The 122,953-nt window shown below is 42.4% G+C and overlaps 4 protein-coding genes and 1 long non-coding RNA gene across 11 annotated transcripts in view; 2 read left to right on the top strand and 3 right to left on the bottom strand.

Annotated features, from left to right (window-relative positions):
* Positions 1 to 2,962: 2,962 nt before the first annotated feature.
* On the bottom strand, positions 2,963 to 32,280 carry Srp72 (signal recognition particle 72). Its single transcript, XM_052735232.1, has 19 exons — positions 32,133 to 32,280; positions 30,611 to 30,731; positions 28,688 to 28,811; positions 26,804 to 26,947; positions 26,615 to 26,726; positions 25,196 to 25,227; positions 23,523 to 23,647; positions 23,368 to 23,425; positions 19,945 to 20,076; positions 18,428 to 18,556; positions 17,429 to 17,501; positions 15,724 to 15,788; positions 13,914 to 14,009; positions 12,887 to 12,990; positions 12,697 to 12,774; positions 11,869 to 12,006; positions 6,433 to 6,470; positions 5,550 to 5,709; positions 2,963 to 4,731 (listed from the first exon to the last, which is right to left on the bottom strand). The coding sequence occupies exons 1-19, from the start codon at positions 32,239 to 32,241 to the stop codon at positions 4,554 to 4,556; spliced, it is 2,016 nt and encodes a 671-aa protein (XP_052591192.1). The 5' UTR covers positions 32,242 to 32,280; the 3' UTR covers positions 2,963 to 4,553.
* Positions 32,281 to 37,967: 5,687 nt separating this feature from the next.
* Positions 37,968 to 54,896, bottom strand: Paics (phosphoribosylaminoimidazole carboxylase and phosphoribosylaminoimidazolesuccinocarboxamide synthase). The gene is made up of 9 exons (XM_052735235.1): positions 54,412 to 54,896; positions 48,356 to 48,553; positions 45,995 to 46,173; positions 44,322 to 44,501; positions 44,106 to 44,219; positions 43,416 to 43,499; positions 40,775 to 40,955; positions 38,923 to 39,081; positions 37,968 to 38,660 (listed from the first exon to the last, which is right to left on the bottom strand). The coding sequence occupies exons 1-9, from the start codon at positions 54,425 to 54,427 to the stop codon at positions 38,494 to 38,496; spliced, it is 1,278 nt and encodes a 425-aa protein (XP_052591195.1). The 5' UTR covers positions 54,428 to 54,896; the 3' UTR covers positions 37,968 to 38,493.
* A 165-nt stretch (positions 54,897 to 55,061) lies between these two features.
* On the top strand, positions 55,062 to 93,622 carry Ppat (phosphoribosyl pyrophosphate amidotransferase). 2 transcript variants are annotated; one of them, XM_052735233.1, is made up of 12 exons: positions 55,062 to 55,326; positions 74,696 to 74,762; positions 75,546 to 75,752; positions 80,543 to 80,655; positions 80,756 to 80,901; positions 82,339 to 82,411; positions 82,921 to 82,971; positions 84,057 to 84,208; positions 84,574 to 84,701; positions 86,241 to 86,462; positions 88,809 to 88,929; positions 91,265 to 93,622. In XM_052735233.1, exons 1-12 carry the CDS (start codon positions 55,199 to 55,201, stop codon positions 91,459 to 91,461), a joined length of 1,605 nt encoding a protein of 534 aa, XP_052591193.1. In that variant the 5' UTR covers positions 55,062 to 55,198; the 3' UTR covers positions 91,462 to 93,622. The 2 variants fall into 2 exon arrangements, with proteins under 2 accessions (XP_052591193.1, XP_052591194.1); XM_052735234.1 differs by lacking the exon at positions 82,921 to 82,971.
* On the bottom strand, positions 67,642 to 74,680 carry LOC128108554 (uncharacterized). Its single transcript, XR_008217512.1, has 2 exons — positions 71,849 to 74,680; positions 67,642 to 70,645 (listed from the first exon to the last, which is right to left on the bottom strand). It is a non-coding gene; the product is annotated as an uncharacterized LOC128108554 (long non-coding RNA).
* Positions 93,623 to 99,927: 6,305 nt separating the features above from the next.
* Positions 99,928 to 122,953, top strand: part of Aasdh (aminoadipate-semialdehyde dehydrogenase) — a 28,619-nt gene continuing 5,593 nt past the window's right edge. The window contains exons 1-11 of one of the 6 annotated variants that reach the window (XM_052735228.1): positions 99,928 to 100,047; positions 103,457 to 103,724; positions 104,390 to 104,510; positions 107,689 to 107,981; positions 110,653 to 110,845; positions 114,111 to 114,352; positions 114,811 to 114,917; positions 115,865 to 116,037; positions 117,657 to 117,849; positions 119,771 to 119,886; positions 120,922 to 121,717. In XM_052735228.1, the coding sequence (XP_052591188.1) occupies positions 103,495 to 103,724; positions 104,390 to 104,510; positions 107,689 to 107,981; positions 110,653 to 110,845; positions 114,111 to 114,352; positions 114,811 to 114,917; positions 115,865 to 116,037; positions 117,657 to 117,849; positions 119,771 to 119,886; positions 120,922 to 121,717 (2,464 nt within the window). In that variant the 5' untranslated portion in view covers positions 99,928 to 100,047; positions 103,457 to 103,494. The other 5 variants (XM_052735230.1, XM_052735229.1, XM_052735227.1 and 2 more) reach the window with 5 other exon arrangements.

The raw sequence follows: 122,953 nt of genomic DNA, 5'->3' as shown, positions 1-122,953 counted from the left end.
ACACTCCTCCGTCTCTCCTCTTCCTTCCTTCTCTCTTCCGCGGTCTTGATTTTCAGGTCCACACTCCTCCGTCTCTCCTCTTCCTTTCTTTTCTCTTTCCCGCTGTCGCTTTTGAGGTCCACACTCCTCCGTCTCTCCTCTTCCTTTCTTTTCTCTTTCCCGCTGTCGCTTTTGAGGTCCACACTCTTCCTTCTCTCCTCTTCATTCCCTTTCTCTTTCCCCTTGTTTTTTACTTCTGCATCTTTCCTTTTTTCCTTCTCTATCTTTACCGATTCCTTACTGCTTGAAGAAAACTTATCCCTGTCCTTCTTCGCCTTCCCCCTCTCCATCCTCACCGCCGCTAATTCTTCTTTCCCCCGCGCGCGCCAGCGCGCCGGAGCCGCGGCCCTGGATCCTGGCAGGTGTGGCCCTGGTGTGGGGCTCAAGGTGGAGACGTAGGTCCAGAAGGCGTGGGCCACACCCGCGGTCACAGGGTCGCAGGCCGGGCCAGTGAGCGCAGCTGGCTTTTGCTTTAGCGCTGTCTAGAGCTGGCAGCTGATTCGGCCAACTTGAGATGAAGGAGTGACGGGTCGAAGAGGGGAGGGCCAGGATGCTAGAGGTTGGATAGAGTCAGTCTAGAGGAACCTGGTGATCCTCAGCAGAGAACTGGGAGAAGCAGGCAAGGCGGATGGGCTGCTTTTGTTGGACGTCCATAGGCACCCCTTGCTCCAGAAGGCCCAAAGGCACGCTTTGGCAGTGTTGGGGAAAAGCCTCCTAAGAGTTTCAGCTTCAACCCCCCATTTGCTCTGCCAGGCCATGCCTCTAACTTAAGAATACCTAAGGCGCTGAGCTCCAGGAGTCCAGTCGAAGAGAGAAGAGGGATTCTATGAGCAAGGGGCATCAAGATCATGATGGGAAAACAGAGAGAGACAACCAAACCAGACTAGTGGGAAACCATGAACTGTGGACCAAGAGCTGAGAGCCTCCACGGGACTGGACTAGGCTCTCTGCATAGGCGAGATAGTTGTTTAGCTTGACTTAAGAGCCCCCAGGCAGCGTGTTCAGGATCTGTCCCCTGGTGCACGAGCTGGCGTTTTGGAGCCCAGTACCTATAGTGGGACACCTTGCAAGCCTTGGTGCAGGGGGGAGGGGCTTGGACCTGCCTCAATTGAATGTACCAGGCTCTGCTGACTTCCCATGGGAGACCTTGCCTTGGAGGAGGTGGGAATGGGGGTGGGTTGGGGAGGAAGGCTGAGGGGAGGGGCGAAAGGAGGGAGGAGAGGGGCATCTGTGATTGGTATGTAAAATGAACAGAAAATTTCTTAAAGATTCCCCACCTTTCCCCAGCTTACAACCACTACCCCAGAATGTAGGTTACACATTTGCCTACCCCCATCCCATGTGAATTCCACTAGGAGCAACAAAAACGGCTGTTCTTCAGGATTGTCAGCTAAGGACAGAGATTGCAGGTCCTGACAGGACAGATATCAAAACTGAAATGAGGCAAAGTCTAATGCCCCTCCGCGATCAGTGTGTAGCAGCTTAAGCACCCCAAGTGAGGTGGTATGTTTAAACTAGCTGAGGAACTCGTGGTTCTCTTCATTTCTAGCTGGACTTGGGTGGTTTTTAGGGATGGGGTGTAGGTGATGATAAGAGTGCTGAGTAAGGGCCCTGGGTTCCTGCTCAGCAAAGATGATGTGTAACATCAGGACATGGGCACCTCATGCCTATATTCTACAGCTGGCAAGGCTGAGTGAGGACTGCTTGAGTTTGAGTCCAGACTGAAGCTACACAGTAATCCCCCCCCTTTTTCCAAACAGGGTTTCTCTGTATAGTTTTGGTGTCTGTCCTGGATCTCGCTCTGTAGACCAGGCTGGCCTCGAACTCACAGAGATCCGCCTGGCTCTGCCTCCTGAGAGCTGGGATTAAAGGCGTGCGCCACCATTGCCTGGCACTACACAGTGATTTTTAATGCCAGGCTAGTGTGTTGAGACCCTCTTCTCCACCATATGGAAAATTTTAGTTTTTACATGAAACTGATTTTCTTTCATCAGATGTTTCAAATAAGCTGATAAGGAATGATGGCAAGTTCCAGAAGGCTTCAGTGATAGGACAGTTTTTTTTTTTTTTTTTTTTTTTTTTGGTTTTTCAAGACAGGGTTTCTCTGTGTAGCTTTGCGCCTTTTCCTGGAACTGCTTTGGAGACCAGGCTGGCCTGGAACTCACAGAGATCCGCCTGGCTCTGCCTCCCGAGTGCTGGGATTAAAGGCGTGCGCCACCACTGCCCGGCTGATAGGTCAGTTTTTAATGTTAGCTATCTTTAGCTGTCTTGAAAATGCTAGGCTAGGGGCTGGAGAGACAGCTCAGTGGTTAAGAGCACTGGCTGCTTTTCCAGAGGCCCTGGGTTCAGTTCCCAGCACCCACCTACATGGCAACTAACAGCTGGCTTGACTCCAGTTCCAGATGATCCGACACCCTCACACAGATATACATGCAGGCAAAACACCAATGCACATAAGGACAAATAAATCATTAAAAAGTGTTTAAAAATATGCTAGGTTCAACACTTTACAAAAAGCTTGGCTTCTGGTCACTGACACACCTACCAATAGGACAATTTTTTTTCTTTTTATGATTTACTGTTTTATGTTTATAGGTACTTTGCTTGCATGTTGTGTATGTGTATTGCATGTGTGTAGTGCCAGAGGGGGCCAAAGAGGCTGTCAGATCCTCTGGAACTGGAGCCAAGACAGCTGTGAGCTGCCATGTAGGTAGGTAGGTGCTGGGACCTGAATTCAGGCTCTCTGGGAGAGCAGCCTGTGCTGTTAACCGCCGAGTCTTCTCTCCAGCCTCTGAACTGCCATTTTTTAAACACAGTTCTCCCAATCCCATGAGATTTGTAGTTTTGCGGGGAGGGACAGGAGGCAATTTTAGATATTCAGCTTAAAAGAACATTCTTAGACATACAATAAGGAAGTCCTCCATAAAATGCAAAACCCAAAACATCTTTATTCACATTCACTGCTACAATATATTTTAAAAGGACACAGTGAATGGATGCTTTCCATATTGGTTTTTATAAATGTACACATATACACACGCACACACCCCAGTATGTACTGGTTAAAGACTTACCCAAAATAGTTACTCGAATGTTCATACAGATGAAGTTTGGACTTAAATAACTTATTTGAAATGAGGGTTCCGTGCCTTAGCAACAATACCAACCGCTGCTAACCATGCCAACTATAAGAGTACTAGATATGTATTTCACCATGGTGTATTGGATCAAAATTCTCAAAGTTCAGGAAATCTCACCGAGTTTCTGTTGGTAAGCTTAAGAAAATTACCTTTAAGCCTAGGAGATGTAGTGGAATCCTACATGACAATCATTCCTGTAACAGGGTATTCAGTCTCACCAAGACTGTTCTCTGGAGAGCTGTGTAAATCCTCTTAGATGTCACTTAGGCAGCCCCCATTTGTAATCCCATAGAGCAGGAAAGCCTTGTAAAGACTCACTGAAGAAGTTTCAATAGATGATGCTCAAACACAGCAGCATTTTTATTAACAAGGACCGAGTAATCTGATCACAGGAAACAGAAATGTGAAATAAATGATAGCTCGGATGGCATAAACGAATACTAAACGTGGGAGACACCCCAGGTGTGTCTCACAACTGTCTTGAGTAGGAAAGTGGGCACTAGCAATGAAAGACAAGAGCGACATTTACACCACAAAGTGACTGCAAACCACGTAACTTTGAAAAAGATAATGAAAGGCCATGTCCCACGGCCAGAAAGGGGAGTCATCTGAGTACTACCTGGGCCAAATGCTCTTGTGAATTTCAATACCGCCTGGTACTGTTTCCTCTTAAAATAAAGAAGCCAAAGTTTATGTTCTTGATAGTGGCCATTAAGTGTTCTGGTTAAAAGGCCCAAACCCATTTGCCCTCAGAACACTGGGCCTAATCGTCAACTACTTGTAACATTGATATATTTTCTTACCGTCTTCAGTGGAACTAAATCAGTATGTTAACATAATCTGAAAATGAAATGGCAAGGGTACAAAGAAGTCGATGTACACATACACGTGAAAGGGTCCCAATTCCAGGAGACAGAGAATTTAGGGTTAAAATTATTTTAGACATCGAGTCTTTCTGGCCACGCATCACTAAGATCCCTTTTCATCACATGATAGCTCTAAACAAATACTTGGAATGCTCAGAAGATTCCACCTTTAGCCTCCTAAGACATAATTTAAGGTGAGACTTGAATAGGAACGCATATCTTCACACTAGTTGAAACAGGAGAAACATTTTCCATTTAAATCCCGGGAAACCTTAGATAACGTGCCTTAGGCTCAGTCATCTTCAGTCTTCTGTAAAGCTATTTGGTACAAGTAGGCCAAATCTGCTCAGGCAGTTTGAGGAGAACGTTTTCCCATCTGAAGCATAGGAAATCATTTCAGGACTATGGGGATGGAGGAGGAGCGCTGTGCTTCTTGCTGTGTTACCTTTATTATGTTCCTAAGGTCACTGACAGCGGATTAAAACAGCCTGCAACAAGTACATTGTCTTCACCAGCCACTTTTGCCGCCTTTCTTCTTCTTCTGCTGCTGTTTCTTTTTGGTTGCTGGGGCCCCTGCGGGTTTCTGGTGTCTTGGGGGTACGATGTTACTTGTAGAGGAAGACAGCGTTGCCGCACTGCCAGGACGTGGGGAGGTGGGCGGGCTGCTCACAGTTTTACTGGCATCCCTGAAACAAACCAGAAAGGTTTTTAGTTATTTAGAAGCACAGGAAAAGGTATAAGCATGCATGTGCATGGATTTCACTTTCCACACTGAATAATTTCTCACACATTTTAAGGATACCTCTGTCCACTCCTTTTGAATATTTTTTTAACCATATCATAACTAAAGAAAATTAATATACGCTACATGCCAAATTTAGTAAGTTTAGAAAATCAACTTTAAATGACTTATAATTCCTTTTTTTTAAAATTTATTTTATTATGTACACAGTGTTCTGCCTGCATGTATGCCTGCAGGCCAGAAGAAGGCGCCAGATCTCATTACAGATGGTTGTGAACCACCATGTGGTTGCTGGGAATTGAACTCAGGACCTCTGGAAGAAGAGCTAGTGCTCTTAACCGCTGAGCCATCTCTCCAGCCCTGACTTATAATTCTATGTAGAAATAACTCACATTTTAAATTCTTTTCCCTAGGTGTTACCTATCTACCACACAGTTAAATGATTCATTATCTTTAGTTTCAAAACCAAATGTCATTACAGGCTGTTTTGTGGTTTGTCGTACTTAGGGCCTTACACATGCTAGGCAAGGGATCCATTACTGGGTCATTCTCACAGCTCCTAGAATACTTAGTTTTTAACAATACAATCACATAGTTTTAGTATTTGCAATAAAATCAAACAGTATATTTTCTCCCTTTCACATACCACAAATACTTATCAAGGCTTATCTCATACAGCATATAAACAGTCTTCCTCATAACCGAGTCAGCCTCCAAGAAGAGCTGCATCCTGAGGGCCTTCTAGTCTGCACCACAACTTACAGTTCGGAGGAGGCTCCTGCAGCTGCTCCTTGTGTTCCTTTTCCAATCTGGTCCTTCTTTTTACCCTTCTTCCTTCCTCGGTAGTAAGAACGTTCTCGCATGGGTAGCCATCTTTCTGGATCTGGGGTAACTTTTGGGTCATAATTCTTAGGCAGTTTTCCTGGAAATGATTGGCAAATGAGAAATACACCTAGACTAGTTTCAAGCTTGTTCGTTTAAACAATGTGTTCATGACTTGGAATAAATAACACAACTGAAATTTGTCTGGGAAAGGCTTTTTGTCTGTCTGTTTTTGATTTTATTATGTAGCCCAGGCTGGCCTTGTACCTGCAACTCCCCGACCTCTGGGATTGCAGGTATGCACCATGTTCATATGTCGAGAAAATTTGTCCTGAGACAGTGTCTCCCTATGTAGCCCTGGCTTGCCTGGAACTCTCTATGGAGACCAGGCTGGCCTTGAACTCACAAAGATCCATCTGTCTCTGCCTCCCCAGTGCTAGAATTAAAGACTTGAGCCACCATGCATAAGGGAAAATATTTCCAGACATAACTTTACAAAATTTATAATTTTTATCTAATAAAATAATATGTTTTGACAAATTGGAGGCCAGTTTGGGCTATTGAAACCGTGTCTACACACCGGGTAAGAGTAAGCTCATATCCAAGTCCTAGGACAAGAAATGAAGACTGAGACTTTTGAAGATAATGGACTAATGCAAACACTAGTTTGTATAATTTCTGTAAACTCCACTAAAATAGCAATAAGTACACATTTGAACTTGGAAAACATATTGCCCTTTGGTAATTCATTTAACCAGGGCTTGAAAAATCTATCTCAAACAACAACACAGAAATCTGAGTGTATTTTTCCTTAAAGTCTTACCTTTCTTTTTCTTCTTCTTCTTTTTCAAATCTCCCTGTCTAAAAAGAAATTGAGAATCATTATCATCATTGTGATAAACATAGTTCATTACATATGTGCAAAAGAGCAAGCTAGGCATATTAACATAAAAAGGTGTATGTAAGACTTGGTACCAGCTCATAAACTTAACAAAGTAGCTGGAATATTAATTCAAGTTCAATCACACGGCAAACTTTTCACTTAAGAAAAAAAATCAGTTATCATTGTGTGTGTATGTTGTGTGAATGGTGTGTTTTTGGGTTCTCATGCTAAGGTACATGTTTAGAGGTAAGAAGAACTGTGGAGTTGGCTCTCTCCTTCTACCTTTATGTGGCTTCTGGAGGGAAACTCAGATTATTAGGCTTGCAAGGCAAATGCCCTGGATCTGCTGGGCCACCTCACTGGCCCCCCTTTTGGAGACAGGATCTTGCTACATAGTATGAACTGGTCTCAAACTCCAAGTCTTGCCTCAAAAACTTCTGGTGTGAAGCCGGGCAGTGGTGGCGCATGCCTTTAGTCCCAGCACTTGGTTAGGCAGAGGCAGGCGGATCTCTGTGAGTTCGAGGCCAGCCTGGGCTACCAAGTGAGTTCCAGGAAAGGCACAAAGCTACACAGAGAAAGCCTGTCTCGAAAAACCAAAAAAAAAAACCAAAAAACAAAAAAAAAACAAAAAAACAAAAAAACAAAAAAAAACAACTTCTGGTGTGGGACCTCCTGAATGTACCTTCAGGCCTGGCTGAAAACAATCTTAAAATGATACACATTAGGCTTAATGTAAAACTCTTTACAACAGAAATATTATCTATTCTTTGAAAAGAGCTACCATGCCTAAATTACCCAATTATCCTTTAAACAGTATGAGCAGTATACAAAGTACCTCAAAGTACCAGAAGTTGAATAGTAAGCTATTTATACAAACAAAAACCTATCATGCCTTCATGAGTTAACTGGCAAGAGTTTAGAGAATCAAGAAACACTTTGACAGAGAACATGTACTGGTAATCTTTTAGGAGGATATGGAAATCAAGTTACTCTGGTCATGGCACTAGAAGGGAGAAAGATGGATGGGACACTTTTTACTGATTCTGCACTTTCTATTTTTCAAGATTTATTATGTATACAGTGTTCTGTCTGTATGCATGCCTGCACACCAGAAGAGCGCACCAGGTCTCATTAAGGATGGTTGTCAGCCACTATGTGGTGGTTGGGAACTGAACCCAGGGGTAGAGGTGGTTGTCTGTACTTTACCCCTGAAGCACCACCCCTAGCAGGCACAGGCTAGGTACCTGCCTGCCCCCATCCCCCGCCGGGCGTGGCCAAGGGGGAACCCCTTAAGGCCTGGAATGCATATGTGCTTGCTCTCTTGGCTACCTCGTGGTCTTGGACACTGGTACTGTGAACCAAGGCAGAGTTCTCCAGAGAACCCCTTTGGACCGCACCACACCACACCCCTCCTGGATCCTGTGACTACTTATACATATTGTGAGTTAACCCAGAAAAAAATCCCTTTTGACTATCAGACAGACTCCTTGGAATTGCCACTTTATCTGTCGCTTTACCAGGGCCTCTGGAAGAGCGGCCAGTGCTCTGAACCTCTGAGCCATCTCTCCAGTCCCCCTATTCTTTACTTTTTAAAGACAGGGTCATACTATGTAGCCCCAGCTGACCTGAAATTTACTATATAGATCAGGCTGGCCTTGACTCACAGAGATCCCTTGCCTCTGCCTCCTAAGTGGTAGAATTATAGGCATATCTGGCCTGTGTTTTTGTTTTCCCTTAAAAACACATCTCATCTAGCCAAGGCTGGCCTTCAATTGATCCTCCTGCCTCTGTCTCCCTAGTATTTGTAGTACAGGCATGTGTCAGCACACTTGGCTCACTATGTAGAGAAGGCTGGCCTTGCATTTGGGAGGCACCTGCCTCATCCTCTAAGTGTTGGATTATAGGCTGCTGAAACCATGCCCAACTACTAAGTATCTTTTTCCTTTAAAAACAAGTTCATGTTGATGGTGCTAGGGCTCAAACTCAATGCCTCCTGAAAGCCAGCCAAGTGCTCTAAGACTGAACTATACCCCTAGCTTCATTTTTCAAATTTTGAACTTCACAAATTTGTTAAATTTTGAAATAGGCAAAGTAGTTTACTAAGTATACTGGCCAAAAAGAAAAAGCAGGTACTGGAAGGGACTAAGAAATCATGAGAATATTTCAAAGTAATTATTAAGCACTCTGGAAGCTGCTGTCAGAAGACCAAACATCTCTTTGTATACATTATGTGTGATACAGCTAAGAACTATTCATCAGTGAACTAAGGCAAAACGCTCATTCCACGAGAATGAGGAACAAGCAATACACGGTGTCGCCCTTCATCTCTCATCCAAATGACGCTCTCCTACCACCCCTCTTAGAGCTTTCCACCAGCTGCACTTCAGCAAATCACAGGCAAACCTCTCCTCCAATATCCGTTGAAAGCTATTTTCTACTGCTTATCTTTTCGGTCAGTGTCTAGTATAAACATAGTATAGCTTCCTTCAAAACAAATTAGACTTTTGCTATTTAATAGTATAAAGAGCATTAATAATGTCTAGTGAGATTACTATACTGATGATAATTTGAAGCTCAAAAGTCAGTGTAAGACCAGCAAGATGGCTCAGTGAGTTAAGGTGCTTGCCACAAAGCCTGGTGACCTGAGTTTGGGCCTTAGAATGTATGTACATGGAAAGCTAAACCTGATTCCCCCCGCCCCCTCCCCCCAACACACACGAGTGGTTTTCTGACCTACACACAAGTACAGTAGCACAAGCGTGCCTCCCACCACTAAACAAATAATGTAAAAGAAAAAAGTAGCTGGGCATGGTGGCACATGCCTTTACTCCTAGCACACAGAAGGCAGAGGAAGGAAGCTCTCTGGGTCCAAGGCCAGCCCGGTCTACATAGTAAATTCTAGGCTATCCAGGGAAACATACATTCTCTTTTTTAAAAAGCTTTTAAAAGAAGGTTTTTAAAAAATGCTACAGTGTTTCAGATTCTATCACTTTAAGTGATTCAAATTTGAAGCTTTTGGGAACACCAAAGTAAAATTAATTTAAAAAAAAAAAAAAAGGGAAATGAGACCTTGTCTCAAACAACCAGCCACCCAACCAACCAAAGAAGCCAGTGTCTAGGTGGAAGTGGCAATTGGATGAGGAGGTGGAGGAAGGACCAGGAGTTGACGTCATCCTCTGCTACTCTGCTACACAACAGAGTTTGAAGGCAGTCTGGGCAACACCATTTCCTGTTACACAAAAGGCAAGTGGCTCAAGACTTAAGGTACCTGCTGTGTGACCATGAAGACCAGAGGACTGGCGTTCAGATCACAGCACCCACATAGTAAGCTGGGCATCTAGTAGGAGATTGACAGAGAACACTGGATGCCATCTTCTGTCCTATCCATGTTCACACACGAAATCTTTAAGTCAACATACATTATAATGATTAAGAGAAAAAACATGAAAGGATTTAGAAGAGAATTATGCATTTTCAGTAGCTATTTAATCATTTATGTTAGAAAAAAATTATATACTTAAATAGATGGTACTTTAGAACTCACATAAGACTTAGCCTAAATTTATTTTATTTTGGTATCCATAAAAGCTTGAAATTTGAATCAGTTGAAGGGATGAAATCTGAAACATTGTAGTATTTGAGGTTTCTTTTAAAAGTTTTTTTTTTTTTAAAGATGAACATAGGGGATGTAAAGAAGGCTCAGAGGTTAAGAGCTCTGGCTGTTCTTCCAGAGACCCAGGTTCAATTCCCAGCACCCACATGGCAGCTCACAACTGTCTATAGCTTCAGCTCCAAGGGATCTGACACCCTCACACAAACATACATGCGGGCAAAACACCAAAGAACATATGGAAAAAAAAAAAGATGAAAATGATGAAAAATTATAAAAGAAATGTTGGTATTTTCCATGCTCTGTTCATTCTGAACCAAAACAAAAATCTTAAATATTAAAAAAATATTTTTATTGCTGGGCATGGTGACACCCATTTTTAATCCCAGCACTCAGAAGGGCAGGTGGATCTCTGTGATTTCAAGGCCAGTGTGGTCTACATAGTGAGTTCCAGGCCAGCCAGGGCAACACAGTTTGATTTCACCCCTCCTCCCCTCCCCACCGCCCCCCAAATATTAGATAGATATGTGTGTATCTCTCTCTCTATCTATCTATCTATCTATCTATCTATCTATCTATCTATCTATCAATCATCTATCTATCTATCAATCATCTATCTACCTATCAATCATCTATCTATCTATCTATCTATCTATCTATCTATCTATCTATCTATCTATCTATCTATCTATCTAGACAGAGTGCCACATGCCTGTGAGTGCCTTTGGAATCTCAGTGTCAGATCCCACAGAGCTGGAGTTTACAGGTGGGTGTGAGCAGCCCACCATGGGTGGTGGGAACCGAACTCAGGTGCCCTGGAGGAGCACACAGCACAGTTAATTGCTGAGCCACCTCTCGAGCCCTTAGGTCCATATTCTGTATAAGAAGAATGAAATTAAAGGCTGGCTGCAGTGGCTAATATCTGTAATCTTAGCATTTTGATGCTTCTGAGGTTGGTGGATTGCTACAAAACTGAGGTCACTGTAAGCTACAGAATGAGATGCTGCCTCAAAAAAAAAAAAGTCTAAGAGAAATATTTAAATTTTTGTGTCTATGTAAACATCGAGAAAAGATCTGGAAGGACATGGATACTGACCATCCAGGTGAGTTCCGATGTGACAGGCTAGGTGGGGATGAGGAGTAAAAGGTGGGGACCGCAAAGGAGAGGGAGAAACAAGACAATCGCATTCACACAGAACTTCTATCACGAGGTCTTTTGGGCTGGGGGACAACTCAGTTGGTCAACTGTTTACTGCACGAACATGAGACTTAGGTTCAGATCCTCAGAACCCACACTGGCGCCTTGGGTCAGTGGCAAATTCCTCCATCCAACCACATGCTGGGGAAGTGGAGGCAGGAGGATCTCCAGGGCTAGCCAGCCAACCAAGCAATGGTGACGAGGTAAGCTCCAGTGGGAGACTGTTTCAGAAAACGTGCAAAGTGACTGATGGTGACCTCCGGCCTCTGCATACACATGAAAGGTGTACCCAAACACATGCACAAAAGATTGAAGTTTTTATTCCTAATGACATTTCTGTTTTTGTCTTCAGACAGGGCCTCATTTAGCTCCAGATAGAGGAACTGGCTGAGCTAAGGATGACCTGGAACTCTTGATCTTGCTGATATTCCAGGCCAATGTGTCATTATTCCAGTTTATGTGATGTGAGGACTAATAGGGATTGAACCCGAGCCTCCTGCATGCTTATATACTTTTAAATCAGCTTAAGAAAATGTTCTAAAACTATTTTGAATTGGAAAAACATTACCCTTGTTCCTTTGGCTGATTATCTCCGGTAACTTTTCCGCCCTTCTTCCGAATGTATGTAGCACCAGGAGAATTCTCCAGAGCCTCGACATCCACTTTTAGAGACATGCTGTCCGATGAGGGCAAGTGTTTACTAAGACTGGAGTGGGACAGGTGTTCAGGAACACAACATACACACATTTATGTCTGTCAACACATCTCTGCCAACAGAAAGATACTACCTTTTCCTGATGGCCTTTATCAAAAGCAAAAAGTACTCTTCAATCTTCTATAGAAAACAAGTCACATCAAATAGACAATATATATTCTGAAAGGAAAACTTATCATGTATTCCTTAACTCATGTAGTGATGTAGTTCAAGGATTCCCAAACTTCCAAATGCATAGGCTGTCCCAGCACAGAGGCTGTGACTAGTAGCTTCTTAGCATCTGATATGCAGCTCAGTCCTTGGGACATGGCCTCATCAGAGTAGCACTTAGAGCCCCAAACTGACCAACTAGGGTATTTAATTTTTTCTGTTTTGAACTCATGTTAGTCTTGAACTCACCATATACGGCCAATGACGACCTGATTCTCCTGCTCCTGCATCCCAAGTACTAGAAATTGCATGCCTTGTCCCTAAATCATCTTAAACATTGTTTGTGATGGACATGTGACTCCCTCCCCTACTTCGTTACTATTTTTCAGTCATACTGATACCTAGTTCTAAATTTTGCTTTCACCAGTTTGCAAGCCTGTGAGTTGCAATTTCTAGCAGAAAACCCTCTGCTCCAAACCCGAGGAAGCAGAGCTCTCGGTGCTCCGCGGAGAGCCGTGCCACAGAGGATACGCCTTTGCTTTCTCAGGATCCACAAGCGAGTAAGCAGAAATAAGCTGCGCTAGTGTGTGAATATCTTTTGAATTTTGCCTAAAAGAAGAAATGAAGTTAATAAACAGCTTGTAAACTTAACGCTAGCATAAACAGAGAAGAGCCCCCTCAGATGAACGAAGTGTGGACCCCACCACTTTTCAGAGCTTACTTCCACAGCTGCTCCAGGTCACTAACTGCCTCCTTCTTTCGTCCATATTTGAGCTTGAAGTTTGCAGCTTCTCTTATCAAGGACAAATGAGCAGGGGATTTGGGCTACAGGTTCAACAAAACAAAATAAAATAAAGCCTTAAGCCAAGTATCTAGCCAGTCAGTGAAATCCTATTTATCAGCCCTTTAAAATGGACCTGAGCACTAAATTCCTCATCTGAAGTTTTACTAAGTACGTGAAAGAACAAGTAATCATCAATGTATGAAACTAGAACATAATCCATTTCTATTTTGGTCACCTACAAAATAAACAAGATTGGAATGTAGGTCTGGTAGTGAGTACACTTGCCTAGGATACCTAGTATGTGGTCCATCTCTAACACCAGCAGAAAAAAACCCAACCAAACAAAACAATATGCTCCTAAAATCAAATCATAGAAGATATGGCACATTCTCAAACATTAATTCAACATAATACAATTCAAAACTCTGATGCCCTCCCACCGCTAACAGTTAATAACCATGTAAATGCAACATGTATGTATGCATGTGTGTGTGTGTATATGCATGGTAACATGTATGTATGTATGCATGGCAGTAAGTTGATACTATCTATGCAGCATTGATACCGGAAAAAATGAAGATGCTCCTATTGGATGAGACATGATAAATATTCATTCCATACACTGCTGTTCTAATAACCAACAATCACCCACGGGCTCTTAGCTCCTTATCAATAATGTACAATAATATCATGACATTCTGAGTGTGTACACGCATGGACATACACAGGAAAAAGCTTCTAACAATACAAATGAGCTGTTTTGTTTCATCTTGTAGCTGTTCCTTATGTCTAACAATTTTATTTGGACCTAGCATTCTTTACAAAAATTAATGATAGTCTAGTAAGTCTTCCATTTTAAAATAGTGACTCAAAATATTTCAGTTCTGAAATTTTTGGCTCAGTAGAATATTTTATTACTTATGGAAAAAAAATGCCCTTATAGTACTTCACTCCATTCCTTTACCTGATGGCTTTGATACCACTGGATAGCTTGTGTGAAGACTTCAATGGCACTATCAATATCTTCCTCGTGGCTGTACATGGTTACTAACGCAGACACCTGTCCAGCAAAGGAGTAAGTTAATGAACAAAACGCTCCATGCACTCTCAGAACATAGTTCTTAAAAATTAAAATTGCTAAAGAATGAATAAAGATTGATGGGATCTCTGCCAGTACCTAATTCACCATAAACACTATTCTTTTAGAGAACACAATCTCTTAGAAATACTTAGAAAAATATGAAGGCATTTATTTATAAAATGGACTCCTTCTAAAGTAGTGTCAAGTTTTGTAAGATCAGAACATGAAAAATAAGCATTTTGATATAGTTATACAAACTATCTTGCTGGACATTCAAGTGTGTGATTAGGGAGCTTCCAGCATGGCTGAACTGTAATGAGATGCACATTGCCTAAGCTGTGAAAAGCTTACCAGATGAGCTTTTGGGGCAGCAAGGAAACCCACACTGTCTGGGTGTGCATGGGTATGTGCCTGTGTACTCCTTGAAAGAACAGTAAAGGTCAGGAAACAGAAAAAAGTTGCATTTTTAAGAACCTTTGGTAAAATTGACACAGTCTGGCCACACTGGTCAGAGAGAGAGACAACATAAGTATGATGGCTAATCCTGGACATCAGCTGGACACACTTGGGAAGCGGGAGCCCAACTGACCAATTGCCTCCTCCAGACTGGCCTATGGCCATGCTTGTGTGGCATCTTCTTAATGGATGATTGATGTGGGCGGGCCTAGCCCACTGTGAGTGGTGTCATCACTAGGCAAAAATGGTCCTGGACAATATAAAAAATGTAGCTGAATGTGAGCCTGGACTGGTATGTGGTGTTCCACAGCCTCTGCTTCAGTTCCTGCCTCCAGCTTCCCTCAATTATTTATTTGGTTTAATGTAACCTGTAAGCCAAATAAACGAACTCTTTCCTTCCAAAGTGGTTTTGGTCAGTATTTTACCACAGCAACAGGAACCTGACTGGGTCACGTAACCAGCATCAGGAAAGATTCTGCAGTTATTGAGAGTATAATAAGAAAGTACTGTACAGCCTCTATGGCGGTAAGTTCAACAGCTGAGATGAAATGGATAAATTCCTTATAGCAAAAGACTAGATTTTTCAGTCACATAATGGTACAATTCTAATAAAAAAAACTATAGCACAAGCCTTCAACTATGAAGAGAAAGCTCCATGAAGACAGCACACATTATCAGTGCTGTAAGCGAGCTGGCTTAGAGGACAGCAACACGAATAAAGCAGTTCTTATTTAACTGATGCATGTTCTATCACCACCCAATCAGTGTGTACTATGAAAAAGACACTTTCACATCTTACAGATAGGGTCAATCTATAGTCCTGGCCAGCCTCAAACTGAAAGATATCCTCCTCTTTCTGCCTCTTGAATGCTGGGACTAAAGTGTGTGCCACCATGCCTGGGTTAAACCTGTAATATTTGAAAAGAACTAAAATCTAAATTTATTGACCACTACTTTTAAGTTGTTTTAAGAAAAACACTAAAAAACCAAATAATTACAATGACATGATAAACAATCTAGCAAGGAAAAAAAAAAATCCACGTACAGATCTGAGATCGAGGCTGCCCTTTATGGGTAATGTGGGGCTTAAACAAGACTTAACACATCTGATTACCAGAGCACAGAGTGTTATCCTAAAGGCGAGTCCTGCCTCACTAACACACGAGGAAATGAGTGGAAACGAAAGAGGACATCGAGACAGCACAGCCGTGCAAACAGGAGTCACTCAGACACTTACCATGCCTGGCTTATGCTTTAACTCCTCTATGCTTCTCAATATTAGACAGGCTTTGGAAATGTTCCCTAAGGAGATTAAAAACAAAATCAGCACCACACTGAATAAAGCATATTGTGGAAAAAATACAAGAAAATTTATTCCCTATCATTTTTCCTTGGGCAAGAGATCACCAACTGTACTCTGCAGTATCTCTAACTACATAAGCGTTGGGGACTTTGGATAGTGTGCCCACTGCTCATTTCTGAAGTGAGGAAACTCTATCTATGCTTGTGCATGTGCTAAGTGTATGGTGATGTGATTGTGTACGTGAACATGGAGAAGAGGATGCCGCTGTCTTCCTCGGAGCTCACTGCAGAGAGACAGGGTCTTCTACTGAATCAGAAGCTTTCAGTTTGGAAGGCTGCACAGTGAGCAGACTCCTGGAACCTGCCTGTCTCGAACAGTGAATGGAGTCTCAGGCATGCATAGCCATGCTCAGCATTTTATGTGAGTGCTGGGGATTCAAATTCAGCTCCTCATGCGGCACAGCTGGAGCTCTTAGGCCTTGCACTGTCTTCCAGACTGAAACCATGTCTTCCTACAGAGCTTTTATCCAGTCTTGCAACTCCAGGCTGTTGAGTGACATTTTTTCTTTTTTAGACTGGAATCTGAAGGGGCCTGGGTGTGTGTGTGTGTGTGTGTGTGTGTGTGTGTGTGTGTGTGTGTGTGTGTCCGTGTTCCCAAAAGGCCTTGAAATATGTTACTATAGACCAGAGTGTATGGAAAAATGGTGGTATTATAATTCTGATTTTATGTTCACTGCAAATCTCAATAACCCAAATCTCTCATCTTTAATTCTCAACCAATCCTCAATCCTGTTTCAATTACTGCCTCACCAAGGAGCCCCCACCCCTGCCTTTTTTTTTTTTTACACTTTTTCCTAAATGCCAACTGTTTTCCCCATTCCATTTTCATCTCAGTCACTGTGACTAGCTAAAATTTTCTGGACCATTTGCTACTGCCCACTGAGAACTTGAGCTGTCTGATAAATACTTCTGCAAATGTCAAGGTCTATGCATCCACACTGTCCCACAAAGGTACCTTTAGCTTTCTCTGGCTACTAATAAAACACATATTTCTGAAACAGGTCCTATGCACCTCAGATTAGCTCTGAACTCATAATCTTCTTGCCTCAGCCTTTAGAGAGCAGGAATTATAGGAATGTGCTCTATGCCTAGCTGTAAATTTCATTCAATTTTAATTAGTTTAAAATTCAAATAGCTACATAAATATAGCAGCTAGGACACTAGACAACTCAATTCTAGATAACCAAGTTCAATTAAAAGCAAACAAACCATGCAGTTTTCTTCTGGGTATCAAATACATGAGATTTCATAGACTTCTGTACTTAGCAAAGTATAAAGAAGGAAAAAGGAACAAGCTATGAAATACTGCAAAGGAGCACCTTTCTTACTCCATCCAATTTCACAGGAGGCTTCTAGAGACGTGACATCCTAGGAAACGCACTGCAGTGCTCTGCAACAAAGGAACCTCACGCTCGCATGGATTTTTCAGGCTTGAGAATCATTCTAACAGTACAGGAAAACCCAAGGAAAGGCCGATTTCCCCACTGCTCAGTCTGTTGGAGATCACACAGCCTAGACTGTCTGAAACAGCAGCTAAACTTTACCACTCAACAAAGAACTTAAAAGTCAAATATTAATACCTTGGGAAATTTTCAGCTGCGCCATGGTAAGCTTGATTTCAGCTGCATTTTCTGGATGTTGATCAGAAAATTCCTAAGATATTTTTAGTTGTGGGTTAAAACACATGTTTAATTTACACAACTGTAAGACATTACAATTACTTAGCTCTGTAATATTTCAAAGTTCAGCTTGAAGTTAATTTCTGGTTTCAGGTCAATTTTTTTTTTTTCTTTTAAAGACAGATTTCTGTGTAGCCCTTATCCTAGAACTCAATTTGTAGACCAGGCTGGCCTGGAACTCAGAGATCTGCCTACCTCTGCCTCCCAAGTGTTAGGACTATGGGACTAAAGGAGTGTGCTACCACAGCTGGCTGAGGTCAAAATCTTACCTTGGGAGAAATGTTACTCCACACCCATGCTTTATAGCAAGCTTTGTATGTAGGTACAGTGATATCAAGTTCCCTGCTACACAAACTCGTTGTACTTGTCTTAAAGAAACTCAGCTACTGCCTCCTCACTGGGGGGTCTCTGCTAGGCAACTTTCTCTCACAATGGTCCTAATTTTATCCTGTCCATTTTCTCAACTATTTACACTCATGAAACTCATATAATATATAACACTTATGTAATATGACAACTGGTTTGGGATGATACAAACCAAGTCAGTATCTCCCTAACTGAGGGTGTGGAGTAGGACCCACTGAGGTATTAATGCATCACTGGAATGGGGGCCAAGCACAGTATAGTACTGTAAGCCTAAAGTTCAACTCCCTAATTCACACTGAATGGAACTCCAAATGAAAAAGCATTCTTTGGAGTTTATAAAAATATTTACAAAGTACAACATATAGAAAAAGTTATAACTTAAAAGTCAACTAAAATGACGCTGGAACTCATTGGTGCAGTACCTGTGAGTTTGTGGGCTGTTACAGTGTAAAGCACAAGCTTGTACACTACAGTGTAATGAAACAGCTTCAACTACCTGACATCTCACTAAGCATGCAAGTTTGATGTCTTTACCTGAAGCAGCTCTATTGCTTTTGTATGTTGCTTTTCACGGCAGAGCTGGGCAGCTTGGATTAACACAGGCAAGAGACGCTCAGGACTCTGGGACTGCAAGCTGGCAGATATTTTTCGGCACTGTTCTGCCTAAAAGATGCCCCTTTTATTAATAAGTATATTAATAAAATTAAACATTAAATAATCCAAAATAAAGGGATGGGGTAAACAGCTTTAATTAAAACAGTAGGTGCAAAAATATGTAGGCTTAAGCACATCAGTTTATAGCATCCACCTCATATTTTACTGAAAGGACAAGACTGCTAGTCTTGAATTTAAGAGAGTCCTAAAAGCAGTAAGCAAAAGGCAAGGTCTAAACCAAACCAGTAGTTCTCAATCTGTGGGTCACGACCCCTTTGGGGGTCAAAAGACCCTTTCATAGGGGTGGCCTAGGATTACTGGAAAACATGGACATTTACATTATGGTTTACAACAGTAATAAAATTACAGCTATGAAGTAGCAGTGAAAATAATTTTATGGTTGGGGTCACCACAACATGAGGAACTATACTAAAGGGTCACTGCATTAAGAAGGTTGAGAACCACTAAATGATCCTCTGAAACCAAAATTCTAGGTAAATGAAATTCAGAATTTCCTTCCAAAAGCAACACAATCAACAGAACAGCCACGGAAATACACTCCTTGCTGAAACATCAAGAAAACCTGACTCAGCTCTAAATAATAAAAACATTACTGCTTCTCATTTTTGGACTAAAATCTTGTGCTTTATAGTATGAATTCAGAATTTAATTAGGATACAGAAAAAGAATTGAACTCCTTGGGGGCTGGACAGATGACTTAGCAGTTAAGAGAACCTGGGTTCAATTCCCAGCACTCACATGGTGGTTCACAACCATTCATAACTCAAGTTCTAGAGGATCTAACACCAGGCAAACATGTGGTGCCCAGATATACATGCAGACAAGACACGTAAAATAATAATAATGTAAAAATAGTAACAAATGCTTTTTTTTTCTTCCCAGAGCTGAGGACCAAATTCAGGGCCTTGCGCTTGCCTAGCAAGCGCTCTACCACTGAGCTAAATCCCCATCCCCCAAATGCTTATTTTTTAAAAAAAGAACTGTACCCCTTAACATTTATAATTTGTAATGTCCAGTAAAATGAAAGTAGGATCTTAGATCTGACTGATGTCTTTAATGATTCCATTTTAATTCAGAAAGACTAGCAATGAACGGAAGGGAAGGGCTGGGCATGTAGCTCAGTAGTACATATAAGGCTGCGATCAACCACCAGCAGTTAAACAGGGAAATGACAACACCCTCTCCGTAAAGGCACTAACTTTCTCTACAGTTAGTAAGTCCATATGCTTACAGAAGTGGGTCAATTACTTGTTTAGCACAATTATTAAAACTTACTAATACTAAAGAAGGAAAGAAGACAAAATGGAGAGAGATCATACAAATACTCATAAACCCAAGTAGGACAAGGTCAGCCAGGGAACAGATTTACTGCTTACCTGGTTTGTATACATAGCCAGCAAAGCTTTGTTAAACTCTATGGCTTGCAGTTGTCTCTTTGAAAGCTTGAACTCTACTCCTTCTGCATTGGTTAATTTCACTTTCTTCTTGGAGTCAAAGACATTTTGATCCTGACAAAGAAAAGTTTGCCGACCATTAGCAGAAACTCCCACTTTGGCTTTTGTGACTCTCGAAAGCCTTCCCTTTCCACTCATTTATTTCAAATAAACACGACAAGAAAGCTTGGCTACATCTACTGGCTGCGGTGCCTAAACTAACAAGATGTGCACATATCTGCCCTGGTTTTTGGCTCATATATATATAATCTCTGCAATTCATATCTACCAGACACATATTTTCCCCAGTCTATCATAGCTATGAAAAGGCCAGTGTGAGATTCTTTAAGGAAGAACAAAATTTTTGTTTATCTTCCCAATGCTGGATGCTAGTTTTGAGACCTTTTGTTTTTAGTTTCTGGTTTTCAGACAGGGTCTCACTCTATAGTCCAAGGTAGCCTGGAATTCACAGCAGTTCCCTGCCTTGGCTTCTCAAGTGCTAAGATTACAGGAGTGAACTACCATGCCGTCTATAATTTAAATGAAAAGTGAAGAAGGTAACAATCCTGCTTCAACTGTGCCGAAGGAAATCGCTAAGTCTCTGAAACAGACATCCCATCTAGACTCCACTGTCAGCAGACAGCATGCATGTAGTACAGCCACTATTTTCCTTCCCCAAGAGCCTCCTCAACTAGGCAGACCCATGAAGAATCGATTCTGAAGCTTCCTGCAGGGCAACCATGAACTTAGCACTGAGGCTCTGAGTTCAACTCCAGTTCTTCAAAATGGGGGTGAGGGGCAGAACACAAAATTATTGAGCATCGTGAATTTCTTAAGAAAGTAAGACAACTAAGCCATAAAGCGTTCTGAAGACAAATAGTTTCTTTTTCAAAGTGCTTTATAAAGCAACTCATTTACTTGCAAGCATGTTCTTATTTTTATTTGTTTTTTTGAGACAGAGTCTTAGATAGCTCTAGCTGGCCTTTAACTCAGTATGCAGCTGAAGATGGCCTTGAATTCTTGACCTTCCTGCCTCTACCTCCCAAGTGCTGGGATTACAGGTATGGGCCACTACTCTTAAATACCTGTGCTTTTGAATTAAGTCTTCTACTAGTTTAAAGACTAAAACTCAAAAATAGGGCTGGAGCTATGGCTCAGATGTTAAGAGCACTGGTTGTTCTTCCAGAGGTCCTGAGTTCAATTTCCAGCAATCACATGGTGGCTCACAACCATCTGTAATGAGATCTGGCGCCCTCTTCTGGTCTGCAGGCATACATGCAGATGGCACACTGTACACATAATAAATAAATCTCTAAATCCTACTTTTTCTTAATGTGATGCTTCAAACTAGTTTGAAGCCAGAAGCAATGGTGTGCCCCTGCAGTCCCTGACAGACAGGAGCTGTCAGGAGGACCCTTGAGCCCTGGAGCTCATGGGCAGCCTGGCTTAACAGAGTGGGAATCTGAAAAAAGGAGGTATTTCCTAGTTAGTGCTCAGGTATTAATTACTGTTTTTATTTTTATTTTTTTTTATTTTTTATTTTTTTAAAGATTTATTTATCTATTTATTATGTGTACAGCATATGTGACTGCAGGCCAGAAGAGGGCACCAGATCTCATTACAGGTGGTTGTGAGCCACCATGTGGTTGCTGGGAATTGAACTCAGGACCTCTGGAAGAGCAGCCAGTGCTCTTAACCTCTGAGCCATCTCTCCAGCCCTAATTACTGTTTTTATAATTCAATTCTTTATGCATGCCAATTTGAGACTTTTCTTAAACTTTGTCATAACATTTTTAAAAAAATTTATCTTCAAGACTTTTCATGTTAGTATCATTTAATGTAAACTTAATTCTTTTTTTTACTACGTACCATATCTGTTTGTTTTCTCATCCCTTACTCCTAAATCATACACATTTCTTCATATGTACATATGCTGTTGTTGAACCTTTAAATCTTCAAGATTTGTCTAAATTGCCAATTCAGAGACTTTTTACGAAATATAGTAGCCAGGAAGTATGAAAGGAAGGTATTAAAACACACATAATTATTTTCAGTATCAGGATGAGGTGGGTTGTCTCCCCATCTACCTGAGACAGGATCTCACCATATACTCCAGGCTGGCCTTGATCTCCTCATTTTCTTGCCTCAGCTTCCTGAACCCTGAGATTACAGGCACGCACAACCATGCCTGGCTTTTCAGGATGAGGTTTTAAACTATAATGATTAAGGACCTAATTTTCTTCTTAAATACTACCTATTACATCTAGTATTTCGAACAAAAAGTAAAAAATATTAATGTGAAGCCAGGAATGATGGCATATGCTTTTAATTCCAGCACTTAAGAGCAGAGGCAGGTGGGTCTCTGTGAGTTTTAGCCCAGCCAGGTCTACGTTGTGAGTTCCAGGACAACCAGGGCTATGTAGAGAGACCCTGACTCCAAAAACAAAACAAAACAACAACAAAAAGTGAACTGAATAAAGACTGATGTATAAATTATATTTAGGTGGAGATGTATATTTAGTATTTCATACATTCTCTTCTCCACAATTATATGTCTGATAAAAAGTATTCATCCTGATAAACATTTCCAAGTCATGTATTTGGCTCAACTCAAATGTTAGCATCAGTGTTTGGAAACCTAAGCCATTCCACTATCCTACATCTAGAGCCCTCTATCACAGCACGAGAGAGGAACAGTGAAGTCCAAGGGACAGCCTTTGGAATCAGAAACTGGTATCTGAATCCATGTTCTAACTCTTCCAGGCAATGGCCTCATACAAATGGCTTCTTTCAGTCCCTACACACCGAAGATAAGGAACAGCATGGCAAATCAACAGTTGCTTCTCTTATTTTCTACTGACTTGGATTTCAAACCTCAACTTAAATTGTTTTTCCGTTTAAACAATGTTCCACATGGTAATTAATTTGATTAGCATAATACTCTTAAGTTACAAGTACCTATAGCCACTCCTGTAATGGCTTACAGAGGGTAGGTGGGTAGGACAAACCACCTGCCCATACCCTGTCCCCCATAACTCCCCCCCCCCAAAATTTAGACACAGAAAAGGAATGTAAAACACCCACGTACTTGAAGGTCCAAACTACTTATATTTCTAGCACATGGATAGTCTTCATTATTACCATAGACAGGAAATATTTTATTAAAATCCAAGGCCTACAACTACAAAAAAGTTTTACTACTTGAATAAACAGGGCAAAAACACCAGTATTATGAGTTAAAATACTCTCCATTATGATTTTGTTACACCTAAATTTGTCATGGAAAAAAGAACACATCCTAAAAAAAGTTGGAATAATATGTTCTCAGCATAAAACACACATGTAGAAAAACCATAGAGTTCATACCTTATTAATGGTAATGATGTTATTTGCGATTACAGCAAGAAGTGCCACATCTGTTGGCCTGTGAACAAGCAATAGTTAATGCCAAACACACTTTTAACAGCCACAAACAAAAGCTTCATCCCCGGAAGGACACTTCATTTTTTTTAACAACTCACTTCAGTTTGATGATCTGATTGTAAAGCTGCAGGGCCTCCTCTGTCCGACCCTGAAGCTGCAGGATATACGCCATTTGACCATGAATGATGGCCAGTTCTGCCTGTGGGTCTTCCTCAGCCCCATCCTAAGCATAAAAAGAAACATCTACATAGTTTTACCAAGTGATCCAGACATTTGAAATATAGACAACCTTTATGAAGTTATGTAAGGTCAGGACTCTTCCCTGAGAATCAGCTTTGAGATTCAGAATTGCCACTAGAGAGAACTGTTGAAGGGAAAGTGGAAAGGAGCTCTTGAACGAACATGGTCAAAAATGCAGGAATGCAAGGTAGTGATCACTAAATGTATTATAAAAAAAGTAACATGTTTGCGATAACATCTCCTCAAATCTTAACTGTTTTCTTGCAAAACACACATTTAAAAAAATGCTTGTCAAGACTGGATGGCTCAGTGTTAAGAGCACACACTGCTCATTGTAGAGGACCTGGTTCAGTACCCAGCATTCAGATCTGGCAGCTCACAACTGCCTGTAACTCTATCTCCAGGGAATCCAAAGCTCTCTTCTGGATTTGTTGGACATCTGTACTCACACACATAATTAAAAGCAAAATAAATCTTAAAACAACAACAACAAAAACAACAAAAGACTTGGCATGTTATAGAATACTTCCTAGCATTTGTGAGGGCTCTTGGTTCAATTCCCGAGACCTAAAAAGAAAAGATGTAGATGGCTTTCTTAATTGATGCCCCAAAATTAAGCTAATGTAATTGATATGCTGAAGGACTGGCTGGTGCACATTCCTAATGAATATTCAAAGGTAGGAGGCTATATTCTTTATGCATGTGTATACATATTTGTGTGTGCACACATGCATGTCTGTACATGTGGAGGCCAGAAGACAAACTTGAATGCTGTTTCTTGGGTACTATCTATTTTAACTTTAAAAAAGATTTTATTTTTAAGTGTCTGTGGGTGTATATACTGTGTTCATGGGGTGTTGCAAAGGCCAGAAGAGGATGCCAGATCCCCTGGAACTAGAATTACAGGTGGTTGTAAGCCATCTGACCTGAGTACTAGGAACTGTATTTGGATCCTCTGCAAGAGCAGCAAGTGCTTTTCAACTTTTACACCCTCTTTCTATCTCATCTACTTTCTATTTGAGACAGGGCCTCTTACTTGCTTGGAAATTGCTGCTCAGGGTAGGCTCCACCTCTGGAGGGCTGGGATTCAAGTGCAAGCCACCGTGAATTCACCAGGCCCACGAACCCAGCAAATCCAGTCATCTCATCAGCACACACACACACAGCAAGCACTTCACAGGGGAAGCCACTTCACAGGGGAAGCCACGTCCCAGCGCCCAGCACTCTACTAACCTAGCACTACGCTGGTGAAGGAACACTGGCTGGGTGGGTATGATTTCATTTGTTTTTGATAGAGAAATGCTAAATCAAAGTATTGTAGAAAAGAAGAACAAGTGTGAAAAGACGCTCGTCTCAATACAAATCACAGAGAATGCTCAGAGTTGCTGAAGACGAGTTCCTAAAGAAAATTACTATCTGATTAGGTAAGAACCAAATGCATGATACCATCTATCCCACAAAGTTAACACACTGCAGTGAAACTTCCCACTATTTGTTACAAGTATAAAATTTGGTTTTACTGAATACTTACAGAGTCTTCTGAAAATGAACGGCGACAAAGATCTATGGGAGAAAAAACGGTAAGTGGTTTTAAAATTATCACCACTGGGCACTTCCTATTCTTTTCACAGTTCCAAAGAGCAAAAACTAATTTCTGAGCAGATTTCAAGCAGTCTACCAGCTGAGATACATCCTCAGGCCTAGGTGTGTGTTTGTTTGAATTTTCTAATTTTAGATGTGTATTTTGCCAACATGTATGTGTGTGCATCATCCATGTGCGTGGAGGTTAGAGGAAGGCATCTGGTTCCCTAGAACTGGAGTTACAGATGCTTGTGAGGTACCACATGGATGCTAGGAACCAAACCTCGGTCCTCTGGAAGAGCAGCCAGTGCTCTTAACTGCTCAGCCATCTCTCCAGCCCTGCCAGCAGCCTTTTTCTGTGAGGACCGGACTGGGAATGGACTCTCATTGCAGGCAAGCCCTTTACTGACAACATTATTCACCCCCAGCTCCCATGACCAGTCTTTAACAACATACAAACTCATGTTGTTTATAAACTCGCTCTCCTAAACATCCCTCCAATTGATCTTTATGCAAACATATACGCGAATCTTACCTAACTATATATATTTTTTAATTCTAGAAGCAGAATTCTTGGATAAGATAGTATACCATGTGTGTGCTTGGTGCCTGTGGAGGCCAGAAGAGGGTGACAGATCCCCTAGACCTGGAGTTATAAATGGCATTGAGCCAAATTTGAAATTTTGCTACATATCACCCACGCCTTCTCTCTCCTCTCCTTCTTCCCTGCTTTCTTTTCTACTTTGGTGCTGGAGACTAAACCCATAGCCTCGAGTATGCTAGCTGTAACCCCAGTACCCTGTTTTTAAATTAGAGGCTTCAAAGCATGAATACATGTGGAAACACATTAGATGGCCTAAAATGTCCTTGAGTGGTACTACAAGTATTTACATGTATCAGATTTATTCTGTGTGTGTGCGCGCATGTGCATGTGTTTGCACATCATGTCATGTGGAGGTCAGAGGACAACCTGTAGCAGTCAGTCTCCTTCTGCCATGTGGAGACCGGGGGCTGAGCGCAGGCCATCAGGGTTAGTGGCAAGTGCTCACTGAGCTCTTTCCCTGGTCCTTCACTGGTTCAGGAATCATTTTATTACATACTGTTTTGGTGTTAGGTCAATTAATTTACATTTAGTACTTACAATAGCCCCTTCCAAGACCTGCTCTTCAAAATTAAACTTCAGAAACTACTTTGATTCCTGAACAGAAATTGAGAGATGGCCAATGACATAGGCTCGACAAACTTCTGAGACTTCTCACTGTCCCAGTAACTTCCACTTAATAATTTCACAAACATGAAATCACTTTTTAGAGATTGTCTAAAGTTATACATCCACACCGATTTACAGGAAGCTTTAGAAACTGCCAACCTTCAGCCTTTTGTAGGGTTTTCATGGCCTGGCTCAGCTGGCCTTGCCCTATCAGTGCGCAGGCAGCGTTGTAACAGAGCTCATGTGTGCCTTCCTGGAGACCCAAGTTCTCCTGCCAGAGAGAAAAACGTCAGCCACACAGTAAACGGGAACCCTTTGCACGGCTGTAGGGAGCAGACGGACACTCACCGGAACCACTTTTTCCCAAGTGCTTTGAGCTGCGACAACTGCAGACAGGTTCGTTTTCCTCTCCTCGTCATAATCGTCCTGGGAGTTCCGGACAAGGTCTCTATACACGGCCAAGCACTCGTCATAGCGCTCCAAGCGGTACAGCTGAGGGCCAGAGCACACAGGTCAGAGCTGACTAACGCAGTCTTGCTTTTAGACCACACTAATGCTTTCTAGAACCAGTAAGGAAGGAACATAGAAACATAATGAGCAAGCCAATGGTTTATCTTTTATCTTTTCATTTTCAACTAGTTTTGTGAGCTAATATTTTTAAAAATATGACATGCAACGAATCTTTATTACAATACACATTTGTAGGTGTGGCTACATTTAGAAAAGCAAGTTCTTTATCGTAGTTAAATGCCTAAAGGCTGTGAAAGGAAAGCTTTCTATAGAAATCTATGCTGTTACCTGAATTACAATGATCACACACAAAATGATTACTAAGTGCCAGTAAACAGAAGAAAAATTCAATGCTAACTAAAGACTTAAAATTTCCTAGACGTTCACTATATACACCCCTTTACTTTCTTTCTGTTTCTCAGAAATCAGGTATGGAACATAATGACAGTAGTACCAAGTTCATACAACTTAAGTCTTGCTTCAGTCAAGTTGTTCTTAAAGGAAGGTAACAGGGCTGGGCGTGGTGGTGCACACCTTTATTCCAGCATTCAGGAAGCAGAAGCAGGAAGATCTCTGGGAGTTCAGGCCAGTCTGAACTACACAGCAAGTTCCAGGTCAGCCAGAGCTATAAACTGCCTTAAAACAAAATAAACGGCTGGGCAGCAGTGGTGCACGCCTTTAATCCCAGCACTAGGGAGGCAGAGCCGGGCGGATCTCTGTGAGTTTGAGGCCAGCCTGGTCTACAGAGTGAGATCCAGGACAGGCACCAAAACTACACGGAGAAACCCCGTCTCAAAAAAATCAAAAAATAAAACAAACAAACAAACAAACAAACAAAAGGGCAGTAACAGCTGCTACTCTGGATCTATTAGTCCACTATGTGTACAGAGACTGGTTCTCTTACTCTGTGATTACCCAGTTTACATCTCTGTCCTCTCATCATTAATAGCACTTTCAGATCAGGCTTAATTTTGTCTCAAATCCTTTAAGAATATTTTCAGGGGCTGGAGAGACTGCTCTGCGGTTAAGAGTACTCGTTGTTCTTACAAAGGACCCGGGTTCAATTCCTAGCACCTACATGGTGGTTCACAACCACTCTGTAACTTCAGTTCCTGGGCATCAGATACTGTCTTCTGACCTCCATGGGCACAAAGCAAGCATGAGGTGCACATACTATACATGGAAACAATACTCACACATATATAAAGCTGAAAAAGCCCCCCAAATTCTTATCCTTCATTATCATCCTATTTTAAACTTAGAATACTAGCCGGGTGGTGGTGCCTTTATTCCCAGCACTCGGGAGGCAGAGGCAGGCGGATATCTGTGAGTTTGAGGCTAGCCTGGGCTACAGAGTGAGTTCAAGGAAAGGCGCAAAACTACACAGAGAAACCCTGTCTTGAGAAAAAAGAAACAGAATACTAGTTAATATTAGAAATACTGTTTCACCTATGTACATAGCTCACTGGCCTTTACCGTTCTAACCAGAAGTCACATTTCATACAATAACCCTGAGGAAGTCTTAGCTTACAGAATACTAGACACACAGCTCTTCCAGTGAAGAGCAAGAACATGGAATACACCCAAACCTCAAGAACTGGTTTGGTGGCTAACTTTGTCGAGCATCAGGATGGGCTGGATTTCCCCATCCCTGCTCCATGTTATGGGGAAGGCCATGCCTACTTGGGATGACTGTCAACAGGTATTTAAAGCAGTAATTACCACTTGTCCATAAAGCTCCTTTAGTTTGTCTGTCTGCTGGTTGGCACTTTCTATTGTCTTCAAGGCATTTTCAATTCTGTTCAGCCTGTACTCGCAATATGCCTTCTCAAAGGAGAGAGAGTTACTGAAGAAAAACAAAACAAAACAAAACAAAACAGCATGTGATTAGTATCTAATAATGTAACATTCTATATTACATTAAGTCAATAGTTCTCAACCTCTAAGTTTTGACCCCCAAAGACCATCAGAAAACATGTATTACAATTCATAACAGTAGCAATATTACAGTTATGAAGTAGCAATGAAAATAACTTTATGGTTGGGGTCACCAAACATGAGGAATTGTGTTAAATGGTCGGGTGGAAGCATTAGGAAGGTTGAGAACCACTACTCTAAGCACTTGATACATGTTAATCTACTCAACAGTCACAACAAAGCTTTGTGGCTCGCCTCCCAAATCACAGAGACTCTTAAAGTGGCACAAAGTACTACATTCATTTCCTCATCTACTCTTCTTTCTATGAATATTAAAAAAACTACTAGTATTTGGAAACAAGTATTAAAGAAGTCAATCATGGACTAGCTAAATACACAATTGCCTTAGATACAAAGACAACACAAACACTCAGTTGGTAAGAGTGCTTGCCTAGGATACACAAAGCCCCGGCCGGGTTCTATGCCCAGCACCTCATGGCTGGATGTGGTGGTCCATGCCTGTTATCTCAGCACTGGGAAGTATAGGTTGAGATCAGAAACCTAAGCTCTTCCTCAGCTACCTCAGGAGCTTGAGGCCAGTCTGGGAGACATGAGACGCTGTCTCCAAAGGAAAAAAGCTTCTTAAATCTACCTAATAAAATAAGCTATATGATGCTTGTGTTTTGGTTCACAAACCAAATAATTATCAAAGAAAAAATAACTAGAAGTAAAATATTGTATTTATAATTAAGTAACGAGTAAAGATACAAGCAAGCAAGCAGCATTTAAATACCCAGATTTAAAAAGCTCATCTACACTAATATGATATCTAAAATTCATTTTGAAGTTTCAGCCAAAATCTCCCACTCAGAAAAAATTTATCAAAGCAAATGCAAAAAAGTAACCATTCAGGAAGTTCATGCTCTGTGAAATGATAAAACAAACAAACAAACAAACACAGCCATCGATAACTGAAAACAAACAACTGAAAGACGTCAGCCTAAACAACTAATGGAGCTAGGGCCAGAGGTCGGGCTAAGGCTGCCCCATTGTCTTAAAGCCTTCTATCGATTTAGATGTTTTTATACTCTAAACTTACACATCTCTATTTGATAGATACTCCACCTTTGGAAACATGGTCTTAGTATATAGCCCAAGATGGCCTCAAATGAGATATTTGCCTCAGCTTCCTGAGTGCAGGATTACAAGCATAAGTTGTATATCTAGCTCTTTTCACATTTATGTTCTGCATTATGGTTTGCTCCTTCTTAGCAGTTCCAGAGAGACAGCTGGGGACTGTGGCATTTACTTGCAACCCCATCATCAGGAGGCTGAAACAGGAGGATTGTAAGTTTGAGACTAGCTTGGGCTACATTGTGAGTTCCAGGCTAGCTCGGCTCAGATCCAGAACAAACAAACATGCAAATACAAAACAATGAAAACCCAGAAAAACAAGAAACAAACAAACAAACAAACAAACAGAAAACCCCAAACCAAAACACCTATGAAATTCTTCCAAGAGCAGAACAGAACAAAGGTTACTACTGCTTCTTCCAATTTCAGAAGGACCGATGACAAACAAAACCAAAACCAAAACCAAAGAGAACAAAAAAAGAGGGCCAAGAAAGTAGGTCAAAAGTAAGTGACCAGTGCAAGAAAACAATGGGAGAGGTTACACAACTCTAACAAAAGTATTTCTAATAACTGTACAGCTAATGGATCACTTACTTGGCTAACACTTTGGTGTGAGTATTGATGACATTCAAGGCTTCTTTGAAACTTCCATTCTGGATAAGGCAGACAACTTTACAGTGCAGGGCGGTTACATCATCCTTGTTAATCTGCAATACTAGAGAACAATTTCAGGAAAGTCATTTTTAAATCCACGCCTTTCCCCCATTTTTACTAAATAAAAATGGCAATATAGCGTGCCTAACAAATGTGAGGCCCTAAGTCCAATTTCCAGCACTGCAAAACAAAAAGTACAACGTAGACACCATTTATCTTGTGGAAATGTTCCAAAGAAATACTCAAAACTTCCCTTTCCCATAAGGAGATCGAAGAGACGTACAAATAACTCAGGCGGCCTAGGTTCAATGCAGGTCAGTGTCAAAATGACTAAGGTCATAGCTGCCCTTGCTCCTGGTCAACTACAGGAGTTCAATTCTCAGTTTAGGAATCAAAGGGATTTCTAGAAATTAACATTTACTGCTGAGGTGGCACTCTTGGCTGATCGAAGTATTGCTGCAGAGTGTTACACTGCTACTATGTATTGGTTGGAGGACCGGTTAAGGGCTACTGTTCACTCAAGTAAGTTTGGGAATCAAGGATTCTAATTAGTAGCTATTCCCCTCAATGCACTGGGGTCACCATCACTATTTTCATAGTAACTCAAAACCCCAAAGTTGCCAAGTGTATGTTGCTGCTAAACCCTTTACATAACTATTGCTTTGCACAGCTAAACCATTTGGCAGTTACATTACCAAGCCTCACACACGCAGGTGCATCTACTGAACAGACTACGGCATGGCCATATTACAGGCATGTAGTGGAGAATAACAACGTATGGAATCTCACACTGAAGACAATTCAATGAGAAATGATCACTTATGAGGGTAAGAACACAGATCAAACTTTTCTTCCTAGGTTATTTTAAATGTCGTACTCACGCGGGGACACACACACACACACACACACACACTCACTCTGGCTAAACACCACGGGGGAGACTCTGTACGTGGAAACGAATAAATGGTAGGCTGGACATTCACACCTCTCCCCTTGAGAGCGTGCAACACTTCCACCATGTCTGCAACACGGATGTTACGTATGGAGGAAGGTGCCTTCTCCTGCCCCCTACTCCTGCCCCAGCCCCAGTCAACAAGTCTCCTCCACGACACTGTCTGGATCACTTCCCTCAAGATAACGAAGAAGAGGAGTCAATCGGACATCCCCGCAAAAATCCGGCAGAGGTTGAGGGATCAAGACCAATTTGGAAGCGGTTCCGGGCGCCGCGGTCTCTTTAAGTCCCCCCTCCCCCTCGCGTCGGAACCCGCGGGTACGGAGGGAAGTAAGTACACGTGGCCCTAAGCAGCCGGGCTCGGGCCGCCGGTGGCCGCCGGGCTGCGACCCGGCCCCGGGCTTGGGGCTGCGCCGGAGGACGCAGCGGTCCCCACGGCGCTGTGCCCAGGGGTCGCGCGCTGGACCCGGGCGGCGTCCCCCTGACGGCCCCGGCCGCCCCGACACTCACTCTTGTTGACGGTCTTGAGGGCACGCGTGAAGTCGCCGTTCTGGCCATAACGGTTCACCTCACTCCACAGCGCAGGCACCGACACCCCGCCGCTGCCGCCGCTCGCCATCTTGGAGGAGACGAGGGGGTGGGAGGAGAGGGGCGACCTCTGCCCCGGAAGAGAATCTCGAGGTTGGCCGGGCGGAGGAGGAAGTTGGCGGTTGCTAGGAGACCGGGAGTCACGAGCGCGTCGGCCCCAGAGCTAGCGTCGGAAGCCGGTCTTCTTAGGGTCTTGCGGCAAGAAATTTGTTTACCCAGTGACTGTCACTCCTACTCCCGATGAAAAGGCGGCTGGAGGGAGCGGGCGTCGGATTCAGAAGGGGCTCACCGAAATTGTCAGGTTTTTTTTTTTGTTTTTCGAGACAGGGTTTCTCTGTGTAGCTTTGTGCCTTTTCCTGGAACTCACTTGGTAGCCCAGGCTGGCCTCGAACTCACAGAGATCCGCCTGGCTCTGCCTCCCGAGTGCTGGGATTAAAGGCGTGCGCCACCACCGCCCGGCGAAATTGTTAGTTTTTAAGATCCAGTTCAGGAGCAGAGGGCTGCAGCCCAACCGGGTGAGAATGCCCACGTTCTGAACTGGATTCTCCAACTCATGGAGATGCCACATAGTAAACTACTTCTTGGAGGACTTCCTTAAAGTGTTTCTTTAAAGAAACTTGTTCATGTATCCAGTCTACATTCTGGTTCAGAGAGCCAACTTCCTTGTGTGGCGCTGGAGAGCAGTCCCATAAAGCAAATGCTCTCACCATCAGCTACACACTCGGTACAAGACTGTGTTGAGCACTGATCCTTCAAGTCCCATCTCACTCTTACAGTCCTGAGGCCAGAGACCTTACTTTGTTTACTATCACTGCTTTTTATGTACCTAGGAGACCTGTGCTAAACCTCCCTTCACTTCCCCCAGTCAACCCCAGGTTCTCCTAATGGCGGTTGTTACTCAGCTTTTTGGTTTTTTTTCTCGAGACAGGGTTTCTCTGTGTAATAGCTCTGACTGCCCTGGAACTCGATTTGTAAACCAAACTGGCATTGAACTCATGAAGATCCACTTCCCTCTGCCTGGGATTAAACGTGTACGCCACCACTGCCAGGCTGTTACTCAGCTTTTAAACCACTATTTATATTTCTTGTCTGAGTCAAAGGCTGAAACTGTCTAGCCAATGGTCATAAGGTGCCTGCCAACTTTATGCACTCAGCGTAATACATCATGTTGAATTTGAGAAAAGAGTATCTTGGATCATGATTTCACAAATTTCAGCCCACGGTAGGTTGGCTTTGTTGTTTTGGAACCTTGGCCAGGAAGAGCATCATGGTGGGAAGCTTGTGGTAGTCACCTAAAGCTGCTCACGTAATGATTACTGGGAAGCAAGATGCGGGAGAAGTCCCAGTCCAAATGTCCCCTTTAAGAGCACACCCCGACTAGGTCCCCACTTCTAAAACTTCCACCACCTTCCAACAGTGTGACAGGGACCTTTGGAGGACAGCTGCTGGACAGACACTAGTTCTGCATCCCCATCTTTGGGAATATGCACTTTTTTCATTCAGTGAGTATTTCAGTGCCACATACATGCCTGTGCTAGAACTTTACAGTTGCTGAGATGAAACAAAATGTCCAGTGTACTTGGGTTATGTACTACCTAGTTGGAAGTGATAGACAATAAACCAAAAATATACTACTAGGTGGTGGTAAGTTTTATGGAAAAACTGATGATCGGGAATGAAAGGAGACGTTAATCCCCTTTTGTTCTCTGTATTTTTTCTTAGGAGAACAAAGTCTATCAAAAGTACCTTGTCACTGTTCGATATTAGGATCATTTAAAGTACTGAAGCTCTAATTCAGTGGTAGTTGTTTGCCTAGCACACACGCCCCCGAGTTCAATCCCTTCTACAGGGGTGGGTGATCCCAAACAAAAATCAACCAAAATCAACAACCAAAACCAAACAAACACACCCCCCACCCCACCCCACCCCCGTGCACGCCCCCATACACACACACACCAAAATTTCCAAACACTACAATGGACTGTTTAGCAAAGACTTTGTAAGGGCAGAAATCCAGCTTTACTCATCTTTGCATCCTCAGGACCTTGTGCATGTTATAGGTTGTATTTGTGGGAGGTCTCCAGGGAAAGAGAAGCAATGGTGCATGCACGTGAAGACTTGTAATTAACTTGACAGCTACAGAGGTTGAGAAGCTTGTAAGTATATGAGTAAACTTGGCCACTCATGATCCCTGAGAAGCTTCCACACATACTGTTTTACACTAACTAGCCCATGAGACAAGTGCTATTTAGCCCCACATCAGCCTGAACTGCCTTTCATATGCTGGGACCACAGGTTAACCTGCCCTAGGGATTCCCATGCTAAATAATGGCAGTCTGGACCACAGCTCAGAAACAAACCTAGCTGATGATCTAGTTAGGGTGGTTTTCATGGTGAGTTAGTTAGAATTTCATTTTCTATACAGGATGTTAAATAGATGTAATATAGTCATTTGCCAGGTTTACATATATTATTAACTCACTTGATTTTAGGTTATTTATTGAAGCAACAGAAATTCCAAGAAAAACTTAAAAACCAGGGCTGGGGATGTAGCTAGTTGGCAGAGTGCTTGCCTAGCATTCACAAAGGCGTGGGTCCAATCCTCAGCACCACATAAACCAGGTGGCAGTGGTAGGAGGATCCGAAGTTCAAGGTTACCCTCGGCCATAGATCAAGTGTGGGGCAAACTTAATAAAAACTGTACTACTTGCACACTTAAAAATGTTTCTCTACAAACCATGGAAATGATGAAAGTTGATGTACATTAACAAAACATACTTTGAGACACACAAAACAATTATACTGAAGACTTATACTGCATATTAAAAGAAACTAATGAGCTAGAGAAATTGCTCATTGGTTAAGAGAATATACTGTTCTTCCAGAGGACCTGCATGATTCCCATCACCCACATTAGGAAGTAACCCCAGTTCTAGGAAAATCTGACAACTCTGGTCTGAGGACATTGATACTCACATGCACATACCCACACCTGGATACATATTTATAAATAAAATTTAAAAACAAGTGGTAAAACTGATGATGACCACTGCTTAATGGATGATCCTATTAACTAGTCTATCCATGCTTAAAAATGTGCCAGTTAGGTGGGGTCTTCCACAAAGGGGTGGTAGAGCAGGAACATCAGCACATGGCTATGGCTGTTTAAGGAACAAACAGTAAGCCTGTCTAGATGTTAAAAACAATGTAATTCTAATTTCTAGGAGACCCCTAGGCATAGCAGAAACTGTGATGGTTACTCTTCACTGCCAAGTTGACAGGACTTATAATTACCATGGAAACATACCGTTGGATGTGCTGGTGAGGGTGTTTCCAGAAAAGCTTAAGTGAGCCAGGATGACTCATGCTGAACATGGGCAGCACCACCCCATGAGCCAGGCCATGGACAAGAGGGAAAAGCAGAGAGGGAGCTGAGCACTAACTAGCATTCACTCACCTTTCTGCTTTCTGACCCTGAGAGCACATGACTAGGACTTCTGCCAGCATGCCTTCCCCACTGTGAGCCAAAATAAACCCACCCTTTTAATTAGTTTCGGTCAGGTGTACCTAACAGCGTGAGGGAAACGTTCAGATTTCTCTAGAGTTTACAATCCAGCAGAGAACGATTATAGCCTCCATGGTTATGTTTTATGGACACTGAGAATGAAGACCAAATAACCAGCATTTTAATGTTTGTGGGGGGATAAGTGATTCCTCCTCCCAAGGCCTTGTGCATGCCACAGAAGTGCTCTACCACTAGACTATATCCCCAGCACCTTTCCCTTTCTAAGAGGGTCTCACATGGCCTAGGCTGGCCTTGAACCTGGGAGACTCTTGAGTAGCTGGGATCAGAGTTTCATTATCAGGCCTTGCTTACACCAATGACTTTTAACCTCTTGTCCACAAACAGGCTTTCAAATAGCTAAGGAACCTGTGAAATCCAATGATTTATGGATTTTTCTTTTTTCGAGGCAAGGTTTCTCTGTGTAGACCAGGCTGGCATCGAAATCAGAGACCCACCTGCCTCTGCCTCCAAAGTGCTGGGATTTTCATGTGCCACCACACCTGGATCAGTCTATGCATTTTTTTTTTTTTAAATAAAGAGCCAAACCTTTTCAGAATCTATGCTGCAAATGAGAAGACTGCATTAGTCTTAGGGTGATCGAAGGCTCAGGGGAGAATGGGGGCCTGTAGGCATCAGGCAAATGTTAAATCTTAACTCATTTGTATAGAAGATAGGACAGTGTCAATTCAAAGCCTAGTCAGAAGTTACAATGGACAAGACTTGGCAATTAAGGTTGTGAAAGGTTAGAGAAGATCAAGGATGGAATCTAGTTTCTAACTTGGCAGACAGTGAATGAGGAGCTGAAGTTACAGGCACTATGGTTTTTATGATGGTGCCCATGGGACAGACAGGCAGAAACAAATGGTTAAACATACGAAGTCTAGCAGTACAGAGCTAGGAGTCATTCATTCTAGCTTTAGCTTAAAGTGTTAAGTTCACCTAACACTGCTAAGAACTTTACAGTAAAGGCACCAATACCTAAGAAAAGGGTGTGAAGATCAATAAGTGTAACTATCTTGATGACTAGCTGAAGGAACGGTCAGTTACATGCTACAGAGCCCAAGCAAGTAGATCATATGAGGTAGCATCTGAGTAGGTGAGAGGTTAGACATACAGACTGGTGTGGGTTTGTCACCATTTCATCTGTGGCAGCTTCTCTGCAAGCCTAAACTCCCTTCTCCTAACAATGGACATGTAAATTACATGCAAACACATGGCTGCTCAGATTAAAGAGTAGTGACCCATAGGAAATCAGTGCTGTATAGTGTAATGCAGTGATTTCCAAACACTGAATTATGGGTTTCAGATAAACTACAATAAAGTGAGTTCATTCATATAACTCTCTATAATCCCACGCTTCCTAGATTGTGTATATTTGTAGCCAACTTGCTGGTGTGGTAGTTGGCACTGAAAGGGAGCACGAAATTTCAAGCTAGGCATAGTAAATATGTTCAGGACTATCGAGAGTCCTTAAGGTAGAGAAGCCAGGAGAGCAGAAGAGAGGAGTAAACACAAGACCGAACTGGCTCAGTGGATTAGGTCACTTCCCTAAACATGCATGTGATGACCATGCCAAAGGATGGGGAAACACTGATGGCATCTACAGCTAAGCTTCATGAAGGACAAAATGTGTCTTCTCTGTAACGTCAGAGGTTACAGAAGTGAATCTGGCTAGGGCCACTGTCCAGATTATATACTAGCTAAACAACCAACTAGCCCACCACCTCACCTACCCGTACCCACTCCCTGATTACAAACTGGAGATCCAATTCTGAAAAAGGCGGTTGGTAGGAGGGTGACCGCAGGTGTGGCTAAAACATTTTACAGAAAATAAAAGTTTATGACCCACAGAGGCACCTACCAAACCTAGCTAAACAGCTAAGCAGTATTTACTCATCTTTTATTGGAATGGCAAGGTGACTGCCTTTTTCCATGGAGAATTGTCCTAATACCCCAAACCTAAGGAAAGAGTCCTCTGCACCACTTCTGTTCCATGTGCTTCTTCCACCCCTGCTCTCAATTACTTTAAAAACAAAACAAAAGCCCCAAGCAAACCATGGGTAAGGCCCTAGGGTTTCTTCGCCACTGTAAAGACAAACCCAAGAAAGCACAAACTTAGCTGGAGATTCCTGTAGCTGTGTACTTTCTTAGGTAATGACCTACAATGTACAGACCACGCAGTGAGAAGAATATATTGTTCTTAGCATAAACAATACAAGTATTTTAATTTTCAAATCATGAACTGCAAAAGATCAAGTAGCAACTACTGCTTTACAAAAAGTCATTATTAGCATTTAGGAATCATACTTAATTAACCAACTCAGTTCCTCTGCAAGAGCCACAGCTCCAGCTCCATCAATGACATTTCTCTGCTAATGTTACATAACTGCCCAACAATGGCTATACAGTAGGTGGTATTTAATTTAATAGTGTCATAACAATTTTACTAACTATAGTTTTTTTTTCCCCCAATAGGATCTCAACATATAGATCTTCTGCCTCAGCCTCTGGTGTAATGAGGTTACAGGGATACATCACTATTCAGAGCTAGAGAATATCAGTAACAAATACTCACTGACAATCTGTCAACCCATACATCTAGGCTCATTTGTTCACTAGTAAACTGAATTGTTTTCTCTGATGTGAAATCATTTTGCTTGAATTCTTTTCTCTTTAATCCAAACAAGGAATGTGTAACTTTTCTCCTAAAAATTACTTTTACAAATTGTATTCTTTGATTTTCTTGTCAGCTTGCTTTAAAGATATCCATGTGTTCAATATGCTGGCTCGAAGTTTGGCCCACACCAAATGGTTGTTTAACCCAAATATCTGAGCAGCAAACTGGGCAGATCCTTCTGGAGAAAGTATAGTCGAACAGCCAAGACCTATTGGTTCAGAAAGAAAAAGACAGAAAAATGAGCTGTTAACTTCAAAATAAATAAAAAGATGATAATAAATTCAAGTCCTTATTTCTTAAATGCTTATTCAGCATATAAATATAGAATAATATAAAATCTGACTTAAAATTAGTAGGCTATGGCTAAGAAGTGTAAACAAATATTAATAGATGAGACTAGGTAGAGACACTGAGATTGCATCTTGAAATTTTGGGTATATAGGCAGTATTGAAAATTTTCAAGGTCTTACCACTGGGCAATCGAAGAGATGACCAGACATCCTGAGCACCCCAGTCTGGTGTGATGGGGGGACAGCTGATAACTGGATATGCAGTATTACCAGACATCACTGGGCCCAAACCATTGCTTCTGCCTGCCACTGCGACAAATACAGTAGGTATGCCATCCCCTAGGGAGATTACAAGATAATCAGGTCCTTTTGTTTTGTTGACAGTAACAGCAGGAACAAGACAATGCTGGGCAGGTGAGATGGCTTTGTGGGTAAGGGAGACTTTGGTGCCAAGCCTGATGACCTATGCTTGACCTCTGGAACTCCTCCTCTAATAGGAGAGACTGACTCAGGCAAGCTGCTCTAACCTCCATGCATGCTCCATGGCACAGGAATCTGTATGCACTTATCCAATAAAAATGAACATAAAATAAAAAGTGAACTTAATCTTTTAGTAGTCTGCTATGGAAAAAGTATCATAGCTTCCTTCTGCTATTGCTGCTTAGCCTCAGCACCATGGAGAAACTCACCAGCTATCTTTCATGTTGAGTTGCCCTTCAACAGGGTGCCAGGTGACTCATTTAATAGGGAATATTCAGTGTCTGGGTACCGGGCCCATGGAGTAAAGCACCCACAGTTAAAACGCTTAGGGTGCTTGAGACTTCCAGTATGGACAACCAACAACGAAGTGCATATGCAAACTTCAAACTTTAAGAACTTGATATATTTCACATAGGGTCTTACTCTAGCCCAGGCTCAGCTTGAATTACAGCAATCCTGACCTTCTCAGCTGTTATGATTATAGCTGATATCTGTTCCTGGTTTTATGTGGTGCTGATATTGAATCCTGAATTTCTTGCATGCTAAGAAAGCACTCTACCAACTGAGCTAATACTACAACTTAGTCCGCCTTTCTGGAGAAAGAATTCAAACCTTCATTAGCTTATTAAAAGGACCAGAAGCCCTCCTCCCATCATTAACCACACTTTTGTAGTAATGACTCAGAGAATCATCCAACATTTCTTCCAGTTAAGAAAAGTATTCTCATGAATACAGATTTCAGTATTTTAGATCAATGACAGCCGATCAATTATGTAATGTATTGTCTCCTGAAACTATAGCTTTATTTCTTCTTTCCTTCCAAGAAAGCTGACAAGATACAGAGAGGCTCTGCTGCTTCAGCCTTAGGCCTCCCACTACCAGGTAGGAGGCCCTTCTTTTGGAACACACAGAAACAATGCTCAAGGAGCATTGCTAATTAGACAAGGAGACCCCATGTCCTTACAGGTGTAGTTTGTTTTCTTTCATGCTTGTACTTTCCAAAAAGGTTTTACTTGCAATTTCTATTTTACACATATGGCTGTTTTGTCTCCAAGTCTATGCACATGTGTGCAGAGCCCTTGGAGGCCAAGAAGGCAATGGATCCCCGGGACTGGAGCTACCGATGGCTGTGAGTGCTCTTAATCAATGAGCCATTTTTTTTTAATTTTAAAGATAAAAAAATATATATATATAAATATGTGTGCCTGCATGAGTTTGTATGGTCACATGCATGCAGGTGCCCAAAGAGGCCACAGGATGTCAGATTCCCTGGAACTGGAATTACAGGCAGTTCTGAGCTGCCTGATGTGGGTGCAGGGAATTCAACTGAGGCATCTTTCCAGCCCTGCCACACCTGTATTTTAAGTTCTTTTCCCTTGTTCCTTTCTAATGCATCCCTGGAGATAAGTGTAAAAGTATAGGTGTGCTACATGATTTTCCTTGGAAATATGGAAAGGCTCTTTTATACGTTATTATTCAAAAAATATGTATTTTAAAATCTTTTACCAAAATCAGAAATAGCTGAAATTCTCTAGTTATTTATAAAGTTTACCTTCATATTCTGCTTTAATCCTCAAAGTTTCATCCGGTCCTTTATGGGCAGATGTTACTCGAAGTTCACATGGAATCCCAAAATTTCCACAGGCCTTCTTAATTTTCTCACAGTGCCCAAGGTCCGAAGTTGAACCCATCAGCACCACGACCCTGCACCCGCTGTCTGACTTCAGAAGCAACTGGAGAAGAAACACAGGGGCATGAGAAAGACAAAAATGGGTGCCACAGCAGTCAGTGCAACAGAGTACTTTTTCTTTTCCTTCCTTCCTCTGTGTGTGTGTGTGTGTGTGTGTGTGTGTGTGTAGGGGTGCCGAGTCAGGGCGTTCCATAGCTGAGGACGACCACCAATTCCTGACACTCATTCTTGACTCTCTCCCTCCCAAGTACCCAGACAGCTGGTTTTTCTGTTTTTTTTCCTTCGCTTCCTTCATTCCCTCGTCCCTTCCCTTCCTTTTTTGAGGTCCTATGTAGCCCCGGTTGACCTGGGACTCACAGGTAACCAAGCATAATCTTCCAACTCCTGACTCTCCCGAGTGCTGGATCACAGGTGTCTACCATCACATTTGGTTTTATGCAGTCCTGGATGGAATCAAACCTGCGGCTTCATGCATGCTAGGCAAGCACTTGTAAACGGAGCTACATCCTCAGCACAAGGAGTTGTTGTTTTGTTTTCAGAGACAAATCTCACTATGTAGAACAGGCTGGTCTCAACCTCAGAGATATGTATGCCCTATCTCCCTTCCAAGTGCTAGGATTAAAAGTGTGTGCTACCATGCATAGTTGACATTTTCTTTCTGAACAGACCAAAATTAAGCAGAACAAGATCATTAAAATGATAATAAAAATCTTAGGCACAGTGGCACATACCTTCAATTCCAATACCAAAGAGGCAGAGGCAGGTGAATCCCTGGGAGTTGGAGGCCATCCTGGTCTACAAAGGGAGGTCCTGTCTCAAAAAAAAAACAAAACACACCCCAAACCTACCTCTATATGAAAGTTTTCATAATTAGGATATATATATATACATATCTTAATTATGAAAACTTTCATATATATATTAAATTTAGATAAGGACCGGCTATGTAGCTCAGGCTTGCCTCAAACTTACATCCTACTGCCTTCTGGGTCTTAGAATCACAGGTGTGAACCTGCCTGCCAACAGATAAGAGTTTTTACGAGACAAATTATGTTTACTAATTAATGAAGAGGACAATAAGCATCTTACTATTTAGAGAATAACAAAGTATTTCAGCATATTCTGTTGAACCTTTCAAGGCATAATCAACCAAATTAGGTTAGGTTATAAATTTGTTAGTTGGCTGCTTTGAACTCTATATATACATAATACATAAATTGGAAACAATCTTCTAAAAAGTGATTATGACTCATACGAATCCCATTCAGCATTCATAGACTCATAGCAGTAATAGCATAAAAATTCAAGTGATACACAGGGGTTAGAAACAGGATCTTAGGTTTCCACACCAGAATCTGAGAATGGGATATGAACTTAACAGCAGAGTTCTCGCAAGGTAGCATGGCTGGGGTCATTTCTAAACATGTTCTTTTCTTTCAAAGTCACTGAAAACAGATACAAAACACCCCCCACCCCACCACAACCTGCCGTGGGATGATCCTTCTGTACGCTGTGAATATATACTACTCTCATTGGTTAATAATAAAGCTGTGTGGCCTATAGCATGGCAAGATAAAGTTAGGTGGGACAATCCAACTGACAACTCTGATGAAGAAGGGCAGAATTGAGAGGGATGCCAGTGAGCTGCCTAAGAAACAAGATGCCAGAGGACCAGTAAAGCCACGGACCACATGGCAATACATATAGATTATTAGAAACAGGTTAATTTAAACGTAAGAGCTAGTTAGTAATAAGCCTGAACTATCGGGACAGCATTTTGTAATTAATGTAAGCTTTTCTGTGTTTATTTGGGACCAGGTGGTTGGGACAGAAAAAACTCCAACTCCTTTCACAACCACCTGCACAGTTTCACTTAATCAGGTTGCCCACACTGGCCTGGAACTTTAAAGTCTTCATGTCTTGGCCTCCAAAATAGCTGAGACTGTCAGCATGCACCATCGCACCTGGCTTGAAACACTTTTTTGTTTTTGCTACGTATAAACGTGTGGAGTCCAGCAAACAACTTTAGAAGTTCTTCAGGCACCATCCAATTTTCTCTTTAATTTACAAATTTTCAATTTATTTTTGTGTATGTGTGTCCACACAAATGTGGATGTCAGAGAACTTTGTGGATTCAGCTTTTTCCCTGTGTAGCAAGTGATTTAACCACTAAGCCATCTTGTCAGTTGTATCTATTTATCTAACTTTTTTCTTCCTTTCTCTTCTTCTAGAGACAGGACTGTCAGCGGCCTGGACCTTGTCAAGTATGCTGGCCAACATGGGAGGCCCAGGGTCCTCCTGCCTTGGAATTACAAATGCATGCTGCCGCCGCATCTGGTATTTTCTTTGGTGTTTTACATGGGTGCTGGAGAATGAGAGCCAGGTCTTCATGCCTGCAGAGCAGGCAAACCCTTTACCAACTGCTGAGTCAATTCCTCAGCCCAGTGATGTCATCAAATAAAAAACATAATGTTTTATTGCAGGTTTACTAGAGAAGAATTACCTCCACTCGATCTGCAACCCACTCAAAGTTTTTCTTTACCATCTGGAGTCCTTCCGGAGTTACCTCCTTGAGGTCACGGTAAGACTAGAAAATAAGAAAGTTTAAAAAATAATTTTCTCTGTTATCTTAAAACACTTGCTTCCTTAAGTAGAGCTTATGACAAGTATGCATAATGACACGTATCTGAAAATGCACCTTGATGTACAAATGTTTTTTCAATGAAAAAGTTCAGCAGCAAAGTAAAGTTTCGCCTTTCATTTACGGTCAAATGCTTTCTTCATTAGCAACTGCAAGTAACTGACGTAAGCCCCTAAGACTTGGTGTGTAGAGCCCCAGATCTGGCAGTTAGTTTTGATACTGTGAAGATGCTTATTAGGTAAACAAGGACACTTGTTCCTTTACTGTTTAAGAATCTGAAGATGACAAACACAAAACCTGCTTTGTAGGTTAAAAGTTTTCCTTATGACCACAGGAGATTTCTGTTCACCTTTACTTTTTGGTACTGAGGGTTGAATCCAGGGCCTTGTGTGTGCTAAGCAAGTGCCCTGCCATTGAGCTGTTATCTCCAGCAGAGAGAGATGATTTTGAAAGGTGAACACGAATCAATCAATCAGACTAACATCCTCTTTCCCCCTCACCACTACCACAGCTTGATCTTACAAAAGACAACAAGCTCAAAGCACTACATACCTGTTTGTCTTTCTGCTGGCTCCGATCTCCTGATGGCCAGAGTCTCCAGGAATCATTATCAATAACATCAGCAAGAACAATCTCTTTGGTGGTTACATCAACACCAAATTCAATCTAGAAGCAGCATATCACCAAGGAAATGATTTGAAAGAAGCACACACTACTACAGACATTTCTTAGTTACATCCTTCATTTTACAACCTATTTTATCTGTACCTTCATATCGACCAGTGTACAGTTAAGGGGCAGCCACGATTTCTCCAGGATTTCAAAAATAGCTTGTGTAGCATGACTCATGATGTCCACTTCAGTCTGGCCTATAACAAGTCCAGCAAAACAGAACTTTGCAGCGATGAGCTGCTCTTCAGACCACTGCGGGTCATTATTGGCATCATCCTGAGAACAAAACATAGCAGTACAGCTCATTTAAACCTCCAATTTTGAACTTTCCAGAAAAAATAAAGTCTTTTTTTCCTTGAATGTGTTCCTAAGAACTGAAATTTTTGCCAAGCAGTGGTGGCACATGCTTTTAATCCCAGTACTCGGGAGGCTGAGGCAGGTGGACCTTTGAGTGTGAGGCCATCCTAGTCTACAAATCTAGTTCCAGGACAGCCATGGCTTCACAGAGAAACCTTATCTCAGGAAAAAAAAAAAAAAAATTGCTATTTTCCAATTTAATTTTATCCCAGAATACCCTATGATTCAAGTAATTATTTTTATTTTTCTACTTAAAAACTTTCATTTTCATTTGTGTGTTGTGTTCCATGTGTGCGGATGAGACCAAATTCTGGTTCTCTGGAAGAGTAGCAGGTGCTGAACCTTAGCTTGACTACCTGACTACCTATTATGTGCACTTCGCTCACACATAACACGCCATTTGTACACTGTATCCGTGCCTGGTGCCCGTGGAGGCCAGAAGAGGGAAGCAGACACGCTGGAAGTAGTTACAGGCAGATGTGAGCAGCCGTGTGGGCACTGGGACTTGAGCCTTCAGCGAGTGCTCTTAACTGCTGAGCCATCTCTCCGGTCCCTCATTTGTTGGCTTTTAATAGTTCTTTTAAGTTATTTAGATAAGCAATTTATTCTAGGTAATAAAATACTCAAGCCAAATTTATCCTCTTCCTGTAAAGCAATTTTTATGTGTATAAATGTATTTGTGTCATGTGTATTTGCATTTTTAAGCAGTTAATTGTATAACATGTACGTATTATGATTAAAATTATAAAAATCCCAGCACTTGGGAGGCAGAGGAAGGCGGATCTCTGAGTTCAAGGCCTGGTCTAGAGTGAGTTCCAGGATAGCCAGGCAGGGCCACACAGAAAAACCTTGTATCGAAAATCAATAAAACAAAACAAAACAAAACAACAACAACAACAACAACAAAAATTCTTATGGATGGTGTCTCATTAGATGGCCCAGGCTGGGCTTGAACTAGTAATTTTTCTACGCCCCTTCTTTCCTTTACATTTTATTTCTAAGTAAGGTATAGACGTTTTGCCTGCATGTGTGTGTGCCTGCATTCCAGAAGAGACCATGACATCCCTGGCACTGGAGCTGACTAGCTGTGAGCCACAACGTGAGTGTTGGGATCCAACTCGGGTCCTCTGGAAGAGCAGATACCTTGACCGTGGAGTCTTCTCTCCAGCTCCTGCCTTCATTCCTTGCTTACCGGGCAGGAATACAGGTATGTATCACAAGGCTCACCACGCAACTAAATCTTTTTAAAAATGTCAAAACATTTTCACAGATCCCCCTCCAAAACCTGACTTATCATTGCTAATGTAAGCATATATTATCAACATGAATTTCTAGTATGGCACATGCACTATCAGATGTTTCAATAATGTTTAACATTTTGAGTTTGTGATTGAAGTCACAAAAGCAATCACCTTGAAGAACATCTCCACCTTTGGTGGGTAAAACTTATATCCCTCCTTTACACCAGGATTCCTTTTGAGAAAAGATCCAGTTGCTATTCTTCGGCACACCCATTCAATTGGAATCATTTCACATTGGGGTGCAATGAAAGCAGTCTCCCCATATTTCTTGGTGAAAGCGGTTTTGATACCTACATATTGATGATAAAAGAGGGGGAAAAGCAGTAAATTTTTTTTTAAAGGTAAGTAAGACCCTAAAGAATAAAGTTCTCATCCTTTAATTTTCTTTCCTCTTTCAATTCATTCTGATGCACATATACGTATGTGGGTGAGTGCTTTTGTACGTGGAGACACTGCAGAGCCAGCTCTCCCCTCTGTACATGGTTTCTGGGGGTAGAGCTCGCACAAGTTAGGCTTACATAGCAAGTGCTCTACCTGCTTAGCCATCTCAAAACACCCATCAAACACCCCCACCATGGGATTAGAGAGATGGCTCAGCGGTTAACTGCTTACTGATGTCCTAGAGGACCACGGATCCAGGTGCCCATGACCCTTATAACCAGCTCCAGGGCATCCAATGCCTCTGGCCTTTTATGGCAGCTGCACTCAAATGCACATACCCCCACACAGACATACATAATTAAAATTAAAATAATAAAATGTTTTTCTATTAGTTATCAAAACAGCAGACAGGTTCATTTTCATATCACATGGCAAACCACACACCAGGTCTAAAGTCCAGCTCAGAGTGTTTTACCCTCCAGGTAGTCAGTGTATTCTAAAGACACCGAGTCTCTCCCCTCCATACCACCAACTAACTGTAGAAAGCACATAAATCATCCGAGTGGTGTTAAGTTACCTCTAAAGCTAACCTGACTACAGAATTCTCATGTTCTACAGTTCAGTATCAATCAGAACAGCCCTAAATCCTGAAGATAGCTTTTCTTTTAACGTTAAATGTCCTTGAGAAAGCATCCATCACATGTTCTTCCATTCTCTTCTCTTTGACTATAACTGAAAAGCTAAGCCAAAGAGCTGTTTGGAATGGAACCTGTGACTTTGGAAACTAATAACCTCTCTGATAATAGTTTAAATATATCATGCACTAGAGAGGCAGATCTGCAGTTGAGAGCATTGCTTTTGCAGAACTTGGTGTGGTTCCTAGCATCCTCACCAAAGTTTACAACCACCTGTAATCTAGTTCCATGGGACTAGATGCCCTCTTCGTATACCAGAGCTCATGCATGCGAGTGGTTGCCCCCCCCCCACTTCAGCAAATACACATAAACTTGGAAAACAAAACCTCAAGATCCAATAAACAGTAATAAAAAAAAAATCCTAACTGACTCCCTTTACTCCAATATTATTTAACTTATCCACTGGAAGAAAAGTCTTCCTTCAGTTTTTCAAAAGGTGGACCTCTGTCCTAAGTTCAGCCCAGTCACTTATACTTAGAACAGCAGGGCAGGAAGGCACAGCTGCTATCTTCAAATACTTCTCAGTGTTTACAAACAGAAGAGGGACCTACAATTCTGTACTGTTTAAAGTAGGCAGAACAAAGAAACAACCGTGAGCATTCCAGGGAGTACACTCCAGTTACGACTTGATGTTGCTAATACCGGAAGGCTTCTTTTAGAGTTAAATTCCCTAAGGCTAAAGACTGCCTTGCAGAGGGAAATTACACCAGTGGTTCACTTGACTGATGACTGTAGGAAACTGTTAGTTTCTTAAATTCTTGTTTCTTTGTGGGAGGTGCGTTTGAATGCTTGGTCCCCAGTTGGTGGACCTGTTTGGGATTAGGTGTGGCCCTGGATGGATGAGGTTGTCATGGCGTTAGCTTTCTGTGCCTCCTATTTGTGGTGTGAGCTCTCAGCCATTGCTCCAGTGCCCTGCCCTGCCCGGCCTGGCCTGGCCTGCCTGCCTGCCCCCCCCACCCCCCACCATGGCCATGGACTCTACTCCCTGGAACTATAAGCCCCAAATTAAATACTTTCTTTTATAAGTTGCCTCAGTCATGGTAACAGAAAAGTAACTAAGACTGTGGGCAATATTGGAGATTGAACGTCAGTCTTTGTGCAAGCTAAGCAAGTACTATATCACCGAGCTATCCCCAGCTTAAGGTTTCTCTGAACTTAAACACCATTGCTTCCAAACCAGGAAACTGTAACAGTGAACCTTAAAAGCTCTTGCCTTGATTTTAGTATGTGCAGCTTAGCCTGTGAGACATTCCCAAACAGGTTAACACCCAGAGAAAGAGCCAGTTACCCGCATTTGATGTAATAAAATACACGGGTAAGCATAACGTGTTCTTAATCCAAATAATTTCTCCCCCTGAAAACTGATGTATATGAAAGACACAGAGGAGGCACTCACCAGCATCCTGTAACAACTGAAAAATACAGCTGGTAATCTTGTTGGAGATCTCGGCTTTGCCTTCCAGGTGGTTCTTTCTAGCTGCATTTCCTGCTGTAATCTGGTCCTTGGACTGCAGGAGGACTCTTCCTGGATAATCTAACAATTCGTAGACTTCTTTTGTCTTACCCTCATAGAGTTTTCTCCCAATGTTCAGTACTGTGGAAATAAAACAGAACTGTATCCGATTCAGGAAGATTTCCCAAATATTAAAGAATCAGCTAAAGCCGGGTGGTGGTGGCGGCATGCCTTTAATCCCAGCACTCGGGAGGCAGAGGCAGGAGGATCTCTGAGTTCGAGGCCAGCCTGGTCTACAGAGCAAGATCCAGGAAAGGCGCAAAGCTACACAGAGAAACCCTGTCTTGAAAAACAAAAAAACAAACAAAAAAAAAGAATCAGCTAAAATGTTGAATCACTGCATAAAAAGTGATTAATATAAACAAAAACCATTTGCATAAGCCTTATACTCTTCAAGGTATCATCACATAATTTTGTGGTAGTTTAATTGTAGTAACTACATATTAGAAAACTAAGGCTCACAAAAGTTGAGGCCACACATTTAGTATATGCAGAACTAGAAATAATCCCAAAGCTTCTGATATCAACACTATGCTTTCTGTACTATCAACGTGTCTTTGAACCAAAACAATTAAAATTAATGTAACCATAGTATTTTTGTACACACAAGTACAATACATTATTTAAACTAACTTACAGGAGAAAAATGCTTTATTTTTCCTGACTTTTCTAACAAAGTAAATGGGAAAATTCAGAACAATTTCTTGATTTCAAATTATTGTGTAAGAGGCTCCGTCACTCATCTAAAAACCTGACAGGTGGTAGAGGCAGTGACAGCGGAGCTTGCAGAACGTCTAAAAGTCTAGGTTGAAAGTCTAGTAGCAAAGGAAAAACAAACAACTCCCAAACCAAGACATTTTTATGACATTAAGTTCTGAAGCTGGCCCCACCCGACTCCTGCTAGGCATGGAGACAACAGCAAGCTTTCCTCTATTTACATTTGGGTTAGTTAGCCATCTGGAAGAATATTATTTCTCAGTCTTCTGCCACCAGTTAAGTATCCTCTCCTCGTCACTGAGGTTGCAAGGAAGTACCAGGAAATGAATACAAAAGCATTTTCTTCTTTTCTGAGATAGGGTCTCACTCCATAGTCCTGGCTAGCCTGGAATGCCCTTTGTAGACACATCAGCCTAACCTCAAACTCGGAGATCCATCTGCCTCTGCCTCTCACTGTAATGAAAGATGGATGCATCACCAGACCAGGCAAAAGCATCTCATCTTCATGTCAATCTCAGTACCTAAAGAACACTAGAGTCCACATTAGAATGATCTAGATGAAAATCAAAAGTAACCAAAGGTTAAAGGTATAGGGAATTGCTTCTCATGTTTCCACCACGTATTTACCCTCAGTACTTTTCCAGTGTATCTGTGTGCCAGGACTATGGACACAACAGCAAACAAAATTTGGCTTCTGCTCTCAAGGGACCCAAGAGTCTTAAAGGAAGCTGGTACTAAATAAGAAATCATAATAGAAATAATAAAAAATAGAGACTATGGGATCCCATATTCACAGCAGGGTCCCCTTACTTACATCAGAGAAGCCTGGAACAAAGTTCCATGGAGCCCTGAAAAATGATCAAACTCACCAGGAGGTAATTAAAAGTGGCAAGGCCAAGTAATGCCAGTGTGGCGCAGGCCAGTCTGGCTGAGCACTTGGTGCTCTAGTTATGTGTAGATCGGTAGCAGTCAGAGCAGCCAAGTGGACAGAGCAGCCGGGGATGCAGAAGAAGAGTAGCCGGGGAGGTCAGCCTGCTCCACAGGGCAGCTCCAGGACAGCCAGTTACACAGTGAGACCCTGCCTGTAAAAACTAAACAGGAGTTGATTACGTCACACCACCAGCTGCCACAGGAAAACAAGTGTCCAAGAAGGAAACCAATGGCCTAGCATTGGCTCCGGGTTCTTGACACGGACTGCAGGGAGACCGGGCTACAACCACGTGAGCTGACCTTTGGCCTGGATCAAACTAGGTTCCTGAAACATTGGTTTTACAACCTGTTACTCACACCGTATACTGACTCTTTCCTCCAAACTCCCCAGAGATAATTTTCTTATGAGAAAACTTAAAGTTTGGTAGCATCAACTATATATATATATCCCTGTAAGTGATCTGTTTTCAACCTTTCTTGTGGTTTAAAACTGTAAAGAGGTCATCTTGTAAAAACTCAATACACCATTCAAATCTATTTGCCTTTCAGTATCTGGGATCACAATCCTAATTAGCACGAAACACATGTAATTTTTCTTTTTTTTTCATCGAGCTAAATTTGATTGTAGGTAGACAATTGGTAAATTGTCTAATGACAAATAATTTGATTAACAGTTTCCACTGTGGTGTAGTAATCTAATGTCTAGAATGATGAACAAAATTTAAAAAGCCCTGTAGGCTATAGCTCTAGTTTTAAGCTCTAAATTTATTTCTCTATTTCCTTTCTAGAACTCCAACTTCTTTAATTTTTCTCATCAGCCATGTTGTGTTTAGACTTAACCTGAGGACCAGGGGGTGGTTAAGTACTAAGGGAAGAGCAGTAGACAGACTCAATATATTAAAAGAACAGATTTAGTAATGGAAAACAAAGGGTTTTAGTCTAGACTTGTATTTAAAGAAATGAAAGGGGCTAGAAAGGTGTTTCTGCAGTCAAGAGTGCAGCTGCTCTTGCTTAAGACCCAAATTCAGTTCCCAGCAGCCACACTAGGTGGCTCACGTTCACCTGTACTCCATCCAGCTCCAAGGCAGGACCCATGAGCACCAGTACTCACAGGCACACATCCACACCAGAAGTAAAACAGGGTCTGTAGAAGATGGCTCAGCAATTAAGAGCACTTGCTGTCTTGCAGAGAAGCCAGGTTCAGTTCCTAGTACCCACATGGTGGCTTACTCACAACCATTCTAAACTCCAGTTAAAGGGACTCAAATGCCTTCTGACCCTTGCCAGCACCAGGGGCACACGTTACATGTGGTATGCATACATACATGAGGGCAAAACACATTAAAGAAAAACGCAAAATAAAACATCTTTTTAAAACTAAAAGTTTTAATAGGCTAAAATGAAGCCAGGCACCTCTAGTCCTAGTATTTGGGAGGGGGAAGCAAAATGCAAGTCCAGACTCTGCCACATGAGTCCCAGGCCAGCCTGGGCCAAATCACAAAATAAAAAGACTAAAACGAAATTAAGTGAGCAAACTAAAAGTTTCTACCAATTGTTCTAAAATTTACCCAAATCTATATACTCATCATGTAGCCTGTAGTGATTTTAAAGAATAGGCATAAAAAATATAGGTGTGGAGCCCAGTTCCAATAAATACATCTGTGAAAACACTTCTGCATCGAAGGCTTGGAGAACACTGTGGAAGAAGGGGCAGAGAGACTGTAAGAGCCAGAGGAACAGGGAGTTTGCTGAGATCATGTCTCCCGGCAACATCAGAAGCCACACCCATAATGTCTCACCAGCATGACTGTCCAAATGTAAGCTGAACAAGGAGGGGTAACAATGGACACCATAAAATGAATGGAAAAAGCTCATGGGGCTTCAACCCTACACAAAGAGCTGCCGGCAACTGAGGAAAGCTGGAATCAGGAGAGGTGGTCTTCCCCAACAAAAACTGGTTGCCCAGTGCCAATGTTCAGCCTTGAAAACAGACATACAAATAACATTATAAGGGCTGAGTGGGATATATTTAATACATATGTATGTAGATAAACATATGCACACAATAACAGTTAATAAAAAGAGGCCATGAATTTAAGGACAGTGGGAGGGTGTCTGTGGGAGTGAAGGAGGAAAGGGAGAGGAGAACGGCTATAATCAAACCTCAAAAATTAAGAAATGAACTACAAAAACAAAAAAAATTAAAAAAAAAATATGTAGGAAGCATATGCTTCAATTATCAAAATGACTGTTGAAAATTAATAGGCCAGGTGGGCAAGGTGGTATGTGCCTTTAATCTCAGCAAGTCCTGTGAATTCCAGGCCAGCCAAGGCTATACAGAGACCATGTTGCAAAACCAACACACACACACACACACACACACACACACACACACACACACACACACACACACACACACTCCAACCCCATAAATGGGTGAATTCAAACAGAAACAAATGAAGTCTGAAATTGGTTTCATGGAATTTAAATTTACGTCTTAAAAAAAAAACAATTTAAATTTAAGTCTTAAAAAAAACATTCTAGCACTGTGCTGTCCAATAAGGATACATATAGTGATATTTTATTTGTATTAAAATGTCATTTGTATGTTAATAAATAAAGTTGCCCGGGGGGTCAGAGCTATTAGCAAGCCATAGGAAAGCAGGGCAGTGGTGGCGTACGCTTGTAATCCCAGCACTTGGTAGGCAGAGCTGGGTAAGTCTCTGAGTATTCAGGGGTACAGGCAGTATTGGATACACATGCCTTTAATCTCAATACCAATCATGGAAAACCTGGAGGTCTATACAGACAAGCCGTGAGGAGGCGGTCATGTGGTTGGGTTTACAACCAATGAGAAGGCAGGACAGGAACTCCGTATAAAGACTTTAACACAGAAAGTAGCTCTGGTTGGAGAGGTAGGACCACAGCAGGAGGAAGGGTAAGGTTTTAGCTCTTAGCTCTGACCTCTTGGCTTTCTTTTTTGCATTGGTTCTGTGTTTCTTATTTAATAAGAAGGTTGGATACATCTACAGATACACACTGCAAGTTTTTGAGTACAAAGGGCCTTTTAGAAGGCACAAAAGCCGTATCTATTAAAAATTTTGGCCTTTAACTCCAGTTCCAGGTGACCTTCCAGACTTCTCAAGCATGCCCAAACATAGAATCCACTCACATAAACACACATATAAATGCGGGGGGGGGGGGGGGATATGGAACCGAAAGGGGAAGATTCTAGAGATTTTAGAAGTTTAGGCACCTTGATGTGAGAAAAATTCCGGGCCAAGGTCCCTATTTATGAAGCTGTAGCGCCGTTGTTTTTGTTTTGTTTTGCTTTTCGTAAGTGGGAAAGAACGTGCTGGGGCACCAACCCAAACTATTTACTTCATTATCTAGAAACTTTTTTTTTATTATTATGTAGTGTTCTGTTTGCATGTGCAGGCCAGAAGAGGGCACCAGATCTCATTACAGATGGTTGTGAGCCACCATGTGGTTGCTGGAAATTGAACTCAGGACCTCTGGACGAACAGCTAGTGCTCTTAACCTTTAAGCCATCTCTCCAGTCCCCTAGAAACTTTTGTTGTGGTCCAAGACAGCATTTTATTATTATAAAAGCTACAAACCACTTTTCCTGAGGCTCTTACCATGCAGAGACAAAATGGTAGCGTAATTAGCCAAATCTATCAAAAAGTGATAAACTGTTTGCCTTCGATTTTGCCGCTTTCCAAAGTTACCGTGGCATCAAAGACTACCAGCTAGTACCGATCGGTACTCGCCCACACCCGTAACCCGAAATTCTAGGCAAGCCTGGACCACAAATCTAGCTAGCACTTGATCAAAACAAAAAGTCTGGACTTACAGTCATATTATTAAACTATTAACCTTACGGCAAAGGAGATTATTGGTGTATTAATCTTACCAGAATAAACAAGACGGGTTGAAAAATTCTGCTAGATTTTCCTGATTGTTTACCTATCACAGTTTCTAGGCACTTCGTTATAATCTGGCCATTTCTCCTCCGGAGTACCTTCCCACTCTGCTACTTTCCTCCAGTCCCGGGGCTATTTCTGGGTATTTCCGGAGGCCCGGGGTGCTTAGGGTCCAATGCACGTCTCCCAGCGCTTGGACCACGTGTGCAGGGTCCAGGACCCAGGCGCCATCGTGGGGTAGCGAGCAGGACACTGTAGCAGGAAGGCTGCAATCTGACCCCGGGGCTGCACGTGTCCGCGCCAAGCATGCTAACTTCCTGCTGGGGGATAGGGCGACTCTAGCGGGTCCAAAAGCCGGCTACTCACCCTCAGCTGTCGCCATTATCCGAGGTGGGATGGAAGTGTAGCCCGCGCGGGAAAGAGAAGCAGCGCTCTGAAAACAAGACCGAGCAGAGGCTTAGGGGAGCGAGGAAGGGCGGTGCAACGCACAGACACGCCCCCAGACAGAGCCGCTAGCACAGGTCCGTCCGTGCTGCCCTAAGGTGACCGCCAAGTCCTGGGCTGGCCGTGCCCCGGGCTGGGATCGCCTCTCCGGGCTTCCCGCCGCGCAGGCGCGCTGACGCGACCCCGCTTCCGGGCGCCCCTGCGCCGTAGTTCCCAGCAGCGGAAAGTGGCGCGCAAGCTGCAGCCCCCGCCGGCCGGGAGTGGATTCTGGGTCGGAGCAAACCAAGTCCCGACGGCCGGGGGAAGGCGTGCGACCAGGGGCACGCACAGCTCACATGTTCTGAGGGATAAACACCACTAAATGAACTCCTCTCATCACCTACGTCTCGGAGCGGGAAGATAACGGAGACTTCCACGTGCAGGAAGACGAGCGCTCCTGACCTCTCCCGCGGAGAACTGACCCCACCCCCTTGACTCCATAGCTCCGCCCCCGTCCCGTGCGGTAGCTGATTGGCGGGGCGCTGGAGGCCGAACTGGCCACGCCCCCCCGGAGGGAAACGCGCGCCGCCGCAGTAGCGAGAACCTAGCCCGCGGGGAAGGAGGAGGCAGTAGTGAGAGGTTCTGAAGCCTGCGAGAGAGGAGCGGACAGCTGGTTGGCGCTCGGACCACGCCGCGGCAGCAGGTCCCTCCACGTGCTTTCGGCGGCGCCATGGAACTGGAGGAGTTGGGGATCCGTGAGGAATGTGGCGTGTTCGGATGCATCGCTTCTGGAGAGTGGCCCACGCAGCTAGATGTGCCGCATGTGATCACTCTGGGACTCGTGGGGCTGCAGCATCGGTGAGCGACAGGATGAGGGGTGGGGGTGGAGTGGCCAGTCTTTTGCACAGCTCCGTGAGCCGCTTCTCAGCTCAGGAGCTATGGACACCGCAGGACTAGGAGGCTGGATCTCGCGAATCAGGACCAGTACCTGCTCAGGGCATTGACCCAGTGGGGGTGGGGTACACTTTGCCTCATAGACATTAACCTAGCCTGTCGCGTTCCTCCCTAAATTAAACGCTCTTTACTGGTTAACTCCAAGAATGTGCACCTCTCCTGCGGGTTTGTTAGGCTCAAGTTTGCTTACACTAGCCGGGTTGGGAAGGAATCCTTCAGATCTCCTTGAACCTAGAACTGTTCTTGAGATAAGCTTCTGTAAGGTGGTGGCTGGTGAAGGTCCTCCAACAATTTTAGTTTTTTGCGCGTGGCCTCCAGCTTGCAGAATCTTTGTTTGCAAGGGCAGAGCTATTGAGCAGATTGTCAGCCTGAAAGCAGTTACAGGTTTGGGGTTTATGAGTTTGAAAGTAGTTACAGCTATGGGAATTTGAGGAATCCAGAGTTCAGATCCAGGGAAATAGGACTACTGCATATTCCAAACGAGTCACAGTAGCAGTAGATTTCATGTATGTTAACTCAAATCATAGGGCGAAGATTGATTGGTAAAGCCTTAATATAATAAATGAAAATAGTAAGAGCCAATAGCGAACTCCCTTCTTTAAAGGGGGAGAGGAGTAGTGCTTGATGTCAAGATACATATTGACTTGGAAAAATTGGGATATGCCTTCGAGGTAAACAAAACAAAAAAACCTTTGCTTCCATAATCTTTCATTTTCTTACCACCTGACTTAACTGGCAGTTAGTATAAATCCGTAGAAGGAAATTATACAAACTAGGATTTGCATGTTTCCCCAAAGTATCACAACGTTTCACAAGACAATAAATGCAGTAGCAACAACTTCTAGAACAGACCTGGGCAATAATATCAGCAATGTGGGTGCCACATGTATAAATGCATTCCTAATGATTACCTTTCCCTTGCCAAACTTAACTTAGAAGTATTCTTTTTGCTTTTTCCTCAGCCCCAAATCATTGTTTTGAGTTTCGAATTCTGTGTACTCCTTGTTTACTAAAAAGCATCTGGGAGCCGGTGGTGGTGGTGGGACACACCTTTAAATCCCAGCACTGGGGAGGCAGAGGCAGGCAGATCTCTGTGAGTTTAAGGCCAGCCTGGTCTACAGAGCAGGTTCCAGGACAGCCAGGGCTACACAGAGAAACCCTGTCTCAAAACAAACAAAAAAAGCATGTAGAATGAATCAACACAATTTTTTTTTTTACTTTGAGTAGCTGTCTTGAATAATTACGAATTTACCTTGTAATAGAGTTCTCATTTTAAAAATGCACAAACTGAGCATGTTCAATTTGAGTATTTAGAAATACACACACAGCTGGGTGGTGGTGGTACATGCCTTTAATCCCATCACTCAAGAGGCAGAGGTAGGCAGATCTCTGTGAGTTCAAGGCCAGCCTGGGCTTCAGACCTAGTTCTAGGGAAGGCTCCAAAGCTACACAGAGAAACACTGTCTCAAAAAAACAAAACAAAAAAGAAATACACACACACCCATGTAACAACAATTAATGAAAAAGAAGGGGTATGTGGGAGGATTTGGGGGGTAGAAGGGAAAGGGGAACTGATATGATTATATTATAATCTTAAAAAAATTGCTGAGAGCTGGCAATGTGCTCAATGGTAGAACACTTGCCTAGGTTCAGTCTTTAGTACTAAAATAATTTTTTTTTTTTCAAAGAGAAATTGAAGTCTGGTTGTGTGATTCTGAGGAGCAGTCATCTCTAACACTGTTAGATGATATTTTGAACACCATTAGGAGCAGTGGGAATGGACCTAGAGAATGTTAGCCAGTGGATGAAAGTGACGCCATCTTTTTCCTATCTGTTGGCACCGTTTTGGTCCGTTACTCAGAAAGCTTCCCTCAGCCTTCATTTTTCATTTGTGTTCGTAGCTCTTTAAATGTGCAGCTGAGGAAAAGGCAGCTTTTTCAAAACTGAGCATGCCCAATGTGGCAGCACACGCCACTAATCCCCCAGCACTGGAGAGGCAAACAGATCTCTTGAGTTTGAGGCCACAGAGCAAGTTCCAGGCCAGCCAGAGCTCCAGGGGGAAACCCTGTCTCAGTACAACTTGATTTCTAGTTACATGCCCTATGTTATGTTGGCTATAGTTGCTCTTCTATGAAGGAACTGTGAGATTAGATAATGTAAGGACAATAAAGATAAGTGGTATCAATGGGTTGTATTATATACAGGAGAGTGTAATCTCAGTGTCGGCAAAAACACAGAGGTGTCTTGCTACCAAGGGAGGGAGAGAGGGAGGGAGGAATTGCTTTATTGGGATGGCTATTTAATTAAACTAAGCAAGTCTTTGTTAGGGACTAGTGCTGAAAATAGGACTGTGGTATTTCTTTTTCTTCTCTTGATCAGCAACGATAAGCTAGTTTCTGGGGTTATGCATGTACTAGAGAACAGCTTACGATTTTCTTGACTAAGAATAACATCATTAAGGTTTACCTAGTTCTCACTACAGATCCTAGGCAAAGCAAAATTTTAAATTGGTGAAAGGTCCTTCCTTTGGTAGAATTGATATTAGTTGGAAAATCAGTGGAGCACCCTTATGTGAGGATGTACTCATATAAGATTCATATAATCACTAGATACAATGTGGGTTTAAAAACATCAGGTCTGGTAGTTTACAGAGTTCTGAACAAACTAGACATCCCTCATAGATCACTTTTATCTTTAAGTCATCGTCATATCTTATGGAGAGTAGAATGGGCTGGACCTATTTAAAATTCCATAAAAGGAATTACTAGACACATCCCATGAACCCCTGCTTAAAGGTTCATTGTATAGTGTGGATATGGTTTATCCTCCAAAGGTTTGTGTTTGGGAAGTGGCCCTCAGTGTGGCAGTATTCTACTGGTATCTTTTTTTTTTTGGTTTTTCGAGACAGGGTTTCTCTGCATAGCTTTGCGCCTTTCCTGGAACTCGCTTTGTAGACCAGGCTGGCCTCGAACTCAGAGATCCACCTGCCTCTGCCTCCCGAGTGCTGGGATTAAAGGCGTGCACCACCACCGCCCAGCTTCTACTGGTATCTTTTAAGAGATGGGAGCCAGAGGCAGGCGAATCTCTGAGTTCAGGGTCAGCCTGGTGTGCAGGGGTAATTCCAGGACAGCCAGGGCTACACAGAAACTCTTGTCTTGAAAAACCAAAAAGGGGAGAGAGAGAGAGACAGAGAGAGAGAGAGAGAGAGAGAGAGAGTTAGTTTGCAGGAAGGTGAGTGGCTGGGTGTTGTGGATTAATGGTGTCTCCCTGCATTAATTCTCTGAGAGCAAGTTGTTATTGTAAGAGTGAGCCTGGCCGGGCGGTGGTGGCGCACGCCTTTAATCCCAGCACTCGGGAGGCAGAGCCAGGTGGATCTCTGTGAGTTCGAGGCCAGCCTGGGCTACCAAGTGAGTCCCAGGAAAGGTGCAAAGCTACACAGAGAAACCCTGTCTCGAAAAACCAAAAAAAAAAAAAAGAGTGAGCCTGACCCTTGAATTCTTTTGGCATTCTGTCCAACTATGCTTTCCCTTTCTTCCTCCCTCCTCATTAATCTTGACCCTTACCATGGAGTCATCCACATTGAGGTCCTCACCAGAAGCTAAACTGTGGGACTTCCTGAACATGGACTTTCAGCCTCCCAATCTAACCAAACGAACCATTTTAAAGAAACAAAGTGCCTAGCTGGGCATGGTGGCACACGCCTTTAATCCCAACACTTGGGAGGTAGAGGCAGACGATCTCTTAAAGTTCAAGGTCTGATTGGTCTGCAGAGTGAGTTCCAGGATAGCCAAGGCTACACAGAGAAACCCTGTCTCAAAAAAACAAAAGAAAACCCAAACCAAAAAAGTACAAAATACCTTGCCTCCTGTATTTTGTTATAGTAACTGAAAATAGATGGTGAATTTTGTTAGATAGGAGATGAGTGTGCTCTATGTCAGTGAGTTATCAAGGCCCCAGGACAGGAATCAAAACCAACAACTAATAGATATTTTTAGATTTCTAAAAACTTCTGAAGTTTACTTGATGAAGTTGAGGGTCCTGTTGGAAGAAACATTCTGTAGAATCTTTCAGTTCTGTTTTAAGCTTTCAGGAAACCGGTTTATTTATAATGATCTCAGGAGAAGTTTTCTTGAGAGATGTAGACACTGGTTCAGCAACAGCACCAGAAAAGCACTCAGGAGGGAAAAACCGCCCCCGTGGGAAGCAGTATATTCAGGAACACAGTAGGAGCTTCTCAGGGACCTTGTTTGGGGTTCCACAGAAAGGTTGGTGATGTTAACCATGAAGATGAAACACCAGCTTCATCTTGGGCAATTCTCATAACCTCTAGATGTGTTTTCTCATATCTTGGCTACACCGAAGTATTTAATTTTAAAGTTCTAGTGTTGAGATGTAGTTGGTTCAGAATAATGCTTTTATGCTGTTAAGCCTGCGGCCATTTCTCTTCCGTGACGGATTCACTGGAGGTTAAAGGGGTGGGGGTGGGGACAACTCATCTGACCTACATTTTATAAATAAAAAAAGGAATAGATTTTCACCTCACCTGTTAAAAGAGTTGGGAAGCGGGGGTCGGGGATCAGGCTTCCTCCTCTCCAATACTGTTGCACGCCCCTCAAGCACGGGGATGTGTACTCCAAGAAATGCATCATTAGGCTGTTTTGTTGTGCTCATCCTAGCTCTTAGCATACACTCTTGTTCAGGTCAATCACTCAACAAAGTGTGTTGAGCCAATCAAGAGACTTGGTAAACATTAGATGTAGGAGGCTGCTGCCAGGGTCACACAGCCTGGTTGTTTTACATCACGGAGCCTTTTTATAAATAGCAGGGCACTAAAATAATGATGAAAAGTACAGCCTATAGCAAAATACAGGAACTAGTAACATTGTTGTCTGCTACCATGACCGGGTGTTATATACTTGACCTTAGCAGCCTGAGGGTCCAGCCCTCAGAGCCACTGTCCAGGGTAACTTCAGAGAATGCTTCTCAGGAGTGAAAATTGAAAGATTTCTATAATAATTTCATACACCCTGGCAAAGTGGTCTTACTCTATCGTACTCTTTACTGTTCCGTGTTCTTATCTCTTCTTCCTCTTTTTTCTTCTCTTTATTCTTCTACCCATTACAAATTCCCAAGCCTATATATAGCCATTCATTAACAACTTGTTAGTCATAAAAAAAAACTACAAAGCAAACTCTCAGGGACAAGCATACTTTGTATATGTAATAAAGAGTCACGTGGCAAAAGCTTGGCTAGTTTAATTAGTGACTGATGATAGCTGCAGGTTATAAAAGTTTGACTCAACTCTTAAAGGGATAGTTACAAGGGTTACAAAAGGAAGAAACTGAACCAATGAGACATCTAAGGAAGAGGCAAAAAAAAACCACGTGTACTATATCACATTTCTTAAGTGTGATTAATAATATCCAGATATGGTTAGTCAGTTTTCCTAATAATCATCTGAATCTCAGGACCTAAACAGTCTACTGAGCCTAAAATCTTTTTTTTTTTTTTTTTTTTTTGGTTTTTCGAGACAGGGTTTCTCTGTGTAGCTTTGCACCTTTCCTGGAACTCACTTGGTAGCCCAGGCTGGCCTCGAACTCACAGAGATCCACCTGGCTCTGCCTCCCGAGTGCTGGGATTAAAGGCGAGCGCTACCACCGCCCGGCTGAGCCTAAAATCTTGCATTAAAAACTGATGTGGAAGTATATGCAAAGTGTTAATTAATTGCTTTTTGAATCAGAGTGGGGAGGTGCCGGTGGAGGAAGCTTAGGGCAACACAAGTGCTGTTGATCTCTGAAGGACTTTGGTATAATAAGGCCAGATACCTGCAGTATCGCCCTAGTTTGCCATAAATCTTCTGAAGGTCTTAGATCCAACAAGGCTAGACACCTGCCCTTCCGCTCTGTGAAAGTTTGTCTGGCCAGTTTGCCCTGTCTGTGGCTAAAGATGAGCACAGACCTCTAACAGTCACACAAAATGAAGCATATTTTAGTATGTTTCTATTCATCACAATTCAACAGTTAAATGAGAAGTCGTCTTCTAGACCATCCACAAATATGTGTGCCTGTACAATTGAGATGTAATCATGAGATTACATGTGCACATTACATGAAAATGCATGGTAAATGGGGAGATATTATAGCTGTTATTGCACAGGAAATTACAGACGGAAGCAATGGTTTTCAGAGTCAGTGATCCGTAAGCCGTGCTCGATGGGTTACCCCATCAGAGAAGGATACCCCTGGTGGGTTGACATCTGAATTATCAATTGCTATAAGCTGTATCTGTGTCACAGCCCGCAATAGCTCGTGACAACCACTCCTGACACTGATATTTTAGTTCTTGTTGTTTTACATACTTTTGCTGTGTAGCCCAGGCTGGCCTTGACATTGTGATCCTTCTACCTTAGCTTCCTGAGTGCTAGCCTAGTAATATGCTATATTTTGATTTGGGTGATGGTCACATGAGTGTGCTGTCTAATTAGGAGCAGAGGGAGACTAGAAGACAGCTTTTCTGCTCTTCAGTCCTGTGTACTTTCCTGTATATAGTCAGCCATCTGTCTATATGCATTCTGTATCCATGGTTTCAACCCATAAATACTGGAAGTATTTTTTTTTTTTTTAAACTAAACTTTTGCTGCAAGCCACAGGAAAATGTAATGGAATTCAGCTACTATCACAAAAGCTACTACTTGGAAAGGTCAAGGACTTTTCCGAAGGTCAAGCCGTGGCATAAGAAGTCTTGGTGATATTTTAGCTTTTATATATATATTAGCCGATTCCTGCAATGATTTTCTTCCATGCTATGTATGCTTCCAAGAAGTAATAACAGTGTATTTTATCTGAAATACCTATCAAGCATCTAAGGCCAAATGATCTCCTGAGTTAAGGTGAATTAAGCTCAGACCCTCCTTTATTCTTATATAGCCTTAATGGTATTTTATTAACATTATAGACTCCCACCATTTACCTAACCACTTCTAGGAATGTAGTTTGAACACATAAATTCCCTTTTTCTGATATATTAACGGATTTTAGCGCTTAGTTGACCTCCTTTACCACTCCCCTGTTGGGATGGTCACTGCCTGAGGTCTACCTTTATGACCCTGTAAGAATTCAAGCCTGGTGACCTTGCTTTAGTTAGAGCACTGCTATTGCATGGGTATATAACTGTAAACCTCAGAGACTGAGGAGGATTTTGACTGGAGAACTAGATGGAGAACTAGAAGAATGAGATCGAGGATGAGGAAGAGCCAGATGGGGAAGAATGAGATGAGAAAGACCAAGATAGGGCAGAACTGAGATGAGAGAATTAAGATAGAACTTAGAAGGGACAGCAGATAAAGGTAGAGGAAAATCAGACAAGAAAGGAGCTAGGCATGAGAACAGAACTGAAGCTGTGTAGATAGGATTTTATAGACAGACGAAAGAGCTCGGTGTACTTAGATTATTTTCCTGAAAATATTATTAGTGCCGTTCGTAGCTTCTCTTCTGGGCTCCTAGGAAGAAGATTATTAAGGCTGGACAATAATAATATTTGAGAATTTTTTTTTTTTTCTTCGAGACAGGGTTTCTCTGTGTAGCTTTGTGCCTTTCCTGGAACTCACTCTGTAGCCCAGGCTGGCCTCGAACTCACAGAGATCCGCCTGCCTCTGCCTCCCAGTGCTGGGATTAAAGGCGTGCGCCACCACCGCCCGGTGAGACTTTTTCTTATATACACTGTAACTATTTCATAGCAGTTATTGGATTAGATATTATCAGCAATCAAGAGATGGTTTAAAATATATAGGAGGGTATGTGTAGCTTATATACAAATACTATACCTTTTTATGTAAGGAACTTGAATTGAACGTCTGCATATTTGGGTTTCTTTTCTATATTGCATCAAAGTATCTGGTTGGCTCACGGTTTTTGTTTTGTTTTGTTTTTTGCTTTTTAAGACAGGGTCTCACTCTGTCCCAGGCTGGCCTGGAGCTCTACTTCATCTCACAACAGTCTTCCCTCAGCCTCCGAAGGGAATGAGTTGTCACAACTGGATTGCTGGTTCATTCTAGAATTTTAATTTGCATAATTCTAAATGGGTTTCAGAGTTTAGCCTGTCTTCAGACTTATTAAAACAGTACACCCATTATTATCTTCCTTTGGAAAAAAACAAATTTTACAGCTTATTAATTTGTGGGGCCTTTTCCTTTTATATAACTAAGTGTAATTTAAAGGGGTGCAGTTATTGCAGTCACCTGGCTGGGAATGTGTCCAGTTGCTTTTAGAGTTCCTCTTCCTCTTAATGAGCTGTAAACTAATTTCCCAGCATTCTCTACTCTCAAATAGTTCACAATGTATTTAGTCTAATTTGTCAGGGACAGGGCTAAATATCTCTGTTATCAGGAAAAAGCAACAAAAGTTTTTCACAGAAGAAAAAACCTTGGTGTTTCTCAGGCTCTTACTTTTTCCTTGTTACTCACAGTTCCTTGGCTTTCAAAATGACCTTCAGATAATTCTTAAACAAGAGAATTAGTACGTAACACATGATGGTATATGTTAGTTTTCAAGTATATCAAACTAGGAATATTTAAGTGATTAGAGAAATTAAGCATGAATTGACAAATTACTATTTTGGTCAGAACTTAGAAGAAAATTGAAGTTAAAAATGTGTTTTTCAAATAATAATTATAATTTGTTGAGTAAATAATAATGGTGTATGGATTTTATTTTTAGGAAATTTTTTTTTTCCTTGATAAATGCAAAGAGGAAAGTTCTTACAGCTGTTTTGTTAAGGTCATCGCCAGGCTTACCATGTTCCCGTTTAGTAGTTCTCGGGGGGCCTGCTTCTTAGGATGCAGTCAGTTTCTTCATAAAATCTTGGTTTTCTTTGAAAGTTGACATTTTTCTTTTGTAAAACTCTGTATTCATTTTTTCAAATTCTTTTTGGTTTTTCGAGACAAGGTTTCTCTGTGTAGCTTTGGCCCCTGTCCTGGAACTCACTCTGTAGCCCAGGCTGGCCTCGAACTCACAGAGATCCGCCTGCCTCTGCCTCCCGAGTGCTGGGATTAAAGGTGTGTGCCACCACCATCCGGCTCAATATGTAACTCTTAAGTGTGTTCCTGCTTAATGTAATGAATTCATTAACATTGAATTCTCTGCCAACAGTGACTGTAAGTCAAGCCTGAATGAAGGTTATCTGATGTCTTTTCTCCCTAAGGTTCAGCAAAGCTCCTGACTCTTAGCTCTAGATAGCATGGTAGCACAGCACTCAGAGCATTGTTCAAATAAAAGTCACACCCAAGTGTACAAAAATGTGGAAAAACATGGTGGTGCATACTGTTTGGGTGGATCAGAAGTCCAAGGTCATGCTTAGCTACATAGGGAGATAGAGGCCAGTTTGAGCTACATGAAACCCTCTATAAACAAACAATTAGAGCCTGTATACTGGAAAATGTACCTGTTTTTCAAGTGTTTTTGAAGTAACCTTACCTCAGGAGCATAGCTTAGAAACTACATTGACTTCTCAAGTATATTTCAACTTTTTTATTAATGTTTTTCCAGCTTAGGTTCATGGCATTTCATTGTAATTCTGTTAATACTCCTGGAAAGACAAATATGTGAGGAAGGAATTCTCTGGGGCATATGTATGTGGGTGTTCATTTTTCAGTGTGAGAATACAATCACGAAAACTAGAAATTTAAAGTGAAACAAAACAAAATACACAGCAACCCTTGTTTACACTATGATAGCTAAAATAAAGGCAAGGTCGTGTGCTATCTGACTTTAACTGGGAATGCCTGTATCAGGATATAGCAGATAGCAAATGATCCTTGAAAACACTCCAAGAGTTGATTTCCTATTGCAGACGTAGTAAGTAATGACCAACTGCACCCGGTTACTGGACCAAAGCTGCATATGCTAGTGCGGTAGATTGTTACACAGACTTTTTGAAGAAAAGTAAACATCTTTTCCCATCAATGAAAAACTTAAGTTTAAAATTTTCTTTTAAGTATAAAGGCTCAGACAAGAAAGAAAATACTATTCTGGGATATTTATTGAAAGCAATTGCTGGAGGTTATCTTGGTAAAACAGTACGTGGGTTTAGCAAATGCCTGGTGTACAGCAGCCAAGGGGGACGGGAGGAGAGGGATTACCTAGCATATGTACTTACATGCCAGAAGAGGGCATCAGATCCTATTATAGATAGTTGTGAGCCACCCTGTGGTTGCTGGTATCTGAACTCAGGATCTCTAGAAGAGCAGCCAGTGTTTTTGACCTCTGAGCCACCTCTCCAGCTCCTCTGTTTTGGTTCTCACAAGTACTTTGTTATGGTAAAAGTCTTTTCTTCCATCGTGGAAAAATACCCCAAATATAAAATAACCATTTCCAGTGCAGCCAGTGGCATTAGTATATTCACACTGCCATGCAACCACATCCACTCTACCTCCAGAACTTTTTAACCATCTCAAACTGAAATAGCTGTATCCATTAAGGAGTGACTCCCCATTCTCCTTTCTATGTGATAACCAGTCCTTTGTTTTCATCAGTGAGATTATTCATGTATGCGGTATTGCACAATGATTTATCTCTTAATTCATTTAGCATACTGAATATGCTTATATAGTGGCCTCATCTCAAAATTTGCTGTTTTAGTGCTAGATAATTTTCAGACCCCGTGGAAATTTGGGCATCTGTTTAAATCACTGTAACTGGGTAGATTTTTTTTAAAGATTCTGTTGGGAAGGTGAAATGGTTCCATCACTGGAAAACATTTATACCCCAGAGAATTGAAAACAGGTTCAACATAAAGTCAGATCCTTGCTGAGGATAAACAGTGTACAAGCTCCTTTACAAAACTGAAACACATGACCGTATAACCTAGCAGTTCCACTCTGTAACCCCCAAAGGAATCTGAAGCAGGAACCCAGACATTTGTATGCTCCTGTTCATAGCAACATTTTAAAAAATAGCCAAAAGCCAGAAAGAACCCAAATGATCGTTGACAGGTGAATAGCTATGCAGTTTGTGGCACAGATTTATCCTAGAACATGCATGAACCTGGAAGACAGTATGCTAAATGAATTAAGAGATAAATCATTGTGCAATACCGCATACATGAATAATCTCACTGATGAAAACAAAGGACTGGTTATCACATAGAAAGGAGAATGGGGAGTCACTCCTTAATGGATACAGCTATTTCAGTTTGAGATGGTTAAAAAGTTCTGGAGGTAGAGTGGATGTGGTTGCATGGCAGTGTGAATATACTAATGCCACTGGCTGCACTGGAAATGGTTATTTTATATTTGGGGTATTTTTCCACGATGGAAGAAAAAACTTTTACCATAACAAAGTACTTGTGAGAACCAAAACAGAGGAGCTGGAGAGGTGGCTCAGAGGTCAAAAACACTGGCTGCTCTTCTAGAGATCCTGAGTTCAGATACCAGCAACCACAGGGTGGCTCACAACTATCTATAATAGGATCTGATGCCCTCTTCTGGCATGTAAGTACATATGCAAAGCACTCATACAAAAATATAAATAAAAAAATCAAAAAGAACCCAAACAGAAACAGCTCAAGGGCTGGAGAGATGGCTCGGCTCAGAGGTTAAGAGTACCAACTGCTTTTCCAGAGGTCCTGAGTTCAATTCCCAGCAACCACGTGGTGGCTCACAACCATCTGTAATGAGATCTGACGCCCTCTTCTGGCCTGCAGTCATACATGCTGTATACATAATAAATAAATCTTAAAAAAGAAAGGAAGAAAGAAACAGCTCAAATATCCATCACCCAATGAATGAAAAATATAGTATATCCATAAGACAATATTATTCAACCACAAAAGAAAATTGAAATACTGATCTGGCTGCAGTGTGAATGAAATTGTTTTTAAAAATGTTTATTTAAGCCGGGCGGTGGTGGCACACGCCTTTAATCCCAGCACTTGGGAGGCAGAGCCAGGCGGATCTCTGTGAGTTCGAGGCCAGCCTGGGCTACCAAGTGAGTTCCAGGAGAGGCGCAAAGCTACACAGAGAAACCCTGTCTCGAAAAACCAAAAAAAAAAAAAAAAAATGTTTATTTATGCCAAGCATGGTAGCACGCCTTTGATCCCAGCACTTGGGAGGAAGAGGCAGATAGATCTCTGTGAGTTCAAGGCCAGCCTGGTCTACAGAATGAGTTCCAGGATAGACTCCAAAGCTACACAGAGAAACCTTATCTTGAAAAAGAAAAAAGAAAAAAAAAATTTATTATGTATGCAGTGTTCTGCCCGCATGCATGCATGCCTGCACACCAGAAGAGGGCACCAGATCTCATTACAGATGGTTGCGAGCCTCCCTGTGGTTGCTGGGAATTGAACTCAGGACCTCTGGAAGAGAAGCCAGTGCTCTTAACCTCTGAGCCATCTCGCCAGCCCTGTGAATGAAATTTAAAAGCATGATTCTAAGTAAAAGAAGCCAGGCACAAAGGGCCACGTGGTATGATACTATTTATGTGACATTCCTGGAGTGGTTGCTAGGGCTGGTCAGGATGTTCTGAAATTAGATACTTGTGATTGGTGTGACTTTGAATATATGAAATGTTCTGCGCATGCAGCAACAGATAGGCCCTCTGCCGGCCATCGCAGTGCTAATTTTAATCAGAGGCTAGTGCCATTTTTAATTTCAGCAAGGCGTTTTAGTACAGCCAAAAGTTTTGGGGTTAGTCTCAAGTGAACAATGTGGCCCTTTCACTTGTGATTTTTTTTTTTAGGTTGAACTTCTGAGTAACCTTCAAACGAGATCCATTTTCCTCACGCAGCAGCTGTTCAGTGTACTTGATTCCACCCCTCCAACTCAGAATTGACCCATGACTGTCCTTTAAATAGCTATGGCTTGAAAGAGCACAGTATACCTACCAGGGAATTCCAGCCATAGAAATGGCGGCTGAGACTGGAGGCGAATCGAGTCAGTTTTGTTTCCCCACTTGTCTGTGCTTCAAACCCAGGAGGAAAAACAAATCATTCATTTAGATCCAAAGAAATGGTAATTGCCACGGCCATTCCATTTTACTTAGTGTAACAGGAGGAGACTGGGAGCTTCGAGTGTGGCAGCCTCACTGTGATTTCCCAACCCCAGCTGTCATTGAGGAGACTTAAGCATGTAAGTGCTGGGCTGGAAAGATGGCTCAGAGGTTAAGAGCACTCACTGTTCTTCCAAAGGACCCAGGTTCAATTCCCAGCACCCATATAGCAGCTCACAGCTGTCTGTAACTCCAGTTCCAGGAGATCCGAAACCCTCACACAAACATACATGCAGGCAAGACACCAATGCACATAATAAAATAAAAATAAATGTAAAAAAAAAAAAAGAATGTAGGTACTAACCTGATTGTAACCTGCTGAAATTCAGTGGTTCTCAACCTTCCTCATGCCCATCTCATGACCTTATGGAAACACAATCTCCAAAGCCAATCCCATAAAGACCCTCACTCTGGGAGTTAGGGCTCCAGTACATGGATTTCCTGGGAGCTGGGCGAGGCATAATTAAGTTTATTTATAGTGATACCCTGTAGTAATATTTCGTCTTACACGAAAAAGCAGAGTATCACTTTACCTGTGTCAGGACTTGGTTTGACACTAGAAAAGCTGTCTTCTGATTGACTGCTCACTGAGTCATCCTTAGTGACTTCTCCAGCAGCGACTGTAGGAACGTAAGGGGATATATAGTTTTTTATTTTTTTTATTCCCTCCCTTTCAGAATTTCATCTTAAAGTCACTAATGCTCCGTGATTGTCTGCTTTGACAATGTGTTCATCTCTAAGTCTTCTGACATAGTCTCCATCCACCCCTTCCGGCACTGACTTGTCACTGTACAGCCTGTGGGCAACTTTATCAGTAGACGCTTTACCTTTTATTTTTAACGTGAATAGCTGCATACGTAGCTAACACACTTTGTTTTCTACTTCCTTAGGGTTGCCTCGTTTAAACCACAAATCAAATCTTGAGAAAAGTGTCCAGTAGAGGTCTTTAGGACCACCTTGCCTGAGCCTCCCATTTTAGGCAACAGTCTGTGTACTTGGCTGCTTCCAGGTTCCATCCATCTTCTGAGAGACTGACTTAGAGGTTGGCTTCCTGACCCCTGGTCCAGAACTCATTCAGTTCATTTTATGTTACTTGTGTGTGTGAGCATTGTATCTCTGCCGTTTCAGCTGCATTGATTTTTAAAGAGCTCTGTGACGTTTCATAGAAGGCTTACCCACCTCTAAGGATTTCTTTGGTGCCATTTTTAGATTTACAGTGCTGTGTAGTTGGTATGGAATCTTGCCTTAACTTCTGTGATCTGAAATTGCATATTGGCTTTGAAAATTTTATCTATTTTAAGATTTGTTCTGAAAAATCCTGCTTTCTTTCTTCCTTTGTAATTATGTAAAAAAAAATTTTTTTGCATTTTAAAGGAGAACAGTATGCATTAACTCTATTTCATTATCAATTCAGCAACTAGTTAATATAATAACACTTACTAAGGGGCCTACCTCATGGTTCAGTAGGTAAGTGGTATGCAAGCCTGCTAACTAAATTCATTCCCAGAAGCCCTTGTGAAGACAGAAAGAGAATACAAATCCCATAATTGTTCTCTGACCTCCACGTGTGCACTGGGACACATGCCCCCCACCCATCCCCATGTAGCATATACTCAACATAATAATTTAAATAAGTGATGGGTTTTAATGAAACCCATTTAACTCAGATTGTGTTGTCTTATGCAGCTGAACCCCTTGTGATGTGACATGTTAAAGGCACCTCCTCCCCTCCACGCCCTACCTGTCTGGTCAGCTTCAGTTTCTACATGTGCACATCCTGTGGTTCATTCTCCATCTTGGAATTCGTGCTTTTGTGATTTTTCTTTTTTGTCATTTCCCAGAATAGCACTCAACGCAGTGAAACATTTCCTATTCCTAGTCATGCCTAGGCCTCGGGCTGCTCTCACCGCCTTGTATTTGTGTTTTAGATTTTCAGACTTTGTTCTGCGCTGCTCCCTGTCTCTCTCTATTCCAGGTTTCTGAAGCCTGCTTGCAGTTTGTTCAGATGTCTTTTCATTTCTCACCGTTCCCTCTAGTTGTTGTGTAGTTGTTTTCTGACCAGATGCCTATCAGAGCGCGGACTTCTGGTGTAGTCCGGTGTTTTCCTCCTTCATTTGCTACCGTTGGAATAAGAGTTGAATTATTAGGGGCTTCCATTATTGATGTACAGATACCTGCATCCGCTGGAGAGAGAAGAACGTATACAGATTGCATACGTCAGACAAGATACATAAGCAGATACTATATTATTAAGTCACTTCTCCATAGGGATGGGCTGTAGTATTTATTAGCTGAGCTTTTCTCTTAAGGTACAGAAATGAGCTAGCTAGCTTCATTCAGTAAGGGTTTGAAATTAATTAAAACATGCATGACTTCACTGTGGATTTACATTTACCAGATGTAAATTTCTGTTTTGTCTTGTTAGACCCCTAGAAAGCTGCTGTTCGTTATTGTGTATAAGCTTAGCTCTGACATTTCTTCCCTGACTTAAAGAGTAAAGCTTAGAACCTACAAAGCCAATATTTCTAGGAAACCTGCATTTTATTGAAGAAATTATGTGACTCAGAAATGATTATTTTTCTGTATAGATGGGTAAAGAGGGAGAAATCATTAATCCTAAGGCTCTATGGGGGGGGAATGTCTATTTTCCTTACATTTACTTTCCAACCTGAAAGTAGATCGGTTTCAGTACGTTTTGGCCTGTTCTATACCTAGTTCACTGTCTGATGCAAGAGGTCTACACTAAGAGTCCCTGAGATAGGGTCCTTGTGATCTGGTGGCGCTGATGTTTGCTTGGGAGACCGATTTCTCCCGCTGAACCAAGGAGGGGAGAATTGGATTGGAGTAACTGGTAATTCCTGTAGATTCGGACACATTTTATTACAGAGTGGTATGATTTAGATTAAATAGTCACGTGCTGGTGAGATGGCACAGTGGACAGAGAGACTTGCCGCCGAGCCTGAGACCTGTTTGATCATCTAGACCCATGAGGTAGGAGAGAACCAGTGTCTCAACATTAAAACGGTTTAAATCCAGTTTAACGGTTAATTGAGACTAAGTTGCAGGTAAGGAATATTCCAGATTTAGATTTAAAATTCTGCTTTAGAGAACCAAGAGGGCCAGGTGGTGGTGGCACATGCCCTTAATCCCACTCAAGGCAGAGGCAGGCAGATCTTTGAGTTTAAGGCCAGCCTGGTCTACAGAGTGAGTTCCGGGACAGCCAGAGCTACACAGAAACCCTGTTGCAAAAAAACAAAACAAAACAAAAAACACAGAAAGAGTTGGGAAGAGAGAGAAAAGCAAGGGGAAGATGGTGGCCCACAGGTCCCTTACCTCCTAGCTTTACTAGGACTCAGTAAAGAAGGATAGAATTTTCTAGTTCTTACCTGGCTTTATGTTCCCAGAAAAGGGCCCGGTGCAAACTGTGAGTGAAACAAGAAAAGCTCTCGTGGTCATTTGTAGTGTGAATCATAAAGTTCCAGAGGTTTGAAGCTGGAAGCCTTACTGTTCACGGAAACAAATGAGTGGGCTCTTGGCCACTGTTGGAATATGGTCCAGACTGATTTCAGTTAAAACACGAGGCTTACGTGAGATGCCGTCGACGTGAGTAGTCAGTTATAGAAGTAAGTCTAGAGATGTTGCCTACTGCTAGTAATTAAGTGTCAAAGTGTCAGCTGTGGGGTTAGGGGTTAGAGTTCAATTCCTAGTCCTGCAAAAGAAAAAAGAAGAAAGAGGAAGGGAGAAAAGGAGGGAATTGTCCTACACACCATTATAAACAAGTGTGTCCAACCTGCAAGAGGTTAACTGAGAAAGGACTAGCGGTGTGAGGAAGGATGTAGCTCAGGGGTAGCGCTTGCCCAGCAAAGCCAAGGCTGTTCATTCCTCAGAACTGAATAAGGTGGAGGCGGGGGAGGAAGGGAGAGACAGATACATTGGAGTTGGTAGATTTTAGAAGTTAAGTTTTTCCTTAAAACAAGCAAGTGGCGAAAGGCTGCTGACACTGGCTAACAGGGAAAAGAGATTTCACAGCCGCACTCGACACTCGTATCTGAGAGGTGGCGTCTGGTACCATCCCTTCCTGGTTCACCAGGTTCTCTTGCTGGATCTCTAGCTGTGGGGCCTGGCTCTGTGTGCAGATGCTTGTCCACGATAAGAGACAATGACGTAGTCCACAGAGATGTGGGAAGTGAGCTGACTTACAGTTTTGACCAAAGCTGGAGAGAAGGCTGTCTGTTGACCTTGCCTGTAGCAGTGACTCGACTGATGGAAAAGATGAAATAAACATACGTAGATCTTTGTCCCAGAAGGTGGGTGTATTCTGGTGTCCAAGGCCCCCGCAGCCAGCCAGTTTTCATTCCTTGCAATTTCCTGGAGAAGCCCGAATTCCTGGGGGCTCCATTTTAGGGGTTTTGTTTATACATTTAGGAAGGTGAGAATATTAGAAATTTCTGTCTTCTTGGGGACTGTATGAAACACATAGCTGGACAGCATTTTTGATACACTCTAAAATTAAGTCCTAAAGTATCTTTCAAACCTATCTATTTCAGAGCCACATCAACCATAGTTGGTACAGCATTTAGTGCCATTTTAATGTGCTTTTGCTTTATTTGAGATGTAAGAAGGGATGGTTTTGAACTTCCTTTTGAAATCCATCCATACCTTGTGCAAAAAGGTATGTTGGATTTTTTTTTAATCTTGGTATTTCAGGCTGTATTTATCACATATACTCAGAAATTGTAAATGAAGTGAAAAACAAACAAAAGAATGGCGTTTTTCTTTTTACCTCCGGTAATCTCTGGGGCGGTACTGGAGCCCAGGGTTGCCAGGTACCAGCTGTAGCCATCCTCCTCCTCTGTTAATTATGTGGTGGGTTCATCCTGCAGGATTGCATCCAAATCGTGGAAGAACTTCATAGTTCTCGAGCTGTCTCCTGAGTTGTGGGCATGCCTAACTGTCCCGCATTCATACTTGAGATTTTTATACTTTGGACGACACTGTTTCCAATCTCTGTATACGCCCGGTGATTGCAGCCTTGTAGCAATGTAAATAAATATTCCCTTATTTCTCAGTGTTCCATAAAGTTGTTTTCCTATATTTCTTTCCGCCCAGACACTTAGTAAAGCTTTAACCTCCTCCTCAGTCCAGTGCTGTCCAGCTCCGCCCTCCCTGTTGAAAGTGACCTGGAAATGATTCGCTATTTCTAGCTAATGTTTTGTTTCCTAGGAAACCAGAGGGGTGGTTGTAGTTAGCTCCTGAGAGCTTGAAAGGATGTAGTTTAACTGGTTCAAGCTGCCTAAAGGAGTAATTTTAGAAGGTGCCAAAGAAGCAGGCTTGCTGGTTAAATACCCTGGACCTAAATGATTGCTAATCTTACTTGTTTGGGCTTTAGGGGAAAAATTACCCTTGGAGTAAAGGGAATGAAAACTATTTTGGTGTGATTTTTTTTTTTCTTATATAATTTTTGGCTTCACTAAAAGTGTTGATTTTTTTTTTTTAATGACTTGGAAATGGTTGGCAGCGACTTTGGGATTTCTTTTTTAAGGTTTATAGTTAATATTAATAAGCATACATTTAAAAAGCATCACATTTTGTGCTGAAGTGATAGCTTATTGGTAAGGGTATTTGTTATTGCAAAGGAGAAGGACTCAGGTTCTGTTCCCAGCACCCATGTGGCAGCTCACAAATGTCTGTAACTCCAGTTCCAGGGGATCTGACACCCTCCTCTGGCCTCTGTAGAGGCATCCATGTTGTGCACATACATTCATGCAGGCAAAACATCCATGTGCAGAAAATAAAAATATAACTTAAAGACCACTGTATCACGTTGGGGTGATGGTGCACACCTTTAATCCAGTATTAACTCTCTGAGTTTGAGGCCATCTGGCATACACAGCAAGCTCCAGAGCAGCCTAGACTACATAGAGAGATCCTGTTGCCAAACAAATGGGTGCAGGGGTGTTGGAGAAAGATTCAAAGTGTGAAAAGCAAAAGACAAAGATGAACTGGGTGTGCTGATGAGCACCTGTAATCCCAGATGATGAGCACCTGTCATCCCAGATGATGAGCACCTGTCATCCCAGATGATGAGCACCTGTCATCCCAGGTGGTGGGCACCTGTCATCCCAGCTGGTGAGCACCTGTAATCCCCGAGGTGTGCTCATAAGTGCTGATGTGCACCTGTAAATCCCATGAAGCTCGCTGATTTCACAGAGGAGCCATTTCTTTGTTCACAGGGGTCAGGAGAGTGCTGGTATTGTGACCAGTGATGGGAGTTCAGTGCCGACATTCAAGGTGCATAAGGTAAGTTTGAGCATTCAAAACTGATGATATTAGAGATAACTGTTGCCAGCTGGTCATTAATACCTGGGGTGGGGGTAGTCACGTGGTGCGCATCTTTAATGCCAGGACTCAGGAGAATCTCTGAGTTTGGGTTTAGTTTGTTCTATATAGCAAGGTTCAGGCCAGACTGGACTACATGGTAAGACACTTTTCTAAAATAAATAAGTTAGTAAATATATAAAGTGTGGGGATAGGAATAAAATTGCAGCTAGAAGCAATTAGATAAGTCTACTAAGAAGACTTCTGGATCAGCCATCTAGAAGACTCTTGGGTCAGTCTATCTACTTCCAACTTTGTGTCCTCACACTTACCAAATTAGGATGGATTTCTTTCCCAATGATCTTTTGCTAGACCAGCTCATTCACGCCAGGGGGTCATCTATTTAAATATTTTTAAGAAGCCTTGATTTTTTTTAATGCCAATTCCAGTTAATATTCGACAGATTTCATTGTCTAGTAATAAAATCTTAGTGCTCACTATCTGTCTTTAACATTTCCTAATTAAGAGTGTCATAAGATAGAAGTGTCAATGCTGTGGCAGTCCTAAACACTAAATTGCTCACTTCAAAATGAATTTAATGTGAACATCCAGAGTCCAGTTTAAAAAGTGAATTCATTCGATTCCTGGTGCACAGAGAAGAACGGGAAACACCTGTCTAGTTTGGACTGCCCGAGCGTAGTCTTGTTACTAGCAATACCGGTTTCTGTTTTTTTCCGACATCTACTTTTGCTTTGACTTCTCAAGGGAATGGGTCTTGTAAATCATGTTTTTACTGAAGACAATTTGAAGAAATTATACGTCTCAAACCTTGGAATCGGTCATACGCGCTATGCCACGACCGGAAAGTGCGAGCTGGAAAATTGTCAGCCGTTTGTTGTGGAAACTCTTCACGGGAAAATAGCCGTGGCACACAATGGGGAACTGGTAAATGCAGCTCGGTTAAGGAAAAAGGTAAGTTGTTGTTTAGCGGCACTTCGGGTGTTATGATAGTTAATGAAAAGACATTGGAGGGCTCGACAAAGGGCGTCTTCTAACTATTGCCGCCTGTTACCTCGGTTCCAGAAGCCATTGCATCAGAATTGCCTGGCATGCTGCTCTAACTCCAGATTCTGGTACTCCCCAGGTGACTGGAAGCAGTGCCACTTCAGACTGTGATTTGGAATGTTGACTTACGTTGTCAGCAGCATGAGGGATTACTGTAAACATCCCCTTATATATAACGTTGTCGTATGTTCAGAGTTGATGAGAGAGAAAAACCAAGCCATTGTTCCCTGTGTCCAAACTCAGCACTGCATAATGCTATGACCAGACATGGGGTTTTCTTTCTTTTTTTTTTTTTTTTTGGTCTTCTGAGGTAGGATTTCTTTGTGTAGCTTTGGTGCCTGTCCTGGAACTCACTCTGTAGACCAGGCTGGCCTTAAACTCACAGAGATCCATCTGTTTCTGCCTCCCAAATGCTAGGATTAAAGGTGTGTGCCACCACCGCCCGGCCATGTGGGGTTTTAAGACAGTCAGTTGGTGGAGAGCTCGTTCTCATGAGACTATTGCTCAGTTCAGATGCCCACTCCAAGTCTAGGCCCTGAGCACTTAGTGCCTACAGGCTGTAAACTGAGTTCCCACATTCCCTTCTTGATTTCATTTGGTAAGGAGTGGCTCACGGAACTCAGGAAAATGCTTAATTTATGCGTATTCATTTATTTTAAGAGACATTGTGGAGGATACAGAACAGGTGAAGAGGTGGGTATAGCAGAATTTGTGGGAGGAGACATGAGGCCTCGGTGCCTCTAAAAACCACTCTCCAGGAACCTCCATTGGTGCTCAGCCAACCAGAAGCTCCATGGACCCAGTCCTTTTTTTATCTTTTGTGGATTGGCCTTTGATGGTCAACCTGACCTCTGGCATCTGTTCCCTCCTTGGAAGTCTAGTCTAAGACTGAATATAACTCTTTAATCACATCATTGGTTTCCATGGTAGCTACCCTCTATCTTGAGACATATTATTATTATATTATTGTACAAAATACATTTACTTCAGTGGTCAGGCAGTTTTGGGATTGTGTGCCAGGAGAGATTAGGCTGCAATCAATGTGCATTTGGCTTTTTAGCTCTCCATATCTCTCAAGTGTGGACAAAAGATATTTGGAGTAGAAAGTAGAAAGCTGTCTCTTCTGAACATGTATAGCCTTCTTCCTTTTTAGCCCCTGAATGACCTGCTGGTAGTTTACAGTGTTCATTACTGTAAGAATAGAAAGAGGATTTTAAGTGGCTTTTGTTGGTTTGCGGTTCTGGGGGTTGAACCCAGGACCTTATGTGTGGTAGGCAGCACTGTGCCGCTGAGTCATGTCCTCAGCCCCACACCATTGTGTCTAAGGGACCTAAGCACATGCAGGGTTTGGTTTTGCAAGCCAGTGGAGCTGTCCCCCATGGGTGTCAAGGGTGATGATGTATTTATTTCTTACTCTTTGTGACCAAGTCTCACTGTAGCCCAGAACAGATATATAGATCTAGCTAGCCTGAAACAACTCCTGCCTCCATCTCCCGAGTACTGGGATTACAGGCATATTTTTTCCCCTATCGGAACAATATTATGAAAATGTAAGAAGAAAGTCCAGTATAGACTCAGAATTCTTTGCCTGAAATGCTTAGGTGGGAGATCTTTCAGATTCTGTAGTATTTGCACATTTTGAGATGCAACCAAGTCAACATGAAGCTTATATTTCATGGTACAGATGAAACATGTTAAATAGATAAGTTTGTATGATTTTTTTGTCTTTGTTTTTGTTTCTTCTGCTGCTCTGTTGACGTAGAAATGATGAAGGTACAAAGTACAGCTCCCTTAGTGTCACCAGTTCTGAGCCTGTGGTGTCACGGCTCTCTGCTGTTAGTGTTATTACCACTCTGGGCGTTACATGCCCGGGACCCGGCATCTAGTGTTACAGCCCTGAGCTTGGGGTGTTGGGTAACCAGAGCTAGTGACTTGGCAGCATCTTGGAAGCCTTCCAGCAGTCGGGTCTTCCAGCTGTCCACAGTTCTCTGCTGTCCCTCACCTTTGCTGTCCACAGCTCTGTGCTGTCCCTCACCTTCACAGTACTTTGCACTATCCTTTTTGTTTTGTGGGTATGTATGTGGGTCTGAGTGCATGTTTTGTACCATGTACATGAGTGATGATGCCTCTGGAGACCAGAAGCGTGCATCAGATTCCTAAGTGCTGGAGTTTTAGGTGGTTTTGAGCTGCCTTGTGGGTGCTGGGAATTGAACCTAAGTCCTCTGTAAGAGCAGCCAGTGCTTTTAAACACTGAGCCATCTCTCCAGCCCTTTCCCACAGTTCTTTATAATGCTCTGAAGTCTTTTGTAGCCTGTGGTCCTGCCCACCCCCTTGAACTCCTTAGCCTTCTTCTAGCTGTTACTGGGTGTCCCTGAATGAGAAACCCCAAGGGACCACCTGTTCCCTGTACAACCAGCCCAGCCTACTGGACCCATACTGGAAGGCCTTAAGTAGGCAGCAAAGCTAATCAGATGAGCTAGCTAATCAAATTGGCTATGCTGCAGCACAGAGGCCGTGCACAGGAAGGAAGTGTCCCAGACAGATGCTCAGGGGCTGAGAGCAGCCTTGCTTATTTATGTGGACTAGCTGACTTGGTGCAGAGAGGTACTGCCCCTGCGGGGCTGAAGACAGCTGTGATGAGGTCTGGAGGTTATCTGGATGGCTGTGGGCTGCGGGCTGCGGGCTGCGGGCTGCAGGCTGGATTGTATAAAGGTTGTCCGAAGCTATCATGGCCATAGTAACTTTTGAGGGTTCTTGGCAATTGAAGTGTACCCCTTTTTCCCCACTGAAATAAGTCTCTATGGGTGTCCACGGTTGGTCTGAGTCTCCCTGCAGTTGTCCTGACCCATTTATTTGGCAGCTCTCAGGATTTTCCTGAAAATGGTAAAAGCCGAAGTTGTGGCCATCAGCTTTCCCAGGAAACACTGGGCCCTGCCATATCTGGGGGCCACCGAGATAACAGTAGCAGCTACAGAGCCGGTTCCTGGCTTCTGTTTCTGCTGTCCTCAGGCAAATCCAAGATAGCTCTTGGGTAACTGCTGCACTGACCAGTTTCAGGAACGGGCTGACAGCTGTGAATCATGAGGCTGACTGTCCAGTTCCTGACAGTTTCCTCTATCTAAAGAAATAGATCATTGGAAGTAATTACAAGGAAGTTACTGCTCTTCGTGTGCAACAGGGAGGCAAGTAGCCTCAGTGAGGGCTGGGGGCTCATGATCTGATTCCCCTTCAGAGCCGTGTGGAAACTTAAAAAGGTTCAAAGTTTAGAGCATTTTGGGGTTTTGGATCAGGAAATACTCTTTATATTCTTGAAGCATAAGAAGGCATGTGACAAAAAGAAAAAAAGAAGGCATGTGAGGAAAATGAGTTTAAACTTGAAGATGACAAATATGAGAAAATTATAAATCGGAAACAACCACAGAAAGCTGAAATCCAGTAGTCGGGGCAGAGTGCTTACTCAGGCCGCCTGTCCAGGGCACACCGGGAGCTTCCTCTCTTAATGATGTCCAGTTTCTGTCTCTGCGTGATTGCTTCATCTGTTTGTTGCTGATTACATGGCATCTTTATACTCCTGGAAGCTCCTTTTGATCTATTTATACCGTTTGTTTACTGTCCTCTGTTTTCTTCAGTTCATTAGATTCTAGTAATGTTCATTTGATAACCTCAGGACCAGGCGCTGGTTAGTACCAGCATGCATGCATGTCCACACACATGCACATACACACGCATGTGCACATTTTGTTTAGCATTTTTAGAGCTGATGTTCCACGTATAATAAGTAGCTATAGGAACTGAACAATGGTGAATTGGGGATTTAAAATATCTAGAGCCCAGGCTTCATCGTTACTCATTGTCTGTTTTGTGTTTTAGCTTTAGGAAGCTCCCACTACTCTGCTGTGCCCTCTCTGTGAGCAGTGGCATTGTCGTAGCCATAATACACATTTCTGTCCACAAATTGAGAAAACGGGTATTTTTACAAATTTAGACAATCACAAAAGTGTAAATATGAAGTAAATTATCAAAGTTGACTGCTTAGAAATAGTCGTCACCAAGAATTCAGTTGTAAACAATACATAGCTCATTGTTTCCAGACATAGCCCCTTATCTAGGTATTAGGTTTAACTTTACACATGGAGCTGGCTGCTGAAAATGCTTTTTAGTGTCCACTTAAATTATTCTGTCCATGTTTGCGGTGCAGCCTCTAGGTCAGTCCTGTTCAGAATTTCATGGTGATAAAGTACACTCAACCAATGTTTATTTAATGTCTCCTACATTTAGTCATTTAAAATGTTGATTCCTGTCGGCGGTCAGAAGTATGGATATACATTTATGCCACCAACAAACTCGGTTTGAGAGTCTTTGGTGCACTTTGCTACTCTTGGGAAGGAAGATGCCCTACTTACCAGGATAATGGAGGGTCGTAGAAAAGGGCTTTTCTGCTTACACTCAGACTTAAGTTTTGCCTTTAAGTTTTGCCTTATATCTGCTAAAGCAGTTCTTTTCTGCCTAGCTCTGGAGACACCCCATTGCCCCCAGCAGCAGTCCGCTGTCGTGAGTCTACACATACAGTACATACAGTTAGTGGGTATGGGGTTGTAACTCAGTATCTGTAGAATGCCTGCCTTCTATTACTGTATGCTGTTGGACAAGAGGTGGAGCATCTAATGGTCTAATGATGAAACTTCTCTCTGCCATAGCTTCTGCGCCATGGTATTGGGCTTTCCACATCCTCTGATAGTGAAATGATTACTCAGTTACTCGCGTATACCCCGCCTCAGGAACGAGACGATACCCCAGACTGGGTAGCAAGGTAATTGTATAACTAGCCTATGCTTGCAGCTCCGGCGAAAAGAGCTTTACTTGTGCGTGTTTATGGCCAGAGTGATTCATTCAGTGACTTGTAATTCCAGAATCAAGAACTTAATGAAGGAAGCGCCCACGGCGTACTCTCTGCTTATAATGCACAGGGATGTCATTTATGCAGTGAGGGATCCGTACGGAAATCGCCCTCTGTGCATTGGTCGTCTTATTCCAGTTTCTGATATAAATGACAAAGGTCAGTAGGAATTTGATTTTCATGATGCTTTTCAAAATTATTGTTTCTGATGGCAAGTCTCAGAATCCTTCCTCTTTCTCCCCTTTTTCTTTTATGAGCTCCCCAAATCTGTGGTTACAGGAAGCTTGTGGATAGGAAGAGAGGGAGCAAAGAAAACACATATCTTTATTTACTTTGTTTTTTTAAGTTTATGTGAGTGTACATACTTTGTATGTGGGTGTGTGCTCCTGTGCTGTTTTTGGAGGCCAGAAGAGGGTGTCTGGTGTCATCTTCCATCACTCTCAACCCGTTCCTGTGAAGCAGGAGGGTCTTTCCCTGAACTTGGAGGTTGCTGGAAGCCTAGCCTTAGTTAGAGTTATAGGTATGTGCAGGAAGTCAGGCTTATTATGTGCCTGCTGGGATTCGAACTCTGGTCCTCCTGATTTCACAGCAAGCACTCTAACCCTAGCTGTTGGTATTTCTAAAAAAATGTGTGTGTGGGGGGGGTGGAGGTGTACACACGTATGAAGTTGGCCGGAGGTCAACGGCAACTATCGTCTTCTGTTGCTTTCTACTCTACTTTTTGAAACAGGGTCTCACTGAAGCTGGAGCTCACTGTTTTCAGCTAGGGTGGCTGGCCAGTGAGTTCTGGGGGTCTCTCCCAGAGGGGTTACAGGTGACTACTGGCATGCTGAGCTTTGAACTGATTGCAGGCCCTCCTGTCTGCCGAGCGGGCGCTCTCCTCCCTGAGCCGTCTCGCCAGCTCCCACTCTTAGTTTCTGAGGTCTTCTTCTTTGGCTGTGCCTGACTTTTACGTGCTTTTAATACTATATTCCTTTTTCTCTTTGTCTTTTTTGAGTTGCCAGTTCATTTCTTTTGCCTAACTAACCTTTTTTCCTGCAGTGATTTTTCTTTATAACCAATCATCTCTCTTGTTCAAACTATGATATCATAATGCTAGAAGGAATCTTGGATTATTTATTGCCTTTCTTACCTAAGTTGTGTGGAACACCTGCTTTTAATGTGATGGTAATAGCAGTTTCTATCTATTGGATGTTTGGTTATTCTCACAAAGTAGCCTCTTTTTTAAAAAAAAAAACTCTTTTTAAAAAGTGATTTTACATCTTTGCACTTGAATGAACACGGATGATGGGGTAGATGGAGGTCAGAAGACCTCAAGCAAGGGAGTCTGATCTCCTCTGCCACGTGGTTCCCTCCCAAGTTGTCAGATTTGACAAAATCCCCCTTGTCCAGTGAGCCAGTCTCAAGGGCCCGAAAGCCTCTTTAAAAACTTCCCTGTGGGGACTGGGGATGTAGCTGATTAATTAATACAGTGCTTGCCTAGGCTGTGCTGGGCTCCTGGCTTCTATCCCCGGGACTCTAGACAAAAACCAAACACAAAACAAACAAAGAATTCCCCAAACCCGTTCACTAAACTGATCGCCTTGTGATTTATAGAGAAAAAGTCTTCAGAAACTGAAGGATGGGTGGTGTCTTCAGAATCTTGCAGCTTTTTATCTATTGGTGCAAGGTAAGTTGTAGCCTATTAATCGTTTTTTTCTTTTATGCATTCATGAGAAATTTTTTCTGCCAAATTTGATGATACATGCCTGTAGTTCTGGCTTTCAAAAGTCTGAGGCAGAATGATTATAAATTTAAGAACAACCTGAGTTATATGTATAGATAACCTGTCCTCCCTCCCCAATAAACAAACAAACAAACAAAACAAAACTAAACAAAACAAAAAACAGATGGGACAAGGGGAAGCGGGAGAGGAAGGAGCCAGAACTCTTTGATTCAGGCATGGTGACAGACACCTAATCAGTCCAGAACTGGCTGGTGGGGAGGTGATGGATATTTTTGTTTCCATGACCGATTTCCTTTCCATAAGAAAACATTTGTGAATACTGTGCGTAGCAGTTGTACTGACTTTAATGTACCAATACTACCTTTTGGCTCTGAAAATATTGTCTTTCAAAATGCCACAATTCTCGCTTGATTTTTTTTTTTTAGTGTGCATGTGTTTGTTTTTGATTCCAGGTCTCACACTAACTCAGGCCACCCTGGAGCCCATGAGAGCTGGGAATGCAGGTTGAGACACAGTGTCTAGCTCCCACAATTTAGTTTGTTTATTTCTATCATGACATGTATTTATTCATTTGTGTGGGGATCTGAAGACTATGTGCAGGACTCAGTTCCGTTTGCCCTCTTTGTGGGTTCTAGAGATCAAACCCAGGTCTTTAGGCCTAGTAACAGGCATCTCTACCCACTGAGCCATCTCATTGGCCAAACACTGACTGTCCTGAGTAGGGACTTGGGCTGCGCGGAAGGTTCAGTGGGCAAAGTCTCCGCTGCTTGAGCGTGCAGACCTGAGTTGGGATCCCCAGCATCCAAGTGAAAGCTTGGCGGCTGCAGTAGGACCCCATGACCTGGGGAGCAGACTGGGGAGGGTCTTTTGCTTGTTTGTTTTGCTTTTGTTTATTGTGTCGCGAAGGGTGCCTGTGGAGAGGTCAGAGGACAGCTTGTGAGAGTCAGCGCTTTCCTTCTACCGTCTGGGCTCCAGCAATCAAACTCGGGTCCTTGGGCGTGGAAGCAGGTGTCCTCATCCTACTGAACGTTCCAGCTCTTTAAGTCATGCTATTAAGAATTAAGTAAAACATAATAATAATAATAATAAAAAATTAAAAAATTAAGCCAGGCATGGTGGTGCATGCTTTTAATCCCAGCACTCGGGAGGCAGAGCCAGGCGGATCTCTGAGTTCAAGGCCAGCCTGGTCTGCAGAGTGAGTTCCAGGACAGTCAGGGCTACACAGAGAAACCCTGTCTCAAAAAAAAAAAAAAAAAAAAAAACCGAAAAAGAATTAATTAAAATAGTCTCTTTGCTCCTCATCCTCAAAAACCACGCAATAACTTTCAGGGTGAAGTGATAATATAGATTATACTGTATACACTGTAAAGATTGGACAGTGGGCACATGAATGAGAGTACTTACTGGCCCCTTTATTTAAAAAAAAAAGTCAATAAAATATTAAGTCCCTTGTTATTAAAATTTTGCAAAATTTGCATAGGAGCAGCAGAGTTATAGAGTTTTCTTTTGCCTTTTAAAAACTAGCATATACTCATTGTATAAAATGATAAGTTTCACAGATATCTTCTGTCTGTTTGTGTCTTCAAAGATATTGCCAAGAGGTCAAGCCTGGAGAAATTGTAGAAATATCCAGACATGGTATCAAAACTCTTGATATAATTCCAAGGTCTGAAGGAGACCCAGTGGCTTTTTGTATCTTTGAATATGTTTATTTTGCAAGACCAGATAGTATATTTGAAGGTAAGTACACTTCTTTTCTTTGACTGTTTGTAAAAATCTCATTCATCTCATTGAAACAAGACAGTTCTTAGCTCAAAAGCTTATGTGGCTCTTGGGAGGCATGTGGCTGTATGCTGTGAATATGTTACTCAGCTACAAATCATAATTGCCCTTCTTTTCAACTCTTAGATTCTGTCTTTCTCTCAGTAATAAAGATTATAATTTTCAAATACATATTAAGGTGAAATTTAATAAAGACCACACAATTGTTTCTGTACACATTGCTTTTCCTTTTCTGTCCAGTCTATACAATCTTAGTCCCAGCTTTTTAGAATAGCATTCTTATTCTCAGTTAAGACAATTTGTTTCTTTTCCAAACATTCCAGACCAAATGGTCTATACAGTAAGATACCGCTGTGGCCAGCAGCTGGCGATCGAAGCGCCCGTGGAGGCGGACTTGGTGAGCACGGTTCCAGAATCGGCTACGCCTGCAGCTCTTGGCTACGCAGCAAAGGTATTTACTTTTAATTATTATTTGGTGAGTTGGTCTTCTGGCAGTGAAATAAATGTGGACCACAAAGGGGGAAATGCACCAACTTACTATAAAAAGGAAAGTTTGGGATCTAATGTTGATTCCTGTGCAAGAATTATTAGCTATTTCTTTCAACAAAATGTGGGCTGAGATGTGGCTTGGTGGGTAGAGGCTCTTGCTACCAAGGCTGATCACATGAGTTTGATTCTTAGGACCCACATGGTAGAAGGAGAGAACTGTGAGTTGTCCTTGACCTCCATAAAAGCTCTGGTGTGCATATGTGTGTACGTGCTAATGCACACACACAATTAGTAGTTTTTAATCACCCAAGACTCAAGTGAGTTGTCCTTGACCTCCATAAAAGCTCTGGTGTGGGGGCTGGAGAGATGGCTCAGAGGTTAAGAGCACTGGCTGTTCTTCCAGAGGTCCTGAGTTCAATTCCCAGCAACCACATGATGGTTTATAACTATCTGTAATGAGTGCCCTTTTCTGGCCTGCAGGGATGCAGGCAGAACACTGCATGCATAATAAATACATAAATAAATAAATATTTTTTTAAAAAAGTGACACACCTTAAAGTAATATTCTACCACAGGGGCCATTTTGAGAAGAAAAAAACAAGCTCTGGTGTGCATATGCCTGTACATTCTCTTGCATACACATAATAAGTAGTTTTTAATCACCAAAGACTCAGTGAGTTGTCCCTTGACCTCCATAAAAGCTCTGGTGTGCATATGCCTGTATGTGCTCATGCGCACACACAATTAGTAGTTTTTAATCACCCAAGATTAGAATATTGGCCCTCCTTTTTAATTTTTAACAGCATACAGAGTAGTGAGTTTCACTGTGACGTTTCATACACTTGAATTCCACTGTTCTTACTCATCCATTCCCCACGGCCTTTCCTCTTTTTCTTCGTGGTCTCTGGCTTGCCCTCCAGTAGTTCTCCTTTGTGCTTTGCTATCCCATGCATTCCGTTACCCTTTGTTTCCCCCTTCCCTTATGACCTCTTCTTCCTCTCTCCTGGTCCCCTTTCTGTTTTCATCAGACACACACACACACACACACACACACACACACACACACACCAATACACACTCATTCATGTTGTCTCACTTCTTTTTGGTGATGTGCCCATCTTTACTCATCATTGTAAACTTTTTTTTTTTTAAATAGCCGCATGTGGTTGCATAGGAGCTGCATGTGGTTGCATAGGAGCTGCATGTGGTTGCATGGGCCTGCAGTCCCAGTACAGAGCAGCTGAGGCAGAAACCGTGCTGTGAGCTGGAGGCCGGCCTAGGCAACATAGTGAGACACTTCACCAAAAACAAGATGGCATCATGCATATAGAGAGAATTTAGTGGTGGAGCTGAGCGTCCTCACCTAGCTTCTAAATGAAGTAGTGTGCGTGTGTTATTAGAGATGGCTACCTTGAGGAATGGATGAATGCTTTCTGTCCCTCAAAGGCATCTTCTCAGCCCAGTACGGCTACTAACTGTGCATTTATTTTTCCTCTGCCAGTGTGGACTGCCATATGTGGAGGTGCTGTGTAAAAACCGATATGTAGGAAGAACCTTCATTCAGCCAAACATGAGGTTAAGACAACTTGGTGTGGCAAAAAAATTTGGTGTGTTGTCTGACAACTTTATAGGCAAAAGAATTGTTCTCATCGACGATTCAATTGTGAGAGGCAATACTATCTCGCCCATCATAAAACTCCTCAAAGAATCCGGGGCAAAAGAGGTAAGTAATGTTAAAACATGCGCCGTAGCATCAAGAACTCACCGTTTGCTGTTGGCATCAAAGTTACTGTATCCAAGTGATAGTTCAGTGTGATTTAACTTTGCATATCAAATTGCTTTGTGATAGCAGGGCAGCAATATGGAGACCATATATTAACTATTCTTACACTCTACAAAGTTTAATCCTTAATAGATTAAAAAGCTAAACAGATAAGAAACATCACTTTTTTTACTTTTTAAAAAAATTTTTTTTTGTAAGATTTATTTTATTTATTTATTATGTATAGTGTTCTGTGTGCATGTATCCCTGAAGGCCAGAAGAGGGCACCAGATCTCATTACAGATGGTTGTGAGCCACCATGTGGTTGCTGGGAATTGAACTCAGGACCTCTGGAAAAACAGCCAGTGCTTTTAACCACTGAGCCATCTCTCCAGCCCCTTTTTAAAAATCTTAACAAAAACAGAACAACAAAAAACAATCAAGAGTATTGGTTGCTTTCTCTGTTTGAAAATATAGAACCAATTCCTAATACAATAAATTTAACCCATTAAATCAGTTTTGTATCATTGTGTGTTCTGTAAAACAGTGAACTTTCTAAAAATTGCTAAGCATGGATCTATTTGTGCTGTGTTGAATGCTTGGATGCATGTTATGGGCATACCTTGTTTTCATAAACTTCACTTTATTGAACTTTATATACTGCGGTTTTGACAAATGGAAGGTTATTAAAATTGTTTTTGAGTCACCATGAACTATGCCTTTTAAAGTTGATGCCAGACTTAATCAAGAAGCGTGTTCGTTCCCACCAGCCATTCCCCTGTTCCCTTCCCTTTGGCCTCTCTACTCCCTAAAACACAGTGTGGACACTGGCTGTAAATAAATTACAGTGGCCTTGAACTGTTTGATTGAAAGGATGAAAAACTCCTGCCTCTGCCTTCCGAGCGCTGGGATTACAGTGTGCCATCACGCCCAACTCAACATTCTCTTAGCCAAAGCCCGGTCCGAAATTAGGCCCTAGCTCTCCCATTCTTCAGAGACTAAGAGCTGTGAGTACACTACAGAAGGGAAATAGAAGGTATTGGAGATGGGCTTGAGAAGTTCAGGGAAAAAATTCTCCACATCATGTAAGTGTGGGGTGAAGCACCAGATGTTGGTGCCCGGAGTGCAGCAAGTTATCCAGAAGCTCAAAGAGGATAACTGATGGAGGTGGATGCAGCAGATAGACTTCAGCCTTAGAACTGAAGACCCTGCCATCTAGGCCTTTTTAGAGAGAGCGAAGCCATGCCCAGCTCTGATGCATCAAAGGGTGGGCAGACTTGTACTAAGAGGCAATATAGCTGGTGACTTTACTATTCCAAACTCCTAAGGCCCTTCATGTTAAAGTAAATAGACTTTAACTGTGCTCTGTGATAGGGCACAAGCCTGGACGACAGCAGATCTGTTTATAGTGTGGTTTGCAGAGTATGTAATACTTGCCCTTCATAAAACACTCTTCAGTTTGAATAAACACTGCTCACTTATATCGCACCTACACATAACTTGCAAATGGATTAAATATATAAAGTGACATGCTGGTGTAATGAAATGTGTCATGACCATTTAAATCTGTGTGAAGATTGCATAAGACAGGCAGATTGTTCTTACAAGATCTAAGATTAAAAAGAACATGTGGGGGAGGGGAAGAAAAAGAAAGAAAAAAAAAAGAACATGTGGATGATGGTTATAACCATGTACATGAACCTAACAGAAAGGTCAAAAACAATAGTAGACAAAAGGAGTATGAGTAGTAAGATTTTCACTATAACCTGGTAGGCTATATCTTTTTAATAGGGTAAAATAAAAGATCAGCAAAGTATCACTTAGGTATTAAAACAAAACAAAAGTAGCTAGGAATGTATAGTCATTAAATAGGAAGTAAAAGATATGGAGAATGAAAATAACTCATTCAGAAAAAAAAAAAATGTATGGACTGGAGAGATGGCTCTGGTTAAAAGCACTGGTTGCTCTTGCAGAAGCCCCAGCTTAGATTCCCAGCACCCACATGGTGATTCACAACCGTTCCTAACTCCAGTTCCAGGGAGATCTCATACCCTCTTCTGATCTCTGAGCATGAAGCATGTATATGGTGCTCAGACATACATGCAGGTAAAACACTCACACCTAATATAAAATGAATAAATCTAATCATCTTTTTTAAGAAAGAAAAATATTACCTATTCAATGAAATGATTTCTGTGGTTTACCTTGTTGCTCATGTTGTTAACTGAATGTTCAGTGAGACAGTTTTCACAGTGGGAAAAATGTATAATTAATTTTACTGAGTGTAAGTGATGATTTCTTTCTAAGGTGCACATTCGAGTCGCTTCACCACCAATAAAATACCCTTGCTTCATGGGAATCAACATACCCACAAAGGAAGAGCTGATAGCCAACAAGCCAGAATTTGAACGTCTTGCAGAATACCTCGGTAGGTAGTAAAATTTCTGTATTTTAATTGTTGGTTTGTTTGTTTTAAATTCCAAGTGTGCTTTTGTGTAAAGCAGCAAATAGTTGGAAGATAAATTTGAGTGCTGAGGAGATGGCTCAGCATCATTGTATTATATAACTGCAACATGAGTTTTGGGGACCACAGTTGAGTTCATAATTTTGGGTAGGTATTGGTACCTCTGTAATTCCAGACTCGGCACGTGGATAAGCTGACTTCCTAGACTAATGGAATCCATGACTCTGAGACCCTTAACCTTGGGCCTCTACAGATGAAACATGTACACACATGTGCTTGCACACATATACATTGGGAGAAAAACCATTCACAGTAACACCAAAAGTTATAAGTCTTTTAGAAATAATTTAAAGATTTTAATTCCTGCTTTGTGTGGTAGTACATGCCTTTAATCCCAACAGTGGAGGCAGGGACAGCCGGATCTCTCTTAGCTCAAAGCCAGCCAGGGCTACAGAGTGAGACCTGTAACATAAAGGTGGCACCAGCTCAAGGTGCTTGTGATTTGGGGTGGATTCCCAGGAAGGCATCATGGCCTCAGACACACTGGAATACATTGACCTTCAAAAGGACAAATTTGATGTAAGTGTTCAGACCAAGGAAGTTAATGCAAAACTTCATGATGGAGCCTATCAGCACTGCAAAGTTCTTGAGTGGCAAATACAAACTACTGTCACAGCCTAGGAAGTGTGGAATGGCGTGTAAAATACAGCAGATACACACCACTGTCAAACAGGAAGTACGCTTACCAAAGACAGTGAAGGACTCTTACACATAACGTGTAGACCATGTGCCTGTGAACTTGAAGTTGGTGCAAAATGTGGAAAGAAAGAAGTTGTTGTTATTCCGTTTAATAACCAGCCAGAAACTTCAGCAAATACTGAAAATCGAGCTTCTGACCATAGGGGAAGCTGCGAAAGGAAGACAGGGATGGAGATTTAGATGTTTCAGGTTTTCGCAATAAAACTTTAGTTGCCTATACAGAATAAATATGCTTGGAAACACCGTGGCACGTTATAAATCTACGGAAATTGTTTAGAAAACCATATTACCTAATATCAAACTATCCAGGGTTGAGAACTGGTGTTTGTATCAGAACTATCTTGTGATTAGCTCCCAGTGAGTACATTTCCATTATCCTGACCTCAGGTATGTGACTTCCTAGCAAAAACCCCCACACATCTTACAAAGTTTATAAATAAAACAGTTTATTTTTATATGTACACATACAAAATCATGTGTAGTGAATTTCCTTCAAAATATTTTTGCATACTTTATTCCATTGTTTTTACCTTTCCCAGTTTGGAAATACATACTCAGAAAAAAATGTGTGGATTATATCATTGATAACAGAAAGAAAAATCTAACATTCATACTCAAGTGGAGATACTGCCTTATTCGTAAGGTCCTGTGATGTTCTCCCTCATAAGCCTATCCTTCCCAGAATTCCATTGTTCAGAATTCTCACTTTGCCGCCATTGTTTCTACTTATACACAGTGTAGGCTAGCTTTGTGTGGTTACTGAAGTGTGTGTCCTTATGGTTAAAGTCCCAAAGCTACATGAAAAGTAGCCAGGCAGTATAATGAACTTCCACACTTTTTACCTACGTTCCCAATTTTAATTTTACTATGTTTTCTATGTATGTATGTATGTATGTATGTATATGTATATGTGACATGTTTGTACATGTATGTATGTATGTATTTGCTGAACCGTTGAAATAATGTGAAACCCTGAAATAAAAAAAATTATTACCATTATTATATATTAAGCAGACATGGAACACTATTCTAAAAAGTAAAAGCAATGGAGCACTTTTTATGTTAGAGATGTAGGTAAAAGCGAGATATCAGAAGAGAGAGAAAGTGTTTCATCACAGAGTAGTTAACAATTACACACAATCAGAAAACTTCCCCCTACATACATGGACACACACAATCAGAAAACACACACACACACACACACACACACACACACACACACACACACACAGGATTTGTCCATTCAAAAATCCAGGGACTTGTGTGTTCTAAACAAGCATTTCTACCCCCTGGCCTCATCCCCGGTTTTTCCCTCCCTTTTAAAGGTTTGAATTGTCCTGGTTGGCTTGAACTTGTGGTCATCTTGCCTCCGCTTCCCAAGAAACTGGGATTACAGGTTATAAGGTATATATATACAGCTTCCTTTTTAGGAAGGCTAAAGGAGAATTTTCATTAAATGATGCTTTCTGTAGCTGTGCTGTGGTGAAGCATGTTTTCCCTTCTACAGAAAAATCTCCTGACATTTCCCTTTCCTCCTCAGGAGCCAACAGTGTTATATACCTGTCAGTGGAAGGACTGGTTTCATCTGTGCAACAAGAGATAAAATGCAAGAAGCAGAAAGTGAAAAAACATGACATTACAATTCAAGCAAATGGAAATGGTCTGGAATGTTTTGAGAAGACGGGACACTGTACGGCTTGCCTCACTGGGCAGTACCCTGTGGACCTGGAATGGTAGCTGCCTGGACTGAGTTCCTTGAGACTGAAAGTGATGGAGAAGTGGTTTACATACTATCTGTTACTCAATTGTTACAATATAAGTAGATGCCACATGCTTATGTATTATACCTTCATAAGCTTTGAGGATTTCTGAGGTTACTAAATTGCTATAATTAAACCATGTTGATTACATGTGATACAACATGTAGGGATTCTTTTTATACAAGAATTGGCTTTTCACCTAGGAGAAGGCAGGAGGTTACTGGTATTTCCCAGACCTGTGCTTGAAGGGTTTTTAAGAGGTTAGGTTAGATTAAGGATCTGTAATGCACACAGGACATGGGCCTTTATGTTTCATGAAAAATTTCAATTCATTGTGCTCCATAGGGATCTAATCTGTACAGTCAAACCTGTAGTTATGGCCTAGCTCTTAGATTCCCCTCCAACCCCAACACACACACACACACACACACACACACAAACTTGTGGTTCTGGGGACCAATGGAAAACTTCAAAAAAAAAGCTACTTGGGAAGCTGAGACACGGATTCTTGAGTTCAAGGCCAATCTGGGCTTTCTACCTCAAGATAAAAAGTGTCTTTCTAGCTGGGCAGTAGTGGTGCACGCAATTAATCCCAGCACTCGGGAGGCAGAGCCAAGCAGATCTCTGATCTCTATGAGTTCGAGGCCAGCCTGGTCTACAGAGCGAGATCCAGAATAGGCACCAAAACTACACAAAGAAACCCTGTCTCAAAACCAAAAAAAAAAAAAAAGTGTCTTCTGTGCCTCAGAGCCCTCATTTATTTAATGTCATTCATGCATCTAGTACACAGTAGGAATACGAATACATGTTTAGAACTATCATTTTACCGCTACATTTTAACAGCGCGTGGTCATCAGCTTTTGCTAAATTAGTTTGCAGTTTCATTATGATGGAGGGAAGTGTACAGGTTTGCAGACCTTTGCCACCTCTCTTTGGAATGCACCAGAATGACTGACAAATATATCTGAAGCCTTTTTTTGTTCCTACACTTGACTAGAAGATGTGATCGATGATATTTAGTGTCTTAACAATACAAGCCTAGCAAATAACTTAGTACATTGGAAAGAAAACAAAAAATTTTAATTCCAAGTAAGCCTTTATCCTTCATTTGATTAGACTTGGCTGTTTGAATTGAGTGTTTGATTTTTGCAGCCATGCATACTCATACATATATACATATGATTGAAATTGAGCAAATGGAAACATAGTACGGGCCGATTTGGTTTAATGGCTAAGGAGACAGCTACTGTTTTGGGAATTCGATTGCCTGTACCCAGGTGTCAGCTCATAAACATGTCTTTTCTACTTTGTTTTGTTAGGTCTAGTGAGTGAGTGTTTTTAAGTTTTTTTCAGGATGCAGACTTAGAGGATCGAGGTGATTTGCTTACTAACTCCTGTTAGTTTAAGATTTTTCACATGTAGAAATAATTATTTCTATATTATTGCCAAAATTTGCTGTATAGTTTCCAAACCCATTTAGAAATATAGTATTTATTAATAACTGAAATTGTTAGTCTGCATTTGGGATATAGTCTCGTGTTACGTAATGGCAGGTCAAGATAAGATGGTAGTTCTTTAAGGTCATGTGCTACAGTGGCTGAAGTGATCCTGTGATAAAGGCAGGCAGATTGGCATGTAACAGCCCTGGGGCCATTTCAGTGGGTGTAGCCTCTTACGGTAAACTCATTACCCATGGCAGCATGGACGGTAAGCCTTTAGGTCAGTTTTAAAATGGCCTTATTTAAATTTGATGTTTTAAAAAGAAACTCAGGGAAGGTACTAAAACCAAATCTCTAATTTGACTTTTGTGTTTTCCATAGTTTTTATTTTGTTTTATTGGGATACTTTTATAAAGGGAAAATAATGTCCTGATCCTTTGATAATTGTACAACTTTTCGTAATTATTTCTTCATCATGACTTTTTATTTCACAAGTTTCTGAATATGAATTAAATTAACATTTTTTTACTAGTTTCAAGCCTTCTTTTATCTGCTTTAAATGTATATAACCAGAGTACTATATGCTGAAAAAATATGAAAAATGTGTTTGAACACAGTTAACGTCACAAACTGTAATGTAAGCCTATTTTTTGTTACCTTTTTGTGATTTTTTTGTGACAAATATATGTAATAAATGTGTTTACATGTGTTCTTTTTTAAAAATAGTCGTAATCAGTAGATTATGGTAAATAACATGAAGACAGTGATCTTGATCCATACCTGGCACCAACTAGTCAGATCTTATTTCTCTGATTCAGGCATTTTAATAAATAGCCCATCTCTTATGTGTAAACTTATGCCAAGTGGGAGGGCAGTAAAGTGATTTGAAAATAGAATGCCGAGTCAGCACGATGCAGAACAGCACAGCTTCTTTGGAAACACTGGGAGCCCGTGGTTCAGTGTTCAGAGTGTTCGAAGGGCTTCGAAAATACAAAGTAAACAAATGGATAAACCAGTACATCGAGACAGTGGGGTCCTGTGCAGTGTTAAAAAGAAGCTAGCTGCCTCTAGTGGTGGCGCACGCCTTTAGTCCCAGCACTTGGGAGACATAGCCAGGCAGATCTCTGTGAGTTCGAGGCCAGCCTGGTCGACAGAGTGAGTTCCAGGGCAGCCAGGACTGTTATACAGAGAAACCCTTTCTCAACAATAAATAAAATAAAAGTATTAACATGTAAAAGAAGACTGTGGCCCACACCTTTAATCCCAGCACTTGGGACGGAGAGCCAGGCAGATCTCTGTGATTTCCAGGCCAGCTTGGTAAGACTGTGAAAATGCCACACACTGAATGATTTCAATCGGTTAGTGGTCTAGGGAGACAAAGACAGACAATGAGTGTCAGGTTGGCAGGGAGGGAAGGAAGCTTGAAGAGTAGGGACAGCACTGTGGATCCTAAAGACTGCAGCATAAAATTCTCCCAAGTTTCAGGCCTGCTGGTTTATAGAACTCGGAACTAGAAATTAACTTGTTACTAAACTCCAGTCTGCTGACCTGGCCTGGAGATTTCTGACATGTCAGACTCCACCATTTTACTATAATTTCCTTAATTACTCCATCCATTTGGATATTTATATCCTATTGCTTATTTCTCTGGAGAATCTAATGCTGTGGCTCATTGTCTTGAACAGATATGTCTTCAGAGTCACCCCCTCACTGCCTTCTGAGCAGTGGACAGTGAACCCCACAATGCAGCATTAACCCAGGTGTGATAAATGCTTTGGGATAGGGTCAGCATGTGCTATATATTATATTAGTTTGTTTTTTGTTTTTTTGTTTTTCCCCCCGAGACAGGGTTTCTCTGTGTTATTTTGGTGCCTGTTCTAGATCTCACTAGATCCACCTAGCTCTGCCTCCCGAGTGCTGGGATTAATTATATTAGTAAATTGCCATAAAAAGGTGCTTTTGGAACCCAAGCATGTTTGTCTTTTTTTTTTTTTTTTTTGAAACAGCGTCTCACTAGAAGGCCCCAGCTAGACTGAAGTTCATTGTGTGGGGTTCAGGGGAGCAAACTCAAGTCCTTAGGCCAGGTGGTAAGTGTTCTTACTAAGCCATCTTGTTGGGTCCTAAGCATGTGGTTGTAAAAGGGTCTTCCCAGACTGTTTGCTGAGGGCTGGACTGGGCTCCAGCCCTGTACAAAGGGGAAAGAAGAGCAAAACCGCCCAAGAATGAAAATCTGTGTCCTTGAAAACAGAAGGTGAGTAAAGAAGCTGTGTCCCTGAACACAGCTGAGAGTAAATCATTCCCTAAACTAAAGCCTGGGCTTATCCCATAATATAAAAATGCCTCTGATGGGAACAGTTTATTGCAAGTCTTACCCGGGAGGAGGTGACGTGCCCAGGACCCTCTTAGTCCATCAGGAGATCCCTGTTCTTCTGAGCTGATGGTCTACCTGCTGTTTTACTCTTGCTTATGATATATTTATGTCACTCAATCGAAACTAAAAGCTTGGCTGCCCTCAATCATTCTCCATAAAGGAAAAACAATTTTCCAAATTGTTTTTGAAAATAAATTTTTGAAGGAAGCAGTGCTGTTCACTTCTGAGGTAATTGGGAGACGAGAAGCATTGAAATGGGCAGAATATGAATGTGAATGTACAGATGACTTTCGATACTTTGTTGCAATTGAGACGGTACTTACTATTTAATATCGGGAATTAGACTTGGAAACAATGGATACATTATGGTTATGTAAGAATTGCATATCATTGTGGGGAAGGGACTGATTATAAGCTATCTAACTGCTGATGTTACTGTTTTAGGGCAGCAGACTATAGAGAGGTTCGTGAGTGAAAGGGAACAGTGTTAGGGCAAGGCACTGGGTTACACTTCAACAAAATCCCCCAGGGTTGAGGGAGTTAGGCTGGGAGATGTATACACACAGTGGTTTGTTTTACAGCAGAGTGATTCCCTCACTATTTTTTTATGGTAAGTAGGAGCAGGCTTGCTTTTTGCCTTTAGGAAGGTAGTCCTTCCAATATGAAATTCATCACCCCAAACAACTGAAAAAATGACCTGGATAAAGAATGACTGGGAATTTGTATTCTTGACATACCTGGCAAGAAGGTACAGGGACACTCAGCCTGTGACAGATGGCCCTCACAAAAACAATGCTGGGTGAATTCTCAAAAATTGAAAGAAAAAAAAAAAGAAAGAAAAGAAATAAACTCCTCCTGAGTCATGAATTGGGTGTTAGAGAAAGATTTGTAATTTCTAGGGGCTTAGAGGCATCAGTCAAGTGATGTTAAAACTGTCCTATCAAGCTTTGGAGAGAGAAGGCTTTCTCACCTAAAAAAAAATCCAGGCCAAAAAACCCCAAACATTGGGGCTTGGTATGTGGAGAAGACTTACCACTGTCTCGTGGCTAGAGAGGCAGGAAATGGTGTGGGAACATGGAGCATGGGGGTAGGGAGTAGTGACCTGCTATGAGGGATCAGGCTAGACAGACAGTTGTCTCAGTGTTTGAACTCAGCTAGTCCTGACCACACTAACCAGCAGATTCTCCCAGCTAACACTGGTCTCTTCCTGCCAACTTTCCCAGCATAAGGAGACAAAACATTTAGAGATGGACGGGAGCTTTGCAGCCCAGACCTTGACAGTGCCAGGAATGTGTCTGCCATCCTTGATACTAGCTTGAGATAAACCAGGTACATTGTAGCTTGGATGAAATCACTTCTGTCCAGATAAGTCTTATGCTTATGACTTATGTGATTCACAAAAATCACAGGCCTTGCTGTGGCTAGGACCACAGACTGTCAGTAAATCCACAATAAACTGCATTCTGTTCAATCCTGAGTCTGTCTCAGTTTCATGGACCTCATTCCACAAAACTTGTTTACCTTCCCAAAAAGTGAGTGTAAGTGTGGTGTAGATCTGTAGGCACTGGGATCTGGAGTTCAAGGTCAGCCCATGTGTATCAATTCCAACAGTTTTGAACAGATGTTGAATTGAAATGCACCCTACCCTCTGCAACCCTTGATTTTCAGAAAGCTTTGAAATAGGAATGGATGATCATGGATCATTACACACTCCAGAAAGCCTGTAACATGAGATAGGGCAGAACCAGCAGAAGGAAAAGAAGCCAGCTGGGGAGAAAGGAGGAAATGGAAAGAAGGGGAAATGAAAACTACTGAAGGAAGAGAAGAACCCCAACAAACAGACAGGTGGGAAAAGAGGCTGTGGCTAAGCACCAAGAATGCTCCTTCATTTAGAACAAAGGCCTGGTGGGCTTTTTTCACTTCTGGCCGGCCCACCCAGATATGCTCAAGGTCAGTTCTGGACAGGTCTCCGCTTCCATGAAGCTCTGTGCCCATCAATTCCTTCTTTATTTATCCAAAATAAGGAGAGGGGAACCCACCCTATACCACTAAAAAACGTTTAAATGTCTAGGGAGAATGGGTGAGGGGGACTCAATTTTGGTCTTCAAAAATCTCTCCACTTGTGGAGAGTGTCTTTGTGTGTGAGGGAGTATGTGTAACCATTGCCTTTTAATAAAACTTGTTTGCTGTGAGTGATTTATTTCCTGTCTTTTCAATTCTTTAAGTGGTGGAGAAAACTAACCCAACCTAAGATCCCTGGATGATAATACTTGCATTAATAGAGAAATGTCTGGACCTGATATAATAGGCCTATAATTCCAGCACTTGGGCAAAAGATTCTGGAACCTCTGCGTCAACACGGGTATGTTGTGAAACCATATCTCAAAAAAAAAAAAAAAAAAAAAAAAAACAGTAAAAATCTGAAATATGAGAGGTGAAGGGTTGAGTTAGCAAGTTAAAAGTTTCCTAAAGCCATGCAATAATGGAAAGGATTTAATAAAATGCATGCAAAAGCTGAACCAATAAAAAGGTACCCTTTTAGAAGTGTACACTTAAATCCCTCGTTAGAAAAACTTGAAAGCCTCTAGAAATAAGGAATTTTAATCCACCTTTGAAATCAGCCCAGGCAGTTCTGATGTAATCTGCCAGAGGCTGGAACCTCAGTGCATCTAAGTGAACAAGAGACACTAAGAAGTGAAGTTCTAATTTCTTTTTTTTTTAAATTTATTTTTGTTTTATGTATGTTGGTGTACTGCCTGCATTGCATGTATGTCTGTGTGAGGGTGTCGGATCCCCTGGAACTGGAGTTTATAGACAGGAAATGCCATATGGGTGCTGGAAATTGAACCCAGGTCCATCTAGGAAGAGCAGCCTGTGCTCTTAACCACTAAGCCATCTCTCCAGCCCCGAGGTTCTAATTTCTAGCGACACAGAGACAGGTATGCTGGTTAGTTCTTTGTCAGTTTGACACAAGCTAGAGTCATGTGGAAAGGGGGACTCTCAGTTGAGAAAACGCTTCCTTCACGTTGGACATTTTACTTGATTAATGATTGATGTGGGAGGGCCCAGCCCATTGTGGGCAATGGCACCCCTGGGCCTGAGTTGTATTTTAAAAATAAACAACACAAAAACGGTCCAGCGGTTAAGAGGACTGGCTGCTCTTCCAGAGGACCCAGGTGTAATTCTCAGCACCCACAGGGTGACTCACAACTGTCTGTTAACTCCAGTACTTGATCTGAAAACACGACCCTCTTCTGGCTTCAGCCACCAGGAATGCATGTAGTGCACAGTCAAACATGCAGGCAAAACACCCACACACATAAAATAAAATAATTTAAGATACAAAAAGAGACAGACAGACAGAAAGAAAATAAAAGGCTGATCAGGCCACGGCGGGGGGGGGGGGGGGGGGGGGGGGGGTGTAGGGGAGAACAGTAACCAGCCTTCCTCTATGGTCTCTGCTTCGGATCCTGCCCCCAGATTTTGGCCTTGAGCTCCTGTCCTGACTTCTCTTAGTGGTGGAGTGTGACGAAATAAACTATAGATTCCCCAAGTTGCTTTTGGTTATGATGTTTTATCACAGCAATAGAAAGCTAAGTGGAACAAGCAAAACACTTAAAAGACGTTTGGAGATGCCCGCAGTACACAGGGAAAACGCCGTTTCCTAATGGGTATTTCTTGGAAGGCTTGGTACAACAGCTTCAGTCCTCAGCAGCCCAGGACACACCCCTAAGCCTTTTCAGTCACCGTGATGGATGCTCAGTGGCTCTCTTACCTCCCATCCGGAACACAGAAACAAAATTCCCTGCTCCTTTTCTCTCTTCTGGAGCACAGTAACTCACCACAGTCGTGACCCTTCTCGTTTATTGTAATACCTGTCGCCCTTGGGGCGCTGTTCACCTCAGATGGGCTTGGGTTTCCTCATAGGGAAGTGCTGTCAACAGCTGCAGATAGTTTTGAGTTTCATTCTGACAGGGGCCTTCCCTTGCGGGCTTCACCACTGTAGTGACAGTCCCATCAATCTTGAGTATGTGTCCTTAGAAAATGTGGAGGGGATAAGGCCAGTTACTCTCAAATTTGGGGGTGATTTTTTCAATTCAGCCTTCTGGGCTATTTTCACCCCCACTTTAGGAACGAGGAGATTGCGTGCGGCTCAAATTTCAACTGTGTTAGAGATGGCTGTGAAGAGTGCTCACCGCCCTTCCAGAGGTCTGTTTTGGGCTCCCGGCACCCACGTGGTGACTCACAACCACCGGCGACTCCAGCTCCAGGGAATCGGCCCGCACCTGCATGCACATGGTGCACATAAACTCATGCAGGCACACACACACACACACAGATAGAAGTCTGCCGCCTGGACTGCTCGGCAGTTCTGCATGCACATGGTGCACATAAACTCATGCAGGCACACACACACACACACAGATAGAAGTCTGCCGCCTGGACTGCTCGGCAGTTCTGCATGCACATGGTGCACATAAACTCATGCAGGCACACACACACACACACACACACACAGATAGAAGTCTGCCGCCTGGACTGCTCGGCAGTTCTGAACCTGCAACGGCCCGGCAGGGCCACGCGGCGCATCTGGGCGGAGCCCCGTCAGCCATAGCCACGCCCCCGGCGCTGGCGCTGACGTCACGGGCGCCGGAAGATGGACGCGAGAAACCCGGTGGTGACGGGGTAGCTTTACGGCTGCTGGGCATCGGCTGCTCGCTGGAAAGTGTACTGCACGCGCTGTCGTGAAAAGGTGGGGTGGGGGCCGAGGAGGCCGGGCTGCCTCCGCTCGAGTCCGCCCGGCTTCGGGAGCCGGCCCGGCCTGGCTGGGATGGCCAGCTAATCCGTGCTGTGTGGCCTCCGGGTGGGGTCACCCCGCCTCCACCCGGTCGGTGCCCTTCAGTGAAATGCAGGGCACCTGCCTCGCCACCTCCTAGCGTGGTCCCCGAGAGCCAGTGAAAGAGTTTTGGAAGCCACGAGGTGCATTGTAACTAAAGGTGGCGGCGTTGATGTGTGTGTATGAAGACGCCGATGGATAATTGACCAATATTTATAATGCCCAGTATAGGGAGAGCCCGGAGGAGCAGGATTTGTTGGTGACTAACGAACGTCATTTACAGTTGCAAATGGGCTAGCCGTTTAAGCTTGATCGTGTAACGCGAAATCTGCTTGTTAGATTGCCCTTCTGCTGTTCCTAAAAGTCCGCCTTTAAAAAGCCATAGTTGACTTGTTTTTGTTTTCTTATTTAACATTAAAGTATTTGTGGGGGTTTGGGGGCGGGCAGCATGCTTGAGGAAGTCACAAGACACCTTTTGGGAGTTGGATCTCTCCTTCCATCATGTGGGTCCCAGGAATTGAACTCGGGTTTTCAGGCGTGATGGTCGGTTCCTTTATCCCGAGCCATTTGTTGACCCAGGTATATCTGAGCATGGAATAAATTATGTTTATTGGAGAGAGAGAGAAAAAAAAATACATATACATAAATTTAATGACTGAAATGAAAATCTAGACAAGACTGAATTTTGCCACTGGGAAACCTGTAAATTCAAAGTAGAAAAACTTACTTATTGTATATATTTTGTGTGGTGAGTTTTGTAGTTTGTTATAAAAATGACACTTTCTCTTTTTAAAAACTTAGTTTATAGTCCCATTATTCCACTGCTATGAAGTATGTTATTAGATTATTATTTTCTTGTGAGAAATTAACAGTGGTACATTGTGTTTGCTTTCTGGAGGAAAAGCAACTTTGAAACAGACTAATTTTTTATTTTATTCAATTGTGTCATTTAATTAACATCAAGTTGGTTAAAGAAAAGGGCTTCTTAAACCCATAAAACTGAAAATTCCCAAAAGGATGCAAAAAAATTGAAATGTGATTCCTAAGTATCAAATTTAAAAATACAAGATAATTTTAATACTTGTGGTATTTTTTTAATAAAAAATACCATAAATGTTTTACCTGCATGTATGTATGTGCACCTCGTTCATGCCTGGTATCTTTAGAGGGTATTGGATCCTCTGGAACTGGAACTATGGACTGCTATGAGCTACCATGTGGGTGCTGATATTGAACCTGGGTCTTCTAAAAGAACAAGGGCTCTTTAACTCCTGAGATGTATCTCCAGGTCCAGACTAGATTTTTGTAAAAATAAGTATAATTCATAATGTGGACAATGGGTATTTAAAGAAATTTATTTGGCTGGTCCGTGTTCATATGTAAGCAAAAATAGCAGGAGGTACTCTACTACACTAACCTTATATTCCAAATAAACTCACTCCCTATAACCGTAGTATATACTGTAGTCTGTATAATTTGTATAATGACCATTTGTATATCTATGGAAAATCATCTTTTGTGTACCACAAAAGTTAGTACTTATAGAAATGTTTATTAAAAAGAAATACCAGCTGGGCATTGCTGGCGCATGCTTTTAATCATAGCACTTGGGAGGCAGAGCTAGGCGGATTTCTGTGAGTTCCAGGCACTAAAACTACATGGAGAAACCCTGTTTCGAAAACGAAAACCAAACCAAAACAAAAAAAGATTTATTTATTTTGGGCTGGAGAGATGGATCAGTGGTTAAAAGAAATTGTTGCTCTTGAAGAGGACCTGAGTTCAATTCCCAGCACCCACATGGTACATTACAACCATCTATAATCCCAGTTCTAGGGGATTGAACAGGCATACAGGTGATGTACATGCATACAAGCAAAAAAATTCGTACACTTAAAATAAATCTACAAAAAATATTTTCTCTCTATGAATGTTTTGCCTACATGCATATTCGTGCACCATATTCATTTCAGGGGTCAGAAAAGACAGTAGGATCCCTCGGAACTAGAGTCAAGATGCTTATAAACTGCCATGTGATACTGGGAATTGAACCCCAGACCTTTGGCAACTGGTGTGTTTAACCATTGAGCCACCTCTCCAGCCCCCTTTTTTGGTTATTTTTAAAGTGTATATCCTTTTGACATTGTAGTCAATTGAGGAATAAATCTACATTTCTGTCTTTAATTCTGTTATGTGTGTGTCACGCTCTTCCCACATGTTTTAAGTTCTGATCCAGTGTGGGTTCAGCTGTCATCAGATTAATTTATATGTCATTGATTTCAGCAGAGTTGCCATAGGTGTTTTGTAAGTTTAGAGCTTCAGTCGTGATCTTTGATACAGCTTTTTGGTTTTTTTCGTAACACAAAATACTGCTCTTACCTTAAGGACAGTAAGAGATAATTTATTGTGAGCCAAATATGAGTGATCGGGCTCCAGGGACAGAGATTTAGGTTACCCTAAAAATCGTGCCCCAGCATGGAAGCAGTTCTGTGAGCTTGTATAGTCGAAGGACAGAAAGTAAAAAATCAAGGGAATTAGGTAGATGGATTACAGCAAGTCAAGGAGCATTCCGGGCTAAGTGTGGGGTATTATCAGGTGATATTCTTAGCTTGGTGGAAGCTAGACTCTGGCACTTATCTTCATAAAGGCTTCAGCTGACTGTCACTGAGGATGTTGGATAGACAGGTGTGTAGCTCACAACAAGCGATACAGGGACTTATGATTAATTATGAAAGCTCGGCCCATAGTTTAGGATTACTCGTAACTAGCTCTCATAACTTAAATTCACCCATTTATTTTAATCGACCTTCTATCATGTGGTGTTACCTCTCTTCCATCTTGCACCTCCTCCTGTTTCCTCTCTGTCTCCTGTGCACCTTGGTTTTCCTCCTCTTCCTCTCTGTCCTGGGAAATCCTGCCTGTACCACCTGCCTAGCTGTTGACCATCAGCTTTTTATTGTACCAGTCACAGCAAACACATCTTCACACAGTGTACGGATAGCCCACAACACAGGTGGGCAATAATCCTGCTGTCAAGATATTCCAAGGTGGTTTGTCTTTGAGTCTGCAGCATCCCAACTCTCCAGACTCTTAACATTTTCATCAGTCAATAAGCCTTGCAGAATCTTCAGCATAGACATAGCTTTTCTCTGGGCGCTTCCTTTCAGTTTGTTGTTTTGCAATGCTGGGCACGGAACTCAGTGCACACTGGCAAGCAGTCTGTCACTGATGTAGATACCCAGCTCATACAATCATTTTTGTTAGTGGACACGTTTCTTCCTCGCCTGCCTAAAACTCCCCTAACTTCTCCTAACATTTCTCTCTGTAGATTTCTCGGCCACGGGTGTTTAGACAAACCTCGGTAAAATGACTCTTCAGGAGTTGGTGCACCACGCTGCCTCCATTTATTTGAATAGAGCAGCTGTATGTTTTGATGAAGGCAACAACCAGCCTCCAGTGTTTTACACCTACAAGACTGTGCTGAGTGAGGCTTCGGAATTATCCAAGTTTCTGCTAACACATTGTGACTTTGGAGGAGTTCGGGAAATTGGTCTCTACTGTCAACCTGGGATCAACCTACCCTCCTGGATTTTAGGGTAATATTTCTAGTATAAACTGATACTACGCTAAGCTAATTTATAGTTTTATTATGTAGTGCACATTGTAAGCTATTGTTCTGTTTACTGGTGGATATTTTTTTTTGTATTGTCAGTTTTCTGAAGATATTAAAGTACACATTTATCTAAGTATTATTTTTAATTATTTAAATCATTTTAATCATTTAATTCATGCTTATTAAGGAGAGACTAAAGGTTTTCACAAGCAGAATAAATAGCTCCAAAGTATAAAGGCCTCATTTGTCAATAGAAAACAGCTAAAGCGTTATATAACTGTTGTTAGATCAAAGAAAACCACTGAGACATTACTCCAGTCCTTGTTAGTTTAAGCCTTTTAAAATGTTGTATTTCTGTATATTAAGTGTTAAGAGCTCCCTTTTTTTTTAATACTGAGTATTGAACCCAGGACCTTGTACATGCCAAGCAAACTCCAGACAATTGAGCTACATCCCCATCCCAAGTTATGAGAAGTTAAAATAGAATTTTACAATACCCAAGATATTCATTGGGCACAAGATAAAATAACTATTTGCAACTAAGGCATGACCCTGAAATTCTGAAATGCTAACGAACATTAAGTAGAGACGTGGAAGTGCTCCCAGGAGAATTTTATTCACTCCGCTAACCTCCTGTTTCTCCTTCAGGATCCTTCAGGTCCCGGCAGCTTATGCACCTATTGATCCAAACTCGCCACCGTTATTATCGACTCACTTTATGAAAAAATGTGATCTCAAGTATGTTCTCGTTGAGAAAAAGCAGGTTCATGTAAGTCTTGGTGTTTAAGTGTTTTGGAGGGGTGTGAAGTGGGAGGGAGAGAGACTATTTTCAGTTTAAGAGTTCTCTCAGCTGGGTTCTCTGTGAGATCGAGGCCAACCTCGTCTTCAGAGCTACTTCCAGGATAGCCAGGGCTACACGGAGAAACCCTATCTTGAAAAACCAAAAAAGAAAAAAAAAGTTCTCTGTCTTGGCTTCTGAATTTACTGACTCTGGCAGTGTTTCTCAGCTTCAGTGATGTCACCATTTTGGTTGAGTGTGTGTTGTGGGAAGTTTTCCAGTACAATATAAGATGGTTAATAGCATTACTGCCTTCCATATATTAGAGACCAGTAAAAGAGCTACTGCACCTTTTCGATCTTGCATCCAGAAATGCCCAGATCTTCCCGAGTATGCCCTGTCCGTCTGAACACTTCATTGAGAACCACCCCTTTATGATAAGAAAGTATCTTCTCACCTTATGGCAATTGTTTTTTTTTTTTTCCTTCCTGTTTCCAAATTATTTCCAGTGGTGGAAAGTATCATAGTACTTGGAGAGTTTACTTTTATGTACTTGTATCAATTACAGTGGTCTCCAATGTTAAAGAATTATAAACAAACGTACATTTTGAAAAAGAGATGAGCTCTTAAACCACACATTATTGGAAAGCTGAGTGTATTATTTAAAACATTTTTAAGTATAGAGCTGGAGAGATGGCTCAGAGGTTAAGAGCACTGACTGCTTTTAGTGTTACTGTGCCTTGGAGAATGCTGAAATGAGCTCATATTAAGAGAATTAAGGTAAACCCGAGTTCCAACCAAACCTTTTATGGCACTTGGAGCTCTGTAAACAATCTTAGTCCAAGAGAGCCCGACATTGTTATGATTGTTAATCCCAAAGTGTTAGTTTAAAATGTTATTACACTCAGAAATACAGGATGTAATACACAATTTCCTTATTTTTCTTGGACTCCTCAGTGGTTTAGTCTTGTAACTCCTTTAAAAGTCCTTTATAAGATTATCTCTTTAGGTAGATAACAAAATGATTGGTTCTTTCTTTGCAGCTGCAGCTGCAAATTACAGCCCTACCAATTAGGAAGTTGAGGTTTATTGCATGTATGTTGTCAAGATGACTCTGTCTTTTATCATTTACTTAAATGGAATGTGACCTTCAAATGTAACTCCTGTATTCAACATGAAAGATTCTGTTGGATATATATAGCTGTGAAGAACAAAGAGATTTGGAGCTAACATGAGAGAATAAAGAAAGTAGCCATCAGAATGCGTGAAAATTCATTCACTTCCTAAAAAAGCCCTCAGATAACAGTACTAAGTTTTGCCACACTAAGGCTTTCTCTTTGAGCCTTTTTAGCAGCTCAGAAGCTGGTCTTCCGAGCTGTAATAATTATCCTAATAAAAACAAGGAGCTATTGGCATCCAGTAGGTAGCAGAGGGTGCTAAAAATCCTAGAGTGTACAAGACAGGCTCCCACAAGGAATTCTGTGCCCAAATGTCAGCAGTGTAGAGGCTGGCACTAGGTAGAGATGAGGTATTTGGGAGGATGCTGGTGTATACAACCCCTCTAACTTTGTGTACTGTGTGTTGGGGAGAAAAGAAGGGCAAGTACTCCGGAGCCCACCATGGATCTACAGTGGTGGGGCTCTGAGGGAGCTGAGTGTGTCTCAGGCAGTGGACAGTTTTCATGGAAAATAATGATTTCGATCTAAATCTTAAGAATATATAGTCTTGAGCTATTTTAGTTGCTGTTTTGTTTTAAATAAAGTTTCATATATCCCTGGCTGACCTCAAACTCACTATTAAGCTGATGACCTTGAACTTCTTTTTTTGTTTGTCTGGGTTTGTTTGGTTTGAGGCAGGTTCTCTCTCCATAGCCCTGGCTGTCCTGGAACTCGTTATGTAGATCAGGCTAGCTTCAAACTCACAGAAGTCTTCCTGCCTCTGTGTCGTGAGTGCTGGGATTAAGGACATGCACCACTATGTCCAGCTAACCTAGAATTTGTGTTAGAAGGTCCTGCTGCCTCCAGCTCATGTGTCCTGAGATTACAGATGGTTACAGTTTGCCTTTAATATTTATTATTATTGTTGTTGTTGTTGTTGTTTTTAGCATTACAGCATAACATGACACTTCTAACATGCACATGTACAACAAACACACAAGCAGAAAACGTGGCAAACTACCAGCGTTTGACCTTTTGTTATTTATATCTATTTGTTTAATATGAAAACTCAGATTGTTTCAGTTAAGCTGTTTTTACAAATCAGCCCAAGAAGCTCTACTGAGAAGAACCCCACTTTAAATGTATGCGGGTCCAGTGGTGGTGGACTCTGTAATCCTAGCCCTCAGAGCACTGACAATGGCCTCAGGGTAGAGGCCAAAGTGGTCTACATAGTGAATTCCAGGCCAGCCAGGGCCACACAGCAAGAACTTGTTTCCAGAGATCAAAAGCTAAACAAATTAAACATCACATCGTTTCGTCCAACTCACTTCTGCATCACGCCAAAGCACCAAAGCCAGAACCCAGCCATTGGTTCACCATGGCCAGAAGGCCACAACTTCTGTGGAGGCTGCTTGCCGACTCTTGCTGTCTACTCCTAGTGCAAGACCAGCTCAGAACCACTGTAAAGGATTCAGTAAGCGGCAATCATTTAACAGTTAGTCACATGCTGTTGCCACTTTCTGGTCTCCTTTCGTCTCCTGTCGCACCAGCCCTCACCTTCTTCTCCGCGTTTGCACGTCTCTGAAGTGCTTACTGTCCTCAGCTTTCTTAGATCAGGTGCTCTCCGTTGGTGACTGACTGAACTACCCATCTTCTCATCTGGGGAATAACAAATATTGCCTCTGGAATCTCTGACCTTTGTGTGGAGGAATCTCTGACCTTTGTGTGGAGTAAGTTCCGCTTCTCCACCAACATCTCAGTCATGTGCCCTTACCACTTTTACCACATTGCATTGCAGTTATGTGCTTTTATACATGTCTGCTTTGAAGGTGAGTTTGAAAATAAGGACACTTAACTCTTGGTTGTGTCTCATTTCTCTCCTTGTCCCAAGATATGTAGCTAGTCCTCCCATCCCAGGTTAAGCCATATTGAATGAGGAAATGGATATTTTATATTCTCTATAGAAGAATCCTTTTTAACATGTTAATATTCATAAATATCTTCTCTCACAGAAATTCAAATCTTCACATGAAACACTTTTGAACTATGACACAGTTTCAGTGGAACATAAGAACCTCGTGCTCTTCACACTTCATTGGGAAAATGGTGATAGAAAAGAGAAATATGAGATAAATGGTAGACAAACCAGCAGGAATTCTGAGAACAGCATCGGAGAGAAGGCACACATGGACATTCGGCAAGAGCGTTGCTTGGCTTATGTCCTCCATACCTCAGGGACCACAGGGACACCAAAGATCGTCAGAGTGCCTCACGCATGCATACTTCCAAACATCCAGCACTTTCGGTAAGTTCTGTCCTGTGAATCCTTCTTAGAATTTGTGCTTTAAGCTGGGTGTGGCGGGACTCACCAGGAGTCTCAGCATTTGAGAGGCAGAGGGAGATTACAAGTTTGAGGCCAGTTTGTGCTGTGGAGAGAAACTCTAACTCAGGAAAACAAAACAAAATGAAAATCTTTCATTCTAGCCAGGCAGTGATGGTGTACATCTTTAATCCCAGCACTTGGGAGGCAGAGGCAAGTGGATCTCTGAGTTTGAGGACAGCCTGGCCTACAAGTCAGGTTCCAGGACAGACAGGGCTGTTACACAGAGAAACTCTGTTTTGAAAAATAAATAAAACAAACAAAAATCTTGCATTTTAAAAAAGAAAAATAAATTTAAATATCTGTTCTTTGTAAATCTTGATCCAAATGGATAATCCTAAATAACTGATCAATTGGATCTGTCCTGTTTGATCTGTATATTATCTTTAGTTCTCTGCAGACAAGGCATACAATTGTGGTTAACAGGCCAATCACAGAACACACAAAAGATAGAACAGAAGCTATGGGTATGTGTGTGCATGTGCGTGAGTGGTGTGCGTGAGATTGGAGTTCTGAACACAGGACCCATGTAACAAGCTGGGCATCCAACAAATACAGATAACTCCAGTCAGATCTCAGGGTAAATGCTGAAAGGTCAGAGAAGTAGAGCAGCCAGCCACTACTTCTTACCTCTACGAAATACTCAGCCGAAAGAATACCCAGCTCCTGTCTCCTCCTGCCTTATAGTCCCCTCTCCGCCCAGCCATATCACTTCCTCTTTCCACCTCCCTAGTGCTGGGATTAAAGGTGTGTGATATCCCAAGGGCTGGGATCAAAGGTGTTTGCCATCACTGCCTGGCTCTGTTTCTATTTTAGACTGGATCAAGCCTGTGTAGCCCAGGGTGGCCTTGAACTCACAGAGATCCATCTGCCTCTGCCTCTTGAGTTCTGGATTAAATGTGTGTGCCACCACTGCCTGGCTTTGCCCTCTGATCTTCAGACAAGCTTTATTCATTAGATCATACACAAAATATAATTCAGCAGAAGGAAGATTCTACTGCAAGGAAACCAGAGTATAAGAGTGGATTTTTACAAGAGACTGGCTCACACAGAATGACTGAGAAAGTGTGTTCGGCTAGGAGAGAGTCAGTAGCAGGTTGGAACCCCACAGCATAGTCAGAAAACACAGTCAGGTGGGAGGGAAATTACCCGTAGACCCAGCACTGCTGCTGCGGCTGCTGCTTTGTAAAAAAACAGTCTGACTTGTTTTTAGTCATGTGTATATCTACTTGTGGGTATGTTATGTGTATGCAGAGGCCAGAGACTTTGGTTTCTCTCGACCTGGAGTTAGCTAGACCAAACTGCCTGACTTCCCAGGAGGTGCTGGAGCAGCAGTGTGCTCTGAAGCACGAAGTCATCGCTCCAGCCCTGTTTGGTTTTCACTAAGGAGAAATCGGGCCATTTCAGGATTGAGAAAACTCAGCTGCTTATGGACTGGAATGTTGAACTGAATAACCGGCAGAGTGTGTACTTCACTGAATGGCAGCCGCCAGCCTTCTGTTCTCTAACCTGCTCCTTAAAGGGAACCCCCTATAACTGGTGATTCACACCTGTAATCCTAGCTATTGGAAGCCCGAAGCAGGAGGACTGCTGTGAATTTGAGGCCAGTCTGGGCTACATAGTGAGTGCTAGGCCAGCCAGAGCTACATAACAGAACAGTATCTCTAAAAAACAAAAGGAAAACAAAACAACAAAAATAAAAACAAAGACAAAATGAAAGCATAGTAGAAAGAGAATTCTGGGGGTTGTAGTTCACTCTGTCTACATTAATAAATGAGAAAATAGTCACGGATGATAAAGCTTATCTGGTAAAAGGAGGGAAATGGAATTATTTAAAGGACTCTCTTCTATCTATTTTTATTTATTTAAAAGATGGTTGAGACAGGGTCTTACTGTGTAGCTCTGGCTGCCCTGGAACTGACGATGTAGCCCAGGCTGGCCTCAAGCTTGCAGAGATGCACCCCTTCCTCTGCCTCCTGAGTGCTGCTGGGGTTACAGGCGTGTACCACCACCGCACTCTGCTGGAGGGCTTCAGTCCTGCCTTCTGTAAAGAGGGTTTCCAGCAGCAATACTGCCGTTTCGGTTACTCTGAAGAATGAAGTCTGAGGCATCCAGAAAAACATGTTCTCCTTGGTGATGGCATGGATGCTGATTTCCTCCTCCTCCTCTTCTTTTAGATTTATCTATTTTTTTTTTTTTCTAATTTCTTATGTGTAGCCCAGGCTGGCCTCGAACTCGTGATCCTCATGCCTCCGCCTCCTTCAGCAAATCCTACCGGCGTGCGCCACCACAACTGGCGATTTATCTATTTTTATTTCATGTGTATGAATGTTTTTCTTGCATGAATGTCTGTGTGCTATGTGTATACCTGGTGTTCATAGAAGTCAGAAGAAGCCATGAATTCTCTGGAACAAGAGTTTCAGATGGGGTGAACTACCATGTGGGTGCTGGGAACCGAACCTGAGTCCTTTGAAAGAGCAGGAAGTGCTTTTAACCACTGAGCCATCTCTCCAGTCCCTACTTAACGCTTCTTTAGGGTCTGTGCTTGCCCAGGCTTAGGCAGTCCTGATGACAGCGATGCTCTGTTTGTCTTTAGGGTACTTTTTGACATCACCCACGAAGATGTCTTGTTTCTGGCTTCACCTCTGACCTTCGATCCATCTGTTGTGGAAATATTTGTTTCTCTGTTCAGTGGGGCCTGTCTGCTTATCGTGCCGACTTCTGTCAAAGTGACCCCATCAAAGTTAGCTGATGCTCTCTTTTCCCACCACAGAGTGACTGTTTTACAGGTATGCTTCAGGAGCAACGGAAATGTTTTCTTCTGCATTCTTCTAAGGTTGCATGTGGTAGAGGATCCTTTATAGTTCTGTGTTCTTCCCACTGGATTAAGGATGTGTAGTTAGCTCATCAAAGGCTACCACCTTGTGATGGCACATGTTTATCTTAAAATGAAAGAGAAATCAGTTAAGCATGCCTAGAGAGTTATTTACTGTGCATTCGTTCGCCTGTTGTCCACTGGAGGAACTTGATTTTTGACTGTGAGTGTGCTGCTGGGGTATCTTCTCTCATAACGTTTAAGCATAGTGTTCCTACCAAAAGCTAGTATATTAGTCACTCCATTGCAGATGAGCTGAGAACCAGGTGTGTGAGCATCTGCCTATAATCTCAATACTTGGGCGGTGGGGCTTCCTATGGGGAGCTCAAGACCAGCCTGCTCTACACAGTGAGTTCCAGGACAGCCAGGACTACACAGAGAGACCCTGTCTCAGACCACCAACCAACCAACCAAATACCGCCCCCCCTCCCACCCTACCCCCCAAAAACACAAAGAGTATGGAACCGGAGAGGTATCTTAGTATATAAGAGCACTTTTTATGAAAGCGTGAGTTCATGTCCCCGGTACCCATGTAAAAGCCAGGCATGCCACATATGCCTGAATCTCAGTGTTGGTTGGGGCTGAGGCAGGTGGATTCTGGAAGCTCACTAATCAGCTTGCCTAGCTGGAATGGTCAGTTTCAGGTTCAAAAAAATATGGTGGAGTGTGGTAGAGGAAGACACCGGATATCCTGTTCTGGCCTCTGCATGTGTACACTCATGCTCCTGTGTACATACACCACATACCACACCTTTCCCACAATTGACAACTGTTTTCATTCTTTGAGAATTTCCTACATGTCTGATCATACTCGCCCTTCTCCCTGAGTCTTCATAGATCTACTCCTCCCATACCTACCCGATTTGTGGGTTTTTTTTTTTTTTCTTCATCAAAGCTGTCTTAGATAGGGTTTCTATTGCTGTGAAGAGACACCATGACCATGGCAACTCTTACAAGGAAACATTTAATTGGGGCTGGCTTACAATTCAGAGGTTTAGTCCATTATTGTCACGGCAGGAAGTATGGTGGTACTCAGGCAGAGATGGTGCTTTATTATTACAACAAACTGGCCAACTTTCTATTGAGTGTAGAATAGGTACAGTGTAGATCCAGGTAGAAGAAAGAGGTTCTACATTTGATCAGCAGGCAGCAGGAAGAGAGTGAGAAACTGAGCCTTTCTTAAGCATCTGAGACCTCAAAGCCCCCTCCCAGTGACACACTTCCTCCAACAAGGCCACACCCCCTAATAGTACCACTCCCTATGAGCCTAAGGGGACTATTTTCATTCAAACCCCCACAAAGGCTAATTTGTGCAGCCCAAATATTCTTGGATGTGTGGCCTTTCACTGACACATGGTTAACTTACCAGGGCTACACTCTTAGGAGAAAAATGACCCTCTCTCAGCAGCTGACAGTTGCCAATAGCTCCTTGGCTAGGGATGGGACATTGTGCCCAACTCTCCTCTCCATGGACTTGTTCTGGTTTGGGCTTACATAGATTTTGTGCATGCTGTCACACCCATTGTGAGTTCAGCTGCTGTTCTTGGAGAAGACCTGGGTTCACTTTCTGTCACCCACATGGTAGTTCATAATTGTCTGTAACTCCAGTTCTAGAGGCTCTGACACCATCCTCTGACCTCTGAGGACACCAGGTGTACATGTGATGCACACATATGCATAGAGAGGAAACACTCAGAAAAATTATAAAATCAAAGGAGTGTGTCGCACACAAGCTGTAAGATGCTGCACTGTAAGTGGTTAAAAGAGTTGGAGACGGTAGTTAGAGGATAAAAGCCCTTGTTGCTCTTCCGAGGACTTCAGTTTGGTTCCTGTCACCCACATGGTGGCTCACAAGCATCCATCACTTCAGATCCTGGGTTCTAGGGGATTTGGTGCCTTTTACATCCTCAGGTACCCACATATACATGGAAGCAAAACACTCATGTAGATAAAGTAATTCTTTCTTTCATTTTGTTTTGTTTTTCGAGGCAGAGTTTCTGTCCTGGAACTTGTTCTGTAGACCAGGCTGGCCTCGAACTCACAGAGATCCGCCTGCCTCTGCCTCCCGAGTGCTGGGATTAAAGGTGTGCACCACCACCACCACCACCACCACCACCACCACCACCACCACCACCCGCCTGCCTCTCTCCCTCCCTCCCTGTCTCTTTCCTCCTTTTTTAGCATTGTGCTGGTATGTCTCCCCAGTGCAATAAGGAGAAAGGGAAGGGGGAAGAAGAGTAGAAGGAAGGAGAGGGAGAGAAGGAAAAGGAGAAGGTGGAGGAGAAATTTCATACGCGGACAACATGATCATGTATCTGGAGAACTGGGAGAAGACGACATTAGAACTAATATGCATTTAGCCAAATTGGAAGTTATCCTCTTGATATAAAAGCCAGCTGTACTTGAATGTATAAATATGTGTATATAGTCATATGTATTTCTAGGTATGTGTATTTCTATTAAGGAAATGCCTAAAGCCAAATTAAGAAAATATTTCTTTACAATAACATCAAAAATAATAAAATAAGAATAAGTTTGAAGAATAGCAAGACTCATGCACTGAAAACTCTTTAAGATTATTGATGGACATTAAAGACCTACCTGTGTAAACAGGCATTTCAACAGGGCAGCTCTTACTAAGTCAGTCTGTAAGTTGTGTCAAATGTACTTTTCTACCAAAATCCCAGTAAATGTTTTGTAGAAACTCACAAGTTGATCCTAGATTTTATATGGAAATGGAAAAAAGAGCCCTAATTTATACAGTGGAGAACCACTTGGTAATAAAAAAGAAATAAACTGTTTATAAATACAATAACATGGATGAAATGTGAAATATTTATTTAGGGTCTTATTAATCAGGCTTGCCAACTGAAAATTCTAACCTCAGGGTTAGAGAGATGTCCCAGTGGTTAGGAGTATTCCTTGGCCCAGAGTTCAATTCCCAGAACCTATGTCTAGTGATTGACAATGGCCTGTAAGTCTGGCTCTAAGGCATCCGATGCCCTCTTCTGGCTTCTGCAGGCACACACATACAAACATACACAGAAATAATAAGAAATCCTAAAGAAAGAAAAACACAGCCTTAATGTCCACATGGGCTCCAAATACAAAATCTGAATTAATTCTTCTAGTATTTACATAAGGAAGGAGAAAACTAAGTGACTTTAATGTGTTTCCAGGCAACGCCAACATTGCTGAGGAGATTTGGATGTGAGCTCATCAAGTCCACTGTCCTGTCAGCACACACTTCTCTGAGAGTGCTAGCCCTCGGAGGGGAAGCCTTCCCCTCACTGACTGTTCTCAAAAGATGGCGAGGCAAAGGCAATAAAACCCGGATATTTAACATTTATGGTATCACAGAGGTATCCAGCTGGGCGACTTTTTACAGGATCCCAGAGGACATTCTTAATTCTCCTGTGAAGTAAGAGCTTTAGTTACACTCAGTGGAGGGGAGGAGTCTTATCCAGAGATCTTAGCATTAATACTGGGGTTTGTGAGTTTTGTTTGGGATGGCAGTTGAACATGATGGCAATTGAAGGTGATAGGCCTTGCATGCTGAGCACGCCCTCTGCCGGGGAGCTGCATTCCTAGCCCTACCTGTCGACAGGGTTTGTTGGGCACTGTAGTGATAATTTTTAAAACACTGTTTCAAGTTAAGAATTCAAAATCTTTCCTATAACTGGTGGCGAGATCCTACCAGACCCTTTTGTGACTGAATCAATAAGATGCTATACTGTTTCCAGCAAACCCTTTCCTCAGGTGGTCTTTGAATCGTACCCTAAACTGTTTTGTCTTTATTTACTGTACTGTGCTTTGGATACACTGGGAAGTCCGCTCAAATGTGAATTTTAAAGAGGCTCTGGGCTGTGTTTTTCGCAGATGTGACTCTCCTGTGCAGCTGGGGTCTCCGCTACTTGGAACTGTGGTTGAGGTCAGGGACGCAAACGGTTCCCCAGTTCACGAAGGCACCGGCCAAGTATTTTTAGGTTGGTTTATATTTCTTGGTTGATTTTAAGGAAAGAAAAATCAGTTGTTTCTTTTATTCCTTTCATGACTTTTTTAAATGTAGAATGAACTTTTCAGTGATAAATTTTAATCTCTTCATAATCACGAGATATTTAGTGTTTCTCCAAATTATTTCACATGCAGTTCTTTTTTTTTTTTTTTTTTTCAAATTGTGGAATTTTTTTTTTTTTTTTAATGCCAAATGCTGTTTATTGAAGGTGGGAAGAGGTCTTAAATACAGGCTTACAGCACGATGGGAGAACCCCGGAGGGCAGAAGTTCGCTACTGATGTTTTACAATCTTGCATCTAAGCTGTTAATGCCCATTATGCAGGATACACAGACAAGGAACTTCCCTTAAGCATTCAGGAGGGTGGAACCCGGCAGGGAATTAGCATAGGGAGGACATCAAGGTCAAGGTCAGCAAGCAAGGCAACAGTTACCCAAAACGGGGGCCAGGGACCTACAGGTCCCCCTTTTACTAGAAAATGAGCTTCTGACTTAGGTTGCGTGGGAAGTCAGCAGGTCACCTTACCCATCATGGAGATGCCTGCCCAGGCCACACAGGCGCTCTGTCTTAGGTTGGTGAGCGCCCCCCAGGCACATGCAGTTCTTAATAATTTAGAAACATAACTTGAAATGTTAGCATTTGACAAAACTATATCTAGCAGTATTCTAAGGATATTTTTTAAAATCATACATATTTTTAGAAATAAGTTTAGTTTTATCCTTTCACTAACTTCCCAAAGTTACTGTGCCTAGTTTTATCAGGTAGCGTAGGTAGCATTTAAAATAGCATTTAAAGTCTCCTCATTTTAGTATAGTCAGGGTCTGAGTCTTAGTTCCTGAGTTTTAGAGGCACTTTGATTTTGATATTGTCAATTCGTTTTTTCTGTGGATTTTGACCCTGGAGTCTGTGTCTTTGAAAGGTGGGGAGAACAGAGTCTGTTTCCTTGACGATGAAGTGATGGTGCCTCTTGGCACCATGCGAGCCACAGGAGACATCGTGACTGTGAAAGACGGAGAGATGTTTTTCTTGGGAAGAAAGGACAGCCAGGTCAAGCGGCATGGCAAACGTCTTAACACTGAGCTTGTACAACAGGTAGAGCCACTTAAGTATTAACTATCTACTAGTGTGGTAGGTAGTAGAGGTGGCTACCACCAAAGTTCTATGCCAGACTCTCTGTTGGTGTCATCTAAAGCTCACATCTTTATATTCATAATTATTTACAATAAAAAATATGGAGCCGGGTGTGGTGATGCATGCCTGTAAACGCCACTCTGGAGGCTGAGGCTGAGGATTATGAGCTCAAGGCCAACCTGAGTTATATAGCAGGATCCTATTTAAAAAAAAAAAATCAGTGCCAGATGGCAGTGGTACACACCTTTAATCCCAACACTTAGGAGGCAGAGGCAGGTGGATCTCTGAGTTCAATGCCAGCCTGGTCAACAAAGTGAGTTCCAGGACAGCCAGGACTATACAAAGAAACTCTGTATCTAAAAAAAAAAAAAACCTAAAAAAAAAGCAATAAAAGGCATGGGTAATTCAATGTATTTCTTATTCCTATCAGGAAGATATTTTGTTTGTTTTATTTTATTTATTTTATTTTATTTTTTTTTTTTGGTTTTTCGAGATAGGGTTTCTCTGTGTAGCTTTGCGCCTCTCCTGGAACTCACTTGGTAGCCCAGGCTGGCCTCGAACTCACAGAGATCCGCCTGGCTCTGCCTCCCAAGTGCTGGGATTAAAGGCGTGCGCCACCACCGCCCAGCCTTATTTTTTTATTTATTTATTTTTTTTGGTTTTTCAAGACAGGGTTTCTCTGTGTAGCTTTGTGCCTTTCCTGGAACTCACTTGGTAGTCCAGGCTGGCCTCAAACTCACAGAGATCTGCCTGGCTCTGCCTCCTGAGTGCTGGGATTAAAGGCGTGCGCCACCACCGCCCGGCTGTTTGTTTTATTTTGAGGCAGAGTCTCTTTATGTAGCCCAGGTTATTCTGAAATTCCAAGTCTCCTGCCTCAGGCTTCTTAGTGTTAGGATTACAGGTGTGACTCCCCAAGCCTTCCTTGAGATGGCCATTTTTAAAATTTTTTTATTTTTTAGTTTGTTGGTTTTCCTAGACAGGGCTTCTCTGTGTAGTCCTTGCTGTCTTGGAACTCGCCCTGTAGACCAAACTGGCCTTGAACTCACAGAGATCCACCTGCCACTGCCTCCCGAATGCTGGGATTAAAGACATGCCACACCACCGCTCGGCCGAGATGGCCATTTTTAAAATCAATACGGGAATGTAAAGATTGCTCAGTGGTTAGAGATGCCTCAGCTCTTGCAGAGGACCCAGGTTGCTTTCTAGTACCCACATCAGACAGCTCACAACCTTCTGTAACTCCAGTTACAGGGGATCCAACATCCTCTGGTCTCCTCTGGCACCTGTATTCACATGGTGTGCAAAACACACAGGCACACATACATAAAAATAAAAAGGAAGTAACAAAATAGATTTTGAGTCCTATGAAAATACATTCATTTATTTGTTTTGGAATGTATTTTTTTTTTAATGGTGACTCTCTGTTAGTAATAGATACCAATAGCAAGCAATTTTTAAAAATCTCAGGTATTTTCTAGAAGTTAATTCAGCTGTACTGATTTTAGGCATAACAAATCTGAGCATTCAGGAGCCCGTTCCTAGATGTCCCCATTAGTAAATGAGGATAATCTCTCTTATAGGTGGCTGAGGAACTTGACCAGGTGGAATCCTGTGCGGTCATGTGGTATAATGAGGAAAAGCTGATTCTCTTCATCGCATCCAAAGTTGATTTAGTAAAGGATTGCATCTTTAACGAATTGCAGAAACAGCTTCCAACTCACGCCCTCCCTGATGACATAGTGTTGATTGATACTCTACCATTTACATGTCATGGTAAAGTGACTTAGCGCAGATGTGTTCAGTGCTGGAGAACGCTAATGGTACTCAGATTAGTTTAACGGCTACATAAGTGCTATACTAAGTGATACTAGCAGTAACTGTGGTCGACCCTCTGTTAATTGCTTTGTGTAACTAACTCATTCCTGTTGAAAAACTCCTGTGGGCTGATGGTATTCCGATTTGCAGGTAGGCAATTCCCCCCCCCCCCCCCCCCCCCGAGACCATTGTGCCGAGTATTAATTACTTGTGCATCCCCTGACAGTACCCGACAGAAAAGGCTGAAGGGAGGAAAGATTGGGGCTGATGGCTTCATCGTGTGTCTGTCTGCCATGGACGGAAGGCGCAGTAAGCAGCTCAGATCATGTGATGGTGGCCAGCAGAGAGGGTGAAGACAGGCTCTGACTGGCTGTCTCCTTCCTTTATTCTCTGTGCCCCCAGCCCGTGCTCAGGGATGGTCATGCTTTGTTCATCCCCAGAGCATCCTCACAGACACACCTAGGGGAGTGACTCTGAACCCAGTCAGGCTGGCCATGAAGGTCAGGGGTCACCAGAGAAACAGAACTGATGTTTAGATAGATATATAAAAATATTAGAGGGAACTGACTGACGTGGCTCCAGAGACTGAAAGGTTGCGTCCTATGCTTCGAGCTGGAGGGGTCCTAAGAGAGCTGGGGCTGTAGTTCTCAGTTTTGAGGCCTGAGAATCGGGAGCCATGGCGTAGACACTGCAGGCATCTCCCAGCACACACAGTGAGGAGGTTCATCCCCCTTCTACTTTGTGTCTGTGCAGGCCTCCAGGGCTGGACTGATAACCAGCCAGTTTGGGAAGACAGTCTTCTTCACTGAGGCCATTGGTTCATATGCTAATCTTATCCTGAAATGTCATTATAGATGCACCCAGAAAGAGTTTTGAATCAATTTTGAACAGTGGACCAACCTATGACTCATGTTGACACAAAATGAGTCATTGCAGTGGTAGAGTTGAAATTCTGCCTAGTACTACTTAGCTTCAATTTACATACCTTTTGGGCAACAGAGTCTTGATATGTATTTCAGGGTAGCCTTGGTTTCACTATGTAGCCTAGGTGGCAAAACATATACTCTTAAAAGTCAGACACAGTACCACATACCTGTAATCCCGGCACTGGGGAAGCTGAGGCAGGAGGATTCCTAAGCTTTACACCAACTTGAGCTATATAATAAGACTATGCTTTAAAAAAAAAAGTATGAGGCTAGAGAGATGGCTCATGGTTAGAGATGGATGCTGCACATGCCTAGTGGTTTGATAACTCGGTGTTATGATAGGAGAGAGTCAAGTCCCAAAAGTTGTACAGAACACACACACACACACAAAGTATTTTTAAAGTATGTTTTATATATGTATATGCGTTTATATACACTATTGATAGTTCCTCACCCATGACATTTTAATTTAACACATACTTCAAAATATAGTAGTTGCTCTGTCATTCATCATATTTGTTAAGAATTTTAGATGCATCTAGTTAGCGTACAAGGTAATGGAACCCATTTTCACTCCGTGCATCTCACTTGTAGTCAGTGCTTTGTTCCTCCCCTCGATACCACGTCTTGAGCCCTTGAACATCAGTAAAAAGCATCTTCTTCCCTCTCGGGTGATATTCACTATAGTCTGTGGCGTCGGCCTTCAGGATTGATTATCTGTTCTGTATGATCGCTAAGCTTTACAGTGAAGTGTGCATGACTAATTCACACACAGTGGCTCTGGGGCAAAAGTAATTTATTTGCTTATGTTATGAGGTGGGGTCAAGCCTAGGACCTGGTATGTGTGAACACATGCTCCACTACACATGCTCCACTACACAGCCACACCCCCAGCTGTATGGTTAAAGTTTACACATGTTATTTTAATGTTTGTTATTTCTCTTCATATTAAGGTAAAATTGATGTTTCTGCACTAAATGAGATGTATTTACATTACATAAACTCACAGCCGAGGAGTAAGATCCATGGAAGAGAGGAACTTTGGGAAAAATTACAGTATTTATGGAAGGTACAACTTCTTAAATATAAATTTATTCTTGTAATTCATTCATTATAGGGAATTTTAGTATCCCTAGTAAGCCAGTAAAATTATTTTAAGAATATTACAGCTGTCCAGGTGCCAGGTAGCATACCTCCCTTCATCCAGGTTGTTTATAATAAAAGTTAGAGTATTTAATTAAATGTCTCACACAGAAATTCATTGAAAGTGAGTTAATTTAAAAGGTGCCAGTGTCTACGTGCCTACTGACATGACTTTCCCTGGTAGAGGCAGGGCATTACCTATGCCCTTGCCGTCCTAAAACCACACCCTGCCCAGTGGGCTAGCCATTGGATCTCGGTTTCTGCCATTAGTTCTGAGAAACTTGCAGTAGTTGCGTGTTTCTTTCTGCTCAAGGCATTTTTAAATATGTCTCAATAGGAAAGCAAAATTTCCTAGATAAGATGTAGAGTATTCAGCCTGGTTGGTGTCCCAGGCCTTTAATCGCAGCACTCAGGAGGCAGAGGCGGGTGGATCTCTATGAGTTCGAGGCCAGCCTGGTCTACATAGTGAGTTCCAGGACATCCAGGGGTGCACAGAGAAACCCTGTCTCAGAAAACAACAACAAAAAGATAGGTTTTTCTGAATGGTTCTGTGAGGTGAATGCATTTGGTTAGTCTTAAACACTGAGGGCTAAATTGTTAGGGAGCCACTTGGGAGGCAGTTTGAATTCTATGAAATGGATCAGTGTTACTGTCGTGTAGGGAATATTAGCTGTGGGGACCTTAAGGGCTAGGTGGTAAAGCAGACGTTTCTGTAGCCTTATTCCTTATTTTATGCTCTAAAAGGAATCGTAGTTAGAGATTATAATGATAATCTGTGACGGAGTTGGTAATATGTGATGGTTACTAGTATAGAGAAAATAACTTTTAATTTATCTTAACAGTTAGCATTTTTTTATGATGCCATCTGTGCTGTAGGTCCTGTCAGCTTTCTGTCACTTGTTACCTGTGAAGCCCTCTGGTTTGGGCCTCTCACCGTGTCTCTCCCTTCTCTCGTCCGTAGTCTATTCTGAATCTCCCTGAGGATCCCGAGGATCCTGTGCAGGTTCCCGACAACTCGCTCTTCTTAGATAGCGGCGGAGATTCCCTGAAGTCTGAGTGGCTCCTCACCGAGATTGAAAAGCTCACTGGCACACCCATACCTGGGCTCCTGGAGCTTATTCTCAGCAGTTCTATCTTAAAGATTTACAACCACATCATCCAGACCCTGTTTACCCACGAGGACCTGAAAGTCAACAAGGCTTACGCCACGAAAAGGAAGCTGAGTGATGCGGATCCAGAGGGAGCCTGCGGGAAAGCCGCACATCTGGGTTCTGCCTTGCCCTCCACCCACGACAGTGAGACAAACGCTTTGATTGCTCTGAGCAGAGGGAGCCAGGTCTTGTCTCTGGGCCCTTGGAAGCTTCTAACTAAGTTAGGACACTGCCCTTCAGTCTGTCCTCTGGATTTCATTCCACAGACTAACATTCAAATACTGAAAGGCTTAAGTCCTCCAGCTCCTGATGAAAATTTGAAAAAACCGCCGGTTTCTGAGGAGGGGAAACCTGCGGTAGGGGCTGAGACAGTGGTGTTGCGAGAGAGGTGGAGGTCAGACACAGGCAAGTGTGTAGATGCCTCCCCTCTGCTCGTGATAGCAGCAGCTGCCGATCAGTCATCCACAACCGTGTTCATCGGCTCCCACTCCCACAGAGTCAAAGCGGTTGACATTTACTCTGGGAAGATGAGATGGGAACAGCTCTTGGGAGATCGAATTGAATCCTCCGCGTGCGTGTCTAAGTGTGGAAACTTCATTGTAGTTGGTAAGTCTCTGAGTCTTAAGGTTTGTAGAGTTTGATTGAACACACACGCACACACACACACACACACACACGCAACACGCACATGCACAAGCGTGCGTGCGTTTGAAATCCGAGACCCTGGATATAAAGTTAGCTCTGTATTGCTGTACTCTGTGACTTTGGCAGGTTGTTGGACTCACAGTCTCACTTTTCTCATGGAGAAAATGGAAGCAGTCATCAAACCTAATGCTGTAGCACACATGACGTTGAAACCTGCTGAGCTACAGCAGCGTCCCTGGGTCAGGAATTTTGGAGGCACTCGGCTGATGATCGAGGTCTCATGCTTCTAAGGGCACTAAAGGCATTATGCGGACTGAGAGATGGGCTTCCGGGATGGCTCACATTCAGCACTGTTAACGCAGGGACTCTGTTCTCAGTTCCTTTTGCTGAGAAGATTCAGGTCTGCCGCACGAGCCTCTCCAGCTGTCTGAAGGTTTGCACGACATGGCGTCCGACTGCCTTCCTTCAGAGTGGGCGATCCCAAAGAGAAAGCTGTAGGAGCCACGGCGTCCTTTTAAAGACCTAGTCTCTAAAACTGGAGGCGATCACTTCCGCTTCATTGTCTTCATCAAACATAACTCACTAGGTCCAGGCCACGCTCGGGGAGAGAGTTAGTCTCCATTTCCGGAAGAACGTCTAAGTGTGTGTGGGTGTATTTTAAACCCATGACGGCTATCAAAGAGTTCTGGGCAGGAGAAACGAAGACTAAAAGTCCATTAGTACACTGCCAGGCCCAGATGAAGCTCTTAGTAAGTGATGGTGACGCAGAAAGTGTCTTGGAAATTGACTTTCAAGAGCAGTGACCTGCCCGTGGGCAGAACCTTGTAAAGTGTAGGCAAGGAAGCCATCCTAAATGGCTGTCCCCAGACTCCGTCTGCTTCATATATATTATGATAGTGTGTGCCTGCTTGCAGGTTTTACAATTCCTGCATCAAGGTCTGAGATCCCCAAACTACCCTCTCATCCATGGCTACCACTCGGGAAAAGAAGTTCAGTGGAGTTACTAAGAATACTGGCTAGTAGATTTAAATCCCGATGCTGCCACATGGCAACTTTGAAATTTGCCCCTTTAGTTAATCTGCTTCCATGTCATCCATAGTGTGAATACAATTATGCTAAAATATTTGGAAAAGTAGGTTGGGGATGTGGCTCCTATGGTAGAATGCTTGCCCAGCAGACCCTGGGTTCAGTCCCCAG

This window comes from Peromyscus californicus, unplaced genomic scaffold (genome assembly GCF_007827085.1).
Source record: "Peromyscus californicus insignis strain IS unplaced genomic scaffold, ASM782708v3 Scaffold_13__1_contigs__length_99412109, whole genome shotgun sequence".
Lineage (NCBI taxonomy): Eukaryota > Metazoa > Chordata > Mammalia > Rodentia > Cricetidae > Peromyscus > Peromyscus californicus.
The sequence above is the reverse complement of the archived record's forward strand: the minus strand, read 5'-3'. Positions and strand labels throughout refer to the sequence as shown.

Excerpts from the sequence above, each read along its gene's own strand:
- Srp72 (XM_052735232.1), bottom strand. The coding sequence starts at position 32,241 with ATGGCGAGCGGCGGCAGCGGCGGGGTGTCGGTGCCTGCGCTGTGGAGT. Across the intron at positions 26,948-28,687 it reads AGGAGCTTTATGGACAAGTG|CTGTACCGCTTGGAGCGCTA; the intron begins GTAATTACTGCT and ends TCTGGCCCTCAG. Across the intron at positions 5,710-6,432 it reads GAAGAAGAAGAAAAAGAAAG|GAAAACTGCCTAAGAATTAT; the intron begins GTAAGACTTTAA and ends AATCATTTCCAG.
- Paics (XM_052735235.1), bottom strand. Across the intron at positions 46,174-48,355 it reads TCAGTTGTTACAGGATGCTG|GTATCAAAACCGCTTTCACC; the intron begins GTGAGTGCCTCC and ends ATCAATATGTAG. Across the intron at positions 39,082-40,774 it reads GATTAAAGCAGAATATGAAG|GGGATGGCATACCTACTGTA; the intron begins GTAAACTTTATA and ends TAATCTCCCTAG.
- Ppat (XM_052735233.1), top strand. The coding sequence starts at position 55,199 with ATGGAACTGGAGGAGTTGGGGATCCGTGAGGAATGTGGCGTGTTCGGA. Across the intron at positions 82,412-82,920 it reads TTTTTATCTATTGGTGCAAG|GTCTCACACTAACTCAGGCC; the intron begins GTAAGTTGTAGC and ends TTTTGATTCCAG. Across the intron at positions 84,209-84,573 it reads ACCAGATAGTATATTTGAAG|ACCAAATGGTCTATACAGTA; the intron begins GTAAGTACACTT and ends CAAACATTCCAG.